Source organism: Wasmannia auropunctata, unplaced genomic scaffold, assembly GCF_000956235.1.
Source record: "Wasmannia auropunctata unplaced genomic scaffold, wasmannia.A_1.0 LD335921.1, whole genome shotgun sequence".
Taxonomy (NCBI): Eukaryota; Metazoa; Arthropoda; class Insecta; order Hymenoptera; family Formicidae; genus Wasmannia; species Wasmannia auropunctata.
In genome coordinates, this window is record NW_012026969.1 from 57,016 (window position 1) to 201,194 (window position 144,179).

Consider the following 144,179-nt stretch of genomic DNA (forward strand, 5'->3'; position numbering starts at 1 on the left):
CTTCTCTGCGATGAAAAATATTGAATAATTAATATTTCCCTTGAAGTTCCCAATACTTGAACGAAATTCTAATTCATGCAACATCTGTTATGTTACTGCAACTCCTACCTAAGTACATCCATGTCAAGAGCGCACTGCGTATAGACAGCTAAGAAATTCCGCAGATCGGAATGCGTCCAATTGACTTGCCGCCAAGGTTCGATACACCTCTCCACCAGCTCCAAAAAGAAAAATCTCAGTTCTCGTGATCTGTGCAGGTTGCATCCGATACCGAGTATCGCTCTCGAGTACGAACGAAAGTTTACGTCCAGTTCCTGATAAGATCGATCGAGAAGCATCGGCTTGAGCTTGAGGCACACTAAACTGAAACATACCGATATTTCTCTCTGTTAGTTTTTGCGACGAAGGAGCATTATTTGCTTCGTTTTACATATAGGATGCAACATACTGTTTGTGATGTTTGTCGTTTTCTAGAAGAACCCTGCATTCCGATAATTCCTGTAAGAATTCCCTGTCCAAGTCGGTGTCAAAGTATTCGGATCCGACGCAGCGATACGTCCACGACGCCATCATACTGTTGGCACAGTGATACAGATCGGGAAACGTTAAGAACTGTAATTTCCTTTTATTCATTTCGAATCGCAGGCATGCTATAAACACCACTGCGGCGTATCGCCTGTGCAATAATTAAAAAACACAAGTCAGTTACATCACAAACGATTTGCATCGTAATTATTTGTGCTACAAGAGAGTTTTATGAGGTTTCGTAATGAGTCACATGCCACACGTACTTAGCGAGGTCCTCAGAAAGTAAGAAGTGCTGTTTGATATTTGCTGCGAGAGAACCTGGCAAATCCTCGACGGTTTTAAACACCCTCTTCACGTTGTCGTACTGCCTTCTGCAGCTCTTCAACGTGATCCCCGTCTTCTCCGCTACCTCATCCATGTCCTTTCTACTCTTGGACGTTATCTTTTTCCCCAGTAACTCGCGTATAACGACATCGTCAAATTCGTAATACCTGAGATGAGTGAATTATTCGTGTCAGGGCGCCTCACAAGACATTGTTAATGATTAGAGTTAGAGAATCACATCACGCAAACGTTCTTCCTACATTTCTATGAGCATCTGACTGGTCTGCGGCTCTATCTGAAAGGCCAGCTGCTCGCTGGCGAGTTTCGTAGGGGTGTGAAGCAGCTTCTCGAGCAAAGCGTAGGTGCGATAGTGGTCGAGGATGTCGGACGCGACCAGCTCGAGCGGCGCGTTGGTCTGCTGACAGATTCCTCGTTGATGCAGAATGTTGACCGCGTCGCTGGCTGGAAGGAGGCATTCATTAGACTCGTAGATACGAATCCTCAAAGTGCGTAAAAAATCGAAGAAGGTCGCAATTCCTTTCACTCACAAGTGTGCCCGTCGACCCAGAGCTGATAGATCTCGGGATCGACCAGCGTGTAGTTGCTGATGAATACGTCAACCTCGGACAGCATGTTGAAGTCCGTGCCGTCGCGTTATATAATCGATCACGTAAACGGGATTATTCCGAGAATCATGCTGACGTCGCTCCTCGTCGAGACAGCTAATAGAGATCGTCGTCACGTTTCCGTCTCAAAAATAACAGAATTTTATCAGAATTCGATGAGCATCCGTCAGCAATCGTCACTTTTAGGTTAGCTGTATAATCAGCTGAGCCAGCTGAGGTTAGGATCGCTCGCCGCAACATTCGTCGGCGGCGCGGCGGCGAGGAGGGGGGGCTTTCGTTTGACTCACGTAGTGCCAAGGCTCGTTTGATTCGCGTGGTGCCCGCGTACGAACTGGCGTCGTTCCTATCGCCACTCATGGCGGAGAGAACGAACGCGGTCGCGTCGCGGGACTTATATCCGTGCAAAACGTCGCGAATCGGCCTCGGAGTCCGGCGATGGGGCGAAAATAATGAGGATCTCTCACGCCGGAAGGTAATTAGGTTAATATTAATGGTCGAGAGTACATCTTAATGCTCAAATTGAGCGATATCGAATATATGCGTCTTCGAACGCGTCGTCGACGCGCGAAGCGCCGATCTTTTAGCGATCAATTTCGCGTCTGGCGCTGGCGTTATTAGATTGTAATCACGTTATTATCGCGTCATGCATATCATATTACGTTCTCAGTAGATATACTATTTATCACGTTATATAAGAATGGACGTACGTTGAGTGAAATACGTAATAAATGCATAATAAAGAACGCCGAAATGCCGTATATATCTCGTTTTTCAACGCAGATTCCTGAAAATATTAGCTGTGTGCGATGAATATTTCATATTTATAACGCAGTATTATCAGTAGGTAATAATATATATACGTATAACATGCGTGATTTTTTTCAGGACGTGCGGACACGCGTGAAATATCGGGGCGAAATCACGGAACGAGGCGACAAGATGGCGTTCGCAGGTATAATGATGCTCTACTCGGGATTTCGGGTGAGTGCGATAAAATAATATTTTTAATTTATTGTAATAATTGTGAAATTTAGAGAACACCTCGCGCCATCGGGAGGGGGGGGGGGGGCTATAATTAAAGTACGTTTTCTTTTGAAAGTCGAGCCGTGACAATTAAATTTTAATTTAATTCTGGTGATAATTAAAATTTACGTTAATTTAACGGGAGATTAAAATCTGCATCAGTTTTCGAATTAATTATGAGAGAATATATTTTTAGGAATATTTGCTCGAGGGGTCAATTAAATTGAACAATTATCTTTATTATGGTACTGCAATATTTTTTTAAATTCACAATTAATATCGTAACGTGAATTGTTATGAATCAAAAGCATTAATGAGATATGAAAAATATTAGAATATTTCAATTTGATTTGAAGCTATTTTCATATATAAGTTTACAATTTTACTTATTAAATGATGAAATATTTCTAATTAAAATTATGCTTAAACAGATTAACTGCAAATTAACTGAAAAATCAGTTTGCTTTGTAAAAAGGATTTTAACATTTTTCACAAATCTCTGATTTTTAAATCTTTTATGTTTGTATCGAGTAGAATATATAATTATTATCTATAGGAAATTATTTTTTAGTGAAAAATGTTTCCTAAAATATATGCGCCGATATCTTCTTTAATTATATTTTAGAAAGTTAAAAATAATTTTCTGTCTTTAAATTATGATCAAAATTAAAAAAAATTTACAACGAATGCTTTTGCACAATTCGCAATATCACGAAATTTAACGTGATCTTTCTTTAATTCGGAATATTATTTCCCTGCAACTTACTTAATAACTTTCATTTCTCAAATGTCTTCCTCCGGCATTGTTATTCGCGAGGGTAAACCTGAATTAAAGTCGACATCCGACTTCAAGATACAGCTGCCGAGCGAAAAGGTCACACGATGTTACGTGGCGATACAGCCCAGTCACATGTCAGCGTTTTATCGGCGGTGCATTATTTTCATTTTTCCGCCGTAATCTCATGCTTAATTAAAGTAATCGTCGGACTTTGGAGCGAAATAATACGAACGTGCGCGTGCGTGCACACACGCACGCACGCACGCACGCACGCACGCACGCACGTACACGTATACGTAAATACGCCCACCGGCCGCAATTCCACGCGATTGATTGACGGGCGAAGTGTAGTAGCAGCAACAGCAACAGCAGCGATCGAAATTGCCACACTGCACTCGCACTCGCACTCGCGCGGACGCAATTAATTCGTGGCGAGGCGATGTCACGTAACGTTAAACTCGTTACCGTGCGGGAAACGCGCGTTAACCGGCTACGACTGCCAGCGCGAGCGGATAAATATTGTAGTGCCGTATAACAAAACCTGGCGGGGAAACGCGCCGGATTCGTCTTGACTGCGTATCGATCGCGAGCCCCGCGAAACAGAATGACGAAACAATGATTCCCGCTTCTGTTGCGCGTTAAACGAGACGCGAAAAATATGGGACGAGGGGGATATTAAAATTTGAAGATTTGCCTAGAATGAACTTCGTTATTCGAGGCACAAGTAGAAAGGGAAAATAAAATGGCTTTTATTTTGAGATGTCAACCGTCTCATTATTCTGGAGTACTTGCATGTCTTACTAATTTCCAAGTTTTTATCAGAGTCTATAATAAAGTTTTTATGTTACAACTCATTATAATGTGCATTTTTAAATTAACGATTTAATAACGTTAAACTATATTTTAGAGCAAAATTTTTTTAATAGAACGAACTTTATGTAAGAGATATTATTATGTTACATTGAACAAAAATAAGATATGAAGTTTTGCAAAATATGAATTTTTTCTTTTGCACGACGTAGTGTTTCTCTCTATATGTACATACCTACGTTAATCTGCGTTAAAATAAGAGAAAGTTATACATGCAATTCCGTTGAGTATGCATGAAAATACGAAGTCTGTAGGCTCGCTTGATATGAGTTAAGACATGTACTAAATAAGTGCTCGACACTTCTTATCGGCGCACGAAGTTTGTGAAGCTGCAGATTTCGTTGTACTTTCCTTGTTTCCTCAAGTAAACATGTATACGAACAGCAGACAAAGAAGAACGAAAAAAATTTTTATCAATATATTTATTATTTTACTAAATATCGCATTCTTTTGTGCTCTAAAATTAAATTATCGATTGTACTATTTCTATCTACGACCTTACCGCGCATTTAGCGAAAGGAATGGCCGAGATTTATTTAAAAAAAAAGAGAGAGAACACTGTAGAAATTCGACGTTATTGAAGACTTAAAACACGCACGCGGCATTTCGTGCTAAATCTACGATGAAAATATTGGCCCATCTCCGGCATCGTGTTGCGCGATATTACAGACATCATTTTCGCGTTTTTATTCGTCATAATTCCGAAGATCAGTAGATTATTTTTGCCCGTGCAGTAATTACAAATGTCTTACAAATTAATGAGATATTGCATCAAACGCAATTTTTACTTAACGGTATTCGCCCTGATTAAAATATTAATGCGGTATCCTAAAAATGTTTTATAATTTTTTGTAGAATTACATTACGTGTTTTTTTTTTCCGACTGTGACGAGAGAAGAAATATTATATGTATTGTTGATTTAATTTGATGCTGCGACATTCATTTCGTCGGGATTATAAAGATTAAAGCTCTCTTTTTACTGTTTTTAACAAGAGAGAGAATTTTCAACACGATGCACACGGTGCCGGGGCAGATTCGTATAAGTAAAGATTACGCTATTTCGTCGCTGTCGCCAAAGACATACACTTGCTTCGCGTAGAGTCGCGGTAACTATTATTTCCCTGTTGCATTTAATGTCGCTAACGGACATACTCGGTTTCGATCCCGCGGTACGGTTGCCACCCATTGTCTCTCGCTCTGCCTGGTGCGCGTTTGTTTTCTTTTCCACTTCCTCCTTCCCGCCTCTTCACTCTCGCGCGCTCCTCCACCGATTCACTATCCTCTCTTCATCCCCCTTTTTCCCCTCTCTTCCGCTATCTCACTCTCTCTCTCTCTCTCTCTCTCTCTTTCTCTCTACGTTACCTCTTTCTGCTCCTCTTCCTCCTCCTTGCACAGCTCCACCGCTCGCCGGTTTCTGTGTCTGTCTCCCGGACGGAGGAAGGAAGCGCTCCAGGAAATTCATTTGCAGAGACGTGGCACCGTACAGCAAAACACGAATGATATATTTACATGGCGCCGAGGGAGAAACCGACGAGATGGATTTACTCGAGAAAGGTTTATCGAGCGTTACGCGAAGAGGTGGGATGGGGGAGGGGGGGAGGGGAGAGAGAGAAACGTGAAATGTATTTTTTGAAAGAAACGCGTTAATTCACTCTCGAAGCCGTGCGGAAGTTCGTCTATAGTTTTTGCCCCTCGTCCGCCCCATGAATTCTCCCTGGTTTTCGGGCGTAGTCTGAGAAATGTGCGACGTGAGTTTGAACGCCGACTTATTTCGACGCGCCGACGGATTTTAATGCCTCCCAAGGCGCGTTTTTGATTCGGATATTCCTGTAGTGCCTTACAGTACCGAGACTCTAGATATCTATCGAGAATCAAATCCGAGATTCAAATCCGAATCGAATCGATTCGCGTTCGAATAGTTCGCACATCTTTAATAGAAAACTCACTACGGTATCATGCTTAATAAAATTTAGTTCACATATAATATACATATTATATATGCATTTATGATAAAATAATATACGATCCGTATATATATATATATATATATATATATATATATATATCAACTATGCATTCTATGCATTAAGATTGTGAGTGAATGAACTTGATTGAATATCGCAGGCTCGAGAGTGTATTGATTTATTTGAATAAATCTATATCTAATGAAAAACTTTATCTTGCAGCGCTTTAAAGAAATAATAAAAGCTTCGTAATATTTTTAGCAGCTATATATTATTCTGACTTAAGATTGATTAAGGCGGCTTGGAAGTTTATAACTAAAATATGAGATGATAAGAATCTATCTCGTCGGTTTCGCGTAATTTTAACGGCACTCGAATGCGGAGAAAATCGATTGATATATCACTTGTCTTGCGCTCAATACGAGTAAAATTTTCAAAAGGAAGAAAATGTATATCGATATTATCGGGCCGCGTTTAATTGCACCGACAATTTTCGACGCAATCAAGCCACTCGCCGTTTATCTCGACGTGTCAACTACAGTCGGCGCTTAGCGTGCCGCTTAATAATATACTACTATGCCATAATCGCACGTATTTACTTCGTAGAGTAATTGTCATTGCATTATATCCTTGCTTTTTAGCCGTGGGCCGCTAATCCGTCAACGTGAAGGTGACGACGTTTTTAATCCTATTTTAGCAATAAATAAAATTTACGAACATACTTATCACGCTTCTTAAACTAAATACAGTTAAGCCTGGGGTCGGTATAACAGTTTCGGATTGTGCGTTAGATAGTGAGAAAATACTGTACGGCTTCTAGCGAGTTGTTTGTCGTATCGTCGGCTCTATCTAAATTGTCGTCATATCGTCGAGAGGAGTATTTATCGCGTAACTTTATTACCACTGTCCACTTTTTTTTTTCAGAGACGCTGAAATTACGACGTGCAAAGTTCAACGGCAAATTTGCTTATAGTTAGACGTATCTTTCATAAATGTTTGATGTCAAACGTGACTGAACAGATTAAAAGCAATTGACTTGATTGATATAATCCATTCATGAAACGTTATCTCAGCGATAGCATTAGTGTGCATTATTTACAGATTCCTCGAAATGTGACGATAATTTGAAATTGAAATTAGAGTATCTGTCTTAGGTGAGAGGCCGAGTTTGAGGCCATATTTTTTCGCAAAAATCGCTTCTCTTTTTCCATTATGTTTTTTCGTAAGGAATTAGATTAGGAAATATAATACAATTTTCACTACAAATATTAGCATATTCATATAAAAATTCACCTTTATAAAAATCATATCGCATCGCTGAAAGCTAATCAGTCAGAATCCGTAATCTAGGGATTCTTCACATGGAAGCTGAAATATCTTCGGCGGTGATTTGCAGTAGAAACGGCCTTATACGTAGTCAGACGCAGCTGGGAAGGCGCGCGCGCGGTAAAGCTTATTGTCGAAATTGCCCGAAAGGTCTCTTCGCTATCGGCCTCGTAGACGTACGGCGCGGCACGCGGAGGGGTGTCGGTATTTACGCTAAAATACGTAACGAGCTCTCTCCACGCTTCGGCTCGCCTTAATTTACGCCTTAATTTCCCCTGGCGCCGCAAGCGTTAGCTCGAGTCGATCTCGTGGCTTGGGCAATCAACCTAAAGGATTTCAGGTTTCGGGAACACACCATTGTTACATCACGCAAGCCCGTATTTTGTTGTATTGCGTTATCGAACGAATATATCAATTGTATTTTCGCTTCTCACGTTTGATATTAAAAAAAAGACGTAATATATGTGCAGTAATTCTTGTGAACTAAATCGTTCGAGCCAAACGAGACATTTTATTGAAATGAATGTCATCGCATTCTCATGTGACATGATTAGGCATAAATATCTTTATTCACGTCTTTTTATCAACATGATTTGTACGTGTAAAAATTACGTCATACCGCGTGTGTAGGATAAAAAAATTATGATTCACAGAATATTGATAAAATGTAGATTATAAATACCCGCACAGCTGGCGAATAAAATGAAAAAGCAGAAATTCTACGAATCTATGATAATTTCATTAATTTTATAAATAATATTTACTTTATTAACATCATTTACAATGCAACGTGAGGGAGAGTGACGATAACAATAGCGTGTCCCTATCTTTAATCAGCCTGCCATCTCGAAGCCGGCGATCATCGCTGTCGTACGTTTCCGCGCGACTGACTTCTTCGCGTTCGCATCGAGACGAACGGATTTTGCGAGCGTCCAACCTGCAGGATTCGGTTTCACGACGATTATGCGCGAGCGATAGTCTTGGACGTGGTGGCGTGAGATGTTGGTCCTCGTCTTTTTGTCTCGTCACCGACGATAGTGCTTCTACTCACCCTCCACTCGCCCTTCGAGGCAGCGGCGTCACATGCAACCGCAAGCCTCCACCACCATGTTCGGCAACGTTTTCTGCGTGATCGTGTTGTTCGTGTCGATGTAGAGCAGCTGGAGCGGGGCGAGCTGCGTCGGCGAGCAGCACGGCACTATCTTGTTCTTTCGTTGCCCCGATTCCGTGGTCAAATATTTCTGCAAAGGGAAGCGACATTTTCGTGTTCATTAATTGGCAAAAAAAAAATGTAATAAATTGGAGGCTTTATATTTACAACCAGAGCTGTATTTATAGAACAAAATAATTACATTGATAAGTTAGGTAATGCAAGTATAACTTAAATATACAATTTTTAATAAGGTTTGAAATTAATGAAAGGATTTTTGAGAGAGATTAAAGTTTAATAAATATTTTTCTTGTTTCGAAAGAGAGAAATTTATATTAGAGTTTGACTATCGAAGTTGAAGTAAGTTTTAAAGTAAATTTTAGTCATTTCCTAAGTTATGATGTTCGATGATTCTTTAATAGCGAAAGGTTCCGTGAGAAATAGCGAAGAGAGGAATGTATAAGGCGAGCGGGTGTGTGTCGTTTCTTTCAGACTTTCCCCCAGACTGCAGGAACATAAGAAAATCATCTCCATTTCGCGTATGCAAACGATATTTCTCGCGTCACGCTTCGTATATGGCAGAAAGCATAGACCTAAGTTAATGGGGTTTTACGTTGCGTGATAATGGAGTCTTAACGCCCCATTATCGTTACGAGTTGCAAACTATATTACTCACATTATGTGCCGCGGTATAACAAGAGCGCCTCCTCTCTCCCGACTTTTATTAACAATTAATGCGGGTAATAAAGGACGCGATTATGCAGCGCGCGATTATATTTTTTACGTTAAGTAAAGCGTAAATTGCCCGCGTGTGTGTACGTGTGTGGCCGTGAGAGATGGAAAGGGGATTACTTCGCCCAAACGTGAGCCAGTTTTTATAGAAATGTTATTAAAAGCTATATGCGAAATATAGCTATATTTTAATATAGAAATTACACAATTTTCATATGGACGAATTGAAAAATATTTAAAATGTTTTTCTTGTTAGCTGAAAATTCTCGTCAAAAAAATGTTTAAACAAAATTTTAATTTAAAAAGATTCTGAACTGATGAGAGTTACCAAGAGAATTACCATTACTGCAGACTCGAATTTTCTTCGAATTGTCTTTATAGAAAACTTTGAAAACTCTTTTACATGTTTAAAGTACATACACGAATAAATCGCGAGATATTCAACTTAAATTTGAAAAAAAGTAATTAAAAAATTATAATATATATGTACAATTTTTTTATTTTTCTGTTCTTAAATTCTTAAATTGAGTATCCTGCGATTTATTCGTGTATATACTTCAAATGTGTAAAATTTTCAACTTTGTAGAGCCCATTTAAAGAAAAATTTGAATTTGTGATGTCGATAATTCCGAATAGAGAACAAAATAATTCTTCTATTTTATATTATTCGATTCTAATCTTAATAGAACGAGATTATTAAATTGCTGGCTTTTGAGATTGTTCAGCAAATTAATATCTAAAGTTATTTGGCATATCAGCGATATTTACTATTGGCAATACTCCCAATACGTATAACGAGATACGATCCTCGTAAAACCACGAAGAAACGCGGCGCAGTGACACGCGATTCTCGAAATACATAGCGAGAGAAAGATGCGGCGTCAGCGTTCTCCTCGTACTCGCAAAGAAAGAACGAATATAAATCACGCTGGCGACACATTTCTTCAGCGGCACGATAATCGGTTGTTACGCATCTGCGCTCCGTACGATCTGACACGAGCGAGATAAGATTGCCGCGCGCTATTTTAGATGTAGATAGAAACTCTTTCCGTAATACTTGTCCCTTTCGGGCAACGGACACATTAATTCCGTTGTGACAACTCGGACAGAATAATGGACAAGGGACAAGCAATAACGAGAAGAATTAGCTGATTAACGTCAAATTTTAATAACTGCATGTAAAGAGTGAAGGTTATTGATACGAAAATAAAACAGTAATCTTTAGCGATAACGAAAGAAAATGAATGACATTGAAAAATGAGCTAGATTAAAAAGTACGATGGAATGGAATAAATAGAAGGAAATATTTTTAGATTAATAATAATAAAAATAGATAATCATTCGTCTGAAGAATTCGAAGATAAGCATCCAATTTTAAGAATTGATGCTAAAAATTTAAATTTGTACTACAAATTACATTACTAAATGTCACCGAAGCCTTAATAACATTGGCTTTTACGTGTTAATATTATCAACGCTGTTAATATTTTTTACTTTTTATCTGAAATTAGATTAATCTATTTACTATTGACCGAGACATTGTGTCAAGTACAAATGACGTAAGAATACGAGAGCCGCATTAAACTCACCATGATAACGTTGTTGTAGTGCGAGCCGCTAACGGTTAAGGAAGCCGCTGTGGAGCATGATCCCCGGCAGAAGTACGCGTGATATCCGCTCGGATGTAAGATCCAGTCGCTCCAGCCGATATCCCTGAAATTAATGTAGAGCTCGTCCCGACAGCACTCCGTCGTGTCGGGCAGGCAATTCGAGTGCCTCTTGGGCCTGTTCCGCTGCGGCAACGGCTCCGTGTGGATCACCAGGAACGGTTTCAGACTCTGCTCGGCGGACACCGGCGCTCGGTCGCGATCGGTCGAGCAGGTCGTGCAAGCTATCTGGATAGCGTGGTTCAATCGGTGTCGGCCTATCCATTTCTTCACCATAAATTTTATGTCTGTCTTTACCCAGCCCTCTGAAAAAAGAATAGATCAATGATTTTTTTATATGCGGTGTCGCGTGGCACTTCAGAGGACTCGTATTTCATGAAGCTTTACCGAAAATGAAACTTATTCTGAACATTACAAATAATTGTTTGTCTAACAAAAGCCTATACATGAAAATTAAAATTTGAAATTCGCAATCGTAAGGAATAATAGCTATATTACGTTTAGTTTTCACAACTTTTTAACTTTTTATTTTCTATAATTTTTATTTTGAAGTAAAGTCGTGCAATTCTAAAAGAAAAATAAAAAAAATTCTTCGAATTTTGTCGTTATAATTTATTGAAATATTATTATAATCATTTAATTTTACTTCTCATGATTTTTAAAGCAATATTTTCTGACACGCGAATTTTCGATAAACTCTCGTTAAATTTTAATTTAAATGTTCGGCAATCGATTCCAATCGTATCCCGTACCGATAGGCATTAGATGATGTTAGAGAAATCGTTCGGAATATCGCGATATGAGAAAATTATCCCTCATCATTCGTATCGGATTTTCGGTAAAAGACGAAATTGCGATGTGCATGGCAACGGGGGACAGGTTCGCAAAGTGCATGCATGCAATGGAGTAACAAAATTTCGCGGTGGAAGATTTCTATGCGGTGCGGATTCGTATGTGACGAACGTATGGATAGGGCTTGGAAGAGCAAACGGGAAAGCAAGAGAGAGGGAAAGAGAGAAGGATTCCATCCGCCATTTACCCACCTCTGATGTCGGTCTCGAAGATTGCCATGACGGTGTTCTTTTCGAATCTTCCGCCCTGGTCCCAGTGATCGAGTTCGGATAGCACGAATGTCTGCTTGAGCTCATCGTCGTTCTCGACCTGTTCCTTGTAGAACCAAAGCTCCGCCGAGGTCACGTCGACGTACAGCATCTCGTTCGACAGGTAAAACGTGAAATGAGCCGCCGAATTGAACCCCGTTATGTGATTCAAGTTGTGACGATATTTCGCTGAATCGGCTACACCTATATAATCGTTCGATTATTTTTTTTTTGTTGAGAGAGTATAATATAATAAATTGTCGGACTACCTATATATATGATTATGACTCAAGAGCCGAAATCAAGATCTCGTTATAAATGAGAAATTGATTTTTCTTGCTAAATTGAAGAGTTCTCTGCAAAAACGTTGCAATCGTCATTTTTATAAAAAGTGATGTTTTAATAGCAAAACGTTATTTGTGCATTGGCTAACATTTTTCATTATTTCCTGTAAAATTAAAAAATATTGAATGCAATGCGTCTTTTTTAAAGCCCTTTGATTCTTTGATTTTTGAATTTTATGGATTCTTACGTTTCAACCTGGAATATGATTAAATATGATTCACAAAAATGTTCTATTACATTATTATAATTATTTAAAAAATATGTATGAATAAATATATGAAAATATTTGGACATGGAAATAAATCGGTGGATGAATTATTAACAACTAAACGGAGAGCTTGCAGAATCTTTCAGTCTCGATTTAAGACGTACATTTAATCTTCAAGGATATTCTTATCTATGCGAAAATAAGAGTGTGTGATAAAATTGTTCTCTAAAATGGGGACGGCAAGTATGTTAGCCTATATTTTTCATTTCGCTCGTAACTTCAATATTCCTCATTTGACTTGAGTGCATGGCACGGCTATCCGGTTGCCTCTCGTCTATGATGGACGCGTATCTACGGGCTATCCCATTACAAACTAATTTAGCATGCCAATGAACGACACCGAAGACTCAGTTATTCGAGACTTTTGAGAGTGCGCGCACGATCGGCCTGCAATTTACGGCGGCGTGCTCGAAGTAAGCCTCAAATGGAACCACAATTATCTGGAAAAGTGCGCTTTAAAAGGTTCCCGTAACCGCGACACAAAGTGCGGCAAAGGTTATTTCTGCGCGGCACGTGCGATACGCGAGCATAAGGTTAAACAGAAACATCGATGACCAAATCATCATATCGATAGAAAGAAATCCATTATTCCAAGAAATTACTGTGAAAAGATACAGCTCCTTGGTCATAAATATAAAGAACTCTCAATTTATTGCATTTTCTTAAAAAGATGGTAATAAAAGCCAAAGAACTAACAAGATATTAAAATTGTCATAAAAATAAATATTGTTTTTTAATAAAATTATTTTTTATTTACTTTTCGTTAGATAACTTTTATATAAAACGTTTACGTCAATTTATGGGGGTGTTTTATATTTAAAACCAAGGCTGTATAAAATTTATTAATTTTCTACAGATATATTTTTTTATTTATAATTATTATATCATTTAACTTTTTTTGCATTATATGTCAAAGAAGGATTTTACAGTGTAAGGGCTGTTTAAAAATTTTAAGAGGTTTGGCTTACGAAAATTTCAAGCTATTTTGCAGTTTTATCGATACCATTTTATAGACTGTTTCTCGATAAGTTTTAATCGAAATCCATCTGTATCCGTTCTTAATAAACCGAAAAATCGTGCTCCGCACACTTTACCGACGTGCACATACGCGTCAACTGTCAGGACGATCCGCGATATAACGCACTATGAAGCGCGTCGAAATTATTTCCGGGCGAATTCTTGGGCGATCAGCGTGTCCGATTGATCACCACTTCCGCATGGATTTATAGCCGGGATTATGCAACGCCAGGCGTCAGAGTGAATCCATATCGTTGCACAACACGTGTCAAACGTCGGCGACGAGCGTATTCGCATGCGCAACTTTTTCTCGATGTACAACTGGCGTTTTCACGTTCGTTTCATCATGTCCCCCTATCGAGAGGATAAAGCCTTTTCGAGAATGACGTGTATTCCATCTCGCAAACACGTGCGAGCGAAGAGGCTAATCCTTGAACGAGCAACCAATTTCAATAAGTTATAAAACACAAATAACAATTTTTTTTTATATACAATATCTAGTTGCTGATACGAAGCATAAATGACGTCGGGATGTAAACAGTTTTCTTTAGCCCGTTGAAAACGCAACCGCGACATCCAGCGCGGATAGTGTAAATTATTGATAACATAAATTACTGACTTAACACAACGATAGTGAATAAACATTCAATTAAGTGCAAATGTGACAAGATTTTTTCTGCTAGCCGTTAATTACTGTTGTTCATCGATAATTGGGATGTATCATGTAATTCTAAATAATCAAAGATCACCGAGGATCGTTATAGAACTATATTGAATCTCACTGACCTCATATTCTATTGATATTTGATTCTGCCTTGCGTATTCTCAAAGTTTATAAGATTTTCATGTAAAAATCAAATTTCCGGGTTATATTAGTCCGTAGAGTCGTTAATAAATATTCAACGAAGTGCAAATGTAACAAGATCTTTTTTTTGTTATTCTTGCTGATCATGATAACTGGAATATGTATCATGTGTAATTCTAGTAAATAACTAAAGATTGCTGATAGAATTATATCTCGGGTCTCGCTGACCTCATATTCTATATTGAAGCTTTATTCTACCTTCGCAAGGTTCATAAGATTTTCATTTAGAAATCCGATTTCCGGGTTATATTAGTCCTTGAGGTCGTTCCGAGATCCTCGGATATTTTCGGAACGAAAATCCCATGTATGTACATACATACATATGCCTTCAGGACATAGTCTCGAGCGCGTGCACTACTTTTCGACGTCGCGGCGCAGATTCGACAGCGCGATGAACATTTCCGGTTCACTGGCCTCGATCGCACCGCCGCGCCGTTACGTATGTAATCTGCAGCTCTCGCGCCCCGAAATCTCTCGCTGTTGAGTTTAACTAGGCCGAATAAATGCTCCAATATGACGAAATCCCGGACTTACGATTTTACATGCGTGCGTGTGCAAAAGCTGACTCGTGTGGTGCGCGCGCGCGGTTTCGTCTCGAAATTAGATAAAAGAGCGAATATTTTGGATTACGTCTTGGGATCGGGGGCCTGTGTAACCTTCGCGCCCGAGAAAGATACGAAATATATGCAGCGTCATATCGTTGGACATTAATTCGCTCTACCGCGCGATAACGTTATATCTCTCGCGGAGTGTGGGGAGAAACGTGAGCCTTTTTTAAGTCCGGTATTGTTGCGAACGTGAGTTCGCACCGTTCGCGAGGACGAAAGTTCACAAAACGAGCGAGTCCGCGTATAGAATGTTCGCGACTGGAAAAATTGTAGATTGTGTTTGGAACTTCTGGGAGCTTTCTTTGAAGAATCTGGAGAACGGAGAATTTTACACCAACAGCGGGATGAGAAGCGATACTGCAGAGATCGAGGTTGTTTTTTTAAAACGCAGTTGAAACGTTTAAAAAAGAAAAAAAAATAACTCGAAAATTTCGAATTAATTTCAAATTAACGTAAACTATAAATGCTGTTCTTTTGCAAATAATTTAATTAATAAGTTGCTTTACGTCAATTTAATTCGTAATATTACAATTCCGGCTTCAGTTTGAGACTATGTTTCAAAATCGATAAATAATCGGCCCACAATTTGAACTGGAAATTATAAAAGTTCACGTAAAAATATTATTAAGCATCAAGATTTGTCTTGAGCAAATATGGCTCTCTTCATTTATAATAAATTACTGTTAAATATTGACATTAGAGAACTTCAAAAATGTATTGTACAATATTTAACAATTATGTAAAGATCAGAGCGAGGAAAAATTAATAAAAGACGAAATAATATTTTGTAAGAAGAAAAAAGGCGTTGAAAGAATTATTATTAGAAACATCTAAAAGGAGTATTGCAATCGTCTGATCGATGCTTTCGTTAAACGCGGAGTCACAATCGCGTGCGCGGGAAACGTTATAGAAAGAGGCGTGAAAAAAATTCGGGGCAATAATATTCAGCGTATTCGTGCGGTCGATGAACGATACGATTATATTATCGTATTCCTACATTCCGTCAGTGCGGCAAGAAATTACATGGTCGTAAATTATGCATGGTTTCGTTGCGAATAAAGTTGCATGACGCGGTAGAATGCCGAAATGGCAACAGCTGGTTTCAATCGCGTAAAAAACTTTTACGTGACGTATACTATCTTAGAGTTTCTACGTATACACTATCTTACATGTAAGCACGAATATTCTGGAAATAATAGAAAATGCCTGATTTCATGCTGCTCACTGGATGTTCGAATGTTTCATATCAATATTTCTGTTTTTCATGTGAAGAAACAACGGTTCCTTATGCTAGATAATTGAGTCTAATAAGGATTTGGTATAGAATTGTTTTGCCGTATCGGCAGTCAGATAAGCCAAAACGGGCAATCTGAGCTGACTACAACGGTATCTGAGTTACATTGTTACATATATTATATTATGAATAATAGAGCCGTAGTGAAATTTTTTTCCTTTGTCTCGGCCTACGTATGTTACATACAGAAACATTTTTTAAATATATCAGAACAGAAACATATTTTAAATATATATATTATAATATATTTTTATTGTTGAAAATAATCTATTCAAATCCTTATAAAGATAAAATTTTGATGTTATTATTATATATAATATGTTATAATTTAATATAACATGTTATAAATACTAATTTTATTGAAGAAATATGCTTTTACAATTTTGAAGTATATTTGCTTTGTTTTCAAATTGTGTCAAAGTGTTACATTTTTTGTGTTAATTTTTACATAATGTTTGTGTTACTTTCTAACATATTCATCTTGTATTAAATTAACACAAAAATTTGGGTGGACCGTTTGGGACAATGAAATGTGTTAAATTTAACATAAATTTTTCAATTGTGTAGTATCTTACAATTATTTTAACCGCGCAGGATAAAGATTTAAATGTGTAATTTTAATTATCTTGATTTTTTTTATCATCTTCATTACTTCTTATATTTTCGTACGCTTGCGATGAAACTTTTCGGAGTGAACTTGAAGTAAACTTCGCGAACCGCGCGAATTTCCAAGAGAAAGGTTTTTCCGCGTGATTTTAAGAAATGCGTCAAGCACGTCGAAAATGATTCACACATGCGATTAAAATGTCGGAACTGTGATTCTGCGTCGTAATTCGAGGTAAATTTCCGCCACGCCGCCGGGATTCATACGTGCGCCGTTCACGCGGCTTCCGTATTTGCATCGCCGCGGAAAATTTGAAATTCATGGTCCCAGCTGGTCGTCGGTGGTACCTCTATTCCAGAAATATCAAGCCACGAGAGAGAGAGAGAGAGAGAGAGAGAGAGAAACAGAAATGGCGTCATTGTTACCGGTTCTCGTTTATTTCAAGGGAGCCGTGCAATTACGCAATATTCATATCCTCGCGCCAGTGTTTCTCGTCTGGCTAGCCAAGAAGGGGTTGTCGAGAGAAAGGGGTCAGTCGACGGTAAAGAGAAAGAAACGAGCTTCTCGAGAGAAGGATGTTTTCGATATGCGAGGCATTCAGTTTTGCGTGTGAATACGCTGAATACGTGCAAATGTAAAACTGTATATACTAAACGATACTACGGACTTATACGTTGAAAATATTGTAATGCATTAACTAAAAAGATACTCGTGTGAGAAAGTATCGAAATTTAGTTCTGTACGTTAATAACTTAGTTCTGTAAGTTATAAATAATTTTCCATTAACAATAGAAACTATTTACGAAAAGTTGTCGACTTTTCTAATTTTGCAAAATATAATACATATTACATTTGTGGAAAAACAATTTACACTTGTGTGTGTGTGTATGTGTGGATTACACGTTCCTGCAAATTTATTATAAATTTTCGTGCAAGTATACTCGGATACGTTTCGAGCACAATAGTTCATTTGCGGATTTTACTTCGTCTGCTGCGCTCCATCGAAAAAGCTTGTGCACGCTCGATATTCAGAGATTTTGTTTCACGTTCGAATACTCGGAGACTAGGGCTACAGCATGTGAGAAAGACGCGCGCACAATATTCGCGAATGACGCGTGTTTTGTTTTTCTCAGTGTTATTCGTTCTTCGCCTTTCCTCCATCTACGCGCAACGTGCATGGGCCATGGATTTGAATAACCGTTCATTAGCAATCTACACGTGGTAGAATTTGCACAATAGTTTGCGCGTAATTATACAGACGAAAGGTATATTGTCAGAATTTTTTCTCCACCTTACAATTTATATTTTAAGCGATTTTAAAAAATCTGTCGGTACATTGTATTATCGAGATAGAAGAGTATAATTTGTTTTTCTCCAAGCAATTGTATTTTGATAAATTTTCAAAAATTTTAATGCTTTTTTTTTAATTATAAAAATACAAAGTGTGTATTAAGTTAATTTTTACACATTGGATTAATTTATATGCTTTTACTGATTTTATTGCAATAAAATTATTTTTCGAATATATTTATAAATTTTTTTGTTCCGAAAGGACACTTCTTCGCATTCTGTGTATACGATCGTTAATCTTGTATATATCGTCTATTCGGTAAATCTCACCTTCGGTTGGGAACACGACGACTTGGTTGGTTTTCCCGTAGAAGTTCTCCGCCGGTCTCTCCAAGTCGGGCCGTAGCACGTTGCCGTTGATTAAAGGTTTAGGCAAGGTCGACAACGGCATCGAGACCTCGGGCGGCTTTGACAGCCGCAGCTTCTTGAGGATCTGCTGCTTCACGTACTCCACTCTCAGCTCGGTCAACAACGGGTCGGGATCGATCCCGACGTTGACTTTATTCTGCGCGCAACCGGCGCAGTCGTTTCCTTTGTCGGTCGACGATCGTTCGGACGGCGAATGGGGGAGGAATGTGTACCACACTCTCATCAGGGGGTTGATCGACCATTCGGCCGCGATACCCCCTACGAGGAAGATAATAAGAATTTCCACGAATAAACGCATTTTTTCTCACCGCGAGTCCGATGTGGCAGTTGAGATGTGGAAGTCTCTTTCGAACCTCTTCTTCAGTCTTTGATTTGAACCACGATTTAATCCGCGGGCGATTTACTCGAGTTCACTGAATATCGAGAACGCTTTGTACGTTGAAATCACCGACATTACTGTATATAACACTGACAGTCTGACACTTGTGAGTTTAGTTGACAACCTGCCGGTCGACAATTTTGATGTATCATTGACAATGTGTCTTCGTCAAATATTTTGGACGAGCGTCCAAATAGCGTTTTGACTCTATCCCGATGATTCTGACCGTCATGAATATTTGTAATACTTCCACGGTCAATTCAAACTGGCAGTTTCTTTCTAGGAATCTCAACAAGATTGGCGCGCAATTTGTGCAATATCAATTTTATTGACAAAGTTGCAACAGGTCAGGCGGGTCGTCACAATCGCCGAGTCGATATTATATCTCGTGTGATCGCGAACCGCCTCGCCGCGATCGTGACCGCTTCGCTTCTGTCCTTTTTCTCTCGCGCGTCCTTACACTATATATACTCCTTATGTTTCTCCATTCCAAAAAATCAATCCGCGGAGTCAGCAATAATTCTTTTGCGAATGTAAAGAAAGACCGACATCCGGTCGTGTTCCCCCGTGTACAATTCTCCTTGCTCGCAGTGACCCGCGCTGACGCTCACGACGACGCGTTCACGGAGACTGGAGGTGAATCGTTACGATGGTCCAGTGATGTAGTTGACTCCGTATAGGCTGAACTTTGTTCCGGCAGCCGGCCGGGGCCAATGCGGATCGGAGGACGGGGACGGAGTGTGGATGCTGATATCAGCGTCAAGCACGCGCCGCGAACATGCTGCCGATGGGATTCCGTGTGGTCCATTGGCGGTTCCTGAGGTCTCGAATCTGTCTTAACAGGCGGAAGGTTTATCTCCATTCTGGTGGAAGGTGTCTTCGCTCGCGTTGATTGACATCTCGGTGACCCGTGAAAGACCATGTCACCCGATGAGATCAATGTATCTCTTTGGTATGCTGGTACAACGCCATTAAGGGAGATAAAGCGTGTATTAATGATGAAACATCTTAAATCGCTTTCGTAAAATATTTAATATACACTGCAGATGCATGTCGTACGTTTTTTTTTAACAGTTTCAGTTTCTACTTAAAATTTCGAGCCTTGATTTGAACATGATTTTTGAAAGAATATCTTTGTTAATTTCTAATTTTTCTTCTTACAACTTATTCTGTTGTATGATATATGTAACTCTATCATATAACACCGCAATCGATTTCTAAGCTTAACTATATTGCTTAACTTTGTGACGTATTATATTTACGTTTCACTAATGACGAAACGAAGAATATTCATATCGCTTGATCGCATTCATTTGAGAGTAGAGTTTGTAAAGTAAATGTTTACTGCAAAAAGACTGACGTACGCTTCGTCGCAGATTAGTGTCAGCATTTTCTTTGAGCTGAGGCTTGCAATTCTCGGTTCATCGGAGTGCCTCGTGGACGATGACCTATCTCGCTGACCCGGAAACGCGCCGAATATATTCCTTTTTTCTCTCTCACGCGTATGCACGCGTCGTGTATGTTTGTGAAAAAATTATATTTGAAGCATCGCGAAGAAATGCGATGCGTGTGCTTTTTGACGCCGAGATTATTCATTTATCGACGTGTTCGTGATCTTTTTTCGAGAGCGCCACTTCGCGGGGAGACATCGTAGCGTAAAATACGCCTGCTCTTCGACACCGTGCCGTGCCTCTAGTTTAATAAATCACGCGATAACGGTCCTCGTAACAAAAAAAAAAAGAGAGAAAGAGAGAGGAAAAAAAATAATCGCAAAGAAATACTGCGTTAAGCGCCTTATCGCGTTTCCTACTGTTCCTCGATATCGTTAATAATTGTGGCACAATCATCTCGCTGGCGCTTTCGGCATTCGAGTGCAGTTCTCTTTATTCTTTTTTTTCACTCGCCGTTCTCGTTTCGTTGATCCGTTGGACTTCATGGCTCGCAAATTATTACGCGGGCCCGGCGTATTGAATTATTCTGTAATTTGCGCCACGGACACGGCGCGTGTAATCAGCAGTTCGTGCTTCACGTCGCGCTCATTTGTAGAATCGTTGCGCTTGTTTGCGTTATCTTATTATCGGCCGTTATCGAAATATGTAATTTTTCGAACTGACACACGCATGCACGCACACGCACACACATACATACATACATACACACACACACACACACACACACACACACACACACACACACACACACACACACGTCTCGTAATGTTACTATTCAAATAAATATAATAATATTTTACGCGTACGTCGTCTTATTGAGGGAAAAAGTTTTATCTATTTACCCGATAATATGGCAACGTGACAAATTGTGTCGATAAAATATTGACTGCGTTTTAAATGTAAATCCACAATTCTCGCCGTATTTTTGGAATTACGCCCATACATTTGCGTTACGTACCGGCAGGAGAGAGATTGCCAGGAAAATATGGATCAGATATACGTTAATATAAACAAACAGATTTAAATTGGAGATTATAATGCAATATTATAATTAAATGTTCCTTTATAAAAAATATATATATTTGCACACATTTATTTATGTTATAGGGCAAACTCGAATTTCTATAAATACAACGGATATCTCTATATAGATATATCTAGTAACTACTTTCTAACGTACCGTATTAACACAGTTTCTCTATTATCTCGCAGAAAATGCGTTTCAACAAATATAACAAGTTCTTTTTTTGAGTTGTCTCGAACTTTATTACGTTGTACCTCGCGAATTTAACAATGGGCGAGATAGGAAGTCGGACGAACTTTATGCCGGAAATTTTCCGGAGGATTTAATTTCCGACGCGTGTATAAAGCGCGACGCGAGAACGATTCGCGATGTTTAACGCGATGTTGTCAAAGGGTGGATTCGATGCGAATGGCCGTCAATAGCAATGGAAAACTTTATTATTACGCGCATAACGGTGATTTAAAATCGCCGGTTAGTTACGGACTCACGCCTTCGTATAATGAGTAACGACGAGGCAATAATCAGCGGTGAGATAATTGGAGAACTACTGCTCTCGATGCGCAAATGGATGAAAGTTGATTGTTTCGCGGCGGTATCTGGAGCACGCGAAAAAATAATGAATTTGAAAACATTTCTGCGTTTATTTTATATAAGGAGAGGCAAAGGGCAAAAACGGCATGAGGCCAATGAGAGTAACTTATATTTTTTTCTTCTTTATCAATTTCGAGCGTTATATGTTGTATCGTTAAGCTTTCTAAAATAGTAAAGATAAGGACGGGACGATAAGATGAGTTTTTTTTTAACTTATTGTTAGTTTCGATAAAAAGCGTGACGAATATTCTTTCTTTATAAATAATTTTTGTTTTCCCTTTTTTTTTTTTTTCCTAATCTGCTTTTGATAAATGGATGTCGCTTCTCGCGAGAGAGAAGAGAATTATTGGGTCCATAGACCGGTAAACAGACGAGAACGATTACAATTTTGAAGGGGAGAGCGAATTTTTTTCGCAACACGATAGAGAAGGCCGAGGAGAGAAGAGAGAGGAGAGAGAGAGAGAGAGAGAGAGAGAGAGAGAGAGAGAGAAAGAGAGAGAGAGAGAGAGGTGATTGTAACATCCGTCTCATATGTTATGGAGCGTACGTGATATCCTCGGTATTCAGAGAAGCGATTCAATGGGCTGGAGGTTTGAATCGCTCCTCTCGTTCAAAGATCACTTCATTGTCACGTTTCCTTTGCGTGGAAATACTTTGACAAGGAGCCGCTTAAACGACGATTGGCAGGGTCGCTTTGTGAGTCCCTAAGTTTAAATCTGACAGGTCAAGAGGGCTAATGACTCTTAACAGAAATAATATCTATAACATTCACGCGCGATACCCACTCCGTGAGTTTATCATCATAATGTGTCGAACTGTATGTAACGTGTCCCGACCGCGTTATACAGAATATTCACGCATATTTACACATTTATTATATTTGATCTGCTCTTAAACGATTATTTTTACATATGTCCCGCTTTATCAATTTATTTATTTATTAAGCTTTTTGCGTGTAAATGTTTACCATCGCTTTAAAATATTAAATTAAATTTTAATATATTTTTGCGCGATAGAAAAAGTGAAAATTAATATTACTCTTGCATTGTAAAGATTAATAATAGTTGACAGCTTATTACGTGTGATTATTATACAAAATTATTTTAAACCCGAAATCGCGAACTTTAATTTGCAATAGGAAATTTATTTAACTTAGAAACGTAGAAATCTTAAGACATTTTTTAATTAGGATTTTTTATTTTAATTGAATTAATTTATTAAATTGATTCCATTTATATTAATTAAATGTTATTAGAATATTGTACTGTTACACACACAATATTCTGTAACAGTACAATATTCTACATATATTACTTACCTACACATCGTCGAGAAACATTTTTCACTTTGCTCTCTATCTCTTTCCAAATTTTTTAATTTTAATTTAAATATATATAAATATAAAATTACACCTATATATATTATATAAGATTTATATCTGTATCAATTAAGTCAAATAGAATAATTTAGTCAAATTAAAATTTAAATAATAACAGTTCTATTAAGCTTTTAATTTTTTTAATCAAAATTAGTCATATTTTAATCAATGGTTCATCAATTTTGCAAAACGTAATGCAAAACGCGCAACTCGTTTAATCTGTAAACAAACCAATATTGTAATAGTGAAACCTTCCATTTATAATTTATTGCAATACTGAATTATCGTATAATATAGATTCGGTCTCATACTTTGATAATTCGTTCGAACATATATTTCGAAAGACTTGTTCGCCAAACGTCAATCGTGCGAATCAAAGTGACAATTATATTTTCAGATATCTATTTAGAATTTTATCTTGCACATTTAATTTGTGTTACAAAGCAAAATAATGATCGCTTTAAAAAGCGCCGAGTATATAGTTTTTAACCCTATTTTAATTGTGCATTTGCAGAACTTGACGGATTGATAACCAGAACAGCTCGAGAAAAGGAAAAAGTCTAGGATGAGCATCGGACGCCGACGGAGCAACTTTAGGGTGAGTATTTTATTACTTGTATATTATTTGTTTATTAGTCGGTTATTTGATACTTTATTTAAATAACTTGAACAAGAATTAGAGAAAAACAGTTTTATATATGAAATCTTAAAAAAACCTTGTATTTAAAAAGTAGAATCTTTTTTAGAAAATTAGATAATTATTTTATTAATTGTTTATTCGAAAAATGCATATAAATTCAGCGAAGAATAATTACTTTTTGGAATATTATTGATTTTTTTGGACGATGAGATCGAGTTACTTCTTATTACTGTGCAGTATATATCTGCATAATTATGTAAGAAGCCAAGAAATCAGTTGAGCATTGAAATTATCGATATTACGATATAACAGACGATGATATAATAATTAAATTTAACAATTAACTATATTCTCTGAGTTTATGATATTTATTATTGTTTAATATATCTATAAATTTTTATCTTGTTTATAATTTCACATGGCAGTAACCAAATGAATATTTTATATCCCAAATGTCGTATTCGCGATGTCAAATTTAATTCGCTATTTAATTAATAATCCGACTCACATGCCGCGTTTTAAAATGCGAAGTCACGCGATAGTAGACAAAAATGAAACGCGTTATCGATACTTTTACGAGCCACAATTTATTCACCTTTATGATCCGCTCCGAATCGGAGCAGTGGTTACGCGCCCATCGGCGCACCCTCGGCATTTTGTGCATTTCGCGGCTGGAGCTCGATAAATATTCACCCCGCTCGCGCTCATGGCATGGCGCGGCGGGCGGTTCACCGTCTCTCGGCGAGCGCGCGGTGGCGGCTGCCGACGCGATTTATCGACGAGTGCTTGGATACTCGATTCGAGGAGAGATGACGGACGGCTGAGAGATGCCACTGTAGCGCCGTATTCTCGAGATAAGGATGCTCCTCGGAGGTGGAGCGGCGCGACGCGTCGCATCGGTGTCTCCTCTAGTCGTGTTACGCGACAGGAAAATCCACCGGGCTTTTCGTTCTCCGGAAAACGCTTATCGCGCCGGATGTATGTATGTGAGCGAGAGAAACAGGCGCTCGCGCTCTCTCTCTCTCTCTCTTCCTCTCATTCTCTCTCTCTCTCTCTCTCTCGGCCGCGTCTCTAGCATGGTTCCTGTCACCCGACGTTCCGGACGATCGATCTTTGAATCTCGCTTACATGCTTGTCGGCTTAATCGATCTTCCATCGATAAGGGACTACGTTTGCGCTGTCTCGCATGCTCGTCGCCGTTTATCCACCTCGACATTAGGACGTACTATACACTCGCGAAGCGCCGCCACGATTGTTTACGGTGTCGACATCCGCTCGTACTTTATCGACATCCGACGTGAACTGATTTCACTCGTGGCGCGTGTGATTTAGAGTTACCGTAAATTGACGTTGCATCTTTGCGATAGCGTTCTCATTATTAACGCGAATATTTCAAAGACTTGGGTTAATCGATAAATAACCGCTGCCGCTTCCGGCTGCGCTAACCATCTTTATGCTCTCACCCTCTCCTTCCCCTCTGCCTCTCCTCGCCTAATAATGCTCTAACGGCAATATGACCGAAGTTTGTAGATGTTACATTGTTGTTTACGGATATCGTGATATATGACGGTGCTGCAATTCGTTATTCAGTCCAGCTGCATTATTCCGGCTGTGTATGTGCGAGCGCGTGTACTACGCGCGTGCACGTATTTCGGACGCTCTTAAGGGACTCGGTCCTGGAGGACGATAAATTCTGTTGCTCTCACATTTTCCGTGACTCCTGGTACGTGCGAGGATAAGGATAAAGCGGACGATGAAAGCTCGCGGCATACTGAGAATCCTCGCTCTTATTTATTTTCTTTTCTCGCCCGCTTGCCATTCGTCATGCCGTGCCGCGCCGCGCACCGGAACGAAATGAAAAACGCACCGGAAACGCTGAAAACAACCACGAGTCACGTGGAAATTACGAAAGAACAAGAGACATCCTTGTTCTCGTTTCTATTCGCCAATGAGAAATGCGGATAAGATGTCGATAGAAAGTACAATTTTTCGTGACAGGTGAATTAGACTTTCGTGATAAGAAATAGCGAATTTGAGAGAATAATTAATCCAAGTTTTTTTGTTCTTTTTTGTGGCCCGTTTCTTATGTAACATGATATGAATATCTTTATGTACGAGAAATGTTTAAATTAAAATTTGAATGCTCCTTTTTTTAAATCAAAAAATAAAAGAAACAGAGAAATTTAATACTTACAATATTAATTTTTTCTAATGATTATTTTTTAAGACAGTCTCTCTGATTTTCATACGTTATTGTTCCGGCAGTTTTCGTATGTTTCGAGAAAATTACTGTTTGTATTATATTTTTTGTTTAATTATTTAATTATACTTTAAATTTTTAAACACTTCTCGTATTTTATATACAATATTTTATATACAGTATTATATATTTATGTCATACATGACATCAAATTTATCGCTGTCGTAACATAAACCGTCTAGAACGTCTGACATCAGACTTGGAAGTGTCACGAGAGTCGAGTCACGCGAAAACGAGCCTAAGCAAATCGATCGGACAACTCGCGGTGACGGTTAAAGGCGGGATCGAGCGATTTTCCCCTGACGACCATCAACCTGTGTTCGCCTCTCTTCCAAGTTATTCCCGCTTCGGAGTCTCCCCGGAGGGACAATGGAAGGCCGTGAGAATGAGAGATAAGGGCGATTAGAGCGGGGGAGACCCAGAGCGAAGTGGAAGCGAAGTCCGTAAATCAGGATGTTACTCCCCTTGATCCGATTACGAGCGATTATATTCCGCGCGGAGTCTCCGCGAGAGGAGACCCGTCGCCGCTCGGCTCTCTCTAGTAACACAACCGGCTCCGCCAATCGCTTTGCAACTTTTTTCCCTTTCTTCATATTTATCTTCGTTGCCTCTATCTGTTTCCCATCCTTGTTTCCCGCGACAGTCTAAAGTCGAAAACGCGTTACTATATTTCTCTTTTCAATCAGAATATCCTCGATCTCTTAATGAACTCGACAAGAATGTGTGATGAGAATTTTTTTTTCGTGTAACAGACCTAACTTCTCTTCTTGGAAATGTAGAAACGTGGAAATCAATTTTACGCTATAATTTTTCCGCGATATATTTTTCCGTTGAACGTTCTGTATGGTTTCGACTCCACTTAATCCTTGGCATGAAGCTCTCGTGAAGCTCGCTTCTTTTTACATGAGAGACTTCTTTATATCTTTATCGTCTTAAAACGTTAACGACTTAAAAGTGCTTGCGATACTCTTAGCAACTTTGGAAAAATATCGACTTCGGGCCATTTCGTTGTTTCGCAGCAGCTGCATTGTCCATTAAACAGCCTTAAGTCCGCCTGCCAGTTCCGTACAGCTCTCGTAAAATTCCATATTCTTTAGATACTTTTTTTTCTTGTCGTCCGTCTATAAAAACCGCGCGCAAAAGCTTGTCACACAACTTAATTCGAAACATCAATCAATCATTCTCTAATTATTTTTTCTGAAAATTAACATCGCGTCACCTCGATTTCGTAATTTTGTTATTGCATGATGATATTTTTAGATTGTCTTAAATGACGTTTATACTTTTTATTTTCATATTTTTGCCCAATCAAAAGTGTACAAATTAAATAGATGTAGGTAAAAATAGATTATAATTAGAAGCCAAAGCATTTAATTAATTAAATTTATATTTCGCTTCGTACCACATTACAATCGGAATGGATGTTTCTATCATTTTCTTTTGGACTATGCTTCATTTCAAATACATTTCAAATTGTATTTGTTGTGAATACATTATAATATATCGAGGAAATTATCAGACCTTAATACGATTAATGATGTTTCGAGTAAGAAGCGAGCTTGCGATGCCAGTTTGTATCGAGCTGCCGATAGCAGGCAGGGCGGTAAGATGAGACGCGGCCAGGATACGATCTGTCGCTCAACAGATGGGAAACAGATAGAGATGTTGCCGGGTAACAATCGGGGATGCGCTGTCGCCTGGACGGATTGCTCGCGTTGTCATCCACGACGAACAATGAGTCGTGGCCGACCTCCCGAATGGAGAGATGGGATTTGCGTGGTCTCGGGTCGCGGGGCCGCATTTGATATCGGAAAATCAGGGAGAGCGGGCCGTGAGTCGCGACAATGCATTCCGGACATATTGCTCCTCGGGATTCTTTCCGCCGCGCCGGTCGCGTTGCGCCCCCGTCGTGTTGGGGGCTGACGTGCAATCGCACAGGTTCAAAGCTTTTATTCGCCGGGACGCACGCTATTATTTTGCATGTTTAATCGCGAAAACTTAGGAAACGGACGGATGACAAGTCGTCAGATTTCACGTACATCTGTTTGCCACGGTTACAAAGGATGCAAAGGTTGCTTCGTGAAATTAATATTGTGCTTTGGTAAAACATTCTATTGTTATTTCTAAATATTTAATAAGTTATACCCATCAAAAAAGAGCACTATAATGTTCGAAAATTCAAATATATAAATTATCAAAAATATGTGAAAATCTCTCTTTAATAAACTATAAATCCAGGTGTTTTTTTGACCTCATTTATAATAAAAAAAATCTCTAAGATTTATTGTTTTCTTATTCAATAAACACATTAAATCTGACATTAATTCTTAAAAGAGGCGCGACTGCTATCACAACCTCGATCACGCGAACCCATTTTTATTTCTGGTGTCAGAATCGTGCGTACACAAATCATTTGCAGGATGCGTCCCTGGATTTATGTCACTGCGCGGTTACGTAATGGTTTCGCCTGACGTTGCGTCACGCGGTTAGCGCCTATCGAGTCCTACCTATCTACGGATACATGAATTGGTTCGTCCTCTCCTTCTGCTTATCTTCTTCCGTTTTCTCTCTCTCTCTCCCTCTTCTCCTATCTCTTACGGAAATGCCATGGCGATATGTCCCGGTTAGCCGTGTACTTCGTCTTCGGACAGAATTTTCGATCGGGCAAAGTCTCCGCGTTCCTATCGTGCTGCGGTTGTACGGTTCGATTAAATTTCCCCGGGATCCTGTGTGGTTACGGAAGTCTGGTATCTGGCATTCGAGCGTCCGTCCTGCGGTCAGTGGCTGTTATGTAATAAATGTTCGGCGATCCTTAGTAATTGCCCGAAGTTTAATCGTTTGAATGCATGTGTCTTTGACCGAACCACGATGGGAGGAGACTGTATAGAAATGTAGCGCAAACAGAATTATTGAATTTTCTACTTATCTATATTTTTATTATTCCTTTTTTTTCACTCTAAACACACGTATGTATATAAGAATAGAATAAGAATGTCTAGATAAAATAGAAAATATAATATTTAGGGAAATGAAATTAATTTTATTTCAATGGATACACTAATCGGCGAATTGAAACCTTGAGATCATTGCCTGAACAAGGCTAATCGTTTCCTGTAGTTTCTTAGACGTTAAATATGATTTCGCTTACCAAATTGTCCTATCATGTCAATTTTGAGAAATCTCTATGATTTTTGCAATAAAAGGCTATTTTAGTATATTTTAATATATTATATCTATACGATGTGCGACGAATGAAGAAATTTTATTGCAATCAAAATAAAATATATTAGAACTTTCAGCCTTTTGTTAATTAAAAAAAATGTTTATGATCCTTACTCATTTATTGCATCAAACTTGTTTATGTCCTTAAGGCATTAAGGATCTACCAAATATGTTTTAATTATATTTTAATTAATTGTCACGCGAGTTGCAGCATTAAAATAGTGGACAACGATTTTAATATGCACCGACGCGCACTAGTGTGTCCCCAATCGAATCCGCTAATAGTTCAATACAAAAAAAATCGGTACGTGACAGGAATTTTTTGACCTCGATTCTTGGATTTAGCGTGGTGTCAATTAATATCCTAAAAACATTAAAATGTCCGACGCAATGAATTTATCGCAGACTAGCGCAACCGCCGTAAATATCTATCGATTTATCGCACAATTTGTTTCGTGTCAGATGTAAAAATTATTGTAACATATTTTTCTGAGGTATACACGCGAGAGTTTTTTCGATCAAATTCGAGAGAAATGGAATTCTCAAACTTTAACATAGGCCGCGTAGTTCGCTACGCCGCAACGATTTTTGTTTCTCGCCAGTCGCATGTAGCCATTTTCACCCCAACTATTGCCCCACCAGTTCTTCAGGATCCACTCGGTCGGCGTATATCCGACGACGAGCATCGCATGGTTCACCATGTCCGAGCTGCATTGAGGATCGTCGTAGATGCCTTTGCTGCGAGTGAAAATACCGATTAGTATCTAAAACTCACTTATACGATTTAAATGGACATTATCATGTTTATATTTTTCGCTATTACCAAAATATAAAAATGATAATTATCATTAATAGATGGAAAATTTGAATCGGATGTTCTGTTTCGCGAACGAAGCAAAACATTTCGGCGCGTGCGTCAAGTCTGATATGAAGATTGGCGTGGAAAAAGGAAAATAGAGAAATATAATCACGAGAAAGTTTCCCAAATAGATGTAAATCACCGACATTGAACTTGCGAACTATGCAAACTATTATATATACAAGAGCATGCAATATACATATATATATATTACTAATACATTATGTTTGCATGCTGATATCACGTGTTTTCGATCGGCATCCTGTATTTATTTGTTAACTTGAGAAATAACGTCTCGAGGACATCTTTATCGCTTCCCGTTTACCACTCGTGGTAAATGGTTTCCATGATTTTTCCACGACTCCGGGTATTTATTGTATGCACGCCGGAAATGAACAACGGCAGGAAACGGTCGCGCCTTGGCATTGTCGAGCCCTTTAGAGAATAGCACGAGTTCAATGACTGCGCATCGGCGCTTCGGATGAATGAGAGTCATCGTATCGGTGGTATGCTAAAGGTTATCGTGCGATTCTTCGACGGGGGTCTGGGCAAAATTTCCAATCTTCTCGCCTTTCGTGTGTAAACATTGTACATTGCACGCATAACGCCGAAATTTTGATAGTATACCAATAATCAGAGTGCTACGGCCACTTGAATAATTTAATATTTGTACAAATACACATGGTATCTGAGTAATCGAATACTATTATTAAAGTTCTTATTCTTATATTATTATATTTGAGAATGCTTTCCTTACAGAAATTTAATTTAAAATATTTATTTACCAATTTAATATTACAAATTATTAATATAATTTAAATTATTATACTATAAAATATGTACAATTATTATTATACTTATTTTGCTTTATTTTTTTTTCAAAATAAGTAATTAATTATCTTTCAGTATTAAATTTTTGTAAAGGCTGATTTGATAATTTATTGTAATAATAAGTTACGAAAGGATAAACTGCAGATAAATGCGTATTTGTGCATTGATGATGATAATCAACTGCGATCAAAGATGCGAATCCGAATTAAATCTGACGACTCGTTTGCGCGGCTTCTCGAGAGGCAACAAATTTATCGGGGAAACTTGACTAAAATATTTATAACTAACATATTTATTACCGGATTACGAGCGATTAGCTATCTGAGCGAAAAAAACTGTTTGTCACCGCTGGCTCGTTATCGGTAGAATTTTTTTTCGAATTTACGCCGCGAACGCATCGCAATTCGTACTGTTGTTTTATTTCTCCTCGAATCGATCAGTCGGCCCATAAAATGCTGGAAATTACCGTGTGAGCGCAATATTTCTGCGGGTTTGCGCGCAATAAATAGCAGATGTCTAAAATTATCGCATATTTCTTCTTGAAACGTGACACGCTTGTCGGCGTCCTGCGCGTACGTCATATGCTCGTTAGCGACAATTCGCACGGGCAAGGTTTTTTTCTTTCTTTCGGTGCAAATAAAAAATACGCCACTCACTGATAAAGCTGGAATGTCTTTGGGCTGGCATTTATGGAGGCGGCTATGGGACCTATTGTCGCCACTGCTATTTCCAGAGCCTTCTCGTCCCGCGCCGGTAGGATTGCCCACGATGTTATATTGACGACACTCTGGTCCCTCTGAAATCTGCATTCCCCTTGCTAGAATAATTTGGAGATACAAGCGTGAATTATCTAACTTATTAACAACGGAATATATGCGTATATTGTGTATGTTAATAATGAAAATATAATACAGGACGTTTCCCTTAATTCGACCATTTAGTTAGAATTAAGTATAAAATATCTCGTATAAACTCTTAATTTTTTATAATTCTACTTTAATACTTTTATATGTAGAAGTTAATTAAAGTAACCATATTATATAAAAGAAAAATCATATAATTCCAAAAAATGGAGGTGATCTTGAAATCTCGTCAAATAACAAGCATGAAAAAAATACTGTTTATTCTTTCAAAATAAACAATTTTTTCTTTCATAATTGTTGGTATCGTTAAAAACAACAGAAATATTTTAAATGCTATGAATTAAAGGAAGTATTCTGTATAGTAGCTTAGTGTATAGTAATTTAATTACTATACACTATAATAAAGTACTTTAATTATTTTATTATACTTACTTGAAAATTTATTTTTGCGTTATGGCGACACGGTTGTTTATGAAATATTTTAAACGTTTCAAAAGTGTTTTATTTTCAAAGTTCACAGTTGAGGTTAACCTTATCATAACAGGTTATTATTGGAAACTTTCGTAGTTATTATTGGCATAGCTATTTCCGTTGATATTATTCTATTTTCGTTGATATTATTGACATGAAATGATCGTTGATAAAAATGCACAGAGATATCTAATTTCCGAGTGCATACGAATGTGATTGAGGTTTGTTGAAAGAAACATGACGGAATGAAAAGAAAAAAAAATAGATAGCTTTCGAGGAAAGTAAGGCAGCTTTACGTCAGTCTATTAGCATGCGTTTTGTTCTCGATCGAAGTCGAAAGTAATAAACATGCACGGAAAGTACTGCTTCAACGAAATGTCAATAGAATAATATCGCTTAATTCTAGGAAATTAGTTTAACAGAAAAATAATGAATATTCGGAGAACTTTGTGTACCAATGTTTGTGTTGACGCTATGTTAAATTGGAGCGTATGTCAATTATACGCGCCTGATGGTTGCATCATTTGAACTTCGTATTCATGACATCGTGATTTTAAATTGAGTCAGCTCAACCAGATAAGCGCGTTCACTTCTTATTGCTTAAAAATAAAAGAGTAATAGTCGCGCGTGCTACACGCGCTTTTTTTTTTAAATTCTATATGAAACGTTTCGCCTCCCTCGCGCGCTGCTCGCCCGTATATATGACGTAAAGTGTATTTACTATTAATAGAAGAGCCTGGCGGAGCCATCGTCACGCAGCCATTCATATTACGGAAGTTTATCGCGTTAACGTGACTGGTATAATTCCCGGGATTCTCCTCCGCCGAAATCTTCCACAAATTTTCTGACATTTCTTGACTGGCGGAGACCCGCGGAATAATGGAAGAGAGAAACCTTGGCGTTTACCTCTTTATTGCGATAATTAAATTCGCACTGTCAGCACCTTCGCTCCGTCGCGGCCGCGCTAATAATGCATCATTATACATTATGGTCACGGTGAAAAAAAAATCCAGACATTCAAGTTCTTTAATTCGGCAATATTAGAGAATTTACAGCACCGTTATTATCGGAATAAATAAATTTTTATGACTCTGATTAATCGCCGATAAAATCAATTTTACGTTGATTGTCAGGAATAAACATTTTTTTTGTTTTTTTTTTGTTTTGCAAAGAATGCAATTCTCTTTGTACTTTTAAAGTTTAAAGGACGCCGAACGTTTTATAATGCTTTGCAAATGCGAAAGCGATTCGAGAGTTGCATTTTAATAAAACGGTGCCCCCGACGGAATATCGTGTGTGTCGTAGGTACTGCCTGACAGTTGGGAAAGTGCAGTGCATACCTCGCCGTTGTAGGGATACATGGATCTAGCCATGAGACCTTTCGACTTTTCCAAATATTTCAAAGTGTTCCTAAGGGAGCCGCCGACGCAGCCGAGGTTCCCGGTCGCCGTGCTGCAATCTACCAGCTGTTGTGTGCTCAGGGATAGCAGCATGCCGGTCTGCTTGAATATCTGCCCCTCTATACTTTCCGCGATCGAGTAAGCGTAACAACTCCCGCAACTCCGTTGGTTCACCGGCGGAGTGACGAAACCGTATTCGCGCCAATCCAGACGTTTTGGTATTTCGCGAGGATCCTTCAGAGCCGACACGATCGGTTCGGTCGGCAGTCGACGTCTTCGACTCGGCATCAGTTTCACCTTTTTTTGTTTTATTCAGACAGAAATTAATAGGAGAAGCGGTTTGTAGTTTGTATCAGGCTACGCATTATTGGAGAATTGCGAATTGGAGATTAGACCTCGAGTAACCAAAACGAAACGAATTAAAATTAAAATTGTCTAATTAGCCGAATTTTCATCTTTAATTTGCAATCTTCAATGCGTAATCTGATTTGAGCTTTGGTGTCATTCATATTTCGTAACAAATTACTACAGTATTGGTCATATAAGTATAAAGCATTTTCATAAATTGACGTAAACTTCTATATTTAACGAAAAATAAATTAAAACACAATTTTACTGAAAAATAATGCTTATTTTTATATCAATTTTAATATTGTGTTAGTCTTTCTTTTATTATCATTTCCAAGAAAATGCAATAAATTGAGGGTAGTTTATACTTATGGCCAAGGCTGTATAATATCGTGATGGAGAATTGAGATTTTAAAAATGTTATTATTTAAAGATCAAGAGAATGAGAAAGAGGGGAGCAAGACAGAGAGAGAGAGAGAGAGAGAGAGAGAGAGAGAGAAAGAGGAGGAGGAGGAGGAGGAGGAGGAGAGACAGAGAATTAAAAATTTAAACATGTCGGATACTTGGAAAGTTGGATGAATAGAGTATAAGTGCCATTAATTACCAACCATTTCGCGCATATATTGTCGAGTGTTGAGATCGGCAATATGATTATCTCGCAGTGTGTAACTATGATGCCCTGCGGCAGCCATTAAATTGTGCTTATAAATCTCCACAAGATTTTGCTCCCAACACGCTCTTCTCGCGTTTTCCAGATTTTTTGCGTATGTCTTATTAAACTGCGTCTGTATGTTCAAACATATCGTGATAAAATATGATGTGCATGATATACAATATTTTATACGAGATCGATCTATTAGAGACTTTACAACACCAACGATTTTAATTTTAAATTAGGATCACTTGCTGCGTCTCAATATTGATTAATACATATTAAGAGCATTAATGGATCTATGGATTAATTTGATTACCATCATTATCGTAACAATCAATTAGTGTCGAACAAAAGACGCCTTATTGTCTCGTATTAATGTGTTTGACATACACATTATTGATAGGTAATATAATTAAAAGAAACTCTTATATTACATAAACGTTCTTTAAAAATTAATTAATATAACTTTACGTCGCAATTGGAAATTAAAATCATGAGAGCAATCTTTGACGAAAAAATTTGTCTCTTTGATCAATACGAAATTAAAAAAATACACATTTGAGTCAGCCTCTCGGAATATTTTTATTTTAAAAATACGTATATGTTACCTTGTAGGTTTGCCAATAATCGTCGAGCTTCTCCGAGATATTCGGCGGTAAGGTGTTCCCATTGAACGGTTGAATCGCGCGTGCCCCGGGCAAGATTAATATCGAGAGCAGCGTCGCGCACAATCGCGAGCACATGGTGACCCGCGGCGAATAATTTACAGTCCTTAATTAATTCGCGCGGCAGACCCGAGCGACGACTATCTTGACGTACCTTACGATACTGCGATGAGGTCATAACGTGTAGTAACGATCAGTGTCAGCGCATTCTGTGAATTACATCACCGGACAATCGCTCACGTTATGCTGATGTATATTTACCTCGTCAAATAATAATTTTACGCTCAATGTCGCGCCTTCGGCTCTCTTTCGCGTACAGGTAGCTCGCATCGCGCTTTCGCGTAAGTAGCTGAAACAGTTCTTAGTATGATTACTAATTGGAGAGGGAAATGGTTTGCAATTATTGCAACATGCTACATAAGTACGAAACAATTCGAACAATCAAATGTATTTTCGAGAAAGCGGCTTCTCTTTTCGCTAAAACAATGGCGTTCAAAACACACAATGACTTAATTGTGTACCACACAATAATTATCTGATTGATTCGAAGAAAGCAATCGGCGAAAAAACGGTCTTTATTATATCGACATATACAGCGAAATAAATATTTATTTTACTGTTTTTGTTTACGAATTATTCAAAGAAATTGAGAGATACACGAAAAGAATAATTTTGCTAAACTATCTGAAAATTTATCTACATATATACAGATCTGAAAATAATTTTATTCGACTATCAAAATGCAGTACGGTCGAGCGTAATGGATAATGCTGCAAAAAGTTTTGACGTTCCAGCAAGCGACTTGAGTGTCCCACATAATTATATTGAAGGTCTAACATCGCGATACACTGCTACGTTGTATAATTTATATCAATAAATTTAAAATCTTACAATATATTAGAATTATTATAATGCTTCAACGCATTTGATTATAAATTAAATCGCTTTTCATTTGTATAATATGCATATTCTCAAAAACTTTACGAGAGCAAGTAAAATTTTGAAACAGAGGAACTCGAGATCAAGAGAAGTACGGGAAATCATAACTCATGATTTTTATTTATCGTTTCATTATCATTTCGCGACGGTCGTCGCGAAAGCCGGGAAGATTGCCTCGCTACTTCAAAGGATGCCGCCGGTCGATCACGTTACCGCGAGATGGCGGCAGGCGTAAGTCAAACGCCGCCGCCGCCGCGAAACATCCGCGGCGGTCCCCGGCGGCCGCGCCGGCCGGACGGTCCGCGTAGTACCGATACGCGCGCGCGTCACGCTCGTCTCGTCGTGCTCGTGTCGGGGCGTGCTCGCGTTCGCGCCTCATCTTTCCGTACGTACGAAACGTATTGTCGCGTCGTCGCGTTCGCCGTCGCTGCCACCGTCGATCGTCCTCGTCGTCGTCGTCGTTTGCCCGCGCGCCGCTGAGGTAAATCGCCGAGGGATCGCCGCGCGCGAAAGAGGCGATGGAACGCGCGCCGCAGCCGAGAAGGAACGTCACGGACCCGCGCACGCGTGCACGCGCGGCCGCCGCCGCCGCCGCCGCGAACGCCAGCAACACGCGCGAGAACTCTTGACACTCGCGCAAAATGGGAGTCTCTTCGCGGTGCTCGTGATCCATCAAAGAAAAAAAAAAACAAAAAAAACCGCACCGTGATCCATCTCCCATACATCCCGTGCGCTCATCTCCTGAAAGAAAATTCTGTCGTTTCGATCTCCGTTCGTCGCGACTCTTTCGCAACGCGTCGCTCGTCCAAATCGTTAGATCGTTCTTCCTTTTTTTCTCTCTTTCTTGCTCTCTCTCTCTCTCTCCGTCTCTACTCTTCACTTGTCGTATCTCTCCGCTTCATCGTTATCTTCCGCGGCGCGCCGACGCGCGTCTTCGTTGTCTCGGCGAAACTTCGGAACGCGCGCGGATCCTCGCGTTTCATCCGGCCACGCGGCGGTGGCGGCGGCTCGTCGTCGCGCGCGGTACATTCGAAGCGCCCGCCGGGACGACGCGATGGACGAGTCCGGGGTCGATATGGGTTTCGATCTAACGGCCGCGTTCGCCGTCACCGATCCGATCGCCCACCACGTTTCCGCCGGGGATTACGACGACGAGTTCGAGCAGGCCCTCTCCCTACTGTCGACCTCGACCAAGGAACTGATGTACTACGAGCTGAAGAGCCGCGCACCCGACACCGGCAGGTACGTTAAAGCCCGCGGCGCGCCGATGGTATCTCGGAAAGAATTTTATTTGATCAAACACACTAACTAACGAGATAACGAAAGGCATATTCCGTTTGACATTGACATTGTTACGGTGGTGATGGGAGCGAAACTTAATCCATAGATCCATCAATATATTGTCAGTATCTAATAACATCGTGATTTGGCGATTAATATTTAATACTAATGTTACACGTGAGTCGGAGAAACGGTATGATTACAACGCGAGCGAGGTGTATAAATTACTTGTATTACATCAATCATAATTATTGGACGTGAATTTTATTTACGGCATATATACGACGTATACGAGTTAGGCGGGACGTATGTATGCGTACCGATGTACAAACAAAAGGAGGCGGATAACTCCGGTTCCACACACAGCTCATGTGGTAGTATGTAGCTCATGAGTGGTGTACGCGAGAGACGGTTTTATTTGGAATACGATATCGCGCGAGGCTGCAGTACGCGAACGATTATAAAGCAGCATGAGAGATATGGGGATTTTATTACGAGCTGAAGAAGATTTTAGACAGCAATTGATTTAATGCATGAGTGTATGCAATGTTTCGATATTGAACGTAAATTTGTCATAGACAATATTACACGATATAAGAAAAAATTATAAAAGTTTATGTAAAATTTATGATTGAGTAATATTGAGTGTTTTTTTTTTATTTAAGTCTCGAATACGCTTTGAAATTGTAATATTGACGCAGAAGAACTAAATCTCTAAAATTTTCCGTGTCACGCTAAAGAGATTGAGGATTGCGAAATTGGAGATTAGAATTCGACCAGTCTGAGTGCGACCGAATTCCACTCTCCAATTCGCAATCCTCAATCTCCAATGCGTAGTATGACACGAGCTGTAGTCTCCGCGAATATAGCCTTGAAATTGCATTTTAGAAAAATAGTAATATAATAACAAATAAACCCTTGAAAAATGACTTTCAAACTCAAATTGGAAAAATTAAGTTTCCAGACTTTGACTTGATGATTGATGGAATAATGTTTGCCTAACTTATTCATGGTAATAAGTTGAAAATCGTGCTTTTTTTCGAGTTGTGTAATTATTGAAGCGAGAATTTGGTATGTTAATATATTAAAATTAAAGAAAATCGTTATATATTTTATATTATATTATGTACATATTAAACACGACGCAGTTAAATAATTATCGTTAATAGTGTTATCTGATGGGTGATATTTTGATCGTTGTTTTATATTGAATGCGATAAGCCAGAGACTCGGAGCAAACACGTGCGCATGAAAACACGTGGCTTTCATAACGAGAAATTTAAGATTATATCGTGCACAAATGATGACAATGCTAATTGCATACGAATTTGTGTGCTCATTTGTGTTCGGTGGGAAATATTTTGATTAAAAATTTAATTTATATTGAAACAGATTGTGAAGAAAAGGACAAACAAAGGAGTAATAACTATATTTATCGTAACAAAACAAGAGTGATGTGTCGTCATAATAAAATTATGCCGTGTTAAAATGATGCAATCGAAAATTAAATTTAATAGATAATTAATACTTTTAGATATCAGAATGATAATTTTTTGAATCAATTAGCTTTTAATGTCACATTTATCATAAGATACAAAAATTCTTCACAGCGTCACAGAGATGATAACTTTTTTGAAAAATGGAATTATACTGACAATACGATAATGACACATCGAACAGATAATTTTAGATAATTGCCAATTTCACAAGAATTTTAGAAATTAAACAATTTTGAAATTTTTTGTTAACTAAATACGACAATAAAAATAATTAATCGTAATTTTTAAATGCATACGATTACTCGATAGAGTCACATAAGTTATCTAATCGTGTTACAAACAGAGGATATATAAAAATAGTGGTGGCAAGTCAGTAGCAGGAAATATTCTTTAAGAACTACTTTTTAGAGTTATAAAAATTTTTCCTGTTTTAATTATTTAAATTTCCATGCGTTGTCGAACGCTTGGAAATTTAAATAATTAAAACACGAAAAAATTTTATTACTAAAAAAATTGTTTATATGCATCCTTATTTAAATCCAATTTTATAATATTTATGCGACTTCTTCGAAAATATTGTTTATCATTATATTTATTGACAGGCGACATTTTTTTCTAGATCACTCGCTGTTGTTATTGATCTTGAATTACTTTTTTCATGTGAAAACACTGAAATAAGATCATGTAGGTAAGAAAGCAAAAATAGAATCGTTGAGATAACGAAAGTGGAGACGAACAATGGATATTTGACGCGCGCACGCGCCAATTAAATTTATCAATCCGTATATTCTACGTAGCAAGTAAAATGCCAGCATACAATGTTTGCGTGTTTATTATAAAAATTAGCAATTCGTTTTGTGTGTACAGTTCTTGATAACATTTTTAATTTACATAGAGCTCTAAAGAAATGATTGATAATTTTTGTAAGTATATTATATTTTGCTCATTTGCTACATAACTCAAAAATTGTCTTTTTTTAAGTTTTTGAGTCACTTCCAGAAAAAGAATGAAAACATAATGAAACAAAGAAAAAAACACTTTAAAAAGGACATATTTTTATTCCTTTACAATCAATTATTACATAAAAAATTACATGTCAAAATTAATGTTACACATATATGACTCAAACATTCACTTTATTTTCTGGATAATTTTTTTTTGGCGTTTGTTGTAGCAAATGAGCGGATATGTAAGCACCAAGAGTCGAGAAGATATACTTTTCGAAAAAAGGAACTTTTTTACCGTTTGGTATTCGATAGATAGTGGTCCATCGCTTGAAGCGAGACCCACATATGTGTCCATACCGCGTACAGATGGAAAAAAATAAAAAGAGACTCCTATTCCAATTTTGAGTGCAAAATCGAATCAAATCCAATCAAACCTTGCACGTGCCCGGTTTTTGACAAGAATCGGAACGTGTCGTTGTAATAACTACAAAAAAGTGCAGTATCTGCGTTATTTGTATCTTTCGGCGGCGTGAAGATAAAATTAAACAAAAAAAAAAAAAAAGAAAAACAGCGAGAGAAAGATCGGAAAAATTATTTCTTCAAGCAATTTTTCTTTATTGCTGTTACACTGCTTTGAACGACGTGGACTGCGTCTCTCGGGATCGGGCTTTTAAATGGCATTTAAAGTCGTTCTAGTCATGAATCTATCAACTGAGACGATTGCACGTACAAAGGCATCTCTCCGCTCGTTCGGACAGAGTCGCGAGCGAGTGGCAAGCGATCGTGATTGGTAATCGTGATCTCTCCAAGGAAAACACGCACTCTCGTCTCCGCTTTGATCAACAGTCTATGCATCTTGCATACCGGCATTAGACTCTCGGGTACCAGCGATCCGCGAGAGAGTGCCGGGGCTTTATACACGGTGAAGCTACCGCGGATATCAACTTTCACAGTCTCCGAGAGTTTGCACGGGGGATGCTCGAATTGCGCCCGAAAGTTCTCGCGCCTAATCAGCTTCATCCGTCGGGCGTTAATTGATTCCTATGGAGAAGGCAACACGAGCTCGAGCTAAAATTTCAATTGCACATAGCGTAGAACGCTGCCGCGAGTGATCGTCTACGGAGAGAGGAATGCTGCTAGGGGCCCTTTCAAAATTTTCCGCGCGCTAAACGAGAATATTTACGCAATAAAAAATCGAGTAAAGTTTTGATCTTGTATATGTTATCGATTTTAACGAACGGCAACTGTTTACCGTTTCGTTCGTGACGTTGATCTCTTCGCGACGATCTACGATACGATAATTTACGTGACGACGTATTGATCGTCTTCAGATACGCGTTATGAGTCGGCCAACATACGCACACACACACACGGACACGCATTAGTGCGAATGAATAATAATGATTTCCGGCTGATATATTGGGAGAGGGGCTTAATCTTACATCAATAATCTTTCGAAAAATAATGGAATGCGCGTTTAATTTCCGTTTACGATAAACCATCGCGAGAACAATGACACAATGCTTTGTCACTCAGAAAAATACAAAAAGTGCGAGAAAAAAAATATCGAGTTGCAGTACGAATACGAATTGTAAATATTAGGTGATGTTGGACAAATGCAGAGGCAGGCAAGAGAAAAAAAAGAAGAGAGAGAGAGAGAGAAGAGGTGAAGGAGAAGGAGGTGCTGATAAGTTGTTTCGCGGATTGATATCTTCGAATTTTGCGCACGTCATCTCGCGAGGTATCTAGATAGGCTTGACCTTCGGTTTTATTGCGTTCACGTCTGTATTGCGGAAGGTAGGGGTTCCGAGGGATCAACGATCTTCTCGATAGAAGCAATCAGCGAAAGTAGAAGAGACGAAGTGCTATTTCATAAATACGATTGAGGAACAACCTCCATTTGCTCATGGAAGTCCGACGTAGAGATAGGTATTCTCTCATTTTCGATACATTTTTTGTTTGACGCATTTGACGTAGCTAATAGGAGACAGAAATTACAATTTTCAAAGAACCGTAATCTGCAAATTTCTGAAAACACTTAACGAAAAAAAAGGAATATTTTATTATTTGTAAGTTAATTATTATTTTTATATAGGCTGATTGATTCGCATGTCCATCGTCATATTAATCTAATTAGCTGATTCCGAGTTATATTCCAGTATTTTTATTTAGAATAGAGTAGCTGCGATTTCCAAGGTTAAATAATATGAATAATATCGAGAAACGATATCGTTTAGAGTGTAATTGATTATTAGGTGACATTAGACTTAAGGAGTGCTTCGTGACTCGGCGCGGTCCGGAATATAAACTTCATGAATCATATTCATTCATTATTGACGTACAAATGACGTGTATTAAAAAAAAAACTTTTATCGACAATTTAATTGCGGGACCTTCATTTTTTCAGAATTTTTTAAATTTTGATTGAATTAATGAATACACATCTTAGAAAGCCACAATTAGAATTTTGTTAGGTCGTAATTCTAATAGGCACTTTAACATCTGATTTATAAGTATTCAATATGTAATTCAGAAAAAATCTCAGTCATATACACAATCGCATAATCAATATTTGAGTGCTAAATGCGTGATATGAATATACGCCAAGATGTTTGAACTGACTCCTTCTGTCTGAAGCTGCTTAAATTCTTTCCTGTTTACCTTCTTCACTTCACGATCTCCATTTAGTGGACTTCAAATTTTTTTGACAATCTGCGATTTTTAGCGAAGTCACATATATTTAATTTTACAATTATCAGCGTTAACAATTTAAAAATTATGAAAAATAAGTAATTTTGCGTGTAAAAAATTTTATTCATCTTTATTTCAATTTTATCATAATTAATAATTTTTATTAATTTTTTTTTGTTATTCGAAATGTCTCATATATTTTATATCTTAAAAATACATTGAAAAAGTTAATTTGCTTTAGTATAACGATATTTTTTGTAGAATTTCTCGAGTCGGAAGTACACAACACTAAAGATTTAACCATTTAAGTACAGTACGATTTTAGTCGCTGGGAGAAAAATTACGATGTCCGGAATCTTTCTCGGAGCGACAGTTTTAAAGCTGAAAACCGGAATCCGACTCGCGATTCATTTTCCGTACATAGTGACTCTAGTTTCTACGCATATTTTTCAAATTACTTAACTCTCGTATCGGAACTAAACAGAACTGCGATTTCCGACATTTTTGAGAGTACTCGACCGCGTATGATAAAGATCTAACTTTTTCAATTGTGATAACGTTAAAATTCTTCAAATATTTCTCTTTTCTTCAAGTTCTATGATAAATTTGCAATTAATTTTTTATCTTCTTATTTTCTTTTGATATCGATAAAAGTTAAACGTTATTATCTGAGGTAAGAAGATATGACATATAGCAACAACATTACTAATAATAATAAACAGTGACGATATACAGTAAACAACATTTTGTATTTCTGTAAAAACCGATTCTTATTAAATTTTAGTGTTGATTTTTTAACATATCCGAGTGTTAACTTAACACTCGGTTAATGTAATTATGTTATTTGGATATTTTTATTGTTTAGTGCTAAAATATACGATTAATTAATTCGTATTGCAATGTTGAATTTTAAAGTTTTTACGATCGTGTTTTCGATGCAGATCCACAATAAATCGCCATGTCTTTTGTCAGTATGATGCGTGATGGAAATCTCTAAAAACTCATTCCGGTTTTTTTCCATTTATCAAGGACACGTCCCGCCCGTAATCTCGTCGCAAGTTCCTCGTCTCGTAAGATGCGAAATAATAAATAATAAATTTGCGCGTACAGCTTATTCTAAACTTTTTCAATCGCTTATTCTTTTGCACGAAGAAAAATCAGACACGGAGGCTTTGTTAAACGAATTTAGAATTTAATCTTTCCTTTCGATTCGTTCGTGATATACTGTACGTATATCATCGACACTGCTTTGTCAGCCTCGCACGATTTGATTGTGTTAACTATGTTTGCGGACTAACTCCACGTCACAGACGATTGGATACGATGAGTACTATGCCTGCGAATGTCGTGCGTCATCAGCGAGCGCGATAATGATTTCGGTACGCCGGCTGTTTTGTTTTAGAGACGCATTCCATCTCTGTTGTACACAATCCCGGAGTTTTTTTTTTCTCCTCCTGTTATGAACCCTCAAGATTGAACATATATAAATATTAATCCGTTTCAATGTATATATTCATTGCAATAACATTAATGATGATGATGATAATGATGATAATGACGCGAATAATAATGTGAGTAATAATAATAATAATAATAATAATAATAATAATAACAACAACAACAATAATAACTGTATTTATAATAGCATATAAATAGTAAATCTGAATAAACATTTTGTTGATCTTCAGCTCTCATCTCGTTGAACCATATTTTCAGCGACTCGATTTTCTCGATTACGATATTATCATGAATGAATTGATATTATTAAGAATCAATTAGATCGTAACGGCTCCGGATTTTTTTTTTGCGATCGTACTTTCGGTGCTGATGCATAATAAATATATCGGGTGGGCGACGTTGCGGCACGACTTTTTTTCGTAAGAGGCATGGAGCCGAGCTCCGCGAGACAATGCCGGCGATACCGCGCGATGTAGTTCCTCCTTCTCACTGTATCTCTTTTTCTCTCGCGGCATATGGGCAGAAGAGGCTGCCACGAATCCGGCGTGAACCGGCTCGATACTCGCATTAGCTGGTGCAATGACTGGAAATTCTGATAAGTGTGCCCGTCGTCGCCGCCGCCGCCGCCGCCGTTGCCGCCGCCGCCGTCGTTGTCGTCATCCACTGCCACGGCGTTCACGCTCACGAAAACGCGATGCCGGATTCTTCAGTTACGACGACGACGACGACGACGAATCGCGCCTTTTTACGCGACGATGCCTTTTTTTTCACTTTTCAAGCTATTTGCTCGCGCGACCGAACGCTCGCCGGCAGCTGTTCTTCGTCGTATGTTACATAACGCATCTTCGACGGATGAGCCGTGTCGTTCTATGTATGTGACGCAAGACGTATCGCGCACACCTGTGTATGTACACGGCATCGTCGAGAGTTTCGTGGAATAAGTTTAGACAATCGTGACTTACAATTAGTTGGATAGGCGTAATTTAAACATACGTAATAAAACAGGTGGATCGTGTATAGTTATAATTAAATTCTTAAATAAAATAAATCTAAATCGAATAAATAAAAAAAGAATTATAGCGGTTTTCATCACTGAACTGTCATATATTTTTTATTTTCTTTTAATCAGAATCGGGAATAAATTTCTTTATTCTATTAGGATCAGCCAACTTTTATTTATATATATAATATTACATTGTATACAATATTTTATACTTAAAATATTTAAAATAATATTATATATTAAAACAAATAAATACAGATAATAATAGCAAGTAAATAGTAAAAGATTTATATTGTTGCTATTATAATCGCAGCTTAAATCTTTCTCTAACTGCGGTGTATATTTACAGTAGAACTTATGATCTAAATAGAGCAACGTTGATGTTAGTCAAGCACGGTGCGCGTATAATAATAAATTTGAACTCGACGCGTGCGAGTGTAAACGCCATTTGTTACCGAATCGAGAGAGGAAGATGACACATTTTTCATCCGCTCTCGTAGAAGGAAAGCAGCAAACGCGCGTCGGTGATTCTCTTGATTCACATTCGCGACTGCAAATTTGAACATAGAAATTGTGTCTCTTTATTACGATTTTTTCTGCGCACGCGAGAATACATACATATTCTAAATTCAATATGTTGTAACATACGGTACGCGATACTACGTGCTTCGCGATGCATTCAGCTGTTGCCTAACTGCATTGCGCCCCGCGATTATTAACTTTTTCGTTATAATTTTTAAATCGTATTTCAAGTTAAAATGAGATAAATTGGAGCAGTAGAATTAAAATAGAAAATTTATATTGATTATTTTATTACTTTTATTTGAAATACAAAACTCCATATTATACTCTACTAAGCGTAAATAACAAATTTATATTTATAAGGATATTATTTAATTTCGCGCATATACAAAATGTGTTTATCTTTGTGTGATTTTGTGTAGTAGCTTTAGTTTTTGTGTACTATTAGTCACTTTTTTCATTTTTAAATTGTCGCCGAAGCTCAGAATTAGTATTAAATAGATAAACTAAATTTTGTTAAAAGCTGCAGATTATTAACAAAAAATTAGAGGTCTGCTAAATAGCGATCGTGAAGTGAAGAAAATAAGCGAGAGAAATAGACCCTTGTAGATGCAGACAGGAGTCAACCAAACACTTCAACGCATATTCATACTACATATTTAGCATTCGAAGCGGCGTAGATATGTATAGGTAAAGTTTATCTATTACATATTGACTAATTATTGATTACCAATTAGCTATTTAATTTCGAGTAATTATTGATTAATATAGAAATTTAATTAAATTAAGTCAATTAATATATACCTCTATCTATATGATTTGCAATCATTATGTATAAATACAAAATTTATTTACTCATACTATATTTACAGTTCTAATTAATAAGGGGTTAATATTTGAATAGTTAGATTTTTAATTTAATAAACTTATAATTCTCTTTTATATGTGAAAATCCGTTTGACAATTTCGATATTTTTCTTTGAACGCCGCGAAGATCAACGATCGCAAACGGTTGTTTGGGAAAATATCGCGTGCCTCACGACGATTCCCACGAGCGCCGAACCGTTTCTGACGACGCCGTATATCAAGTGAAAATAAATACGCGCGTGGCGAGAGCGAGAGGGAAGATCGACAGACGTCAGCTGTCTATTCCTCGCGGAGGAGGACAGCGAGATGGCAGGATCCACGTTTAGAACGTCTGCCGCGGTTACCTGGCGCTTCGTCATCTCCGCCGCCGCCGCCGCCGCCGCCGCCGCCGCCGTCGTCGTCGTCGTCGTCGTTGTTGTTGGCGACGTTGCTCCGGTTTTAGTAGTAGCGTCGCGACGCCCCAGATCGGCCGGATCTGGGTTCGCGCGTGTTCGCTTCGCGTAAACGTGCGAAGCGACGCGATGCAAGGCGGTGGCGCGTCCGAGACCGCGCAGCAGATCGTCGAGTTCGAGGAGCTGGTATCGCGGCTGGACCGCATCAACGACGTCGTGATTCGGCGACCGTCGACAACGACGACGACGGCGACGTCGACGTCGGTGCCGCCGCCGTCACCGCCGACACGAGCGTCGTTGCATCTCGCCCGCGCGGCGACGTCGTCTCTACCTTACGACCGTCCCGTCGCGGATGCAACGCGCTCGCCCGTCGGCGGCGACGAGCGGCAACGGGTGCACGTGCACCTCGGCATCGACGAGGATCTGCGGATGATTCTCGAGATGGACCCGTCGATCGTCGACGGGACCCCCGGCCCGGTTTTGCCCGATAGCTGTCCCACCGTGGCACGGCCGTTGCGCGCCACGCGACCGCAAGGCTGGTACTGCACCGATCGAGACTAACTCCTTAGTGTCTGATGTTCGTGCGCATTATACAGTTATTTTATTTGCTGTTATACTCTTAATCCATTGTGCAGGCACTTGCATCGCCTGGTGTTGGCTCTCGTTAACCCGGAAATAGTCCTCTGAGTTGATTTTTATATCCCGGCAGCGAGAAGCTTTAAAGTTTCTCACAATCAGTAATTTTCCTTACGAAAATCTACAGCTTTGCAGGGCATAAGTATAATACACCCTCACAAAACTGACGTAAATCTTTTATATTTAACGAAAAATAAATTAATAGGTAATTTTATTAGAAAATAATATTTATTTTTATAATAATTTAAATATTTTATTAATCTCTTCCTTTGGCTTTTATTTAAGAAAATACAATGTCCAAGAAAATACAATGAATTGAGGGTTCTTTATACTTATGGTTAAGGCTGTGTATTTCTTCTTTCTATTCTTTTTACTTCTTTTTTTTTAATAAATAGAATTGAATAAATCTATATACATAATGATCTCAAATATTAATAAATTATAAAATAGTTAACAAATACGTAATTAATAATAGTGACTTTTCATTGGTATGCCAAAATTATTCCAGCTGATCGTTTATGTAATAAAAGACTAGCTGACTATTCCTGGGTTAAAAAAATCCGAACGCCTACCTAAAACGTATTAATACTTTTGTATCATGTTGGAGAAATTTCACGTCATGTACCGCGCCATGATGGTTATACGATACCTATAACCATTTGTTCCCGTTTGCCGTCTTTAAGTGATGTAATCTGGGATGTTGATTGCAGATTCTACAACTTGCCATACTTATAGATACGCCTGTACAGTGACTATTTGACTAATATCCTGTGAAAAAAAACTAAAGATAACAGTTATTTTGACTGTTGCATGCGCGTGAAGCGAACAATATTTTTTGTGCGTCGACCATGTAATCGAAAAATATCACATAGTTCTGAGAAGAACTACGCTGTTTTCATTCACATTTTCATCGTTCCTTGTTTTTTATTATTGACAGCTATTTTCTTGGGAAAATATATAATAAAAAATAAGAATTCCTATGCGAATTCTATTTATAGTTATTTCTTGCATTTTAATATCACTAATTGTAAGCCTTCGAAGATTATTGACACATTTTTTTAAAACGTAAAATCTCAGTTCTGAAACTCCAATCTCATGAAAACAGCATGGCGTGAATTCCTCACTGAAAACAGGCATATAATTTACAGACTTTGATTTCTACGTTGTTACCTTTGTTTTATGGAAGAAACAATGGGAGTACTTTGTGAGCAAATCTCCGACGCAAATTACTCCGTTTCCACTGCGTTCTGTCGCGGTTTATCGGCAACGTTTACGCCGTCGTTATTTCTCAGTTTATAATCCACATCGGTAGTCAACGTCGTCTATCGGTTCTCCATCGTCTCGTCGAGACAAGGGACACCGGCTCTTCCTGTTCCAAGCGCTCTGCACTTGATCCGTCTTGCACGTCGTCTACGTCGATCGTAAACACTACGTCCAAATTTAAACGTCCTTGCTGCAACTCGTCACTGAATCGCGAATCGCTCGTCTCTCTCTGCCCGCCGACCCGATTCTCGTCGATGTCTCGTTGCGGGTAGCGAGCGTGGCGACGGCAGCCGTTGAAACGATACGATGCGTTGCATCGAGTGCGAATTGCAATTGCAACCAGACCCGCGGCTATATTGAGCTATAATGTAAGAATATAAGACATACATAATGACAGAATAATAGAACTATAACCAGTCAAATTTTTGCCCCGAAACATAATTTAACCATGGAATGCTACTGCATGGAATGCTATTGTGAATTTTCACTCAAGTGCTAATTCAAATATTTGATAGATTGTTTAATATTAAAGTTCATTTTTTACACAAAAAAGTGTTAATTCAGTTATTTTAACATATTGCAATTTAGAAGATAAATATACATATAAAAAAGTATTTAAAAAATTTCTTAATTATATGAATAAATTTTTATTCAGAATATGTTAATTAAAAAAAAAATACGAGAATAGCATTCTAGAGTTAATGCATATCACTGTTAGCAGCCATTTTTTATAATTTTTAAGGCAAATGTTTGATTGGCTCAAAAAGCAGTCACCATTATTTTCTGGGGAGAATGATACATTCTTATATTTTTACATCATGCGTTGAGCAATCTCGTCAATGTTGACGTCTTCTGAAAACTCCCCTTATAATTCGTGTCCTTGAAAAACAACGTTAAGATCTCTGCGTTAAGATCGTCGAATCCGGACTTCCAAACATCGCCGGCGGTTCGCGATATTTCAGCGTTGACATCTTTATTACTCGCTATTAGAACGTCTTGCAGATAAAATATAGCATCTCGTGTTTATCTTGGATCATTACAGGTATTTAAGTAGTTTTATATATAGGTGTTAATGGACAGTATTTCCCCTTTTTATTTTTACCGAATATTTTTTACCTTCGGTATAAAATCACAGGAATATAGTACTTATACGTTGAGAGTTACGATTAATTCCCGCGTTATTTTCGCCCTCGCGTTAACGGCGAGAAAATCGCCGATTATAAGGCTCGATAATAATTTCGAAGTAATTAATTATAACATTACTATCGGTAATATTACTACTCGTATAACACCTCTCTGATAATTTTCGAACCAAAAATTCTATTGAGGCCGAACGGTTCGATGTTAAATTTAGCGCGTTACATTTAACCGTGCCTGTCATAACGTAACATAAACATTGTGCGCCGAAATTATCTGAATTTAACCATCCTCCCTCCCTCCACCCGCGAACTGTACGCGCCGGCACCAAACGCCCACCGGTCTCTCTCCATTGATTATCGGTATGCGTAAAATACATCGCGTAACGTAGTTTCATACAATCGAGCATACACGCGTCATAAATATTCAAACAATTTCATGCTACCGGCGGCGGCGGCACAGCGGTGGCTATTGAGGAAAAGTGCGCGCGCGGGAGGAAAATTACGAGGATACGTCGCTGGTAGAAGTTGAAAATGAATATGAAAGCTCTACCGAAAACCCCAATAATAGCCATGTATAAATTAACCGGTATTTTTCCTTTCGGAATAAAGGCAGGAAACGAACGCAACGCGGCCGATTCGTCGCGCGCGCCGCGCACGCGCATATCTACTTAGCGTGAATTGTTCAAACGTTTTTCGCTTTTTTTCGATTGAATCAAACTGTGTCGTGTATACGGGAGGGAATGCTAATGTATACATCGAAATCCATATTGGTTCGCGATTTGGTTTTCTTATACCGCGCGTTCCACGCTGACGCTTGGACCGCATCCAGATCGTAACGCGCCTCCGACGCGCTCCAAGAACAAGTCGCGATTCTGCTTTAGTCGGAACTCGCGTTTTTAACTCGCTTACATACATATATATATATATATATATATATATATATATATATAGCGACAAAATCATTTATATATAACCGGCGACAATCGTAGCCAGTGACTTCGCGAATTTCAAGCGTATATACCTATAGCGCTAATTCAGTTATTTTTAGCGTCGTAATAATTTTCTGTCAAATAGCCTATAGAATATTTATAGATTATCGCGCGTATTATTTTTAGTTCCATCTCTCTCGAAATCGATTGTTTAAAAGCATGTATAATAAAAATACAAGAGAAATTGTATTCTTTGCCAGCGGACAGAAAATTAATTTCGTGCATTTAGATTAACAAAAAAAACATCAACATACATTTCGTAAAAAAGGTGAATATCGGTGTTTAAATTATAAATTTCCAAATGCATGGTACGTAATGCCATTTCTCAATTTTACATTCGGCTAAATACGAGCCGTTCCCGGCCCATTTTTGCTCCATAAATGTTACAGATCTAATCATATCCCGACACAGTATGTAATCATTCTGATTTGGAGCTCGTGCTTTTAACTCGTACATTTATCACGAACGATGGTCATGGCCTATGACTCTGCAAATTTCAGTTACAACCATCGCCGTGATTAATCTACTTTTCGCCGTAATAATAGTTCATCACATATTTTCAGCACTAATAGTAGCGGAGCGCAAACACAATCATAACAAAACAAAAATAATTTTCGGAGGGAAATCCTCCATTTTCATTTTTAGGGGAGAAATCATTTTCCATCGTGATATATAGGTATATATATATATATATATATATATATATATATATATATATATATATGTTTCGGTCTCTGCTTCTGGACTGCATAATTCGCGATTAAATTACACCATAGTTGTGCCCAACGACCATCTTCGCGCCGTAAATGTTACGCTGACCGTATCGCGAATAATTTCTCGCTAAATCGCCTTGTCGCACGGGCTAATTACGTCGCGCGCGCGTGCCGGTCGCCATTCGCACGACCTTGTTCCTGATTTTCGTACGAGGGGGGCTGGCTTTCGATTACCTTCCCCAGTTCCGCTACAGTAAGCGAGAATGGTAACGGTAACGGTAACGTCGCCTACGCGTTCTGTACGTAACATATCGGCTGATCTCCATCTCTCTCTCTCTCTCTCTCTCTCTCTCTCTCTCTCTCTCTCTCTCTCTCCTCTCCCCGCTCCCTCGCTATCTATCTATCTTTCTATCTCCTCTCGCTGGTTCCTGCATTTGCATAACCCGAATCCGTATCGCCCGATCGTCCGGCACGATTCACAGCCGCTGCACGTGTATGTGCACGTACGCGCCGAAGATTACGGTCGGAGATTCCGCACGGTCAACTTGCGTAATTTTCCGGCCAGCAAACTCCGCGTTTACTCTCCGTACGGAGGAGCTTGCGAAGGCGTAATCTCGCACCGAGTATTCCCGAGCTTACGGGCCAAGTCTCTCGGCTGTAAGCGATCGTTCACCAATCGATTTCGGTCGCGCAGATTTCCGGAATATCGCGTAACCGTATGCTCGAGATGAAGCGTGTATACGTGCCATCTACGCAAAATCGCGAAACTAGTGCACTGCGCTATTTGTTAAATCTTGACACGTTAATTGCGAAGTTGATTAATATTATCTCACATTCATAGATAATCTCGATTAAAAGATTATATTGCACGCATGCGAAAACAAAATTGTTGCAACTTACAACATATTTTTATATTTAAAAAAAATCGTCGAAATTATCACAACTCAAAAAGGATATGGTTTTTTTTTTAAGGATTGTGATACGAAAAATGATATTTATCATATTCTTTTTGCCGATATTATTTGATTAGTTAATAATTTTCTGTCAAATTAAAAAAATATTTTTTTCTTTTTTCCGAGAAATTTAATTTTTGAAGTTGTCACTTTTGTAGCAATTTGGTTGGTGCAATGAGTGCGATTTATTTATCGTAAAACGGATATTTTCGGGCGAGGAGATAGATTTTTTCTTTCATCTTCCGTAACGAAAAATGTCGCATCAATAGTTAACTCTTTTGTTCGCTCTGGCAATTAAAGTCCCCTTGCTCGAATTAATGTGACACGCAATCGCGACGCGCAGCGTACCACGCGATCGTTTTGTCCGCCGGGTTGAGATTAACGGTGGGAAATTTGTAATACTATAACTGGAGAAGAGCGAGGATGGAGGGAGAGGGAGTAGTGGTCATTTAGCAAGGCGCTGCGACCTAAGTGCACTTTGTTAGAAAGCTTCGTTACTGCGGGATTAATCGACTGCATTGTATAATTCCGGTCGGCACGAAAGGCTCCCTCGCTTCTCAACATTGTTAATTGCGGGATATACTTTTACCTTCTACCGTCGACCCGTATTCTTTACGCCTTCCTTCAACCTCCATTTCATTTTAATACGCTCTTATACATATACATGACATTTCCGCTGCAGCGAGGACTAAGGAAGTATCTTCAACGCATGTAATTAATGACGTAAATATTTACGTTATAAAGCATCAATATCAATCCTTTATTTTTCGAAAATTGTTTTCATAAAACGCCATGTATTCCGCCGTCGCGCATGGATTGTTTTTTATAGCGTTTATAACGCTATATATGCGTTATATACGTTGTCCCTCCCTTATGTTTGTATCGTATTTTAAAGCCTCGGCGTTGCGCGTTATTTGCAGCGCAAACAATGTAATAGCTGCTCGCGATGGTTGTCGAGAAGGAGGAGCGCGTGTAATACGAGAGATGTATAAGATAAGCGAAGAAAATACGGGCTTGTGCATAAATGACACATCGATACAAATTGCAAATTGGGACTCTCTTTACTGACGGGATATTGGTCGTAATATTTCAAAGAGATACTCATATTTTAACATCGTATTTCCGTCCCGTCGTCGTTTTTTTGCCTCATTCACTCTCTATGTATTCGTCTATCTATCTCTTTATCTCCTTCTCCCCGTTCTTTCGCGTCGTTTCCGTAAACTAGATAAAGTTTTGCCCGACAAGTTTCCGCCGTCTCTGTCTGGCCGAAGGTAAATCGTTTTCCGCCGCTTGCTTATTACGATTATCATTGTTATTATCAGTCGACACTCTCGAGCTTTTCATAAACCCCCGCAAACTTTCGCAACGGGTATTAGCGACGTTGAAGAACGCGGAGAAAAGGAAGACACGGGGGTAGAGGGAGGTGGGGTGGGAGAAGGAATTTATTTCTAGCCGGTTTGTTTCTCCCGCGGACGGACTCTCTCGCCGAATGTCTGTTATTAAATTCTACACCGGGAGAGAGAACTTGAGGAGGCAATGAATGCGGAGGATGGCGTGGCATTTAATACGACGCCGAATGTATTGAGCAAGAATTTTTATCTTATCTTCGTGTCGCGCGCTTCATCTCTATAAAGAGCACCGCGCGCCGAAAGCTACTCCTTCAAATTTCTAAAACTTATTCACAGCTTCTTTGTAAACAATAAAATTTATTTATTTCATTGTGATATCCTAATTCAAATTGATATTTTAATGTTAATGTATTAGAACAATTATTTGTGTGAATGTTACAGAATGATTTAATCCCGTAAAATTGTGACATTGAATGGAGAATTGCTTATCGCTGTGAAAAATTGTATCCTTATAGAACTTCACGTTTGTATGCTTACGTTAACTGACTCATCGTCAGCTGTACTTTGATTTTGCCCTAAATTCACTTGCGCACTCCGGGGTTAATTTGCTCCCGCGCTAGAGAATACCTAATATCGAAGTAAATGACTGTTCGAATTTCACGATCGAGAGCCCACCCATCGGCGATAATCTTCGCTTCGGCGCGAATGAAATTCCGCGCACGTACGGCCCCGTTCGACCGAAGAGCCGACGTCTTAGTCGGGAGTATACATTAATCCGACAAAGAAGCTGCTTTCCATATTATCGCGATTTATATCAGCCGCCTGCCGCGGCGGCAGCGGCGAGGGCGACTATATTTTCTCACTTAATTCATTCCGCGGGAATGAAGATAAAACCTCTGGCGACACGGCGAGCCGCCGATTTTCTTCGAGACTAATGACATTAATACCGCTGGTCCTCTAGGTCTTCTACGTTCTGTAATATCTGCTCGGCGATTCTTGCTCAAGGATGTCCCAGTGCCGGATTTCCTACGTGGTATACAAAGCGTGGGCTTAAGATTTAGAAAATAAATTATTAGAAAAATATCGACGGGTGAAGAATTATGAAATATATCATTGTGATAAAAGAAATTTATCATACATTTTAGCTTATTGATAGTGACAAATTTTCTATACAAATTATAATTTATTCTTTTTCAAATTATATTATTTTTTAATATCCTTGTAATATTCTCGCCATATTAGGAATTATTATAGACTTTGTAACAAAGTTTTTAGATTTATAATTAATACTAAAATTTTTAACTTTAAAACGTAATTACCTCGACGTATCCTTAATTCGATTAAATATTCTTAAATAATTTTCTCGACTTTATATGTATATACGGCGGAAAAGGGCATCATGTTCACTATACTCGCTACTGAGGCTCCTTTCTCTACAGGATCCTCTTGCAGGAATCCCTCTTTGCGTACCGCATATAGAGAGACAGTGAGTAAGAAGGAGGATCGGAGGTGGGTTCGCGGCGCATTTGCATGAAGCTGCCATAAGCGATCCTCCGTCGCTCTTTATATAAGCACTAAATTCAGTATTACGGTCGTTCCCCTCTTCGCTCCTCTCTAAGCGGGACATGTATAAAGGCCCGCCGGCAAAAAGTGCGATACCGTATAGTGTCGCGGGGAAGAGAAACTCTCTCGACGCGGGTATTGCGCCGGGCAGAGTCGTACGTGACCTTGGAGAATTAATGGTATCCAACGTACGGTCGAAAATTATTTTCGGCCGTCCAATATCCAATATCGCGAAGAGAAATATACGAGTGCGCTGTGGCCACCTTCGATCCGCCGACTGTTTATAAAAAGTCAAGCTTGCCGCAAGATCTCTCGCGAGGGAGCGTATTTAGAGTCGACGCGATTGCGATTACACTGTCTCTCTCTCCCTCTCTCTCTCTCTCTCTGTTCGATAACGAGAATTATATACAATGAAATATCAGACGGCGCCTGAATTCATGTACCTAAGCTCATGTTTCAGCTACGGTAAATGGATTTGACATTACCACTATTATCAATAGTTTCAAGGTAATTAATTAGCGATTATTATGTGGAATGGGAATTGTGTACGTAATGAGAATTCTTATTAATTAAATAGCAAAAAGATTCTGTTCTGTTAGTGATGATGGTCGATGAAAATATTTAATATATTTACTTTTATTCCATTGAATTTTCTCAATTATATGTATGGTAATAAAGTTTCAATGAACAAACTACAATCCATCTCTCTACAATTGCGAAAGTTCCCTTTCCGCGACAATAATACGAAAATAATTAAATTTCTACTAAGGCTGCTTTTAATTAGGTCTTAACAAGAGCAATTTTGCTATATCGATTTTCAATGGCAAGTTTCGTTTAGGCGCGATATTAAATTCGCCTAATTAATGGCGTAACGGAGCAAGCGAAATTCGATATAGCGGCGTCGGGAAACAATACGGACAGCCGTAATCAAAAAGCATGCACTCTATCGCGAGCACTCGACGCGTTTTCTCTCCCCCACCAAATATCAATACAACGATTATCCGAAAGGAAGGAAAGTATCCAATTCCATTTCAACTTCGACCTTACCCGCAGAAAATTTTTCATCAGAAACTTTTCCAATCTTCCATCAGAGTATTTTCGTTCTCCGTTTCTTAATCGGTCGCGAGCTTTCCGGCGAATTCAGCCAACATTGGTAATACCCGATCTTTCTATCGTGACTTTTGTCACGATTATTTCTTCAAATTTATTAATTATATAATGGAGAAATATAATAAAGAATTTAAACAGTACAAAATGTTAATTATAACGATATAAAAATAACATCAATATTATCAAATTTCTTTTTGACATTTCATTATAATTCATTATAATTTTAATAAAAATAAAAGTGAGATAAAGCCTTTCCGTAATATTGCATCATGTAATATTTTAATTGTATTGCGAGAAAAACAGTCTTAAAAATTATAATTTTAATTAATTTTAACAAAATTCCATAAACATGTTGATGAAAAGGTCGGAACTTTTAAAAATAAGAATGTTAAGAGAAAAAAGCGCGAGTCCGTCTCTTAGGCGATAGAAAAATTCGTAAGACATTTTAATGGTCTCTGGGAAAGTCGGTGTTCTGATTAAATCGCCTTTCACGAGTCAGCCGGTACTACTATTATAAAAGTTGTAACAGCTTTATTACGGCAGCTCTCTCTCTCTCTCTCTCTGTCTCTCTTGTAGCGCGACTGGAAACGGAAGAATTTTTAATTTCGTAATCGCACAAAGACGACGGCTTTTGAGTTTAAGACCCGGTCGAATATTCAAGTGTCTTCTCCTCTCCTTTGTAGACGGGGCTTCTGTTTCTCTATTGGCTGCAAGATCGAATCTCGAATTCAAAGTTTGATCATTTAGCCGTCTTAAGAATTTATTTCTAAAGTTCCGTTATCGAGGGAGTATTTATTCTAACCCTTATCCAACGGCAACGTGAGAAATCGGTTGATAAATTAATAACTAATCACTGCGTAAATTAGTAAATTATTAGTAATCATAGCAATCACAGTAAATTAATGACTAACCGCAGAACCAATTATCTTTATTGATTGATTTTATTTTTATCTTTATTTTTCATATTGTATTGGATATACCTGCTACACCTACGATAAATGTGATACAGCGAGAAAGAAAGATCACTTCGAGCGGCAGGAACTAACGTTCGATCCGGATTGCACAATCTCTCTATTTTGGCTTTCTTACGACCGAGATTTTGGCTTTGTTCCCGAATTGGGAATGTCCTTTAGCCGCGGCAGTAAAATGGACGCCTGGCATGCGTCCTCTATGACATATTTGTTCTTAATGCTAATAGTGAGTGAGCGAGAAATTTGATTCGCGCCGATATCAATCGAAGTAAAGGCGAAATATGCGACTGCCACGATTCTCATTCTACGTGCACGCGAAATTCCGTGCTCACGACTTCCGTGGCATTCGCCTCGAGTTCAAAGAAAGTTTTTCTCTTATTTTATTAGCTGCCGATTCGCAATAAATTATGCGCTTTATACTATATATATATATATATAATATATATTATATAGTACATACTACATACACACATATATGTTCGACCGTTTTGCGAATTCACGAATTCGAGAGATTCCGCGCGTTTTTGTGAATATCGTCGAATCGTAGAAAACGCTGCCAAGACTCGGTAATATCATCACTCGACTTTACGTTCGAATTATGGCGTCATTAATTCTCGAACATTGGTAGCGGTCGGGACATTAATAAAGAACGTTCCTGCCCAGTTGTCTGAACGAATCAACTTCAAGAAATATACCTTTTTGCAGACGTGAACTAGGCATAGCAAAGCGTTCATATTGAATACATATTGAATCAATTTTGTGCCTTTACCCCCTTTGAAATATTCATTTATTTTATGTACTTAATTGTTACATTAATATCGCAATTTGTATATTTTGTTATATTAATGAAAAACTTGCATTGACAATTTTTTATTTTATTTGCATGTCTCATTTATAGCGTGCGTGTTTGAAGCATCGGAACTTGTTATTTGACTGAAACGCGTTACAGTGTAAAATTCCCGTCAGGATTTTTTTCCAGCAATTTGGCAAATTGACGTTTTAAACAATGCGACGTAATTACGAGCGATGTCTATTATTCGCCTGCAGCGTTCTCTTCGTAATGACTTATCTAGTTGGCCGCGCGCGCGCGCGCGCGCGAATTGTGCCGATTGGCTTTACGGAGTTTCTTCCCGTCAGCGCGGAGATAGTTTCGATTCAATAGTGTGTTTGCGCTATGAGATTAATTGGTCTCGCCTCGGACTTGGGACTCGATGCGCCTTCGCTCAGCTGACAACACTGAATATTCTGGCGTTTATCGACACAAACGCGCGCGCGGCGTCGTAAATGATTGAGCCTCATTTCGTACTGCTCGACACAGTGTCCGTCAGCTTGCTTCGATTGAGAAGACTTAAAACGATAACGGGATATTGCTCGTTTTACTGAGAAGTTTGTTTACGCGTTTGACGTTACTATAATTTACACAAAGGATAATACTACTTTGTCAGATGGTAAAAAATAAATTTTATAGACATCTCTTATTAGACTAAAATTACATTTTAAAATTAATTATGACCCAAAATTTTCAAGCTTATTTTCGGAAAAACTTGTTTTTTTTTAGTAATATGTTAATTATTCCTTATGCAGCAATCTTCTACTGTGATATTTTTGTCGAAATAACATCTAAAAAGATTATTGTTTACGTAGCTCAATTATATTATTAAACGAAAATTAATTGATTTACACGAATAAAATTTAATTTGTGATCGTTTGGGAAAGAAATTTCGAGCTTAAAGAATTAAAAATAACGATCGTTGTCTCCTCGATGATGCAGCTGACTGCTTTCGTGCGCGAGTTATAAGCGCGGATATAAATGGCGAGAGTATACGTCCAGAACGCCCTTCGAAATCTTCGATAAAGTCTTACGTGGAGGAAATATTGGCTTTTTTCAGTCCGCCGACGTTCAAAACAGCAACGCCGACGTCGCGCACGCAATTGAAGCTGCAGCTGATGCGGGAGCAGCTGCAGGAGCAAGAGAGGCGACAGGCGGAATTCCGGCAGAGCTTGCAGCAGCAGAGGCCAGCTGCCGCACCGCCCAGACCAGTGCCGCCTACGCCGTTGCCCAGTATCGGCGTGGATGTTCCACCGCAAGTATTACAAGTATGCGTCGCGTCTTCCATACGTTGTCCGATCCGCGTCGTCCGATCGATCCTAAATTGCTCGCGCGAAACACGAATCACGCAACACGATAAAATTATTTTGCGTCGCGTGATATCAACATTATTATATTAAATTAAATTCCTAACTTTATTATACATTATGGCACATTATGAATCGCGTGATTACTCATTCCCTTCGCACGAGCAATTATTACACAATGTAGAGCGTTGCATCGTATACTATATATTGTTGTGTACATATTCCACATTAATTAATAATTTATACGAGGGGAAATCAGAAAGTAAAGTGAATTTATTTCCTCACGTTAGCAAAATGCAAATACACAAAATCATTTCTCAATATAATTGCCCGGCTTCGCGACACATTTCGTGTAATGGTCCACCGCAAGTTTCTGATTCTTCTGACCATCAAAATAATGTTAATTATGAATGCTCAAACTTGGTTGCTAGAATGTTAAAACCTTTTGGCATTTTAATCACTGCATCAACATTTTACATAATTATTTTGATGATCCAACAGCTCTGTAACTAGCCAAATTTTTAGATACTTCAGCAAAACCGCTCTTTTCGTATATATAAATTAAATAATATATACTTCGATAAGGTATAATTAAAAGTACTACGATCTTTCGCCGACATTCTTAGCCTCTTCCTTTGATTTTCCTTGTATTTGATGTTTTGTGTCCAAACTGGGGCGTTCGTTGAAGCTGGAACTTGGTGTAAGTACCGAAGTATCCCAAGTCCAACGTGCAATGGGGTTTTCCCAGATAGAGTCTTGTTATCCAAGTAGCGTACGGGTCAAGCATTCGGTTACCATTGTTTGCGTTTCCGTCGCTTAAAGCTCCGTGCATATAGATATACATGCAGGAGGGCGGGCACGGCTAAGATAACGATACCTTATAGTTCCGAGGTTCTGGTAGTTTGCCGTATCGCAGTAAGGCGAGCCAAATTCTGCAGCGTCGTTAATAGATCTATTCGGTACACCGTGTCTATACTGTTAGACCTCCCTAAAGTAATGGTTAGACGGTGAGAGGATATACGAGAGGCAGCAGGCACCCAGAGTCGTCAATGGTTTACCTTGCAATTAGCTCCACGCAATATGGTTGCTGCGTTCGCTTTCGCGAACGCAACTGCAATAACGGTCTCGTCACACAGCGTCACACATTTTCGCGAATTAAATGCTAATATATCTCAGTTTAATTTTCCTTAGATTTTTGCTTTGCAAAAAACATTTATAAAAATTGACATTGTCTATAAAAAAAATAGAGGTAACAGTGTGTCTTTATTTTTTCTTATTCATCTATTTAAAATTGTTTCTATTGCGATACAATATACTAATATAACAATATATTTGTTAAATCAGGAAACCTCGTAATCGTTAATAAAATCAAGGCATAAGTAACAGTGATTATTGCGCACGAGAAACTTAATCGATTTTTTAATTATCGTTGTTTCGCACTTTGTTTGCAAATAAAGAGCTAACGTCCAGTCGATTTTCTTCAGGTGCGCACGCTGTTGGAGAATCCGACTCGCTATCACGTCGTGCAGAAGCAGAAGAACCAGGTGCGCCAATACCTGCACGAGTCGTTTCGCGGCGGCGAGGGTGGCGGCGGCGGCGGCGGCGGCGGCGGTGGTAGTGCCGGCAATGCGGTCGTCAGCGGCAGCGCCGGTAGCGAGGGCGGCGGCAGGACGCCGGTCGACGCCGGGCCGCCACCCGTTTCAATGGTGGTGCAAAGTGCACCGCCCGGCCCGCAGCTGCATCACCCGAAGCCGCAGCATCCTCATCTCGCCTCGTATCCGCACGCCCCCGCGCTGCTGCCGCATCACCCGGGTAACCCGACGGTGGTCTCGGCGAGCCCGGACCCTACCACCACCGGCACCATGTCCCCGGGTCTGTCCAGCGTCGCCACCAGCAACTCCGAGGTACGTGTGTGGTGTGTAGTATGTGAGTACGATCGCCATGGATAGCGCCAACGTCAGTGTTTCTCAAACGTGAGAAACCAGATGTCTATGACATATTAATTCGATATTTCGCCGCGAGCGAAAATATCCAAGTCTCTGTTCGAAAAGTTATCGACAGAAATGCGCGATAAGAATGACAAAAATATTTTCATAAAAGCTATAGAAAATTAATTTGAACTATATTCGAGGTTTTAAAAAGAGATGAGAGATGGGAGATGAAAATGGGACAATTTGAAAAAAATAGGAAGATAAATTTTTTACATTGAGTAATAATAAATGGCCCTTCTCTCGATTTCACAATCGCGCGATCGACGGAAATCGGAATGGTCGCGGCTGTGCGCGTCGAGACGCCTCGCGACGTCGCGCGAGGAAAGTTATTTTTCTAAGTCATTCCCGTTCATTCTATCCAATCTACGCACGACGACGTTTTCGATTAACGCTAACTGGTCTTATGTAATCCGCCGTCGGTTATCCCCGCGTCGCCGGGCGACGACTTCGTACTCTCTCGCTCGTTTAATAATTAATCACGGATACTCTCCGACGCATCGCCGCATTCTTGCGTAATCTCGCGTAAACGCGCGACATTCGCGCGATGCGAATAATTTCTCGGGGGGGCACTTGCACTCATTCGTTATGTCCACGGCCGTGGATTCTTCGCGATATCGCTCTTCGTCGCCGAACGAGGCGCAGCTCGAGGTCTTCCTTTTCCTTTTCTCTTGACGTCGCGCACGCGTCTTAAAAGAATTCGCAAACGCGAAGGACTTAGCACGACACGACGGCAGCACGTTTCATGACGCTGCAACACCGAAGTGGGATTCACGGCACGCACGCGGTGCTAATTGCCGTCTAGGTCTGCAAATCGATCTGATTTGCGTCGCAAAGCAGATCCGCAAACGACCAACCGGGAGGGAAACTTGGAAAGTAGGTCCCTGGAAGACTTCATCGGCTCGTATATTCTCACCGCGAATTTAGCGCTCCGTGGCTTTTCGATTACGAACTCCTTCGCGGTGACAACACGCGCGTATGCACAACGTATTATTTTTGTAGGACCGAGTACGAGTTATTTTTAGCGTCAAATATGGCGAGCGAATATTCGCTAATTTCTTAACCATATTTAAAGAAAACGTTTGCAGTTAACAAATTTTGGTACGTGGGACATATCGTTACAATTCATTCATTACAAGCGTATTATATCTGACATTGCGGTAATATTATTTTTCTGATGCTGCTATATTTTGTATATTGCTATATTTTCGACGTTGCATATTTTGGTTAAGGTCGTTAACTAGCTATACATGGAAAATGATGGTTGGTTTTTAGAACTTCTAAACTGCTTGCCAAAGATCTTAAAAGTATTTTAGAGAAAAGAAAACGTGTACCAACTGTTTGTTATAAGGATATTAATTAAAAACTGAGCACAATTGTAACTTAACTTCTTTTATTAACTTCTGTTACTACTTTGGACACAATTGCAATTCCAACAAATGTATTTACTTTTACTTTTGGTATATATTTTATCACACATTTAGGAGTTTCAACTTTTATCCTAACAATAAGTTACAATCAGTAGCAAGTATTTTCTTTTCAAGAATACGCGGCATGTCAAGCAGAACAAAAAATCATCATGATATCAAAATGAAGTCGAAGTGGCACCAAAATGATGATTAAAAGTCATTTCTCGATTAGCCACGATTCAGTCTAACATCATTTTGATGTTATCATGATCTGTTGTTCTGTCTCGGATACGTTCAAAAAGTAGAAGACACGTACAGTAACATCCAACATTTTAACGGTGAAACTACAAATATTCTTGATGCGTATGTAAAATCTTATTAACAATTATCAAAAACATTTTTGTAGTTTAATTTTATGTAAAGTTAAAGCCAAAAGTAATCTTTTGAAATTCAAATACACTTGACAAAAATTGTTGTGCTCCGAATATACACTATATTTGCTGAGATTGTGCAGCTAATACGTCCTTAAGAAATGCTTTTCAACGATGGAACGAGTACATTAAAAACTCGAAATGATTAGGTCTTTACTTTTTATGTGGCGAAATATGTCCAAGTTGGTAATAACAGAATATTAATATTAACTTTTGAAAACCACCTCTCTCCCTCTTTTTCTTGCAACGTCAAGCGCACTCCACCGTGAACGCGCGGAGAAATTCACCGCTAAATCCGGCTCTTTGATTTTAACGTCTTTGCCAGTACCGCGGCGTGTGTACAACGTAATATTCCGCGCAAAACTTGGAGTCAGCAAACTTTAACGTCGAACGTAAGCCGAGAGAGAGAGAGAGACCTTTGCGTCGCGTTCTTCTTAATTTGCCGTCGACACGAAAATTTTTGTCCCGGATTAATCCGCCCGCGCACAGCGGCTTTCTCGTCGACGTTTATAAAAACCATCGACGCGCATAAGGCACATACTGCTGCGGGAATTTTTTTTCTTTGCTTTTGAAACCTTCTAGGTCGTAAGCTGAAAGCAATAATATAATGCCGCCGTTGCCTCGCGTAATACCCGGTATGTAGTACGTACGAGGAACGAGCCGGTGGCTCGTTAACTCGTCAGCTTTACAATCCCCGGGCTCTTAATAAGGCGAAATTGTTTTTGGTGATGATGTATGTACACATACACGGCACCGAGCGACCGCCTTTAAATTGATTCTTTGATCCGCCGTGCCCTGCGTGTACACGCGCGCGCGCGCGCGCGAAGAAACTCGCGTATACCGGGTGTCGCAACCGTCGACGTTCTGAAAACGACTAACGTTTTGAATACGTTCGACTCGTTTAATCCGCCGAGAGTTTTCCCTTCCGACGCTGATTAAACTGTTTCGCGTGCGCGCGAGAACTTCTCGGAAATCAAACGAGTTCGGGCTATTTGTGGGATACGAGGAAAAAACCTGCTCCCGGAGTACAACGCGAACAAGTTGCAGCTATTTACGTATGTACGCGCGGAATATCCGAGTATTCGCGCTAAAACCGCAACGCTCGAGTAAATAACAATTTCTTCTTACATGATTATGCAAGGGTATCTTGAACAAGTAATTTTAATTACAGATAGCATGATAGATAAACACTCAGAGGAAAAGACATGGCGATTGATTGTATACAATAACTATAAAATAGTTTATCCAACTAAGTACATTAAAACTCTACATATAATTCTACATAAAACTTACCACTGTAATTAAAATCGTACTTAGTTTTAATTATAGTACATGGAAAGAATGATTTTGAAGTATCTAGATATTAAATACTAGATATAGATCTGAAAATAATTTTGTTGTGAATCATTAAAATGATTATGTAGGCGACTCAAGTATATGATGAGCAATGCCGCAAAAAGTTTTGACATTCTAGCAATTAGCTTCTGCGTCCTACATAATTATTTTGATGGCCCAACAAAGTTACTTTCAGATTTACATCTATATACATATATATACATATCTAAATTTTTAGACACTTCGGCAAAACCGTTATTTCCGTGCATCTTGTTTTTCGCTTTTGGTCCCACCGGCAAGATTCGATGATCGTACGTAGATACGATGTAATTAAGTAACGGAAAAAAGAGATAACAGCGGCTTATAATATTTAATCCTCCCGAAACGGCTGCGATGTCGTTCGCCAGCTGGCTTAGCGTCAGCTCTCTTCATTTTGAATAATGGATCAGACGTGCGTTTCGCGGAATAAAGTAGATACCCGCGGCATTCGCCGACGAGCGGGGGAGGGGGAATGGGGACAAAGTGCTTTTAGTCAGATACCTGCCTGTGATAATTTGCGCGTTGCATTCATCGGTATATATTCCCCGATTATACTGACTGCCGTCAATACACCAGCGAGATATCCGATATCTCTGCAGGAACACCACAAGGTAGAACGAAATATTGTCGGCCGTGATGAGTGCGCAATTACTTTCGACGTGTCTCGAGGTGTCACGCGGAAAGAACGATTTTCGCTGAAGTCTATCATCTTGATTATTATTTTGGTGTGGTCCACAACAAAATTACTTTCAGATCTGTATTCAAAATTTTATGTAATACTTCAGCGAAATTTTTTTTCTCGCGCACCGAACTTTATTTTAATGAGAGATCTTTGAAGAAGTTCTATTATCAACATTTTTAATAATCCAAGATATTAAATCAAGATAAATCTTGATTTATCTATAGCATCTGCACTTTTGGAGTCTGTTATACTTGCGTTATATTTGTGTCGGACTTTATCTCGATAAACATGTCGTAAACTGCGCAACCTTCTTTCTCCCCGTCAAGAAAAGAAATGAAAAGGAATCGTAAATTACGGCGCGGGAGCGCGGTATAAATCGTGCAAGGAGCAAGTGCGCGCGGTCGCTTTTACTTTCGGTCGGTCGATTGCGCCAGAGACAGATAGCAGCGATTTCTTCTGCTTTGATATTCGGCTCGCATCCGCGCGCGCGCGCGCTCGCGCGAGCATGAGGAAATTGCGGTCTCCGTCGAACAATCGTAAAAACGATCGTAAAAGAGACGACGTATTTAGCATCTCACGACGCTGCGTGTCTCTCCGTGCACCTAAAATTTTAACGACTGCTCTTTCGCACGATCGACGCGACGCCGACGATCCCGGATCCCGCAGATGACAGCTAGGATTCTGAACCCTCGACATTTTGTCGCGCATGAGGAACGCGACAATTTCGACGCGTGCGTCGCGCGATACCGTGATCGTTGGAGCGCAATTAATCTTCGTTACGCGGTTAATGCACTGAGTGACGCGCGGCTGTCTATTGTAATTGCCATCAAGATTGATGTTTTTGTAAATAAATAGTTGTATACAAATAATAGTTTCCGACGCGAATGTTTTAGGACGACGAGTATCAGCCTTCGTATATCATTATCGGAGCAAATTCTTGAAAGACTAATCACTCTTTTTCTTCCTTCTCACCGAGTCTCATTTTGAATCTTGTATCTTGGGATTACGGGGGACTTGGCGTCGGTGCGCTATCGGCTTAATTTTCATTGGCCTGACATTCGCGCGGTGTGTATGCAGGCCTTAAGCTCTTAATACATCGCGGTTTGAATGGCTTGAGGTCTTAATATGACCCTGGTATTTGCACCTGTTGCAATGCAGAAATCTCATTTGTACGTTTGCATTTAACAGTCTCGCGCGATATACCTATATGTGTATTCAAGAGGATTCCACGTCAGAATTGTAATTTTCAGAATACTAAGGACGAGTATCGTTATACCATTCAATTCCCTTTACTTACGTCAGCACGTGACTTCTTTTATTTTTTAAAGAGTCAAAATTAAAAAAAATAAAACCCGATTTAAATTAAGAAACTTAAATATTATCGTGCTATCGTATTAATTGGGAGGCACATATCGTGACTTCAGAAAGGTGGCTTGAAAATTCAGGCAATGATAAATGGAATATTTTCCTCTGGCTAAGTTCCAAACAAGACAAATATCTAATTTTAGATGAATTGAGCTACAATCACAGAGCTACAACGCAACGTAGGTTTGTTTCCAGTAAAATGGCAGTTTCATATCTGACAGTACGGTCGATTTGGTCGGTTGTCGCGAGGCTATTATCAATTTATATATAAAATATAAATACGCTGCCGGGGTGGAAGGGGTGAGAGTCTAGGATCGATTGGCATAAATCTTTCGTTGCGATCGAAATGTTCCGGTTTCCATAACGCCGATCGCATATCGCAACGGAAAAGGCTCGGGGAACGAAGAATCGTAAATTAGCGTCGACGCGGACGTTTAGGCGTCCGTTACGTAATGGATATTCCCCGCTCGCGCATCTACGTATGACGCACACGTGTACAGCTCGCGCTCGCACGTTCCACCTAAATATTCCCTACTGTTGCACCCGCCTTCTGCAGTATTTCAGCCGATTGCGTTGCCCCCGGGCGGGTCTAGTTCGCCGACGCCGATAGATCGCACTTACCAAATATGAGATCTGCTTCGGCAACTAAAGCCGAGGAGTGTGTCTCGTATCTGTAACGCGAGCACGGAATACGTAATGCCGGGTAAGAGTAGAGACGGTACCCAGATCTACACCCGAACTTTGTACTTGCCACGATCGTCCCGTTGATCTGTTATCGATCTGGTAAAACGGAAACTCAAAGACGGGAAAAATCGTCCTCGAAGCTCTTGTCACGATGTCATGCAATTGTAAACTGCAAGAAATGCGAAAATGAAAAAAGTATGTTCAGAGATGTAGTCTAAAAAGATATAATTATAATCAAAGAATTTTATTCTACATATATGTATACTGTGTATTATTATAATATCTTAGAAATATGAGGAATCATGAATATGCGGTACACAGAATTTAGAGTTGATTGTATATTTCATCAATCAGATTATTTCTTTATTATAAAACGTAAAGTACAAACGCGCGATAATATTTGTTACATATCAGCGCGATGTGAACGGGAATTTTTCTCCGCTTACGAGACAGTAAGTTTACACAGTCTAGATAACTGCCATCAAACTTTTGTCGTTCTTTAGAAGAGGAATTATACATGACACGAAACATACAACCGGCATACTATATCGGATCGCGTAATCTCCCTTTCGACGCCGATAATCAATATTTGCATTTTACTCCTACGCTCTTATCAAACGTCAATTTCCAGATTACGCGGCGTAGATATTTGACGTAAGCCACGTCGTCGCGTTGTATTACTCCACTTTATTATCTCATTAACACACTTTATTTTACCGAATAATGATAAGTTATAACGCCCCACGGCGGTGTGTCAAAGAAGAATAAAGACGTGCATGACTGGAAATTTTTGGGACGCTGTAATCCACGTGATATATTTTCTTCACGAACGACAAGTAACATTTACCTTTGTGCATTTTAATTTCTCTTCTTTAATTTTACGCACGAGTTTTGAGAGAGAAAGAAAGAGAGAAAATAAAAGGCAGAAATATATCAAATCTATCTTTTTGAAGCTTGTCGCCTGAAATTTCACGACTGAATGATTTACGCGGTACCTTGAACGTTATAATTGCATAAACATACGAAGCAAGCATCGTAATCGCACGTTATATAAGATCATAAAAATGTTATCAATATCTGTTAACCGCATCAATTATCTCATTTTTTTTTTAAATTATTACTGATTGAGGGTAACTTATAATTTATTGCACGCATGGATATTACCTGCATTAAGAAAAATAAATTTATTTATTCCATTACAATAGCATATATGTATAATAGCTTATATCATACTTGTTATCGCTATATTACTTGTTTTCAATGACGAGTAGAAAATCTCTAGGATCCAATCGTAAATACGTCTCTCTGAATGATTTCTCGTAAACGTATAAGATAGTACGTTGTATCTTACAAGCCCATATTTTGACGTAACTGCAGTGACACCTGGGACACTTGAGGCTCGTTAGATTTCTATCGTCGTGTGCTTAATGTATCGTTTGTGACTATCCTTTTTTTTCCGGCAGTTATATAACAAGACACAAAATCCCATGTAACACTCCTTCATTCAGTGGCATCAAACCGATCGAAACAATAGGTAATTTAAAACTTATCTTAAATGATTCATAATTTTATGTCGAAATATAGGATGGAATTGTACACACTTATAATTTGATGTGTCATATAATATCAAAAGATATTTGGAGAATTAAAATTACACGTACAAGTACATATTAAAATATACATATGTATAAAAAAAATATGGCATACACATATAAAATTATAATTTGAAAATTTTAGCTTGAAATCTGAATTACAGACTTTAAGCTTAAATAATGATAGTTTTAGTTAAATTAATCTTTTTAAGAAAAAAATTGATACTCTGAAATTCTCAATGGCAAAAAGGAATCAATTAAGTGCAATTGCTAATGCATAATTAGTACTAACTGCAAATACTGTCAGAATAAAGTGAAAAAGAAGAAATAAAAAATTTCATATAATTTCAGTAAGAACAAAATTTCTCCAAATATCTTATTTTTTAAAACTACAAAAATACAAAAAGAGTTCAATGCAAATTGTATACGAAAGCATTTGCATTTTCTACCGCAGCTTCTATAGCGAGCCTATCTCGCGTGCACTCGTATTTTAGGAAAACAAATTAAAGAGAAACTGGGAGCACCGTTCTTGTACTGGCGGGGGAATTCATTTCGGCGCGGTGGCGCGAATCAGATTTTTTTGCAGTAAATCCCTTTTTCGAAAACGAGCGATTCGGTTGACAGTTTGCAAACTAACAACAACCTGTTGCAACGGCCGTTGGCGACCGAGTGAGCGGCGAGCGCGTGGCGCACGTACCGAGCGCGTCCGAGCGGCGGCGAGCGCGACCGAGCTGGGTACCGCGGCGCGTACGGCCTGACGCGCGCGCGGAACTTCTTTCAGAGTGAACACGAGTCCGTCGCCGCGCGTCGCGAGGTGTGTTGTTTGTTGCTCCTGGTGGGCGCGCACCGTGCGCGCGGCCTATTGTCCCCGAGGTGTGTTCCGCGCGCGCGATTGTTGACCAGTCCGCTACTTAGCTCCGGTCTACGGCTCATACAGTGACTCACGAGCGTTACACGTTTGCACCGGCCTTCGAACCGCGCGCGGCAGCGCTCGCAACAACGCCGCCAACGTTTTGCGCCCCCACTGCCGACGGGGGAAACCCCGCGCGCCGCGTAATCGATCGATCGATAGCGCCTGCAAGGCGCGCAAGGGCGACACGACGCCGCGCCGGCCGCGCGCCTCGCCGCCGTTCGCCAGTGAAGAAATTTTGCGGCTCGCTCGGGGAACAATATCGCCCGAGACGTCGCTCGTACGTACACAAAAGTGTGATCGACGGTGTGATCTATATAGTCAGGTGGGATTTAATCAACTTCTCGAATTGTGCCTCCGCCTCTCGCGTGAAGAGCGAGAGGAGAGCGCGCTTTTTTTCGAACGACGAATGCAGTTACGAGCGACACTTGCAACGTGTGTGCCGTAAAGTTGACGCCAAGGACGTTCTCGCACGTCGTTTCGGACTTTTACGATCGCGCGCGGAAACGAAGAGGTAATAAACCCGTCGATCTTTATTCTTTCCCATCGTGGATTTAATCGATGGACCACTACCGAGGTGTTAAATAGGATCGTAATTGTCGGAGAAAAAAATATATATCGATCGGCCAAAGAGAGAGAGAGAGAGAGAGAGACAGAAAGAGAGAACGAAAAGAGAGGTGGCGTCGAATTTCGAGCGGACCGATGCCGTTTAAAAAGTACGAGTGAAAGCGCGGCGGACTGTCCTCGCGAAGAGAATTTCGCGGTCGATTTATTCGCCTCGACGCGATCAGAATTGCACAAGGCATCCACGTAGGTAAGCGCAGTAGAAGCGCGATTCATCGATAAATCGTTTAAAGCGCGACAGCCTTGGACAACTTCGCGAGAGTATATAAATTCAATCGGATAGATTCAGAATCTCGTCGTTTTCTAGAGCGGCAAGGATTTCCTCGACGGGACCGAGAGTTTTCCTCACGCGTGACCTTCGAGCCTTGTCCTTGCGAGCTCATCGGAGTATAACCGGCGCGCCGAACATCGAGCGATTTTGAATAAAACTAGCCGTCCCGCGTGGCAAGCTTTTCTCAAAAGCATCCTGGAAACGACGCGATAGAAAAGTTTATTAAGTGCTACAAGAACACTTTTCAAGAATTATGAGGAAATATTAATAATTTGATTAATAATCAAATTGTACTCGAGAGACTCAATCACCGCGAAGCGGTGTTTCCGTTCTCTTCCGTTTACTTTACAGAAGTCCATTAATGACGCAACTGCAAAGTAACTTTAATTCAAGTCATCAAGGATCATTGAAATTTATGTGAAATATCAGAGACACCTTCAGATAAATACATAATCCTGGAAGATTTCGATAGAAGAGTCAATGGTGCGGGTCCAACGTTCAATAATTATTCATCAATTTTTTGCTTGATATCTTATTTGCTTGATATTTTTCAATTCCCCGTCATTACAACGCACAGACGTCATAAGAGGATACGATCGCACGTGAGATTCGGATTTTTGCATATCGCGGGATAATATCGCTCTCGAAGGAATCGTTACGGATCGAAAAGTGCGTTATCTCTGGTAGCCGCGACCTTGAGACGAAGCAATCTCGTGGGTGAAACGCGGTGGGAATCGACATTCGGTGCACGCACGAAGTGAACGAGCGAGCGTGTGCGATTGATCGGGGAAAATGCGCTTCTCTTTGCCGTCGTCGTCGTCGTCGTTGTCGTCGTCGTCGTCGTCGTCGTCATCGTCGTCGTCGGCGCGGTCGCGTCGCCCATCCTGACGACGAAAGTGTCATCGATCGACCCAATTGCGATTGTCTCTGCCACGAGCGAAGGAGAGAACGGCCGGCGGCGTTCGACGCGGCGGAGGACGACGTCCGGAGAGGAACGCGCGCGTGGATTAAAGAAAACGCGCGCGTCGCGGCCTTGCTACAGACGACGGAACGCGGGATCCGACGAGACGACGGCGACGATACGGTTTTGTTATCTAATTGTCTGCGCTGATTGGACGAGCCTCCCGAGAGAGAGAGAAAGAGAGAGAAAAAGAGAGAGCGCCACATAGTGACTCGCTGATGATCGTCGCTGGAAGCACCGTTCCTCTCGGATTGAAATGACAGCGGCACGTCACGGGCCCGTCGATCGCGACTGGAAAAGCACTTGAGAGTGCTTCGCGAGTCGGATACTTCAAAAATTTCAACGTTTCCGGAATTGTCGACGTCCGGCCGCTGACAGCGTGACAATCTTAATAGAGAATCGACGACCGATGTATCATACTGCCGAGAGCACTGTTTAGGAATAACATGACATTCGTGCATTGTGTCCGATCGTGGAAGAGAAATTAATTGATGAGTTTGAGGGAGACTAGAAGTACTTCGAGATCATTCAAGATATTGTTATCTAATTGCTGATAGTGATCGACGATATCTGCGGAACGGAATTACTGCCGCGCAGTAGAGGAATCGCTTAACGATCGTCCAGTATTGCCTACTTCCGAGGTCTCTCGGCGCCTCTACGTCCCAGGATTATCGTGTATTTTTGCGTCGCGGTAATTGTGCGGAGTGCAGAAATTCCCATTGCGGAGAATATTTCGAGGCTCGCATCGGAAATCTCTCTCCGCCGCGGCGAGGCGGCTCGCTGCATCGATCGGAGTTTAATTTAGTACTTAATTCGATAAACAAGCGATGGGCTATTTCGATGCGATCGGCATTGCCTCGGTGTGCTCGCACGACTAATCGAATCGCGGAGATCGGCCGGCGAGAGCGTCGTGGTGCGCGCAAGCGGCTGCACGGCATCCCTGGGGATACATCGATAGTATAAGGTACTCGGAAAGAAATCGACTGGAAGCGACAGCTTCGCGGGAGCACGTGTCAGTTAGCGGAGCAGATCGGCGGCGGCTGCATCATGCCGGTGTTTAACATTATCACGCGAAGGTGTAAGGTGAGTGAGGTGAATTTAGGGATTATCGGCACGCGGGTCTGCGCGCGCGCTAATTTTAGATATCGTTAAATATTGTCTCCTCTTTTTTTCTTACGTTGGCGCCGCAACCTTCGTCGCGACGATCGACATCGATAAGCTTTTAGGTCACATTTAGCACGATCGGCAAACAAAAACGGATACGGCTAAATTAGCACCTGGCGGAAAAACGCTGCTTCGCTTTAGATCGTGTACGATCTTTTTTTTTCTTGTCCCGACTCCTTAATTTTGTGCCAAGGCTGACAAAATTGCCGAGAGAACCACTGTTCTGGAATAATGTAACATTGAAAGCTTGTGTACATTGAAACTGCGTACAAAAAACGGCCGATTTGTAACGCTAAGCACACGGCATATGCATTAAATTACTAAGTCCAAGTGTCGCGCTAAGAATTGCATTTTACCTTAACGGGTCGTAACTTTCATTTTCGCGACGACGCCGACGCGGTGCACGCGCTTAGAGCGTGGCGTCATTACCATGCAACGAGCAAACGGAGTTAACAGGTTGTTTCGACCGTGCACGATAATCGCACGGTCGCGCCGCGTTTTCCATGTTCCGCGATTCCCGTTCGAGCCGAGGGGAAAATTTTTCTTTCAACATGATCTCGATTTCATGTTCGTTTTCACTGGCGTATTCGATGATAAGATACAACGCGTCACAGATAACCGCGTTTTCTTCATGCCAAGGCTGCTGTCAGGATGTTACAGCTTCTTTCACCGGCGTATTAATTACTCACATTGTGAGTCTTATCTGTTTTTTGATTATTTCATACATGTGCTCGAACAGTTTATTAGCTGTTAAAAATAGAAAGGAGAGAGAGAGAGAGAGAGAGAGAGAGAGAGAGAGTGAGTGAGTGAGTGAGTGAGTGATATATGGAAAGTCTTTCAAACTTTTTTTAAGGGGAGGCTAGAAAATATCAATTCAGAAATTATTTTAAATCAATTTTTTTTTATCTTAATAATCTAGGAATAAACATAATTCGTTTTTATAGTTTGAAATGAAATAGACTTTTTTATAATACAATTTGCAGATTATTTATTGAAATTCTTTACGAACTTCCTTCATTCAACATGTTCTTAATAATGTAAATAATACTGCAGGCTATTAATAGTCTTTAATTAATTTTGATACCGATCGGAATTGTTTCTTTTTACGCGGTATAGCATTTGAACGCTTCTTTAGATATGACGAAGTCCAGATCTTTAGCTTGTGCTCGACAAACAATTACCGGTAGTCTGTTTACATCACGACTGATTGACAGGTGTAGCCGATCGGTAGATTAATCGCTTTATCAATGGCATGTTTCAACACGCCAATTCGTGACGCGTCACGTATCTTTCTCTCTTTCTATCTATTCGAATTGTCACGTATATACTGATAATCTATCAGCTAAATGCTCATTCCTTTCGTGATGTATGTCCCGACACGTAAATCCGATCGCTGAAATCGTTAATTAGGCGGAAATAATATTTCGAGGAACAAGATTTGAGGCATCGTAAAATACGATAAAGTCTGACGCGGACATTACGTATGCAAGATTAGTTTTAAATGTCGGGTGTGACTTTTGCCTTTCCAGTGACTAAAAAAAAACTGAAAGGTTTTCAAATAACGTGCAATCTTTAGGACGAACTTTCATTCAAACGTTTCTTCTTGAAAATGAATACTTTTTCCCCCGAAGATTGAAAAATTAAAAGAAAAATATTTTTGATTCGTTACTTTTAAAATAAAATCAGATAAAAAGAGTAACGTCTTTGGGAATGCGTTGGAAACTTGGTTAGAAAGAGATAAAGTTTAATATCGTATCGATTATATTTACGTAATATAAAGGCATTCAAACCATGCTTTTTCTTATTTGAAATTTTTCATGAAATTTAGATTATATAAATAAATTTTGAAATACTGATTATTTGGTATGTACTTTTTCCGTTTCTATAGGTTTTTATGTTTTACTTATCGTACGTTTAGTTTTATTAGAGCATATTATCTTTCTTTCCCCATCCTTACTTTTATCTATTACAGATATGAACCTTAGAAAAATTCCAATAGATAAAAGTTCAATTTTACCACAAATATGTAATGCAATAGATCCAAGTAAATGCATTTTATTGAACCGTTCTATGCATAGTAAAGTAATATACATCGTAAAAGTAATATTTTTCGTAACGATATCTTTTTGATTCAAATATCCTTTTGCTGAAACGAATAAAATAAAAATTACATTTTTCGAAACTTCAATCTTTTTCGTTTTATCAATTGCAAATTTTTTCCAGAAAAGTTCTCTTTTTTTTTTTTTTAATAGAGATTTATTTGATCATAAAATTTTATAATGAAAAAGATGCATATATTTGGCAATTTTTAATACACATTTTAAATAGATTTTCAAAAACTAGAATGCTATTCAGGGTATTATTATTATACATTTCTTTTCATTATCACAAAAACAATTTCCAGCGAAGCTGGAAAACGACATGAGAATATAAAAAATACATATATACATATATAGTACGAAAATACGAATTTCAGAAAAAATATATAAAGTAATTGTTGCAGTCATTTTCTTTATTTTATCTTGAACATTGTAAAGCTTTTTAGTTTATATCTTATCATTAACGTTGCTTATCGTTTATACGGTTTATACATACTAACTTAAAGAGTTACATAATATTGTTATGAATTTTATTTTTTCAAAATATTCTTAAAGACGTCATATTTTCTACATATCTAGTTTATTTTAAAGATAATAAATTTATAGAGAAATATTATATTTTGTTTAATTTGTAAATTCTTTAGATAGGGAGTGCAAGAAATATTTGAAAAACATATTTGAAAAAAATTTATCGTGCAAAGAGTACACTATTAAAAAATCTTTTTTCTGTGAAATATGATAAGTGCATTGAAAAATGCTGAGCTGTCAAATTCTTTATCTTAACCATATAAAATATGTAGAACGCTTTAAAGATATGATCTTGGAGGATTTGCATAAACTAAAAAATACGACGTAATCATATCTCGAGAATCATTATGAGTAATATATAAATCTTGCATTAAAATCTTAATATTATACAAGCGCAAAAAACTTGGAAATGATTAAAAAAAAAAACACTCATCTGTTCTATCTAATGTGGAATCGGCGATTTATTGCCTCTGTTTTGACATATTGATCACTGCATACACCGTATCTACCTATTAGGAAACAATGCGGGAGTAACACAGATATCTCGCGTACTTCCGCTCGAAAATAATCGCACGCACACTCACGGGTTAATAACCTACATCCGGCCTGTCTCGGTGGGAATTCGCGAATCGCCCCGTCGGAATGAATCGTCGTCGGATCACGGCGATTTTTACGGAAAGGAAACGCGCCGACGCGCGCGTATCGGAAGCGCGTCGCGTCCGTGCGAAAGAGTGAGAGAGAGAGGAAGAGGATGTTCCCTTTCGGATACACACCGGATGCGAGCGCTGCTGGCCGGCTGGCTGGCTGGCCGTGCCAACCGTCGCGCGCGTTCACGTAATCCGCATCCGATGAACATTGTAACGATAACGCTGCGGTCGGGATAATGGGCATAATGCACGCGAAATCCTCGGAGCGGTCCCCGTACTGACATAACGTCGGAGACGTCGCGCGCGCGCGCACACGAGTCCGCTCGCGTACACGCGCGCGCTCGGTCTACCGACGAAGACGTACGTGATGTTACGTGTCCTCAAATAAAGCGTTCGCGAAGCGGTCTCGCGTTGCGTAACGCCGTAGCGCGCGGTAATCACGATAATTAGGTTGACGCTTCGAGATAAAAAGGTAGCGGGCGCGCATTCGTGGTGGGTGCATGCATTTGTAAAGGGAGTAACGCGCGGCGATAAGAGGAGGTATCTCGTATTCCCGATGATAATTTGCCGCCCAGGTACATATAGATACACGTTCAAGGTTTCCATCTTAGCCATTCCGTTCGAGTACAGATAAAAACAGTGCTAATTAGTCTGCCGTTTCAACGAGACGTCGATATAGCTTTTGACTTTATCTGCGACGGAAAATTAAATTTCGATGAGTATGAGATAATGAAGTATTGCGCTTTGTTTAATTTTAATTGGATTTTGTGTCCTAATATTTCGCTCGATGTATTTGACCTATTTTGTACTTGGTTGAAATTTGAAACTGGAAAATTAAGACGTTGCGTACGAGAGACGAGGTGTTCGAAGAGACATTTTTAGAAAATTTTGTGAATTTGTAAAAAGAGATAGAATCGCGTTCTCCCTCTCTATCTTTCTATGTAGATATCTATCTTTCTCTCTCTCTCCTTCTCCTTTCTCTCTCCGCGCGAAACAGCCTACGCGCGCAGAGATGATTTATAACGTACGATAAGATTGCAGCGTACGAATGCGGGCAGACGACGACGTTGCGATTCGAGTTCGCTTCTTCTTCTTAGCCGCGGGGACGGGAGCAGCCGGCTCCGGTATCAAATTATGCGTAATTTCGCTCATTGCAGCACACACAGCGCGCGGTCCGCACACGCGACACACGCGCAGGAATGAGGCCTCGCCTTGAGGTATCACTTGGTACTCGGTGCCAGTCGGTTCGATGCGCATTACTTGCGGTTACGACTATCTTTTCCCCGAGAATAATCCTTTAGGGCGGCAATAAAAACGTGACCTGGAAAGAAACGAGAGTCCGCGCGAATACTTTGCGAATTCAGTTGTATCTGCGCGCCAACCGGGTTACGCGACCGCGTTTTGCATAAACGTCAGACACTTCATTGCATTTGATTTTTATGCGGCGGATAGGTAATAGGGAAGGCTTTCCATCACTGCACATGCAAAAAAATTGCGTGTAAAATTACTAGTGTTAGTTAAATGTACTAATTTTTGTTCAAATTTTTGTAAACGCATAATTTTTTATATATTTCCACTATATAATTTGTGTAACTTTTACACATTATTTATGTAAATTTCTTTTACACCACGTTTATTCTTGCATATACCGAGACGATAGGTAAATGGAGGCTTCGATCCGCTTGCAGCCATCTGCGAATTCGATTATATTTTATATTTATTACCGCGCAATATTTGTGCAGTCGTAACAATTTCATATCTAACGCATTTCTCGAAAAGCGTGTAATAAGTTTTAAAAATTTTCTTATAACTTCTCAACACGAACGATTTATGTCCATTATAATTTGAATACATCACGTAAAATTACTGAGCATTAAGAATATTTCATAATTTGAAATTTTTATAACTTATAACTTCTTATAATCAAGCGGATAAAACTATCCGGATGACAATATGGATTGCCGCGGAGCGTAAAGTAAGCGGCGTAGAGTGACGAAATACGAGATACTTGCAACGAGACAGTGTCGTAATATCGCGCGAGGAAATATACGGTGGAGATTAATCAAAGCGGCGAATTCCTGAAAGTGTGAACCGCGCGGTAATGTTCTCGGCCGCGCGCGCGCGCGCGAAGAAGCGCAGATAACCGGTAATGTTTCCACATTTGTACCCGGCAATCTCGCTGATACACAGGCCTTTGCTCATGCGCGGGGGGGGGGAGGAGGAGGGGGAAGGGAGGGTTCGCTGTAACAAAACGTACACGCGACGTCGGCATCATTGCGATTGATATTCGGAATTAACGCGAGCATTATGGCGAAGGAGAAGGTGCTACTTTGACGATGACGGATTATGGAAATTACCGGGGGGGATCGATTCGTACGCGACGAGACGGGGTAATATTACTGCCGGACATACTGAAATGTATCGCACTAACATATTGTGCTACGCCCCAAGATTGATGACTAGCAAATTTCGACGCATTTCTCACGTTGCACTTCTCGCAACGTACAGTGCTCACAGCACTGCCGAAGAAAATTTTAAGTGACGCAAATTCATTGTTTTTTATTTATGATAATCCGTTTACTTAAATTTTCCAACAAAATAATTTTCGTTTTGAAAAGATTAGTACTTATGTACTTAATATAGGTACATATATATGTAACAAGAAGATTGGCGTATTGGAATATTTCTCTCAAATTTCTCTGCTTGTTATTTTTTGAAGCTCCTGCATTAACACCGGGAATTTGAGTTTCGACCGCGCGAGTTGATTTTGCGCAATTGCGACGGAAGACGTATTGCGGGGCGCGGTCTTACGAGATAAATCAGTGGGAGGCTGGTCCCCTCCGGTCGGTGGTTGGCGTGTATCCATCTTGAGGCAGTGTAGATAACCGGTAATGCTCCTAATTTGCTGCGTTAACCTTGCTGATACGCCGCCCATTTCCAAGCCGCGGCAGCGGCGGCGGCGACAACGACAGCAGCTACGTAACTACCAACGTCCACCTTGTTTAACCGAGCGTCGATTTCGTTATGTAAAAATAACGCGGAGATAAAGTGGGAGCAACATTTTTTTATGCCCGCGTGCGTATGCGCCGAGCATTTTCGCCTTCATCTTCTTCAAACACGCGTCGAACGCCGGAAACGAGCGCCGCTTTTACGAGTGCGCCGGTATAAGGGGAGAGGGAGAGAAATATGCTTCGTCGGCATACTAACGTTGTCGGGGATGGAAGAAATAATATATCGTAGAGCCGTATTACCCGAGAGGGTATATTGGGCTATCGCGGGCGACCCAACCAGCCCTTATTTTGTAATAAAGGTCAGCATTATGCCTCGTTTTTGATATCGCCATCACGATATTTCAAGATGCTCCCGCCGGATAGCCGGCCATCGTTGTAATTCTGTTCTCGCTAGCGGTTTTAAAAAAGTTGGAAAATACTTTAACGCGTGCACGCTGAGAGAACAACGATGTACATCGGCAAAATCTAAAATTTATACCTGTATCAGTTTTTTCGCATAATTATATTTCGGAATATAAACTTTCGCATTTTTTTTCTTTTTATTGTAGAATCATAAATAAGTTGCACCGAAGTAGTTCAATTTAACTACTTTATTTACTACTTTAACTTTATATTGGGAATTTTACAAACTTTTCTTAAGAAATGAAAATTTATCTGCTTAAATATCCCTCTTTCATCCAACGATTTATCTGCTTTCTGAAAAGTTAACATTTATGTCTGTTTGAAAAAAAAAATGGACACAGAGTTCAACGGATGCGGGACACGTTCAGAGGAGCATTGTCATTCTCTCGCCTTAGAGGCTTCATTCGAAGTGCACGCGTTGTTTACCACACGTTTTCCCGAAACGCGCAAAATCGGAGGTATCGCGTGCCGTTAAATACCGCGATGGCGTATTTCCGAAACGCGCTGCCAAATGCGTCTCGGACGGACGATCCGTACGGAGAGAAGAAATGCATTTCACGGAGACGTAATTATAGTGACCGCGCGGCCTTGCGCGGCGCAGCTGCCAATTCGTTGTGGGCGTCGAATATTGTATATTGCTCATTGCCAACGTGACTCGTCGCTTATTACTTAATGTTACACACCAACGAGCGCCGATTACAATCTGTTGAGTGGAATTTTTGTCGCAAATTAAACGTACGTCATTAAACGCTCGACTCGGTACTGATTTACGTCTTCTTTATAGTTTAATAGCGAATTCAGAATAATTTTGCTTCATGTTGTGAACGAATTAGGTAGATATCGGTTTGAATTTACATTTGCAATCAAACTGCAAAATTTGCTGCGAATTCTATTGTCTACACAGTTGAAAAATTTGTATTAAATTTATTTAACACATTTTACGTGTATCAAATTTAGCTCATTTAAATTTTTGTGTTAATTTAACATATAAGATAAATATATTAGAAAATAATACAAATATCATGTAAAAAAAATTAACGCAATTTGTAAGTAAATTATAGAAACATATTTTTTCAAGCAAAATTAATATTTATATGTTAAATTAACAACGCGTATTTTATTTATTTTAGATTTTACGTTCTAAAGTACATTATTTTTTTACTTATTATTTTTTATTTACTTAAAAATCGTATTATTTTAACTAAAAAATGGTAAATATCAATTTAAATACAATATTTAAATCTCTGAAAACTTAATACCCTCATTACTAAAAAAAAGTTCGACTATATATGTCATAATTAAGTGCTCATTTATTGCTAATTTATTACTCTTCGTCGCGAATTTATTGTTCTTGTTGTTCTTTGTTGTTTCTACTCATTTTTTACTATGTAGAAGAATCTATTCGCGGAAAAAATAGAATATTAAAATATTAAGATATATTGAAGATATTAAGATTTTAAGACTATTAGTTACGGTCATCAATCGATTGCAAATCGTTGAAGTTACATTGACATTGTTATACTTCTATACTTTCTTTCCGTGCGATATTTTCGAGATCCTTCAGATGAATATGTTGCAGAGATGCGAGGAGTACACTTTGTTCATTTGCGAGACGCAAATACGGAAAACTTGCGTGCGCGTTTCTCGACGAGCGAGTATTTCCTGTGTTTACCTCTCGCGCGCGATTTGACGATAATATCGCGCTGTACAACCGGAAAAGAGTGCGTAATAGTTACGCGCGTTGCGCGTGCCGGAACATGCCGGGGGCGATAAATATTCAATTTTCCGATTCGTATTGGGTTACGTATACTTCCGCGGACGCAAATCTCCACCGTTCCCTCACTTTATCGCGACGAACAATGCCGTTATCATCAAAACTCATTGCCAGGCACTCAAGCGCGTACGATTGAGTGCAGGAAATGCGTTGCGATCCTTTCGTTTTCCTAGATGCTAACGATATTTGGACAATAAATCTTCTCGGAATGACGAATACTGCGCTTATATACCGCTCAGAGATTGAAGCACTCTATATTTTTTTAGATAAAGACAATTCTTCACAGATATAATTATTTTACTATAAAGGTACTAATGTTTAATTTTAAACGTACACTAATTGAAATAAAATTCAAGATTGAAGCAACATAAACTTTCGTGCATTTGTAATGTTAATAAATAAAAAACTGATTAAACTTTCTTTTTTCAAAATTTAAAGATGCTCCTAATTTATTTGTAATTTATGTCATTTCCGCGAATTTCGTATGTTCCGCGATATCCTTTTCCGGAAGCTCTCGGATGAAAAGCAGCGATTCACCGGCCGATCGATTGTTAATCCGCGGCGTCAAGAAGTAGGCGTCAACGCGAAGAGGCTGCTTTTCATGATAATGACGCTACGTCACGTATGTGACGTATGTAAGCGATACTAATGAGCGCATTACTATGTCGCGGCGCGGCGGTTGCGCGCGGCGTGAAAATTGTTTAATTACATATACGTAGCCGCCACGTCGTCAAACACACGTTGTCAAGAATGCGGTGAAAATTATTACGTCATTTTCCGGCGCAAAGAGCGACGCGTCCGCGTCGCGATTATCGGAGCGCACGTCGGCGCGAATTAAATGTATATGTAATCATACGGACGACGCGTTGTTATACAAATTGCAGAATGCGCGTTTCAGTCGGGAGTGATTATATATACACTCATCAACGCGCGACGTGTCATGCATTTCGGTATTAATACGCGTAACTCTGAAATTCCAAAATAATGATTAAAAAAAACTAGCTGATCGCAGCTGGCGATTAAATCTTTTCCACGAAGACGCGGAAAAGACTTTAGATTCATCGAGGAAATGACACACACTTCGAAATCTTGATCTCGTTAACCTGATTCTCGCACGATCGTTTACATGAATGTACCTTTCCGGCGGATTGTCATTGAAAGCGCTAGAAAAAGAAGGAGAATTTTCTGTTTCGCGCGCCGGGCGTGTCATTAATGCAACAGACGTCGCGTTGTAATTTAATGCGAGATTAATTCTTTACGTCACGCACTCGGGCACGGGATACGCCGCATCCATATTGATACGAATTTTTCCGGCAAAGTCGGTTAATGCGGGATTTTATTGAATACAAGCGCACCTTGACAAACCGCAAAACTCGTTTTCTACGAGGAGGGACACGAGGAATGGTTACCGGTACGCACGTGCCGCGTGTACGAATTTGCATAGCATCGCCGTTACACGTATGCGACGTGCAACGAGCATATATAAAAACTGTTCTTATTTACATAGATGTGAGGATACATATTTAAAAAAAATATATAGCCCAATGGAAAACGAGGCTTTTGTTTCTTTGCTCAGATTCATTTGTTGAATGTTAGTTTAAATGCCCGCCATAATTTGTGGATAAGATTTATTCATTTTATTATACATATTAATACAATTTATATTTTCGTTATGTAAATATATATATTATATTAAGACTTCTACATTCGTATCGTAACATTATTCACGATGGTATTAATTTAGAAGTATTACAGACGCGTCTCCTACAATTGTTACTCGTTTCTACCAAGAATTGCAGATATAGATACGAAATAGTTAACGGAACAAGGACTGCATCTCGTCGCGATTTCTTGCCGTGCATGCACGGATACGATCGGATATATCTTATGCGACCGGAATTAATTAAAGCCGTTCGAGACGTTATCTCGCATGCTTGCGGTACTTAATTGTATGCAATTATAATCTTCTTTCGTTACGCAATCGCAGACGCAATTGCTTCCTGTCGTTGCAATTCGCTCCGCTCGTTGCTGAATGATTCGTTGATAATTTCAGTTCGCGAGCGCGGCACTGTTTAACCGACCAGTAACGACAATTTTTCCTTCGCGGAAAGGACGGCGGACAGTTTCATAATCGAGGGAAAATACCAACTGCCCTCCAATCAGGAAAAATTTATCGCGAACTTGAACGATATTTCTTCATCGGACGGCAGCTTAGTAATTTGTGTAATATTTCTATTAACGATAATTTGCGATCGATTAATTTAAAAGTGACGTAAATAACGTACTTTAAAAAATCTACACACTGAAGGAAAAACTTTCTGGAAAAACGTTACCGTCATTTTTATATAGTAGAAAACATTTTGTACTTGTGTTAAATTTTTAACATACCTGAATATTAATTTAACATAATGTGAATATATTATTTAAATATTTTGTGTTAAATTAATATTCAACAATTTTTCGCGTTAAAATAATTTATGAATGAACAACATAAAAATAATGTTTTAAAACATAAATTCTAAAGTAAATGAATAAAAGATGACGTGCTAATTTTACTGAAAGAATACGCTTTCGCAATTTGTATCAAAATTACATTTTTTATGTTAATTTTTTTTCATAATGTTTGTGTTACTTTCTAACATATTCACCTTATGTTAAATTATTACAAAAATTTGGGTGAATGTTTGGGACGTGTAAAATGTGTCATATTTAACATAAATTTTCCAACTGTGTGTGAAAAGTAATGTTTTTAATTAAAAAATCTGCTTATACATTAACATGTTTTTTTTTCTATTTTTTGTAAAATTTAAAAAACACTGGATGCTCTTCCATGGAGGCTTTCAATTTACGATTAGAAGCTAAATTGGATATGTACGACACAATATGTGTTGTTTGTACGCAGGTACGACGCAAAAAATTCGATAGTCTCAGTTTTTGCCGGACTCCATAACGTTCCTAATTAATGATCCGCACGACGCGTATGCCGCGCGTGCACGATCGAGAATCAAACTATTCGCACGCGTCTACGGCCAAGGCTGTTTCGACCGTAACGCGGCTCTTTAAAAGACGATTCGTTTACGCTGCATATACACTGCGATATATACGGCGTGCATAACGAGACCGGCGAATGAAACGGGTGTCCATTAACGACTGATGACGTTTAACGAGGTGTAGCGTGTTCTTTTTTTTCGCGCGCTTAACGAGCGACGGGTTCCCCTCCCCCTCACCATCAAATGCGTTTACGGGAATTGCGTGCGCGCGTCGCGGTATAATTCACGAAATCGACATAGAAAACGGCGAAATAAAAGGCCGTTCGTTGCAGGTCGGTCCGACTCTTTATCGCCAGTTAATATCAGCCCGGCCAGATAGCTGTTACAGATCGTTACAAACGCAGCGTCGAATTTCCGACCACGTTTTATTATGTCGAACGTGATTCACGATAGGATTGTAGTTATAATTCTACGAAATGGCCAAATCATCAAATTTTGTTCCTGTAAACGTAACATGAAACAATCCCAAACGAGATCTTACTGACCAGAGCTTTAAAGAAAATAATATAAATTTAAAGACTCAATGATTATCATAAAGCTCATTTATTTTTACCTTTTTACGTTACGTTTATACATTTTATTTTCTGCTGAGATCAGAAAACGCTCATTATTTCATGGATATTGTATGTAATTATAATCTTCTTTTGTAACAAAGTTATTTCTGTTCCAGTATTTTTTTTTATTATCTAATTATTCGTATTTATTATTTATTTATACGTTCGGATTTCGTAAGAAAGATGCGCTACGGAGTCAAATGCTGAACCGCAGACGTTCGCGCGTACGTCATCTTGGCGCTCGTATTGCAGGAGCAATTTACTTTGATCGCGTATCGCATACGCTATACATTATCGTCCCTTCACCGATCACCGCCTCCCTTTCGACGCGCATCAGTTTCATTGACCACAGCCGGCGATCGATGCTGTCTCTGTCATCCATCTACCCGCTTCTCATCTTCTTCGCGCTCGCACCATTCATCCTCGCCGTCGTGACTGTTGGAATTGCCTCTTTGCGTGCGCGTTCCTCAGGAGCCTACACGGTGTCCCGTTGTTACTCTTTCAGAAGCACAATTTTCCTAGCGTATCAAAAATGACAGGAAAACTGCTCTCAGAGAACGTAATTCAGTTTCGTTTTCCGTCGCGATCTCTGCTTAAATTTAATTTTTTTTGCAAAACGTTTGCTTCATTTCTTAAATGAAATGTCTTAAGATTCTAAGAACCCAAATTAAAATCTTTTCAAGGGTATCGACAAATAACTCTGACTTTGATTTTTAATTATCGTCTCAACGCGCGTCGGCACCGAAACAGAAACAATCATCTTAATTTGAACTGCAATGCCTGCCGCGGAAGATGCGCGACATACCCTATACACGCGTCGGTACATTTAGGCCATTATACAATTAACGTGTTTCTCGCTCGCGGCCATGGCGCACGGCTTTCGTCGGTTCGCTCGCGTCAAAGCGTGTCCGTCGGACCGAGAGGTAGGTAACTCGATTCATCTCCCGTCGTCGGCGGCAGCAGTCGGCGTCGAAACGTTGTTCCGCAGACCGGCACAGAGCTCGCCTATTATTGTTTACGTAATGTTTACGTAACGTCACACACGTACACGTCGCTGCATCAGCAGTCGCGATGCACATGCACGGGCGCAGATCGGCGAGACGAGTCCGCTTCGGGATTCGCGTCTTGCGGAGTTGCCGACACAATCGTATATATTACCTTAATTCTACGATTTTGGCGACGATATTCTCCAAAGGGTATTTATCTTTCCGCCAGGATTTTGTGCGAAGTGACTGAAAATTTAAAAAATATCGCAACATTTTATTGTCGTTTGCTTTACTGATTCCTTTGTACAGATCTCAAGTGACAGAGATCTGAATATTTTTTTATTATAAAAATATATATATAGCCTTGGCCCAAAAGTATCAGGTGCCTTATTAACAATCATTTAACGTTTCAGCTAAAAAATAAATTTATTGTATTTGCTGTGAATTATCCTTTGTTTCGAGAATCTTTTAAACTACTTATGTACAACTGATAACTAATAGGAATACGGATAAACAAATTTCAGATAAATGAAAAAAAATACAGATGCTTAATTAATACTTTTGGTCAAAAGCTGCACGTTTAAATATTTTTGTTTCTTTTCAGAGGATAATTCAGGAAATAGGAGATAAAAGATTAATTGTTCATAATTTACTCGACTACCCGGTAGAGAAAAAAAAAAGCAAATTATCAATGACCATCAGGAAATTGAATGTTCTTGTGAATGAAGTGTGTTGTATTCATTTAGCGCATCTTATTCTCGCTTGCGATGCGTCTTACGCTTCGTTCTTATCGCGCAAATCACCACAACACTTTGCGCAATCTTTAATTTGCAATAGAGATACGTTTCGCAGATAATCGCGTGAAAAAAAAAAACAAATTCGCTGCTATTTCCACTGAATTCCGACTGACCGGGATTTATCGCTACGAAGCGCACGTCGTGTTTCGTTTTATCGATCGGTCGAACGATATAACGATATTCGGCACTTAAATCCGTATCACGTGTCGCGACGAACGATCGTTTATCGGCGCAGGTTTTCGCGGCAGAATATTGTTGCGTGCGGAATGGAACGGACGTGGGAAGGATTGGTGAATAAATGTCCGACGAAGAAAGAGGGAAACGGGAAAAGAGCCGAGTTCGATTTCGCAACTACGCGACGCGGCGCGGTGGTGGCCACGTTGACGCGTGAATCATTTTATCACGGGAAGCCCCGTGAATAACATTACGGCCGATATATCGCGCGAGCTGGAGAGAAGACAACGAGTCTTTAAGGCGTGAAAGGGTGATTTAGCGAACAACGTCCCGATCGCGCCCCGGGAATTATTAACGACGTGCACACCTCTCGAGTTCCATCCGCTCCCTTTGAATTCCTTTCCTCCTTCGAAGCTCTCTCCGTCTCTCGCTTCCTCGCCCTTCGTGAGGAACGATCATTTGCGTCGCGATCGTAAGATTCCCGGTCCCGGGGAAAAATTGCATTAACCACCGAGCGAGTCCTGGTAATGTTGTTGAGGGTGGCGCGACGAGAGTTCGCTTTATCACCGAATGCTCTCTAGTAAAAAGCGTGCCGTTTCACATAGATTGCATAATGTAGTTTTTTTCATTTACGACAGTCGTCGAGATCCGTAGGATACGGAACGATAATAAATCATATCGGTCTCTTCCGAGGATCGCTTTCTCGTTTTTCTATCAATAGTGCATTTAATTTTTTAACGTGACTTTGGTATCTCTCTTTCTCTCTTTTATGCGATGCTATACATAGGAATTTGCGACGTAATATTTACTGTTTGATATATTTTTTAATTATTGGAAATTTATATAAAATTCGCATAACATACTTCTTTATAGTTAATGTGTGTCGCACAAGTAAATGTGTTCTCCGAATAACAATTTTTTTTTCTGTAATTGCAGGCTGAGGACCTCCTGGACGACATTCTGTCGTTCGAGGCCGGTTCCTTGGGCGACGGACTGAAGGACGGCCAGGCCGGAAGTCTTACGAATATACCGGAGCTTCAAATTAAACCGGAACCACTCTTGCTCACCGAGGCAGAGATCCACGCCCTCGCGAAAGATCGGCAGAAAAAGGATAACCACAATATGAGTAAGTCGATAACCACTATCCTCGATTAGGTAGAAAAATTCCGTGATTTTTTAAATATTAATTTTTTAATTATTTTAATTGTAAAATTTTTAAAATTTTAAATTATTAAGCCGTCGCGTGATTTAAAATACTTAGTTTTTTACACGTTTATGCTAACACTTTTGTGATTGCATTATGGCCTTTGTTAAAAATTGATTTATCGATTCTAATTAATTACAAATTACATAGATATAATGTTTGGAAATTAAATAAACGGAACTTGTACAAGACATTTTCCGAATTAATGGAAATATTCAAGCAATTGATTACGTTTTCTTTTTATATTCATTTCTTAAGTTTGGAAATTACTATTAATTATTTATATATTACGTGAATAAATGCCTGTTTTATTTCTCGTTAAAGAGAGCTTATCGATGTTGGTTGAGTCATCAAATTCAAAATTTCGTGCTTCGAAGTTTTTCTTGCGCCTCATAAGGCACGTGGCTTCTGTAATAAAGTTGATGTTTTAATCTTGCTTCTTTATACAGCGTCGCTTTGAATTGTCGTTCGATCGACAGGTTGCAAGCAAGCGTCTGTTTGCCCGTGTAGAAATAATTGATAAGCGCCACCGTGCAATTTACACCTCAATAGTAGCAATCGGCGGGTACCATGACGTCGTTATTGTTACCGGCATTTACTACACTTATGCCAATACGCGGTGCCTGCGACGTAAGTGGACTATTTAAATGACAATGAAAAAGTATCTCGCTGTGCCCCGCGCATCGTTGGCGCTTCGGCCGTCTATTATTATCACAAATGTAGTCAATTAAACTATTGTCTGGTTAGTATTTGTTAACGCACACAACAACGATGACAGGCCGAATGTAATCGCCTTCGCGCATTGCCGACGTGAATTTAATGAAAATATTCTCTGTCGTTATGTATAAAGCCATTTTTCTAAATTTAATGTTTTTGCAAGTGAGACAGCTTTTAACATTTTTCAATAATTTTTTACGCCAACGGAGTGACGTTCTGAATAATAATCAAGATTCTAGTTATTTTAGTCGTAATATCTATATTTTTCTTTTAACGCTGCATGAAGTTTTGGTTTACTAAATTTATAAAAAAGCTAAAGTAAGACGCTGCTTAACAGATGCAGATGCACACGTAGTTGCTATTCTTTTCAAAGATTTGCAGCATGTATGAAGATAATATTCCAAGCACATGCACTGCAAATTCAAGGTGTATAAAAAGTACCTCGCCTGTGTAAAAATAACACACTAAAAATACGAATTTACACATTTAAGTATGCCATTTTTACACGTATGATATACTTTTTATACACTTGGATTTGCAGTGTACTTATATATCTCATAAGAACGTACTTTTAATTTAATTTACGAGAAAACAGTTCAAATTCGACAGTTTTAAGAGACACTCTACGCTCTAAAAGCGTAACGATCAATTTCGCGGAAAAATGTTAAGCGTCGAAAATCAATAGAATCGCCGTTACGAGGGTTTCTCATTAAGGTGACGAAATAAATTATCCCCTACGCGGCGCGCGTAACAAGCGACTAAACAATTTTCGAGCAGCGATATTCGTACAGTGTGCCAGGCTTTTACCGGGCCGTCCGCCGTCGACCACGGTTCGATACACGTTACGTGCCGAATCGCGCGATTGTGTTCGCGCGACTCGCGGCGATCCTGTAAATTTGACCGAGTAATCAGTGAGCTTCAATTATCTCGCCTCGCTTTTCGGCGCGGTGCAGTAAAACTTGGCTGCATGCGCGAATTTTCCGAATCGCATTCAGGAAGTGCATACGTGTACGTAGTACAGACACGCTTTATTGCATCCCGATTCGTAATCTTGCAAGAAAACATACGCAATTATCCTCAAAATTATTTTTAAAAATATTTATAAGACGAAACAATTTTGGAAAATAATTCATTCGTGTAGAACTCGATCGGAACAAGCCAAAATTATCGCCAGTATAAGTGCCGAAAACTATCAGTATGACATATGTCCGCCAAATATCGTGCTGCTATGAGTATGCAGAACTATATGTAAAAATGATTAATTATTGCAATTTTGTCTTGAAACGCTATAATTATGTAAATAACTTAGAATTAACGGAAAAACTTGACAGATGTCGTAATATTATATATGACGGTATATAATACTTTAAAGTAGTTTAAATATGTGTCATGCTGGAACGTGAAGTACGTCATTTCTTTTTTTTGTAAAAAAATTTTTTTTTAATGCGGAACATTTTTTAATGTTTATCAGGAATGGTAGAACTATAGAAAGTGCTACACGGAAAGAACGATTTTGCTGGAAGGTCGAAATTGGATCTAAAAATAATTTTGTTGGAGACTCAAAAATGATAAGCATTGCTGTTAAACATTTTGATATTTTAGCAAATCAGTTTGACTTTTCTACAAAATTATTTTGATTTCCGTGCAACAAAATTATTTTCAGATCCAATTTTGACCTTCCAGCAAAATCGTTCTTTCCGTGTAGAACTATTGTTTTCTAAAAATTAACGATATATCGTGCTAACTTCACAAATACTTTTGTACGCAATACATAAAAAATGAAGTAATATTATTGATAATTAATTAAAGTTGATTTCTTGAACCATAATTTGATTTGGTGAAAAAGTTGCATCATAGATATTCTTTAATCTACTCTATGTTTCGAGATACAAACCGGTCGTTTTTTTCACGATTCTACCTCGTTGTTGTCTCTCGCGATTAAGGCGTCGCTAAAATTGCAAAAAAATGGCACGGCGCGAACGAAACAAGCGGAAATCGGGGGCGGCGCCGTGGGTTGGTATCCGGGAGGTACCGGAGCATCCAATTTTCCGAAAACAATCGCGGACGTAATGAAAGTCCGGTTCGGCCGGGGCGGCACGGAACGGAGGAATCGGGATCGAATTTGTAAGAGAGAATGGAGAAATAACGACCGCAGAGCACACGCGGGGACATCGGAAATAAAATAGGAATTCTGCAAAAATAGTCGCGCCGTCGCGCCGCTAATTCGCCCCCTCTTTGTCCCGCCACTTATCGACTGCTATTGTGCTATCCCCGCGAGGTGCATTGTCGATTGCACGGCGGTTCTACGTGTACGCTGTACGCGGCGAGACAAAGGAGGTGCTTATCGATGGGAGCTGCTCTTTTTCCGCGCGATCGATGCGCATGCGACACGAATCGATTTGCAAATGCGTCTCGCCTTTTACTAATTTGTTTATTCCTTCTGTTTTTCTCTCTCTTTAATTGCATCTTTTCCAAATCTGTTTTATTCGCGGGAACTCGCACGTTGAATTGAATAAGTGATTTTATTTCCGCTCTAGATTGTATTATACACGTTCGAGAGATTTGAAATTTCAATTTTTTTTTCGAATCGAACAAATTTTACGAAATTCTTTTTTTTTTTAATTGATGATAAAACAAATAAATTAATTATTAAATATCAGAGATTTGAGATATTTTCTTATATAAATTCAGAGTATTCGTCGAAGAATTATAAGGTAAAATACGAAGAAAATCCCGATTTTTATAATCGTACAACACGGAAAGCGTGTTGTTATTTATCCACGCGCAGCGTTCCTAACGCTTGCCGGGGAGGCAAGTTTGCATTCTCTTTCGTAGGGAGAACCCGGACCAAGGCTGACGAGAGGCTTTTCTCTAATCTTTGCCCGTATCTCGCGGATAATTCCTTCCCACCCGGAAACCGGAGAGGGTTAGCTGATTAATGAGACTCGTCGTCGTCGATTAGGAAGGCGTGCTTCTCTTGATTCCAAGTGAAAAGCATAGGTTCGCGCATCTTCCCGACAGAGAATCGTAGGTAGATACGTTCTCTTCTCGCCCCGGTTTGTCTCGTCCCCATCGATGCTTATCGATTTTTCAGTCTGCCTCCCATGCTCCTCCGAATTAACCATCGTAATCTAATCAGCCGGATCAGAGGAAATCGTCCGACCCGCGTCCTTTCTGTGAGGTCCACTTGTCTCTCTCTCTCTCTCTCTCTCTCTCCCCCTCTGTCGTTCCTCCGCTTCTCACTCCCTTGTTCTTTTTCTCTCTCTCTCTCTCTCTCCCTGAAGCGAATCGAATTCGAGAAAGGAAGTTACAACTTCCTTAAAGTTTTCAAGGCTGCTCCTTCATCTCTTTGCGCGTACGACGCAATCTCCTCGATCTCGTATCTCGGTCTTTTATAGCCCCGTTCTATCGTGCTATTTACAAATATTTGTCTCTGTATGAATCAGCAATTTGCAGAATTTAGTTTGGCGTGACGTGGATCTGTGATGCACTTTGAAGTGCTCCAGAAACTGAATGTAGATCTTATTTGGTACCGATTTTTCCTTAACTATATTTGACTTCCACAAAGTCGAAGTATTTTCGTGTAGTTTGAAAATCTTATTTCGGAGAAGTCTTTTAATTCGCTGTTTTCTTTGTTTTCAAAAAGACTAAAATTCTGTGTCCTAAAATTAAAGTCCTAGCTGCAATTTCTTTTCTGTACTCTTTTCGCACCTTCAAACGGGTTATCTGTACCCTATACTAAAGAAAAAAAAAATAAAAAACCTAACAAAAGCTCCAAGAAATTAAATTTCCAAGAGATTAAATTTGTTGATTTATACTTGTGTAATGTGATTAAAAAACCGGAAATTAATTTATTTATCTTGTTTCTCGATTTCATTAAAAAGAAAAATATTTTGTTTGTTTTTTTTATTGTTAACTTCTACTTCCGATCTACGATTCTTATCGCACCCAAAGTCGATTAATTTCAATGGAGATAAAATCTACTTATCGACCCTGTGAGCTGTGACGAATAAAAAGAGCGGAAGGAAATTAATCGACCATTCCTCGTACCTTTCATTTTTATCGATTAATTTCGACGTAATGTTTCGTTTCCGTCACTCGAGCGAGAAGTGATGTCTCAGTCCGACACGCACTTTGACAAATTTACTTTTCCGGTAGCGGGCGCTTATCCCCCTCGCGATCGCGATATCGGAGCCGCACACCGATAAAGCGAGCCGAGCGGCTTGACCTCTCGCACCTCTTCGTTCCGAGAGATACCTGGCTGGAATAATCGATCGGGAACGGGGTCACGTGCCAGCGATATAGGGCGATCCCGTTCGTAGTCTTTTCCGCAGGGGAGATACGCTATATCCTCCGGAAAGCGCGATATGCTTTCCCGAATAACTTCGATACGGGACGACGATACTCCGGGGGTGTCGGGGGACCGGAGGGCGATTCGACCCTCGACAATTCGCACGCGCATTCGGGACGACAACCGACGTAATTTATTACGATCGAGCGATCGAAGGGTACCCGCGTTTACTTCCAATCGTGTCAAGTGGCTGTAAACTCGAGAAGAATATTGTAATAGTCCGTACGTAGATCTGAAGGACTTGGCGTCGAAGGAAATACAGGGGAAATCTATAGCTTTGTGTTCTCTCCTCTCTCTCGGGAATATAAGTGGAAAAGAGACGAAGTGTCTTTGTGGTTCTTAAGACAAAAAATTTTATTATTCTATAGACTCAACAAAAATGATTTCTACTGCATTATCATATATTTATATATAATGTTTGATTTTCAACAATTATCGCAATGTGATTTAGCATTCTTGATTTAGATCTGTTTTAGGATGCTTATTAGCATCATCATTATTAAATTGACAATCAATTTATGGTATTACTATTTCAGCTTCAATTTACACAGTTGGAAAATTTGTGTTAAATCAAAATCCGTAAAAAATACGTAAAATAAATTCCAATCAAAAACTCGAATCGTTCAGAGACGAGTAGTCCCCGCGCGACGCACGCCGATCCAGATCGCGCCATTTAAGCAGGCGAATTAACAGACGGCACAATCTATCTATCTATCTACCTATCTCATCTGTCGCGAGAGCGAGCCATGATTGATGCGCACAATTTCCGTTTTCAGTTGAACGACGGCGGCGTTTCAACATCAACGACAGGATCAAGGAGCTCGGCACCCTCCTGCCCAAGACCAATGACCCGTGAGTACGAATCTCTTTTCTTTCGCTGCCTTTCTCCTCCTTCTTCTCGCTTTCCTCCTTGTCCCACGTCACACGCTCGTTCCCTTCCCCCCTCTCCCCCCGCTGCGTCCTCCCGCCCATCGCCACCCCGCGCGTTTCTCGTAGTCCTCTTATTCTTTGCCTTTGCCTTTTGCACATTCCCCACGGACCATTATTTCCTGTTCGTGACCCTTTACGACGAGTTAGTCCAGGTCAGGTGCTCGAGACGAGAGGCTTTCACCGGAAGTCCATTCTTCGGCCCCTTCCACTCTTTTCCTTCGCTTTTCCTTCTCTTCCTCTCTCTCTCTCTCTCTCTCTCTCTCTCCCTCTCTCTCTCTCTCTCCTTCTCTCTGACTGGCTCTCCACGGCTGCTCGTTCTTCCTTCCTTTTACCTCAGCTTTGTTTCCCGTCCACCGTGCCGCGCAAAGCGTCACGCTTTCTCGTTTAGGATATCCTTCAACTTGGTGAATGAAGGCAAAATGTGCGAGGGAAGAATGACGCGCCGCGAACCGGAAATACGAGGAGACGAGATTAAAAAGGACCAGTTTATTTATCCCTCATGTTACCGCGTGTCCCGACAATGCCGGACATATGCGTTTCCCTGTCCTACATGAGGTACTTTGCAAAATTAATCTTTTACAGCGCTCCATTCTTTTGCGTAACTCGAAAAAGAATTTTCTTTGATATTTAAATTTAACGCAATTTAAAAAAAAAAACTGCTATATGCTCCCTTGAGTGCGTTATAAAAATGGAATTTATTATAATTATTTCCGAGCGCTTTATTCAAACTACGAATATCCATTAATGCCAAAAGAGATAAATTACAATTTTATGTATAGTATTTTAATGTTTAATGGTACTTACATCATAATTCCGTGACACTTCAATTTTTTGCGACGTTTCGCCACGACGGGAGATAAGTTTTAACATACGATTATTCAATGTGCTTAATTATCTATCCATTATATCGAGCTCTAACATTATAAAGAATCTTATCTGTATCGTATCGTTCGACGTTTATGTTTTAGAGCCATTTAATCAGCTGTAAACTCTTGCTAAATTCCCACGTCAACATATATACTTTGCTTTATCTAAATCGCAATACCAGCTGTAATGTCAAATCGACAGTAAAGTTTATTTAAGCTATCTTTAAATGAATTTAATTGACAATATTTGCAAATTTAAAATTATAAAATCTTTTCCGACACCGAGTTTAATGACTTTCGGGCAAGAAATGTATCGCGGTGCAAATTATTTCGAATGAGTACTTCGAGAGCGAGAGAATGTTTCTTGGTCGTGCAACGCGCCCTGGAGATGGTGGAGACGTTTGTTTTTCCTCCGCCCGTTATTTTCCACGAGATTCCACGCGTCGGCAATCGGTTCGCGTCTGACCTGTTTCGGACATGATCCCTGACACGGAATCTTCCCGAGACTTTCTTCGACACACGATGGACGTACTAACGAGCGACCCTTTTGCATAGAATAGCCGAGCGGGTCCGTCGTTCATTTATCAATCTGACGATCGATCCATTTGTCTGTGTCAACATCCGACGAACTTAAAAACTCCTCTCTTTCGGGTTCGGCGGCCTCTTCTCTCGGGCTTCTCGTTTCTTTGAATATCGATCCGCGAAAAACCATGGAAAAATCCGAGCGAATTAGGTTTACGGTTAACGTTAATTGCGGAACATCCGATTTCATTGACGATAAAAGAGCTTTATACAACGATAAATATTTACTTTGATTTCGCAGCCAATGATATATAAAAGAGTCGAGATCTTTTTTCTTTTAAATTTCATTCTACTGACTAATTCCATGTTAAAGTTATTGTCTGTGATTTTTAACTTTTGTTTGTCGACTGAAATTTGAAAGGAAATAAAATTCACGGAAACGTTACAACTGACGAAAACTGGTTTTTACCGAAAGAAAAAAAATCCTTTGCTTAAATCTTCACGTAAAATATAATGCCTGATTTTCGTCACCGACGATTTTCAATGTCGCGCGCAGCTCCTCGCGCGGAAGGAGAGACGCAAAGCTTGTTGCTCGTAATTATTGATTTACCGCATCGTAATTTACGTTATCTGCGCCCGATGAAGGAGAAGCGTGCAGAGGCCGGCGTGCGTTCTTTATCTGCCGTCATATTCCCCGTCATATTTTTCGACACGTCACTGATAGACGCGATAACGGGAGCACGCTCCGGGATTAATGTGTTCCACGTCTCGAATTTCTCTCCCTCGATATTTGGAGCTGACGAGATGAAAGTTGAATTAATGCGGCTTTACCTCGGATCGCGTTGTTCGCCAGCGATAATTTATACTCCGTTTCAATGCCTCGGCGCGGAATTGTGCATTTAACGCGCATTTTAAAATTCTATCGACTGACATTCCGGTCTCGCGCGCATATTCAGGCATATTTTGGGCCGCATTGTCCATCGCATGTGTGCATTGCGTGCGACATTAATACGCACATACGTCCTCGATTCGCGAGCGGTTCTTATCTAATGACGCTCATTACATCGATAAGACAATGGCGTGCAGTCGCTGCAAATGTGTGATAACACTCGCGGCCTGTCGCGAATGATAAAGGTAACATGGAATTATCAACCGTGTATTAAGAACGTATTGTACAACGCAATTTCTTCACGGGTGCAGGTTTGGTCGGAAAAATTTGAGAGATATGAATCAGACGCAATATAAGATAAATACTTTTAATACCTATACCGGATATAAAGGTAATTCAACGAAACATTTAGTCTTTTTACACAGTTGGATTTATGTTGAATTTAATACATTTCACATATCTCAAACGATCAATCCAAATTTTTGTGTCAATTTTATACAAGATGGTTAAAATGTAACGCAAACATTATGTAAAGACAAAATACAAAAAAAATGTAACGCTTTCGTACAATCTAGGGTGCGATCCACTTGACCCTACAAATGCTTCGAACCGTTAGATTGACCAATTTTTACTAATTGACCAATCGATAAATTCTTCAAAGCATTTGCAGCATCAAGCGGACTATAGCCCTAGAAACATTTTTCTGCAATAAAATTAACTTTTATAATATTGTTAAATTAACACGTACATTCATCTTTTTTATTCATTTGTCTTAGAATGTTTACGTTTTAAAACTACATTTTTATGTTATTCTCAAAGTCGCGGCTGACGTTCGCGTTAATCGTATCCAGCAGCAGGGAAGGGAGAGTAATGGGGCGCGTCAGTAGACACGCGCGCGTTAGAACTTCTCGCGGGTGTCTCGGCGTCTCTTCTCCGTAACGTCTTTCTCCCGTAGGGTTTTAGTTTCGGCTTTGGCCGGGGGACGGATATCAAGCAGAACGCGGGTAAACTCGGCGCGATAGCGCGCTCGTGATAACGAAGTAGAGCCCCGGTTCTAAAGACACCGGCAAACACGGCACAGATTTCTCTCCGTCCCTTCCTTCGCCGCGGGTGTGCGCCGATGTGTGTCTTCGTTCGTCGCATGCGTTCAAGTTTCGGAATCGTCCTCGTTTCCCACAAAACGCCCCCGAATCCCCGGTCTCCACCCTACTCGCGCGCGCGTGCTCCTCGCGTTCGCGTGCGCTCTTTACGTCGTTCCTCATTAACGGGAGCGATGGAGAAACCCGTCGATGCACTTGGCTGTTTATTGTTCGCCGTGTGCAAACTCGTTTTCGACGCGTCGCGTGCAAGCACGCGAAAACCGCGCGCGACTCTCGCACGAACCTCGGAGGAGGCCTGAAAACGTGCCGCCGCCACCGTCGCCGCCGCCGCCGATGTCACTCCCGTCTCCGACGAAGCGCGAAATGTTTAACTATTCTCGGTCGCATGCTTCTGTTAACAATAATGAAACGGTAATTGAATCTGCGAGTTTGCATGCGGTGTTGAAACAGTTCTTTAGCTGGCTAAATAATGGCCCGTATTTTTGGGCGCGCATTTAGCGTTTATCCGTTATAAAGGCCGTGCGTTTGATGTCAGCACGAAATGAAGATTAAATACATAGCTATTATTATACAGGGTTTTATATCCGAATAAGTGTCAAATATTTTAGGGACGTATTTTCATCGACAAAATCTCAAAAGAAAAATTCGTACAAGTCCATATTTATATAAACTTTTTTTTTTATATTTAGTCGACGAAAATATATCCCCAGAATATTTGACACAATTATTTAAGTGCATCCTGTATATAGCATTATATGAGAATTCAGAGAAAGTATCTCGCATTTAAAACTCGTCGATTAAAAGGTAATTGTACAACAGACCCAATTATATTCGGCAGCGAGAAAGTTGGCAGAACGCGCGCGTTGATTTTGTTGAAACTGCATTGCGGGTCGGAATGTTAAAACTCGCGTTAACTTGGAAACAGAGGGAACTCCCGTCGAACCCACTAAATCCGTACGCCGTGAACAATTCAGCAACCGCTGAAAAATATAAGCGCGCCTTTCTCTCGTGCGGGTAACGCAGCGAAATTAATAAAACGCCGAATTCGGTGGTACAGGTAGGCGTGTTTGCGGAAACGCGGCTCGCAAGCGCTCTCCCGCGGGTCGAAGTACCGCGAACCCGCATAGCCGCAAATTCGCCCGTCGCGAAGTTGTTGCGAAGGCTGCATATAGGGCGCAGAGCATGACGACGACGACGACGACGACGATGACGACGACGACGCCTCGCACGTGGAAAAGTGATGCTTTATGCAATATACCGGCGGCTGTTTGGTTTCGGAGTTTGCTCAGCAGGCGCAAAATCTCGCGAGTCATGCAGCGACGCGCCCATTCCGCGATCCGCGATCGCGCGTGAATTTAATTACAGTTTTGCCGAGGCAATGTAAATTATTAGCAGCGCTCGCGAGTGAACGTTCGCGCCGCGCCACGCCGTATGGCAAGAACGCGGGCCATTTTACCGCGGAGCATAAAATAGTAGATAATTATTAATTATTTGTAGTTATTCCGCTCCGTAATTTAGCGTTACACGTTTCCGTAAGCTTTATTCTAAATTGTTTCGCGTGTACTTTTACGCTAGCACATACTTCGAAACTAAATAATTTTCGCGCGTTAAAAGGAACTTTCATCTGACACAATTTTATTTTCTCGCATATTACTATCGTCGCCTGTCTCTTCTTATCTTTATTCAATTAATTAATTTAAAGAATTTAAAGAAAAATCTTTTTTTTACGAACAACACACGTGAAAACATCTGGTTGCATGATGAATTGGAAATCTGATTTCCAGATAGATTTGAGATACGAATCAGATACTTATAATTAAATCTATCAAATGTTCTAACTGTAAGATATCTTTGAGGTAATCAGAAATTCAATCTCGATAATCAGATATTTTATTTGATATGAATTTACGAGAATGCAATATCTCCACAGACTTCTTGATGGTATAATCAAAACATTTTTTTCACTGCAGACCATTGTTTTATTCTTTCTCCCGTATCTTTGGGATATTGATGGAAGTCTTTGATCGCGCGAATTTAGGGATCGCGATAGTCGCACGCGATGCGTGTTCGACCCCGCGGGATCAGGCGGAGGATTATAGTTTCTCGAGGTGGTATTCACCGGAGGAGTTCACGAAGGATGGATGTGTCGCCCGGACATGACGAATGCCACCTTATAATAGGCTTTCCATCCGTCGTCTCTCCCCTCGAGGCGAACGACGGCAACTCGCAGTTTTTTCGGAGCGATAAATCGACGAAACGATTCCGCCGTAAATCAACGACCGCGGGCGCACGACGCGGCGGCGGCGTGAGGGAGAAAAAAAAGGCGTGAGTAACGACGAAAATCCGTGAGTGTTGTTCCCGAGTTTCGCGTGGGAATATTTAAATCGCTACGGCGAACTCTCGCGGGGCGAATCTCTCTGGCGTCCATTACGGGAAATTTCATATACATATATTGACCTTGCGACTCGCGTTAAGCCCGCGTTCAGACTGCGCGTTGAAGATCGAGGATTGCAAATTGAAGATTAATTCGACTAGTTAGATAATTTCAATTTTATTCTGCTTCATTCTGACTAATCCTTGGAATATTTGTCTTTCGGCGTGGCAGTGACGAAACAAATCAGCTATCGATATCAATGTCAAAGAAACGTGATTAATGACTTATCGCAATGGCATATCTGCAAAAGATAGGACAATCTAATTTTTTTTCGCTGGCGCTGTAGTTTAATTACAAACATCGATTTGTATTATCGCGACGAATTACATAGTTTGCAGATAATATCTGTGCCTTATCTCCGTCTGTATCTTATCTCCGTTTGAACGAGTTATTGATCTTCCACGAAACGGTATTGTTTTGCTTTCGAGAAAAAAATGCTACCTACATTTATACAATTTAGCACACTTTCCTTTCCAGATCTCGATATTTTTGCGATTACGACACGCACCGCATGTTCGCGTAATACATAAAATTTTCGAAATTAATGTGCAAAAGGTACGAGCAAGAAAGAGGACGTTACAATTTCGAAGCCATTCTCGACGCCGCGGGCGTCCGACGGCAAAAATTGCCACACGTTTCTAAAGAAATGTGCACTTTCTCTGGCAATTCGGAATTTTTCTTACTCTTACGTTTTCATTCGCGGGCCGCTTGCCGGGCATTCCTCACGCTGGCGTTGCGAGATTGTCCGCGCTGGATCATCGCGAATGTCTCCTCGAGCGCGCTCGAGGAGACACCTCCGAGATGCTATCTCCCGCTCTCCTTCGTTTCCGCATACGCAGAATGCCCCTCATGAATTTTTCGAGTGCACCGCGTCGTGAGAAATTCTCCGGACTAACGACAAATCGTCGTATCTGACGAAGGTGCAAGACACGAGGATACGTCGAGAAAGAGAAAAGAACAAGAGAGGAAGAGAAGAAAGTGCGGAGAGTACGCGCGTGTTATGGAGATTCTTTGGGATTTTTCGTTATCTGCGTTGAGATATCGGCCTCCGTCCGTCTGATATTTCGCGCGAGCTCCCGCGCGAAATTCCATCTCGGGAAGGGGGGGGGGGAGGGTGCGCGGCCGCCCTCGAAATGTCGACGATGGGGTGACTCAGAGAAAGAGAGAGATAGAGAGAGGCAGTAATATCAGTCGTATTACGGTCGGTTGAGGAACTTTGGGAATCTCCCCGCGAAACACCTTGTCTTAGAACACGTTTCACGACGAAATAATCGCAACTGGGGTTTCAAGCAGCTTGGTGGAGCGCCTTCTTCCCGGTGGCACTCTCCCTTTCGCTAGGGTCGTCATCGCCCTTTTTTATGTTTCTCCGAGAGGAGTCGGAGGAAATTGAAAAACGTGAGCGCAACGCTCGCAAATCCCTCTTACCGCTGTTCTTTATGCAACCTGTACCGAGAAATCACAATCACGTTGTCAGCCCTTCGGTGCCACTGACGTAAGGAAAATTGCGAAAATGTCATACGAAGTATTTTATCGAAGTATCTTGAGGGAAAGAATTATTCCGTTTATTTACTAATAAATTACATAGACATTAATTAAAATAAATTACACTGACATTAATTAAAAATATACGGTGTTTGCATTGACCTTTACAGAACGAGAAGCTACCATAGTGGCGCTGAAACAGTGTCATATTTTAAAAGCAAGAAATATAATGAATTATAATAAATCTTACTCGAGCTGTAAAATTTAAAAAAATAATAAAAATAAGATAAAATATTCCTCCTCCGTCCTCTAAGGATTAATGAATGTGGACATTAGAGAGGAGAAAAGGTCAAGCTTCAAGATGCTGTTACTGACACAAGAAATTGAAATTTCTATACAGCAGTCTTACATCTCAATCATTGTTCCTACAATGTTTTGCTTTGCCGAGACAGGAGTATCTAATTACATCTGAAAGAGCTTCCGATTTTCCATCCGGAAAGATATATTTAATTACACCAAGCGTCAGTTCTATACATTAAAGTCAACGTTAAATCTACATAAATGTTATATAGCACGAAGTAACGTTGTCTGATATTTTTCTTTTTCAGATATTACGAGATCGTCAGGGATGTCAGGCCGAACAAGGGTACGATTCTCAAATCCTCGGTGGAATATATAAAACTGTTGAAGAACGAGCTGACGAGGATGAAGCAGAACGAGCTCAGGCACAAGCAACTGGAGCACCAGAATCGCCGGCTGCTCCTGCGCGTGCAGGAGCTCGAGCTGCAGGCGAAGGCGCACGGTCTTCCGGTTACCGACTTCAACTGGGCGTCCTCCGCCATGCTCAACACCTTCCCGAGGAGTAAACTCGAGCAACGAAAGGTAAGTATACATATAAAGTCCTTCCCCATCCACATTTCGTTACATCCGCTGCTCTGAATATATATACATTGTTGCATTCTATCCATCGTGCAAATTTTACGTCTAACTTTCATATCCGTAATAATTTATGTCTGCATTTAATTTTGATTCGTTCCCGTCTATCCCCGATCCTTCAACAATAAATCATATTCAGCACTCTGTTAACACTTTGCCAAGCCGATTTCAATATTAAATTTAATATATTTAGTGCATTGTTTTAATCATGTTATTAAAACAATATAACACTTAATATTATTATATAAAATAATCTCTATTGTTCTCTGACACAAACAGGATATTTGCGAATTTTATTTAACACTTTGACCAAATATATTTGACAAGGCAGTTAAAAAGTTAAATAACAAATTTTAAGTTTTATAAGCATTATATTCTCTTTCATGCAATTTTTATATATAACATTTACATATTTTTTATATTTTTTGACACATTTTTACACATTTTTTTAATCTCTTTATGAACGTTAACATTTTTTATATATTACGTAACGATTTTCGATAAGCAATTAATAAGTGAGTTATTACTCAGCTAGTGAGGAAACTTTTACTCTTAATACGCGATGGTATACGAATAATATCATTAATTTCGGTCAGCTTTATTAAACGTAGTTTCGTAACGGCGAGTCATTTAATCTTAATGCGACAGTCGCGCGATTGGTTTTCGATGTTGCAGCGTTCGACGGGCACATCGATGTAACGATCCGATCCTTGATCCGAATAAACCTTCCGTTCGTTCGCCAGACTAGTTTCATAATGCGTGCATCTGTTCCGAGAGAGAAAGAGGGACGGAGGCGAATAGCTTGTTCGTTCGCTCGCTCGTTCGCGATCTCTCTCTCCGAATTTATCGATATATTCTCGTGCACACGAGCGGCGGTAGGCAACGCCGTCTTTTGACAGTGACAACGTTAACGGTTTTATTATGCAACACCGAAGAATCGATCCGAAGCCATGTGTTTGCATAATGAGAAATATATTTTCTCATTTACGCACAATTGACGTATCTCGTTCTCTTGCCGCGCCTCGACCGACTTTCATTCGATCTCTCAAGCGCCGCGCCGTTCGATCTCTCGATGACGAAGCGATCGCGGGGGACCGCCAACATTATTGAGCCTTGTAGACACCTTTCGAAATTCTCGTTCGCACTTGAACGTGACAATTTGTAGGCTCTCACGCGAGCATTATGTAAATTTTCAATTTTATATACACACACACAGTTTTACAATTCCAGTCATAATAATTGCAATAATAATCCCCATAAAAAGATGAACTTTTTTTATATTAATTAAATTTAATTATACTTTATATATTTTATTATTGCGAATATTATAATTTTCTTTTCGAACGGAGCTAATTATTACTTGTCGCTTTGTTGTATTTACTTATTTGTTATTATTTGAAATGTTAATTTTTCGATATATATACCTATACATAGCAATTGACTTCCCATCTGGCCATTCTATATCGGCAACGGATTATTGTCCGGAATAATGAATTGCGGCTTATCGCGGTCTGGCTCGTCGTGCAAATCGCCCTCGTTCGTTTTGCCCCCTCATTACGACTTCTCTCCCCGGCGAACTCCCGGACCGGAGGAAGTGGGATCTCCGGGGAGATAGCCGTCGGCGCTTGCTCGCCGTCGTCGTCGCTCTTTAGAACGCCCGATGACGGAGATATCTGACGAGCGGGTAAAAGTTATACCGTTGAATTAGTGAGCCAGATAAGGTACGCGCACGTACGTGCATACGCGGTTTGACGTGCACGCGCGCGCGCGGCTTCGTGATGCGATTAAGAACTCTTGAAGTTCCGATAACGACCGTGCCGCATTTCGACGACGACGACGACAGATTTGGGCCTCTTAAAGAGGCCGCGTCGCCGTGGGGAGATACAGAGAAACAGAGAGGTTATTAACATTTTTATTACACTCGTGCACACCGGCTTAACTGACGTCCGCCCATATCCGCAAAACTTTTAATGATAAGTTTGAAGCGTTGAAGAGATGACGTACGTATATGAGATTATTATGTGCAGAAATTGGAAAAAGTAATCGATTAATTATGATATATTCTTCTTGCATTGTGTACATATCATGCAATACTCAAGCTATTTTTGAAGTTTATAAAATACTTCTTATTTAAAAATATAATAATAAATAATAATATAACGGAACATTATTATTATTATTATATATTATTTACATATTAGATTTCTTATGATATATAAACTGCAGAAGTATAATAATTATATTTGATTTTACTGACTGAATTGATGCTACTTTTTTTAATCAAATCTTATGTACGAGGAACGCATGCATTTCGCGCCATTTTTTTAACCTTTTTTGCAAAGGTATTATAGTTTTGTATTATATAGTTTTCAATAGGCATCTCAAATAATTGACGTATAAAAAAAGCAAAACGTGATTCTTTCGATTTTTGCTTTTCTTTATCTCTATTATGACTATTCTAATTTTATCGAGTTAGTCCTTAATATTATGTCCTCTCTCTCTCTCTCTCTCTCTCTCTCTCTCTCTCTCTCTCTCTCTCTCTCTCTCTCTCTCTCGAGTTCCTTCAGTGAACATTAAAATCTTATCCGCGTCTTATATATGACGGCACATGGAAGAGAACGACTGTTGCGTGCATTGACGTTATAATTCACGCCCGCGCTTTCGGAAATATTCGGAGTCGCGCTTGCGACGCGCGAGATAACGAGAGAGACGCGAGATGACGTACCACGAGCGAGGGATGAGTTGAATTATTGTTCCGAGATAAAGTTCCGCCGGGGCGTAAGTAGTCTGACAAGCAGCTTCCTCGCGGTTAGAGAAATTTAAACATTGATAACGTCCCGCTCCGCGAATCGCGCCGACGAGTTCCGACGACCGAGGCGAGGGAAGTGTCTCGCGTATTGCACGGGGAATTTTACTGCGACACTTAACCGCCGGTTTGCTTAACGTTAATTTCGTTCCTCGATTTATCTTGCGCGAAATGTAAACGATGTCGTACAAATGCGCCTCAGATAAACTATGAATTATTTTTCGGAAAAAGGCAAGAACGGAATATGTATATAATTATTATTATTGTTATACATAAAGTATAGCTTTTATAAAGAGATTGTTTCCTGGCGATGATATTTACTAATCTGTCGAGAACTATACGTTTGCGATATGTGAAACGTGTTAAACTTAATAACAAATTTTTTGTTAACTGTGCGCAGTTTGCAAAAAGTGGCTCTTATTCCGAGTGACGATAAATTATTTCTGCTAGAAAAAAGACTCGCGATTTTCTTAACTACACGCGCGAAGGATTTTGCGCAACGTTTCGTTCCGAGATTGCATAATTGCAAACGTAATTGCACACGTTAAATCCGCACGCGTCTGAATGTCGTGCAAAATATTTACCTTTACCACCCGGCATCGTGCGTAAGTCCGCAGTGAGAGCGGGCGGTCCTTATCGCCCCTTCGTTTGCCCCCTTATCGTACGTGCCACCTCACGCGAGACTTATACCTTTTATCTCGCATCTCCGGCGCGTATATTTTCGCGAAAGGAGAACGCGGCCTGTGCGCGCCACTCCGACGTCGGGACAAAGGATAATCGCCGAATGAGCTGCAACGTCAGAAACGCGGCGTTGCGCAACGGCACGCCGCGGCATTTTTTCATGCAAATTTAACGCCCTCCGCGTCCGTCGTTCGAGTACGCGACGGTTATGTAAAACGGTGCCTGCGATCACTTCGCGGAATACCGCGTCAAATATGAAATCGGATATTAAAACGGATAAAAAATGATATCTACGTTTTTTCTCTCTCTCTCTCCTTCCGCAAAATTGCGCCGCCCCCATTAATCTCCGATGAATCACTAATTTATGGAAATTATGTCAGTCAATTTATAAAAATCTTAAAAAAACATTTTTGTACAAATGTTATAGTGTTATGCTTTGTCCCGCATTGCTCCTTTAATTTGGTATTATACGGTGTAACACGAGCGAGCCTTGTCGTACATAATTCATATAAATTCAGTGTAGACCGGCAAGTAATCCGACGAATTAGTTGCATCGGTAATATAACGGCAGGCGAATTGGATCACAGTCGTTTGCGCCTGAAATGCGATTGGAAATTAATTCCGGTTCCGGTAAGCCGACCCCCTCCGTCTGTGACTTTACAAAGTTGCCGGAGTTAACTGCGCCTGGCGTAGAAACAGCTTCAATCAGCTTACTCCGATAATGTGTACTGGGATAATGTAGACGTTTAAGCCCTGATAATACCGATCGTTTAATTTCTCAAATCGTTTGCAATCGAAAGAAAGTGTGCCGTTTCACTTCTTCCGATCCTTTTTATTGTTTTATTGAAAGCATTCTATCATATTTACCTATACAGCATTGGCCGTAAATATAAAGCATCTTCAATTTATTGCATTTTCTTGGAAAAAACGGAAATAAAAGCTCAAGGAGAACTAATATTAAATATTAAAATTAAAGAATAAATATTTTTTAATTTATTTTTCTAAATATCGAACGTTTACGGGCAGGTTTATTTTAATTTATTGGCGGAAAAGGGGGGGAGGGGGAAGTACTTTATACTTGCGGCTAGTACAATTTTTTTATTTATTAGATATTTACAATATTTTTAAGACTGAATATTCAATTGAAAGATCACGAACACTTCGAATCTCCGAATATCGTTGTTTCATCTAACAGCTTCGATTGATACTCTCTAAATTCCTTATCGCCCATTGCGCCACGAATCTCATCAGATCCTATCACATGTGCAATGTAAATAGCAATAAACGTTCAATATTCCTCGCACACGCGTAAACTCGATTTCCGCATCGCACATTATTAACCAGCGACGAACATGAATCAAGTATAAGCGCATATCCATTCCCGCTTTCAACCGCGACGACTTCACCCGACGCATCCAGTCCTACTCTCACGGAAGATTGACAGTCCAAACATCCTTATTTTTACAATGGATTTCCAGCGTATATCCGTTCCTACTTTCATAGCGGATCCCGCATCCCGGAAATACTTGTCAAACTCACTCTCTCTCTCTTCACCTCTCCCGTCACGCCTCGCATCCCGAGTGCTGAGTCCAGTCCAGGTCCGACCGAGTCCGAGCTTCAGCGTTTCTCGCGAGGAACGGCACGTTTCACAGGACGTCGAATTGTTTTTCTGCCGTAGATGCCGGATCTGACGGTGACGGAGGACGCGACGAGTCTGAGTATGTCGCATCTCGAGGACCTCATGGAGGACGACACCGGCGGCCCCGTGCACGGCGGCGACCCGATGCTGTCGTCGCCGCACCTGCCACCGTTGAGTCCACCTGCGACCGGCTGTCACCACGGCTTAGACGAGGACACCCTCGGCAGCCTGGCGGTGACCACGTCGAACTCCTCGTCCGACATGGACATCGTCGCGTAGTCGAAATTACCGGTCGTCGTCCGTCGGCGCTTCGCGCGCGTGATCGGAGTCGGCTCTCCCGAAAACTTGGTCTTACGTCGGATATTTTCTCGGTCATCACTCGACCGAGGTGATCGATTTAGATTTGTGTGCGTGTGTGTGTATGTGTGTGTGTGTGTATATGAGAGAGAAAGAGAGAAAGAGAGAGAGAATGAGAGAGAAATGGCACCAGGACGTGATGTGCGAAGTGCGACTTAAAGGCAGCTGGTTGCTGCTACGACGTCGTAGATTCTCATCATGGAAAGAACGGGGAGGGAATTCGCTCGCGGCGCCAATTGGATTTTATTGGAGTCACCGCGCACGCTCTGATGTGGATTTATCTAAAACTAGTCATCGACTTGCGGTCGGGAAGGTGGGACCGGCGAAGGAAATGAAGAAGAATACGGCGCGGGCTGGATGTCGCTTGCTGTGGGAGAGGAGGATTAAAGGAGAACGTTCCGAATATTGCGATCGGTCCATTGGAGCAATTTTCGAGAAAGGAGTATCGATGGTTCCCTTTAGAATTCCGACGATACACACACTTGGTCCAATATAAATAAAGATAATTATATAGACAAACTAAAAGACTGGAAACCACGGGTCAAAACGTTCCCATTGAGGATATCACGATGGTCGGCGCACTTGATCGCGAATAATATACTCATCGGACCTTGCTGACCTGCCAATTATCACACCGTTTGGTCCCCCATAATCATCAAGAACGTATCTAGTGATTATCGTTGCAACATTACTCCCCCCTCCCCCCGGCCATCTAATGTGTCATTAACGACTTGGATACCTCTTTATCAACCTGCACGGGCAAGGCGCGAGAGCGCTTCCGCGAGACTCCCATTTCGAGTTGGGGAAACCACCGGAGAAGGCCGAGTAGAGAAAATTGCTGTGACAAGAACGTGTCAAGTTCGCGTTTCGCGTCCTTGAAAGATCGGGTACGAGGATCGTACGGATGAACGTTTCTCTCGGGGTCGCGCGACGACGAGAACTCAAGAGACGAGAGATCGGGCGTTTTCGGGTCGGTCGGTCGATCGGGCCGGCCGGACCTCGGGGTCTCTCCAAGTGGCGGTGAAAGTACGCCATTGCGTCGGACGACGCAGGAGGAGTAGTTCAGGGTCGTTCCAATTGCGAGGAACGGAGGGCTCCCTGTCACGTTTCTACGAACGGCTGGCCGTTACACTGATGGAATGCGTGACGTCGTTGGCGCGGGTTGTATGTTATGTCAGTGCCACGAAGGACGCGGCTCCTGAGCCGCGCTTTGAGACGAGCCTATAAGCGTTTCGTCGCGAATCGCTGTGTCGTCCGTGCATCCAGCGATGCCGACGTCGCGTCGCCGGGCGACGACTTCGACGGGATTCATTTGACGAAGGACGAGAACATCTTCTCGTAAAAAAAGTGCTAGCTATGTAGTTCACTATGATATTACTTAATCGAGAAATTTATTTTCATAAGTTGCGAGCGTGTTCGCGAGACGTGCCGAGAAGACGCGGTCCGATGTATACGGAATATTTTTAATATAAAAGATATTTTCTCTCCGAGATTTTCTCCCGATATACCTTCGACGGAGATGGAATCGGTGAAATGTACAATCGCACGGTGTAACGTTGCTTTAGTAAAGTTATATAAAGTTATGAAATATTAAATCTGTTAAGGAGACAGCTTGAGAATATGAATTTCGGGAATAAGCGCAAAAAAATATTCCAACTGCGAAACGAAGAAGTGGAATATTCACTGCAGCGTTTTTTTTTTTAGATTCGAAGATTTAATCTTCGATTTATTAAGCGTAGCAATAATATTCAAGTGCCTTCGTGAAAAGAGTCGAAAAAGATATTTTCGGAAATATATCCTTCAATTTCAGTATTAGAGCGCGTATACGCATATATGTAAGGCAATTTAAATAATACTTATCAAGATCCCTTATCCACATATGTAAAGATATAAGATTTATTAACGACTCCTACAATCATTTTCACAGCAAACGTTGAAATTACGTAAAAATTCGTATTTTTAACCCTTAATTGATATTTTTTTTTATTACATACAAAATAGAGTTATCAGTACGACTCAAATTTATTGTATAATATTTTACACTGAAATAAATACAAACTTTGGATTTTTTGTGATATTTTTATTATATTTAGGTAACTTTAAAAAAAATATCAATATTTTGAATAACACAAGTAAGAGAAGTAGAGAAATACGCTAAATACGGTTGAGGTAAAACAATATTTTGTTTTCCAAAAATAAATATTTTTTAAAAGCTATATAAATGAAACATTCTTGGCACGAATAGTGTTAGTCCGTTTTCGGGATTTTTATTCAGCTGATAGCTGAATAAAATTAGTAATGCCGAATCTCGGAAAAAATATCAAAATTATACAAGCTAGAGTCATCGATGATATCAGTTAAGGGTTAAAATAATCGTTTAAAAAATTACGGAATTTTCATTTACAAAATTACATCTTCTCTTGCCATTATTATCTCATAGATGACGTTTTCCAATAGTCAAAGATACAATGATTATAGATACAGCATTGGAATCATGCTGGAATGATAAACTCTGCCGAAATAGAGTTCATGATAAAATCTCTTCGCGTCATCCTAAAATAAACGGGCATCCGTACATCGTGAAAGCCGTATTGAGCCGACAATCCGGGGCGTTCGCGAACGTGAAAGTGTGCGAGAGAGCGAGAGAGAAAGAGAAGGCTCACGCGATCTGCCATTAATCGTCCGTCGTTCACGACAAAGGAGGAGACGTCGACGTCGATATCGGGACGACGTCGATTCCGGCAGAGAGGACTCGCAACGGATGAGCGAGTACTATGTCCAAGTTCGTTATAAAGTTTGCCTGATAATTATTGTCCCCAGTAGCGTGTACGTCGTACCGTGTATATGCCGCCGCGCAAGCGGGCTGCGGCTTGAGCGCACGGCGGCTTTTGTGCGACGGGCCTTGATTTCACTCGCCTCGCCTCGTCTCGCTTTCCGCCCGTCGGCTTGTAACCCACATCGCCTCAATCCCCACGTCGCCTCGGGCCAAGATCGATGATTACTCGATCGTCGGGCTACCGTCGATAAATCGTCGGCGGTTCGTTACGAAAGGCGGTAATTAAGGTATCACCTATTTTTCCAGGAGAGCGAGAGAAAATTCGAGTAGCCGTGAAGCAGAACGTTGAAGAGAGATACGTTATTTCGCATATTTAACTGAAACTAGAACACGACCTTAGCAAGTGTAATAATCAAATTAATATTCACGATAGATTGAGAAACGAAACAGGAAATTTTTTTTATCATTACGCGGTTTTTCTAATAAATTTGTATCTAAGGTTAAACGAAATGATATTTTAGTAATACTATCGAAGGAAAGACTACGAGAATGTTCTCTCGTAATCATGGAGATAAAACTATTTTTTCAATTTCCTACGAATGACTGTACATTGTAGATAATTTTCCGATTATATAAATATTTTCTATTCTCCAGCGAAAAAATAATAGTCTATCAGTAGAATGTCTAAACTATCACTATATATCCAACCGCAAGCAATAACAGATAACTTGTCATTTAAGAAGGAGCTGATGAGAAGAAATATTCTTCAAAAATTCAAACAGTTATCTTGCAGCATGTTGATTTCTTTTTCTATTTATAAATAAATATATACAGGAAATATTGATGAATACTTTCAGTAAACATTAATTGTGATTATAATATATAATTTTTGATATAATACGAATATGATATTTTTTGTTATTAATTCACGCAGCGAACGTATAAGAGGAACTTTTTTATCTTGATTGGGTACGCGTTTTTGCCCCAGGCGCCTCATTTATCTATTTAGATTATGCGGAAAGTGATAGCTTAGACATTCCAGATGTGGATTACCGACACGCTGCCTCCAAGTGTGTTCTTATCACGTTAATTTTCACCTAGACAGAAAACTACTTTTTCATGGAAAAAAATATATATATTCTCGGTGACTCGTAAACTATAAGAAACGCTCGTAATTACATATAAAACTTTTTGATAAAGAAAACGGCGTCTTTAAGTAAACGGTGCCGGTTCGATCGAGACCTCGCTTGATAGGAGATACTTTGTTATAATAATCGAAAATACATATCGCGATCATGCGATCGTAACCGCCCGCGATTGTCTCCAGATTAAGTTTATAGGTTCCCGACCCTTTGATATAAATGACATTTAGGATGTATACTGACGTGTCACGAAGCCGGAACAATCAATGCCGTCCCCGGGACTTCGGGATGAAGGAGAGAACAACGTTCTCTCATATCTGATATAGACCTTGCCATCGAGCTCTTCCGAGCCGCGCGGAGAGAGTTAAATAAACACCGACTTTGGTCGTTCCGGCCTTCGAGGCGGAGCTCGTTGTGTGTAAGGTATACCTATAGAAAACGTATTTTTGTACGGTATCCACTCGCGCAGGTCGCAAGTATTTTCGGTGTGTGCTGGTGCAAAATCCGTAAGTCGTCTCTCCGAGGATGTTTCCCCGCGTCGCGATCGCGTCAGCGTATTCCTCTCCTACTCTCTCTCTCTCCTCTACGCAAACAATGTTACTCAGCACACGGCCGGGGGGGGGGGGGGTGGACTCTGTGCCGACCCGTACGCGCGTCCGTTTCTCCCGGTGCTCCACAAGCGTGGCGGAACAAACGAGCAAAACGCTGCTGCGACTGCCGCAGCAATTGCAGTTGCTGTTGCTGCTGCTTGCAGCGAGAGACTGCGACACCCCGAGGCTGATACGTCCATTAACAAATCATTCCGTTCGCGACGGTATATGAATTTATCACACACCCGTTGTCGCATATTCGCGCGCGCGCACAAATAATTTTATATTAGCGTTGTCAACGTTTGTGCGCTCGTTGTTGATTAATTGATGGTTAATCCAGCCGCGAGAGAGCTCGGACGAACATCAAAGGTATATGTAACGCACGGGAAGGAGAGCAGAAGTTGAAAATAGAAAGCAAGGAATAAATATATTTAGTAGGCTAAATTCGCGTCTTTCAGGCTATAAAGGATTAATTAAAAAATTACACCTCGTGCACCTCGGATATATTAAAAAAATTTTTTTTTTATATCCATGGTGCGAGTTTTTCCGATAACTTTGAAATTAATTTTTCTTTGGTCGAAAACCCGATTAAACGTCATGTTTTTTTTGTGTGTGTTCGTTCGATGTTCCTGTGTTGGAAATTAAGTGAATTGGTTTTCTTTATTTACCCTCGGAACTTAATTTTTCCAAAGAAAAGTCTCTTTATTTAGAAGTACTACGCTGACCTGATTTTCGCGTTCGAAGAGAATAAATTATCCCGAGAATACAAGTGCGGACATTTTTTCGGGGGCACTCCCACATTCGAGCCATCGTAAAATTGCACGTGAGGTCGGCTCCGGCGAAATTTCGAGTGATTATCAAAGTTCGCCGAAACGTTCTTTCGCGAAATCGGGGCCAACTCGCAATTCCGCGCACGAGACGCGCGACGCGGAATACGTAACGATTCCCAACGACGACGACGATGGTGCCGTTCGTCCGTCGGTCGGCGAAATAACGGAGACGCCGGCAACTCCCCCACCCCCGTACTGTACCCCGGTGTGCTCTGTGTAACCACCGGGGAAAAATAAATAATCCGGGTACACGGTGTGCGCGCCAAAGGTAAATACAGATTCGGCGGCTCGCGCGGAAAACTTTCTTATCGGGGGATGTGTCCCCCCTGGCGTAAAGGGAGTTTGTCAGGACTTTTGGCGGAGAGGGCAGGGGAAGAGGAGGAGGAGGAGGAGGCGTGATTGCTCGTACTCGGCCCCAAGATTCGTGCGAAATGTTCGTCGCTTTGTGCAAACACATCGGTCTCTCCGTTACCATAAAATTTGTCCTTTATCCCTCCGATGTCAATTATCGAGAAATCCGAATGACTGCGAAACTCATAGTCTGACCTTCGTTCAATTGATTGTTCGACGTTCGAGTTTAGTAATTGGTCAACGATTTCGCTGAAGCGTAAAATAAAGAGTCAATATTGACCGTTATTTTTCCATTAATGTCGCGATTTGTTTCTTCTCTTTTTTGCCAACTCGAAACGCCCAAGGGCCAAGCCGCCCGTCGTACAACGAAAGTTAAGTATGCAATAATGATTAGCAAGGCGTAACTGGTTTGCCAACGAGCTTCGAAATAGGTCATGCCCCGGAGGTACTGCCATTTAGAGTGTTGCCGCCTACCTTTAAAGCCCAGAAACGAAACTAATTTCTGCCGGAACGAAATTTCACGGCGACGTGCAGCGGCGCGTTGCGGAAGAACGTATTGGAAATTCACTCGAACACGTAAGCTATTCGTGTGCTTCCTTCGGTTATAACATTTTCCAGGAATATTGATATATCAAGGAAATAATTGAAGGGCTCCGTGCAAAAATCGATCCAGCTTTATTTTCTTAAACTTATGGTATTAGTAAGAAACTGTTTTACAATTAGACACCAAGTCATATTATGCAAAATATTTTCCGAAAAAAAAACTCATTAAAATATGTAAAGATCACTTTGTTCGCAGCTGCCGTTTCTTATATCAAAGAACGCGGAATGTCTGCTGGTACATTAAATCCGCTGAAAAAGTCGTTTTCATCAAAAAATGGAGCTGACCGGTTTTTGTATTGAGAAACCTTCAATTTTTTTAAATTCAAGGAAAAAAATTAAATATTGCATACCCCTTACTCCTTTACAAGGAATTTTCTTTTTCTTACAGCCTTTTTTTTATATCACTAAAAAATCATTGAATTCCCTGTTGGGATTCTTGTTGAATTAAAGTTGTTCGTTAGGTTTAAGTTTTCAAAAATTTTCCATGCAATTTCCAATTTACAATTCTTTTATCTTTTTATTAATTATCGATAAAAATATTTATATATTTAATGTTTTTTTCAAAGTATTCTACGCCTTTCGTGTAACAACTGAAGGAGTTTCGAAATTGATTCCATTTGTCATATATATATTACTTTGGTCTATCGAGATGCTTATACGTAAAAAAATAACAGTATTGACAGTAGTCTAATTAAAAATAATCTTCATTCAATATCAGTATTAATGAAACAAATAGCATTTTAAAAATAAGAGCGTATTAAAACAACGCGTATTTGTATCATTAATGCTGTTATTGAATTAGAATTATTTTCACTTTGATCGCTGTCGAAGTTAATACTGTATTTTATTTTTTTCCGTGTGCGCACGTTTTTACGAGTCTCTTTTGCTTATTCGGAAACTCAATCTCTTGCATGTGATTCGTCGCGTTTCGAGTCAATTCATCAATTTCGCAAGTTCGTCTCGATGTTGACACCACTAACTCGTGCGAGTCCGTGCGTCGTGAATCGGTATATCGTTTGCATGCGTAACGACGTGACAACGAGAGTAAAAGCGGGAGAGGGAAAGAGTACGAGCAGATACGTCGGTCATAAATAAAAGACAGCGCCGTGACATGTGTACGTGTGTATGTGTGCGAGTATACGTGCGCGCCTGTGTGTTACGTGCCGAAGAGAGCAAGATTGAAAATTCCAGGAACGGAATATGCGATCGCACGGAGATGACGCGGGCTCTCGATCGTCGGCATTGTACCACTTTTTAAAGCATGATTATTGAATTTTGCGAACTGAACGATGCGCGGCGCGCGTTCACGCGCGAAAGATGAAATCCATCCCAGGGGTGGATCCGGCGACCGACGTGCGCAATTTCTTCTTCGTCACTTTGCGTCGCTCGACGCGCGGATCCTCTTCCTTCTTTTCACTCTTCGCGGTTTCTTTCTGAAAATCAGATTTTTTTTTCGTGACAGTTTCTTCGCAGAAAGCTCTCGATGCCGATATTTATTTTGGCGCCGCTCGGCTGGGCGTTCGGGTTTCCCTCTCGGCCGAGTTTCACCGTCTCGTTAATAAAACATCGGTGCGGACAGACCAGGCCGAGGACGAGCACGCGCTCGCAATGAGCCGCGCGCGTGTCGCGTGTTTTAACACGCATTCGCGCTGCACGTAACATCCCGATAAGCCGGTTCCGCCGGCTTTTCCCCGTCATGCCGCACATGTGTGTACATGTATATGTGCCAGTGTGCCGCGCACGTTTTGTTCGCTCGTCCGTTCGGGCATTCGCCGCGCTCGCTCGCTGACGGTTGATGGTTAACGGTGTCATAAGCGTGTCATGCGAACGGCGAATCCAAATGCCGCTGTATCGCAGCGACGACGTGATGCCGCCGCGCGCACCGTGCCGTGGCACGTAAAGTTCGCAATACACGCTGGTATACCGAGGGAGACGATCGTTATCGCGTTTCGAAGAATTCGGATTAACTTGGATCGAGGTCTCCACAATTATGCGGCGAATTGTCATGTCGTCGCTCGCCGACACACTCCGCCACTCTCGCGGCCTCGCGCGCGGAAATAGAGATCGCGGGAATTATACCGGGAGGACCGCGTGCGTGTGTGTGTGTGTGTTTCGAATTCTCTCCCCTCCCCCGATGCACCTTCCTCGATGCAAAATTGCGCGCACGCTTCGCGAGCAAGGATAAATCTCCTTAGACGTCGAGCCGGTCGCGAGCGAGGAGAGCGTATATCCCAGCCAATCTCGTATCTCGAAAAGCGGGCGCGCGCGTAAGTCAATACTCTCGGAATGCGAAAAGGCGTTTTCCGCCTTGCGCGAGATCGCTTCGACACGCGAGGGGGAGAGAGATCCTCGATCTCCCGATTCCCTTCCTGCTGCCTCTCTCCATCGATAACGTGCAAAGTGCGGTAAGGTACACACCCAGCAGATATAAGCGAATAAGTACGGTACGTAGGGGAGAACGTGCAAAGAATGTATATTTTCGGAGATATTTTATATTGAGAGGAGGAAAAAAAATCCTTCGCGTTACAACATTATCAAGTCTTGCGTCTTAGCTCGATCCTTTGTCTTTCTATTTAACCCCTTAGTACACACGATAATTTTCCGGGTTTTTTTATTACACATGATGGGACGTTCGTATTTGGATTAATTTTTGTTATTTTTTTATCATATTCTTATTTTAATATCTTCGGAAACTATTTATAATGGTTTGTGTATTAAACAAATGGTATATTAATGTTATAAATGATTACCGATCTGAATGACCCAAATTAGAGTGTACTAAGGGGGCACGAATGATCCAATTGTGTATACTACAGTTTAAAATTCTTCCGATACCTATTGGTGGTTTCTTGACAAATGTATATATGTGTGAAAAGTACATCATATAACGAAACATATATGGGGGAAATGCAAGAGAGAGAGAGAAAGAGAGAGAATGATGTTATCAATTTTCATAGTTTAATTGTTGACAATGCTAGACACAGACAGATGCGAATAAAGCGAATAATGTTAATTATATCGATAATAATAGTAGTAATGGAAATTATCGTTATTGTTGCGCCGTTAATGTTACCGTTGTGACGATATTTTATCATTTTGTCATTGTTGGCATCCGACGTGCTGCCCCGACGATGTGCTGTCTCGTCTCAATGCCCCGATGACTATTCATTGTTATCAGTTACTATTGTGCGATTATTAGGACGTAACAATTACAACCGTGTAATTACGATCGTTAAATGCGACGATGCCGGCGATGCCGGGCGAATTTTGGAATTGTATTACCGTTTCGCGATGGCGATTCGCCGCTAATGGCGAAAGCGAAATGTGAATTAACGTTACGTTACGCGTATGTTTTAACTCGCCGCACGTTGCTACTCGCGATATTGCGGCCGCAATTCGCGTGGTAGCGAATGTAACGCAGCGCCTGACAAAATGAAGATAAAGGATGACGTTACTGAATAGTGAAGTCTCTTTATTCTTCGTCAACCTGATCGTCTTTCTTACCCGCTTCCGTCTCTTCCTTTCTCCGCCGCCGCGCCGTTCGCGTTGTGAATTAGATATGAGCGCATTATACGAAACAACAAAATGAAGAATGATTTATTGTTTTACGTATCAAATTGATTGGAATATTTTGTGTTCTTCATAAGGAATTGCTACGGATCGGTTAGATTGATGATCGTAAACGGTCGTTATGTATATTCGATTGGGCATTAACTGTCACACGTTCCGACAAACTTATATTTCATTTTCAGGTAAGGAAAGTTTGACTGCGTAAATAATTAAGCGTCTACGACTTTGAAATTGATGATTCCCAAGCGAAATAAGTCAAAATGACATTAAAATCAATCGTGATCGATCGAAAAGTGATTTTTAATAGTCATTTTGAAGCCATTTTCGCGCTATTTTGATGTCGTCATGACTTTTTACTTTGAAATCTTCAATTTCGAAGTCGCTTAATTTAATAACACGAACGTGTCATCAATAAAAACATCTCGACACTTAATCAACTTCATCGTCAAGAAAAGAGCACAAACTGCGTTTATCTCAATTTCTCAATTTTTCCGCGGCTTATCTGCATTGTAGTAGCGACTAAATAATCTCGTCGGCGATGAAGAAAATGCGTTGCACGTTTAACGGTGATGTAAAATTCAACGTTCTGGCAAAGTTAATCGCGATCGGCCGTAACCCTTTTTTCAAGGACGAAATAAAAAGAGGTGAGAATTAGAAAAATGATAGGAAAGTCGAAAAGACAAAAGTGAAACGCGCAACGAGAGAGAGAGAGAGAGAGAGAGAGAGAGAGAGAGAGAGAGAGATCTGTCTTCCCTCCGCAGCCTCCTGGAACCTCGTGCAGCCCGCAGCTTTATCCCTTTCCGTCCGCTATAATCCCTTCTTTCAGCGATAACGAGCGATCACGGAAGAGGAAATGCAATTTGCCGTGACGACGGACGGAAATGGGCTTCTCGAGTGGTTTCGGCGTTGGCCAGGTCGGCCCAAAGGGCGAGGAGGAGGTCAAGGCTGATACAGGTTCGTCTGTACGGCTAATCGCATGGCCCCGGGCTAGAAAGGAGATAATGCCATGTCCTATCCGCTTATCGGTCTTCCGAATTGACCGCGTGATTTCATAGAAAAAATATGAGGCCTGTATATGTCGTCGAAACCTGAGCTGTCATCGTTCTTCTCTCCCCGTTAGCGTTTTTTATTTTTCGCGATTGAACTCGTCTTATGTCGATTTACTCGCAGAACTTTAAATCGATCGCCTATTTATAAAACTTTGTAACTGCCATGCATTTACGTGTTATGATTGCAGTGCACTGCCCTTTAATTCATGATGATTGAATTTCGAATTTAAGAATCACCAAAAGAAATTACGCTTATTAAGGTATATGTATCCTTATATGTATTCAATATGCCTACTGGATATATGTACTCAATATGATCTACTGAATTTTTTTTAATTTTCACTGCACCCATGTAAATATTTGAAAATGTCTTATATTTTCAATTCAATATTTAGAAATTTTTTCCCTATTTTGAATTCGATCAGTTTTCAAATATTGGATTCAGCGAAAAATAAAAAAAAATCGCAAATGCTTAGGTAAGCATATTGTGGTGCATTTACCTTACTTTTTATGTTTATTTTTAATGGATACATTTATAATATTCCGTATTTATGTCGAAATTCTCTTTGTCTAATGGATCTACGTAGACGTCCAAAATGGTTCAGCGGCGCCGTCTCTTTGGGATACTGAATCTCGTTTCGCCGAAAATTCAATCGGATTTAACGACATACGCGTGACTCGGAGTCCTTAATGTGATTTTGTCGTCGCGACGGAAACTCGATCGCGGGAGGGGTCGCGCGAATTGGGATAATTAGTTCGATACGACATTCCTTGCAAGTTTAATAGCACTCTTTCGCGAAGTCTTATGGCTCGTTGCAATTTTAATGACGGATCGGGTGTGCACGAGTGATGCATGAGAGAGACGCGGATATATCCGTCGCTTGTCGAGTACTGCGGTTAATAATGCAAGCTGGCGAGTCATCGATCCCGGATACGCTGCGTGTATTTCTATGTAAGCGAAGCCGACGCTTACGACAATTCGTAAGTCGGTGAGAAAATAATTATCCGCTTTGATAGGTATTTCTGAATTCTCAATTTCGCATTAATTAGCACATTATTGTTAAATTCGTAATATCAAATTATTTTCAATTTGAGTCGTTTTTAATCATTCCTACAGGTCGCCACTGCTCCTACACAATATATCGTTAATTTAATTAATACAATGCAGTTACAATTTAACTCACAATCAGAGAAATGTATTGAATTCAACTTAAATTTAATTTATTTTTTACTAATTGTAAGTGCATGTATTAATATGGACGCAATACTCTGAAATTAAGCAATTCAATTATAGAAATGGATTGATTAGAAATGTAATTGTTCTTTCAACAATATTGTATTAAAATAATTAAAATGATACATTTTGACACACGTGAAAAAGTTAGAAGTAACAAAATATTATTAAACTTAAGAAATTGGGTTAAATTTAATCTTAATATTTAACAATGCATATATGATTTTTAGAGCATCAAATATTTCTTTCAATTATTCGATGGATTATATGCCTTTTAGTTAAACGTCGTTCTCTTTTTGTATCGCGAAGAGAGAAACTACGAAGCGGTCAATCGCCTTATATACAATAATTTCGCAAAAGCAGCGAAGAATAATACGCACGCTTTAATCGACTAATAGCCGAGTAACAAGCGCGCGTCACCGGGCCGCTTTACAGATCCGATAATTACGAGCGATTCTTTTGCGGTTCCCTAGCTCCCCGTCCATTCACGACACTGTCCCCGAACCTGCCTCGGACAATTCTCCTCCACCCTTTGCTGATACCCAACCTCGCTAACCAATCCCCCCCCTCCTCCCCCCTCCTACCCCCGCGCACCGGCACCGGCGTATAATGGATCGCTTCAATTTACTCGACGGGCGACCCCTGCGCGCCGCGCCGTGGAAAATCGAAAAATTCCAGGGGCTGCTCCCGCGGCCCCGAGGACGGGGAGGCAGGGGGGAGAGGGAGGCTGGATGTTGTACGCCGCTCGCTCCGTCGGGAAAAACGACGAGATTTCATTATAATGGAGGCGAGAGCCTCCCGGCGAAGTGCGAAGTCTCGCGGCAGGTCTATCCTTCAGGGACGAAAGGAATTGGCGGGAATTATGTCGGCAAGTGTCTACGGTGTTAAAAAGAGTGGATGGAAGCCGAGAGGCCGTGCGCGGGCGCGCGCGAGTTACGCAGTTACCGCGGGGTTTGTTCAACCCCTCTCTCCCTTTGCCGCTCCCCGCCCGGATGCATGCCGGGGGGAATTGTATAAATACGAAGATAAAGTCGCCACGTCGCGGGAGTTAAACTCGCATTCGTTGAAATAAATTTTATCTCTTTCGTGACAATATTGTTTTTATTGCACGACTGTGCCGGCGTTCCCTCGTAGTAATTGAAAAATATTTTATTGTTTTCTCCCAGTTTCGGTTTAGGATTGGCGTTGTTAAGTTCGACAATCGAATCGGCGCGCAGTTTGTAAAGAACTGAAGACTTTTTATTAAACTTTTTATTAAAAGTCACATATAAAAATATTATTAAGCACCGAAAGCCTGCAGTCTCGATCGAATAAAGGTTTCTTTCCTTTTCGTTTGTGTTAATCGGTCTAATTTCCGTTATTGTAGGTACTTTCTTCCACTTTGATAATTCAACAGAATCTGTCTTGCAAATAATTTAGACTGCGTATTATTCGGTTTGAAAGACGCTCGCAATTAGATTTGCACATTCCCTCATGCTAAATGCAAGCTCACGCGGTTTTATAACATGAGAGCCGAACAAATACGAATATTATGTGTCACACGCGGAAATGACTCGTGTTCACATGTCCGTGAAAAACATTCAATTGCACGTGGTGGAGTATCGCGAGTGTCGGTTGAAAATACGAAAAGAGACGGCGAGCAAGGGAAGGCGAATGGTACGCGACTCTTAATTATGCCGCGCTATGCAAGTGTCCGCTGATTAATGCGCATTTATATTATATCCCCACGCCGCGCCCCGCCGCGCCGAGCAGAAATCGCAAATGGAGATAAACACGCGCTTTATTAATAGTCTCTCGTCGAGAAAGAGCGAAAGACGGATTAACGTGCGTAATGCCAGAGGAAAAATGTGAGAGAATGTTAGGTCTTTTTTTTTCTTTCTGAGAGGCGTCGATCGTAATTCAATATTGTAAATTGTTGTTCAAAGATCATAGATTCTTTGCACTGCATAGAGTCTTTATACTTCTTACCGACGTGATATTTTTCGTAATAAATTCTTTGCACTGTTTTTACTGACGCTCATTAATGTCAATATTATTAAATTGCTTGTTAATTTAATGCGCGATATTACAACTCCAACTTCAGTTCAGAACTGTGTTTCAAAATCGACAAATAAATCTATATAGTCTGCAAAAAAAATTTTATTTTAACAATTTTAGTTGTTTTTAATGTATTTTTGGATGCTGAATACGAATCCGATATCTAAGTTTGGAATGAACTTCAAATTACAAAAATTCACGCAAAAATATTATTCAACTGAGATCCATCTTGATCAAATACGATTCTTTTTGTAGTAAGTAAGACACTTATTCGTATCTTTAGTTTTCGTTTGTTGCAAAAACGTAATTACAATGCAGCGGATATTGTCGGAGATGATAACTTGAGGTTACCGCATTAATTTCCGCGTCGCAATATTTTCTTTACGTGATGCGCGTGCACTCTTTTTCTTCTTTCTCTCGGCAAGATAAATTCTTTCGCGTGTAACTTAACTCTTTATTGCGGAAAGTTATCGTCAAATGAGATTCACCATTATCGAGGAGCGACCAAGGTGGTGTTCGCGTTCTACCCACTTTACATTTTTCTATCCCACGCGCATCGATATAAATCCTCGTGCTCAAGTTTACACAGCGCACATGGCGCGCATTATCGTTTACCTTTACGTTTACGATATATTGAGATGGATCGACGAGGATACAGGCAGTTTTTAAATTAAAGATATATATATATATATATATATATATGTATATATATGTCGATATATATATACATATATCGTATAGAAAGAACGATTTTGTTGAAAGGTCTAAAAATTTTGCTAAAAACAGATCTGAAAATAATTTTTTGTTGAATCATCAAAATAATTCGTTGGAATGTTAAAACTAATAAGCATTGCTATAAAACGTTTTGATATTTTTTTTAGCAATCATTTTGACTTTTGCACAAAATTATTTTGATTATTGCAACAAAAATCATTTTCAGATCTGGATTCAGCAAAATTGTTCTTTCCGTGTATAAAAAGTAAGGAATTTTACCTGGCATCTACGTAGGGTCTTTCTTACAACAATACTTTTCCGCGGCTAATTCGTCCCGGCTGCGGAAAATGGAAGCTGCTTGCATTAATTCGTGCGAACTCAACCGTTTATATGCCGGCCGTTTGTACGCGACCGCTTATACGCGACCGTTTATATGTCGTAATACACAACTCCGGGAACTCTTAAACTTAATATGAGGAGCAATTAAGCCGCGCAAGCCTGACGCGCGCGCGGCATAGGGAATCGTGTTCTTAGCAATCCGCGCTATGTTTAAGCGTGTGCTGCGATTTAATTTTCCAACGTAACAAAGAATTCAGACGGTGCGCGATTAACTCCTGTACGCGTCTCGTGTAATATTCCCTCGAGCGAGGCGGAATAGCTCGGATTTTATTTCATGCTGAATGACGTAATATTTTTGCAAGTGTCTACCAAGGGGAAAACCATTGATATTAAACGTGCTTGGCGTGTCTTAAAAATTCCAATAACAGCGAAGTCGTCGTCGGGAGGAAAAAATAAATCGGCCAACATTCTTTAATTGTTCGACGAAGTTCGGGTGGGGCGGTGAAACGCGCGACACTGCAGCAATTTAATTTAGCAGAAGTAGTTTTGATTGAAATTCGAATAATATCTCATTGTTGCGGCACGTTGCTACATGTCAACGGAAATTCCAATACTTCTGTAAAATTGAAAAAATTCCCACGGATGATCGACGAAGAATTTTCCGTGGGAATAAAACGACTCGCGGGGAAAATGTCAAATAGCTGGCGTTCCGCTTTTAGAAATCTTCACCGGCACGGCGTGACGAAAGCGTTGTGTGCGATAAGTCGCGCGGAATCAGAGAGAGGTATTTTTGTTTAATTAAATCATTAATTAATTACACCAGGGGACGCATACGTACACAAACAACGCGGGGCCGGCACCTGGCTATTCGTTTCGCCGCGGCGAGTCGCTGCGGCATAAATTTCGGAGATTAAGGTTACATCAGGTAAGTATTAAAGCTTTCGCGTCCTGCCAAATGAAAATGGGGATATACCGGGTGACGAGGCGCAATCGTGCGATGACAAAGTATATACAAGCGTACGCGAGCCTGGGCAATATTAATTTCCTAATTGAGGTTTCTTGATTAATCTCGCCCGTGCATGTCTCCACGTTCTTAATTGATAACATAGCGCGCGGCTACGTATATGCATGACGTTATCAATTATACACGCGAAGTGCAAACGAAGTTCGTGATAAGTCGACAATGTAGTCTAGGATGGATTATAATGGAAAGAGAACGATTCTTTTGGTCACCTACATTTTGCAAAAATTTATTACATATATACATATAATTTATAAACATATAAATATTTCACAGAATTCCATTCACACGTCTCATTTATTATTTTGATATTTTATACATTATGTATTTTATTTATTCTGTATTGTATACATATATATATATTTATATACGAGAGGAAAATGATGTAGCGCCCTTTATTTAACTTAAGTCACTGCTTTCTTCCGAATCTCTTCCCCCTTTAAGGGTCAATTAATTTGGATTAGCCTGTGAAATCACCTGGGTGCGCGCTTTAAGCCCCTTGACTTCGTAGAGATCGCAGGTTAATGGAAAATTCGGATACCGACGGGTATTTCGAGATAAATAAGAGAAATTAACTTGTACGGACAGGATAAGCCAAGGCGGTTTTCGCGCCGCCAACTTTCGCGATCCTTGAGAGTGGAAACTATCGCAGCTGCGCGCACGGAAAATCCCGGTTGTCCCGTTTTTCCACCGTTCCAGCGGAAGAGGCGCGATTTGTTTTTCTGTTCCATTACGTCGTAAATTACCCGAAGAATACCGCTGTGTGTATGTCCACTTTTATTATCCGCGCAAAACTGCTCGAACGATATGTCGGCGAGACATGTATCCGTAGCACTTTGTGTAATATTCAGTTGTTACTTTTTATTATAGCATATATTTTATGTTTACATTTTTATCAATATTATAATGTTTTCTGAGAAAATTTCTCTGAAAAATATACAATAGTATTCAAAATATAAAATACACTTACAATTAGTCAAAAGTATTAGGCATCTATATTAATTTTTATTTATTTGGAATTCTTTTACCTGCATTGTTTTCCATTGATTATTTACATTATATACAAGTTGAAAGAGTTCTTGAAACAAAGAGTAATTTGCAGCAAATGCCATAAATCAATTTCTGAAGTAAAACGTTAAATAACGATACTTAATAGCCTCTTGGCCAAGGCTATATATAGATTGATGTTCTTTCTCTGTTTATATAATATTATATAGGTACACATTTTTTCAGAAAATATTATAGTATAGAATCCATCATTTTTGTTGTCAATTTTCCGAATTCATTCTCAGAACGTTTTCACATTTTTCGTATTCACGCAACACTTGCTCACAATTCAACGAACCGCTTTTTCAACATCTTTATCGTTTCTTTTGTCGTTTTCGTGTCGAAGGAATGTCTTTTAAGTAACCTTTACTGTTTTGCAAAAAAGATACCTATTCCTTGAATCGAGGCATCTCTTTGATTTTTATTTCTCTTCCTACTTCCCTCTTTCTTCCGATATATATTTTTTCTACTCTCTCTCTCCTCCTCTTCCTCTCTCTCTCTCTCTCTCTCTCTGTATCTTTCGATTTCGCATCTTCAATCTCCTTTTTTAAGCCGTTCACGTAAAAGATCCTTTTTGCGCAGGGGAAAGAAGCTAAGAAGCCAGAATGATTAACGAGAAAGGTAATCGAAGAGATCAGCTTGCACTCGCTTTTCCGTGAGTTAGCATTGCGTGGTGTATCTTCGCTTATTACACGAAGATTAAAAAGAATAATTTATCCAATATATTTTTACTAATTATTAATAGAGGTTTTCTTTGTGTCAAGCCTCTAATTAGTAATCTGGTATTTTAATCAGCAACTTTGAGCCATACAACGTATTCCATAATTGCGTTATCACGGATCGAATAAAAATCCACCAGGTATATGTATCGCAACGGAAATAGGAAGGGAGGTCTCGTCCGTAATGACTCGTTAACCGAATTACGCCGGTTTGCTCGAATTAACTTTATCCGAAGCGGAATAAGCGTTCCATAAGAAAGTTTTGTATTTTTCCCGTTAATTCGAACGAAACACACCGCGCAATAATGAGGCGTAAAGTCGATTTCGCGCCATTTTATTCCGCGGGGAAAAGCACGGAAGAGAGAGAGAGAGAGAGAGAGAGAGAGAGAGAGAAAGAGAAAGAGAGTGGAGCTGAAGAGGGAACGCGGGGCCGCGTGATTTAATTTAAAGCACGGTTCGGAATACCGATAAATGGAAAATGATGCTCGCGGATTGGAGCGGGGAAAACTCATTGTTAGCCGAACCGACCCGGCGAAACTTTTCGGGGACATTCGTCATCTTAACGAGGGTTTTATTGCGGATCCGGGAAATATGTTTGGAATCTGCCTCGAGTTTGCCTTGTAAATTTTACTCGTATATTCGGGTCGCAAGTACCACCTTACTGTTAGAAGAAATTACGCAGAGATTTCGTATCTCGCGACCTATTAGACTGTTGCACTATTGCGCTGTTTCGCAAGTTCCCGCGAATTGGCGAGACATCAACATTTTCCAACGAGAACGAAGATGCATGTTTGTCCGCATAAAAGTAAGAATAATGCTTTGTTGCGTATTTAATATAATTGAAGCGATTACATATCATTCATATTAACAATAAGTTAAATTAGACCGCCTGAATGAATAATACGATTAGATAGAGAAGCTCCAAATACGATTGAGGCTGGATGTTGGAGCCGAATAATATTTTTATATGTAAATTTTAAATACACATTTTCAATTATATGAATAATATAAATCTCGTGCCGATTATTGTCGGACTTACAATCATAAGCTGAAGAATTTGATACAATAGTGGGCTACTCCACATTTTAGAACATTTTATATAAACGGAGAAAAATGAGCTTTAAAGTGTATCATTTTAATTTTGAAATTCATTTTCTCCGTTGCTATATTTATGTATACGCTTATTGCGCATTTATTTCATTACGGTTTGCATGAAAGTTATGCTCCATTTACAGCTCGTACAAAGTATTAATTATTCTATCAGTGAGCTCGCATTGCATTTGGTCGTATGTCAAACGAGCGAATTACGCTCAATCGAATTCCTCGAAGTTGTCGGATTGACGGCGCGTGCGGCGCCGTTACGGATCGATGTAATGGCTTAACGAGGATTTTATTGCGAGTGCACTGTAAATTTCCCGCGTTCCAACGACGACGACGACCAGCGTGCGATGCAGCGACGTAGTCGTGGCGCCCGCCACGTGTGTAACTCGCCGCGCTTCCTACGCGAGAGAAATCCGAAGAAAATTCGTGTTCCCGGACGAGCGTCGATCGTCGTGACCAATGACGCGTTCCTCGTATCCGCGAATACCGTATCGGATATTTCCTGACGTGCAAACCGACCGACCGACCAATCGATCGTCCGACCGACCGACCGACCGACCGATCGGCCGAACGACCGACCGACCGACCGTACTTCCTTTTTGGCATGCGAGCCCCGACGCGTGTTTAACATACTTCTTCCTCCTCCGTAGGACGGTGGAATTCCGTGACAGTAAAAGTATTTTAATTTCCGGTCGACCCATTCGACACTCGCGTTAATTAATCCCGGCTTTCGGAATGATGGCGAACGTGCGGTTTTCGCGACGCAAGTGTGTACTTTCGCGTCCAAGAATTAAATCGCCAAAGTTGTCACTTAGAATTCTCGATAATTCTCGCGTCCCTGAAACCGCAGGAAAGTGCGAGATTGTCCGCGATTATTTTGACAAAAACAGTGAATAAAAGGTGAGATGTAATATTTATGATATTTCGATATTACTACAAGGAATCCTACTTTATTCTTTCGACACGCGCAGGAATACGAAATTATTGGGACTACCTGGGAGTTATCGGACGAGTATGACATTTAGATTTATATACATTTTCTCCCCAGGAGATATCTTTATCTCTCTCACGTCCGCAAGAAACACACGATTGATGTCGCAGAATCTACTGGCGTTCCCATCAGCGGTAATTAGACCCGATTTCCGAGTCGGTCGGCGTCACGGCTTTCTTCTTGCCGATGGGGACGACAGCCAACTCGCGGGCGAATTTGTAACGCGGCCAAGGGTTGAAAAATATGTGCGAGGATTGGGGTTGACAAGGGTGCGGCCCACGGATCCCGGACACGATGGCGGAGGGCGGCGAGGGGGAGGTGGAAGACGAGGCTCCTCGACCGGATAGAGCGAAACGACGGAGGAATGGGCTCGCGAAGTTAGTGCCGGCATTAAAACCACGGAATGGACTTAACGACTCGTGGCGTGTCGGTGGCTGCGGCCATTCCGTCCTCGTTTCAACCGCCTCGTCGTCGGAGGACAGAGGGGGGAGGGCGTCGTCTGCTCTCTCTTTTTTATTTTCCCCGTATTTTAGCGTACCGCCTTCGCCGGTCTCCGTCGTTCGCGAGGAGGCCTCCTCCCGGCGCGTCGCCGAAGGAAGAGAGGAGGGCTCGTGGCAAGCGACACGGAAGGAAGATCCTTCCTTCCTCTCGGAATTACCCTCCTTCGAGTGGATCCTTCACGAAAATTAACTCCGTCGACCGCGCGCGCGTCCCGTTGACCCCGTTGGACTCGGGGGGCTTCCTTGAAATATCGCATTTGACTCTCCGCTGTCCCGCGCGGAACGACGGATGTGATTTGTAGCGATCATAATTTGCGTCTCTCGTCACGGATCACGCTACTCGCGGACAGTGGACTCGCCCGATTAAAAATTGCATGAGAATATTACGGCTTCTCATTAATCTGAATATTTTCCAATTACAATCAATTACGAATTTGTTCCGAGCTACTCGAATTTCACTCTGCGGTTTCGTCGTCCTGCGGGCGCGTCACTTTGTTTCCATTTGAAGTGTGATTACGTTGCGGGACGCAGTGGAGAAAATCACGCGGTTGAAGGACCGCGGTTTTGCAAAATGCAAAACGTAGTTCGTTATTCCCTAGTATTTTCCGTTATTACCGGCGGGGCTCTGCCGCCGTCATTTATTTATTTAACGCGCGTCACGCGGACGCGCGCGCACTATATATGTTAATTAGTATTACAAACAGCGTCACGCCCGAATAATCACGAGAAATGGTCCGCGCGCGTCGTCCGGAGACGCCAACTCTTCGGTAATAATGTATAAATTTGTTCGCGGTTGTCTTTAAACGCGCGTCAACGTCCCTACCGCCGAGCGATATCTTTTTCTCCGTACATCTCCGCCGGCCTTTTTAATCTCCCGACCTATCTCCAGCCATTATCGAGGCGCGGGGCAATGTCGGTGGATGAAGAAGGAAAAAAAATATGCGGCGGCAAAGGGTGGCTGGTGACGACGCGAATCCTTTTTTTCTCTCCCTGAGATAATAGTGATACGGACTGTTCAGTCGTCGCGACTGAAGACGGTCGGCATGGAAGCCCTTTTTGCGCTCCGGACTGTCGTCGCTGAAGGAACAGCAAAGGCAAATACGACGATCATTAGGAGTTAATTAATTTTTTTCCCTCTGCCACCTTCAGACTTCCTCGATCCCTTCTTCTCCGATAGCCACGCCGCGACGCGACATAAAAATTACCTCCCGGACTTCACCGCCCGGATGTCGGGAAATAGATCGGAAAGTCGTTTTCTCTGAGTGTTTCGTGACAGCGAGATCGGGTAGAAAAGCTGTTGATTGGATTACTGTAATTGCTTCCCGCGTTGAGTGGATAGACCGGTGATTCGTATCAATCGCATCGCATCATTTACCATCCGGAAATTCGGTATCTTTGTCACATAATAGTTTAATGGAATAATTATTTATGATATATATATATATAATTAATAATTATTTATAATATATATATATATATATTACAAATAATTATTCCATTAAACTATTATGTGACAATATATATATATATATATAATTTTTTACTGGATTGCTTTTCGCGATTGCTACTTAGGCCTAAATGGTAATCTTTTCGAATTTAATTCTCGAAAAGATAAATGATTTAAAGATCAATAATAACGTTTGTTGAAATTAATTCAGAGATTACTCAATTTTTATTCAACTTTCTAATAATTTAACGATATGTATAATGTATATATATAATAATATAACCATTGTGAAAAAATTCACCGCATAACAATTAGGCTAACGAGAATTCTCTTGAGGATTCGTTTAAAATTCTCAGGCGTGCGGCTAATATTGTTAACGTTTCTACCGTACAAAATGTCAAAGCAGTCTGGAATCCGTTCGGGCTTCTTTCTTTTTTCTTTTTTTTCGTAAGACGCCGCATTTTGTCTCGCACGGTGCTGTTAAATGGCATTTGCTGAACGAGAGGAGCTGGCCGAAGCAATGTGAATGCGTGGCGGCTAAGAGAACGAGAAGATCTCTTACGGGGGCAGAAAGAGCGGTCTGACAAAGGAACACTCCGCTTTCTCTACGCGAGTCTCATTGTCAGCCCTCTTTTTCGCACGTATCGATCTTATGTATTTCGGATTTTCAGCGTTCTCTCAGCCGTCGCGTCGTTGTCGTTCGTTCCGACGAGACGATTCACCTGTGTGACGACCGATATTAATATCGGTACTTGATACATCGCGCGTGGCGATTTCGGACGCCGGCTACGTGCCTCACATATACCGAGTGACCCTTTAATATTCCGCTGACGTCGCTGCCATCGTATGCGAATTCGACTGGCGTCCGGCCGAAATTCCGTCGAAAAGTGTCCGCGATAAACGTCGAACGTTTTCGGTTTTGGCTCTTCGTGCGCTGCTCGGTGAAAATGCCCGACATTTTCCTCGCATTTATTTTTTAGGTGGATATATCTCCTTTTTTATTTCGACCTCAATACATCCGAATAGAAATAAATTAAATTTTACGTGAAAATTTTATGCGATTGGAAAGATAAATAACTTGAGTTAGATTATATTGTTTTATAATTCATTTCAAATTTAAATTTTTGTCTTTTTATATATGAACGAATATTTCATATTAAGACATTTCTAACTTTGATCTAAATCCATATCCAGATTCTTTTTCAACAGAAACAGAAATTATCCAGAATTTCTAATTGTCAAGACAATTTTTTAATCGTTAGAGAGAAAATACGTTAAACTTCCAAGTTTATAAAGTGATTCTCTCTCGACACTTTTCCTCTTTATCAAGAACAAAGATTGCGTATCAAATTTTTAAATAAAGTTGGTAGACTCACCTCATAAGTTTGACCGACATTTCAACACGGGAAAGATAGTCTTAATAAAAGGATGAAGGCCGGAGGAGGGCGCGCGGGGGTGAGACGGCGAAATGAAATTCAGGACGCCCGTGGACGTTCCGGAATATAAATATACTCGACGCGAGCTCTCGGATAATACATATATTATGACAGGTCCCGGCGCGCGTCCCCGGTATAAATCAAGATCCCGTTACTCTCGTGAGAGAGAAAAGCCGGACGAATAGCGGGGCGAGGAGGGGGGAACTCACCGCCGCCGGGCGAAAACGCTATCCCTCTTGGAGACCGCGGGGGTGGATAATGGCCGTGGCATCTCGACGAAGAGCTTTGCAGACGCGTACGAATGGTCAGCCGAAGAATGAGCTTCCGAAGTGCTCGGCAAAATCGAAGGCGACTGCATGTCCACGGCTTCGATCCTCTCGCCGTTTTCAAGATGGAAACTTGATGAGCACGCAGCACCATTTGTATCCGCGGTCCCTTTGCCTTTCAGGTTTCCTCAGAAACCGAGTTTCTCGCGCAAACTTGATCTTTCACTCGCGATCGATCTGTCTTAACAGCAACAACAAAAATCGTCAAACAGTAAATGTTTAATAGAGAATTGATTGACAACGTGAGTTTTGAATTGTATCAACTTTGGACAGACGCCACACGGCATTTTCTGAATCTAACGTTTAAGAAACTTCGCATGCTGCGAATCACTGTAATTGATTCATTATGATGAAGGACTGCGCAAAAATGAAAAAAAAAAAAAAAATTATCGCGATTTAAAATTGCACTTTGTCACGAACTTTCAACCTAACGTCCACCTGATAACTTAGCATCGCAATACGAGCGGATATAAAAGAGAGATACCCTAATAAAACGCCACAAGCCTGAGTCGCATCCATCACGTCTGGCGGTTCGATTGTTATCGCGGCTATCTTTCGGAGCGTAATTTATCGCACGGTCGGCCGGGTAGTTAGCACGTTATCCCTTAGAGTAGATATACGTTTTGAAACCCCGTCGCGGTGAATATCTCGGGCCGCACGTACGGCAATAAAAGCCACCCTCGTTCGTCGGGTCGGGTTGTTCGACGGTGTCGCGCTATTAAAAAAAAAGAAAGAGGGAGAAGAAAAAACTGCCGGATTACCTGGAGACGAGCAAATTGGACGACGGCGTGTCCGCGAAGATCGTGTCCCGCCGCCGCGGCTCTTCACGATTTTCACGTATAGGATCGCCCGCGGGCGCGAGTCCCCCGGGCTGCGTTTGCTCTTCGAGACCGGCGGCGTGATTCCTTCCGCTTTCTCTTCCTGTTTCTTCGTACCCTCGCTCGCCGGGGCGCGCGTCTTTCTTTCTTTAAAGAGTCAAGGAGAAAAATTCTCGCAGATTCTCAAGGGAGAGAGAGTGAAAAAAAAAGAATCCCAAGCGCCGCTTTTTCGCGGCGAAGCGATTAAACGTCACGCCTGGAATGCGAGATGCACCTAGGGGATGTTTCTTCGTCCGCAGATGTTAGAGTTGCGATAGTTTGGCAGATAAAACCTTCAAGTACTTAAGTTCTAATGCAGTCTCGATTTAGATCTCGTACCACGTCACTGTGTGTATAACGTTCTCTGTTCTTATTTATTTTTTAGAGGTTCGTATGTGTATCTATTATTCATGGCAGATATTAAAAGTCATGAATTTTTTGTCCCCGAATATAGACATTCAAATCTCGTAATATTGCATTTTGCTACACCGATGAATTTTGCAAGAGAACTTTTTGCATTTGTCATTTGCAAATCTGACATAGGATATAGGTACAATTATTCAGAAGAGAGAGAGAGTGAGAGAGAGAGAGAGAGAGAGAGAAGTTATTATATATACACGGAAAGAACAATTTTGCTAAACTCAAATCTGAAAATAATTTTTGTTCAATAATCAAAATAATTTTGTGCAAAAGTCAAAATGATTGCTAGAATATCAAAACGTTTTACAGCAATGCTTATCAGTTTTAACATTTCAACAAAACCGTTCTTTCCGTGTACATATATTTTATATGTACCTATATATGTACAATATTATCATTTACAAGAAAAATTATTTTATATATAGAAAGATCGATTTGCTGAAGAATATCTAAAAATTTTGCTAAATATAAAGTTGAAAATAATTACGTTAGACCATCGAAATAATTATGCAGAACGTTCAAGCATGATGAGCAATGCTGCAAAAATTTTGACATTCTAGCCAATCAGTTTGTATTTTCAACATAATTATTTTGATGATCCAACAAAATTATTTTTAGATCTGCATTCAATTAAATTTTAGATCTTTTAGCAAAATCGTTCTTTCGATGTACAGATACTCCGTATCCTCGGCGTTAAAGCGACCTAATCAATAGGAACGGGAACTAATTAAACAATCGACCGCATCCGGCACTCGGGTATCGGCGCGTTAAGCAAACGGCGCGGATTCGTACGGCCGCGGAGCGCGAACTTTACGGCGAGCGAAGTTTCGAGTATGACGCTCGCTCCGGATAGGAACTTGTCGATTAAAATTCCCAGTAGTCGCCGAGGAGTTAATCGAATATTCAGGAGCGCGTCACGGAGAAGCGTTTCTCCGTCGAACCTCGACGGGAAAACTTTGGGTTTTCGGACGGAAAACTTTCACCGCCGCCGTCTCGCCGTCGTCGTCATCATCGGAAGGTGCGTGTCCTGGGAACGGACACGAAAAAAAGCCGTCCGTGACGCCTGACGGTATACAGATGGCGAGTTCTTCTCCCCGTCAGAAAAATTTCGTCCCTCTCTTGTTTCACCCAACCCACTTACTATTGCTCGTTCTCCCCCCGCGATTAAGACGACTGAAATTATTCATAAAGGAAAGATCTCCGCGCCCCCGTGTGAATGCCAATCGCGGTCGGCGAAAATTGGCCCCCGACGACGACCCTTTGACGTTTAGCTTCACGCGCCGCGGAACTTCTCAAAGAAGAACGCGACTTCTCAATAGCTGCTCGTTAAACCTCCCGGACTTAACCGGTCGTGCCGCCCCCGCCGTCTCTCCCGTTATTCCGCCTCCTCTCGTGATAACTGTAACGCGATTATCAATTTTCCCGGGAGTTACAGACGGGCGGTTATACGACTTCGTCCCAAGTTGTCCGTCGGACAATTAATAACGTTAATCGGCTTTGATAACTCCCGCTTGATAAAACGTCGCGAATAAGTTCTTTATACCATTCGCGCAATTCGCTATTCTTCCATGCTGTCTGTTACTTCATTTATCAAATCGTACCATTGTTCATTATTATAACGATGTAAGACGAGCGGATCTGACGTTAACGACGCTCTCGTATTATTTCTCGCAAAAATCGTCAAATTAATTGCGCGCGGCCCGCTCATAGATCGACGAAACGCGTTGTGAAGAACGTTCTGTTTGCCGTTTGTTTACTCCAGAAATAACGTAATACACACTGTCTAACAAATGGAGAAAACCACTGCGTGCGCGCGGCAAGGCGTGTCTGTGTGTGGACGTTGCGAATCTCGTTAGATGATAATCAACTCGTATATAGAGAGAGCTAGCTACACTCCGATATGGCTACTCGGGCATTATCGTGCTTCATATGAGTAAATTTTACCGGTCTCTCTCCTCTTCCTCCCCTCCTCTCTCTCTCTCTCTCTCGTGGTCGAGCGTGAGTGGTGTTTATAATGCGACTCCACCGCCCTTGTTCGCGCAACTTTTGCGGCGTTTAAGATAGGACGCATACTTCCACGTATATTCCTTGTCCCACGTACGGGTTTCCGAATGAAAAATTCTTGTAATTCGATTATATATCTTAATGTAATGTGTAAAATTAGCACTCTAATATTAAAATTCCATAGTTTTAATTAGAGTTCCTGCTTCATTTTGAAGAGACAAACAGTTCCCTATAGTTTATAACACCTAATAACAATTTTTAATTATGAATTTTAATTATGAATTTTAATAAGAAGTTATCCCATTTTTTAAATTTAAATAAAAAATTGTTATTAAGCAATGTAAAATCCGAATTTATATATATTTACATGCGTAAAATTGTGTGAGTAAAAATAATCTTTGAAAAGAATTTAAGAAGCATCGATTAAAAAGTCAGTCGGCTATGACAGGCACTCCGGTTAATTTAATCAACTCAATCCAAGAAATTTTAACGGGCAGTTTCGCGCTTTACGACGCACTTAATGGCACGTGCAGAGTTTATCGCGATGCCGAGTTAGAGTCTCTTGTCACAATATAAAAAATAATGGACCCGCTCCAACTTTTGGTTCGCGAATGTCGCTTTAAGCGGCGCCGTTACTCTTCCCCCAAGGGAAGAGTGAGGCGCGCGATTTTTCTCGCGGCGGCGTATTATCGCATCCCGCCGGAGGTCTTATCGTCGCAATGTCGCGATTTGAGGGGTGGTCGCGTCTTTTTTTTCCTTTGGTGAGAATAATTTGAGAGAGGACGAGAAGCCGAATTAAAAACAAAATTCGTCGTCACGCGCGTCACAGTTGGTGGCATGCATCGTCAACCGCGCGCACGCGGAGAGGAAGTGAATAACATCCTGAAAATTATACAGCGCTGCGAAACGGCCCCGAGTGTTCGCGGGGAGCAGCTTTTATGGACAGTTTTGAATTTAACGACACCCGCGGACTCGCGGTCCAAGCGGCTGACCCACACGCCACCCGTATCCACTTACGGACGGAATGTCGCTGTGGACGCACTTTGTAACATCCCATGACGTTCCACCCTCGTGTCTCGACGATCTTATTATGGTAATAACGCAACGAGGAGAGAAAGGGGGGAGGAATAGGCGCGGGGGGTTGAGCGACGCGCGATACAAGTCCGGGAAATAATCCGACGACGGGAGCACGGGTAAAGACCTTCCGCTTCGGTTTTCTCTCCGTGAACTACCTCGCTTTTTACGAGTGGTCGAGCGTATTGGGAAACGCGGAATGTTTGGCGAACGCATCGCGTGCCGAGGGATCGATTTGGCCCGCATTCGTGGCTTTTATTGTTCCACGATGGGGTTCGTGATTGAAAAATTGAACAGACACGATAGAGATATGTTTTTTTAACGTTTTCATTTCATGCATGTTTGAAATACGAAGAAAGGAGAGACGCGGAAATGGAATGGGAATGAAGTTAAAGCGCGAATCGCATTAATTGCAGCGCGATGATAATTTCGACAACTGTTGCAAATTACTTAATTGACCCTTTCGTTGAGCCGTATGTCCACGATGCCAGAAGTCGAGCCGGGATCTCGAACGGAGAGAGAGAGAGAGAGAGAAAATTGACCAATCGCATTTGAACAATTCGACCAATTGATCAACGCGATTGGTCAATTTCCTCTCCATTTGAGATCCCGAATCGATTTCTAGCGTCGCGGACACATAAGGCTCTTTGCTATATGGGCGACTACAGTCGCACACTCGACGCATAGCGCTATTTTGAGATATTGTAAGCAATACAATGCAATATACATGTCTTACCGGCAGCACTCGGACTTGTTTACAACATGCTCCATATACTATTTTCTTATCATGAAGAATAACAATATATTAGACACGTATGTATTTAGGCATAATCGCTTTGAACGCACAGCAGTCGTATAATTCACGACAGAGACCGTCGTAACGTAACGGTCGTAAAGAGTTAAATCCCTTAGCCGTTATAAATTAGTAGACTCTCGCTATAGTCGGTAATAACACTTGGATCGAATCGCTATATTTTTATATTCGCCAGAACGGGAATCTCTAACTTTAACTCGTTTCCATCTTCCGATCCCAATCATATTTATACCGCGTAATTTCCGAGAGAATCGTTTCGTACCCAGTCGGGCCATCACTCAAATGATCGAACGAGTTCGTTTCGTTATGGTTTTTTGTTTCATTCCAACAATTTGATTGGGGAATAGAGGAAATTTAGCGTGATGGAAATTCATTCAAAACACTTAAGTGAACAATGGCACGAGTGCCTTTGTACGCGCGCCCGGCGCGCTTGTCCAATAAATGTAACATATATTCGACGCACTTTGACGATGGAATTTACGTTGTCACGTGTGCCCCTAAATTAATTCGGTCGGAAATTTTATAAATGTCAAGTGTCCCGGCAGCGGTGACGGTGACTGGACACTGCTCTCGAAAATCTATTATTCAAATTGATTTAGAAGCTAAATATGCCTACTATAATTTTATCATAAGGCCATCGAATATACCATCGATGATTTTGTTTATTTTATACGGGAATGCGTTTGTTATCATTTCTGACGGAAATATAATGACAGCTACACGGAGAGAACAGTTTTGTTGAAGTGTCTAAAAATTTAGCTTATAGATATCAGGTCTGAAAATAACTTTGTTGGACTACCAAAATAATTATGTAGGACGCTCAAGTTGATTGTTATAGAACGTCAAAAATGCTTTTTGCTCATCATACTTGAATCTTCTATATAATTATTTCGATTGTCCAATAAAATTATTTTCAAATCTAAATTTTTAGATACTTCAGCAAAATCATTCTTTCCATTTTTTTGTATATGTACCTAATGCTTGTATAGTTTCTTAACAAATTGGCACGAATCCTTCAGCAGCGTCATAACGGGGATTCTTCTGCATTGTCCCGCGGCAACTTCTATTGTTCCTTCTGCAAAGAATCCGTAACAATCGATATATACGACGTTCCGACTCCCGGATTTATTGATGCGTGGTCTTTACGAGAACGGAGATACGAGCGAACTTATCTTAACGATTTGCCCGTTGCATTTCTCCCTTCCGACGGAGTACTTCGGTTTTGCGAGGATATATCTTCGAAGTAGCTCATTCGAATGTAGTAATTCGCTACGGAACGGATAATCTGTTTTTAAAGCCGAAACACAGAGAATCCAAGGGAGATGCGCGCCGGATGTTAAACCGGACACGATGACTTCCGATCACTTGGAAAATCCGATTTAATTGTAAATTGTGACGCGTCGAGAAGCAATTTAAAAGAATTATTTAGCAAAATTTTTGTAGTAATAGAATTGTAGAAAATTGTACAGAATACTCACGCGCAAAATGTTCTTTTCTTATAGGTGTAGCACAAGAGATAAACGTAAGACACAATCGTTCGCGATTACTCGGATATCTTTCACGACGATAAGACATAAAATCGTGATTTTTTTCCTCTCCATCGCGATCTGCCGTCGTTGATGCTAATTGTCGACTCGCCTCCCTCATTCCGTTCGTGCTCCGGCGAGCGTTAAATCCGGCGGTTTGCACGGCGGAGCCGGTGCCCGGCCGCGCGGAAGAAATCCGTTCGCGGGCTGTCACGGCCAAGCGCCGGCAATAATCCCGGCGGATTTCGAGTGTAATGATGAAGTTTCGTTCAACGGATCTCCTCCGCGAGAGGGGAGGGAAACTTGGTTGCGCTCCGCCCGGCCTGGCCGGCGAAAGTTTCGCGCGCCTTTTAAGTTCGTCCAACCGCTTGGACGTGCGCGGTCGGCCGGGAGGAAGAGGATGCGCCATCCGAGCCAGCTGAGCGTCGAGCGCGGCGTCTGGAAATTAAAGTAAAACAGTCGGCGGAGGAGCGCGGGGGAGGCAGCGGGGAGGAGGAAGGGGTAAGCGAATTGTTTGCAACGTGGAGACAAAAGTAAATCTCGACGGGTACGAATACGGGGGGGGGGGCAAGTATACGATTAAATGAAGTTACTCTGTGTGTGACGCTATATATTTAATTTCCTCCCGTTGCGTTTTAACTCGTTGAACACTCGCGAATTCAAGGGACTACGCGCGCCGAATGAAAAAGTTCACTATTTTCGTAGATTCAGGTAACGTTTTTAAATTTATTGGATTTTGTGTTGAACTTTGGAATGAGTTACGCTCTCGGCTGATTTGTAATTCAGTTGTCAAATATGTGATCGTGTATTGTAGACTAAAATATTAATGCGATAATCTACTGTGTGGGACGCAATGTCCAAACTTTCAAAAAAAAAAAAAAAAAAAGATTAAATTGTTCAGATAACTAGTAAATGAAAAAAGTTTTAAAATATTCCTATATGGATCTTACACAGTCAATAAAACTGTCAATGCCTACAAATACTAACAGTATTGTTGAATTCCCTATACCGCGTAGTGATATTGATACTCGAGAATGAAAAAAATCTGGATCACTGTTAATATTCTGTATCAATTCATCAACATTAACCACACACGATCAATAATATTGTCAGAACTTTTTAATGCTGACAATATTATTAGCCGTGTAAGATTCGTAGTCGCTGCTGCAATATCCATGCGACGTGACATCGAATTTTTTTTCGAGCAAGTGACATTCGATCAACGCGTGCGATCGTAAAAGGTGTAACGAAAATGAGCAGCCATCGTTCAGACATTCAGGAATCTTTTCGGAAGGTCGCCAGGTTGATCCCGACGAATAGTCTCGGTAAAACAAACGGCGGATGTGCCGCGAGGTGTTCCTAGCGAGGCTGTTCGCGAAGCCGCGGTGTAATTTCAGGTTTCAGGGTTACCTCGTCCGGTCGGGCGTCCGTTAAAACAAGTTCGTCCGTAACTCTCCGTCGTAAAAAAAAAAGAAAGGAAAGCCCGTTGGACAAGTTTGATAACGAGATCCCCCGCGAAATCGCACATGCGACGAAAGATTTACGAGAGGCGGCGACGCGGCGTGTGTTCTCGCGGCTACCGTCGGGTAATCACCACAGGAGAGAAATCTGACGTGTAAATTCGGGCGTCGCGCGGGGACGTCACGTAGAGGCGCTTAAAGGACCAACGAGAGACGCCCCTTCGGTTTGCGGACGCGCGATTTGATTATTTCAGGATGTTGACCCACCAAATCTTCGACTCGTTCATGATCGCGCGGACGAGGTCCACGCTGACGGGCGATTAACGGACGAAAATCAGTTCGATCGATTGCCACCCATGTGAGAACCCGACGGGATTTTTGCAACAACAATCGCGGGAGGGGGGGAGGACGCCCCACCAATGCGGTATTCAATCTGCATGCAGGACAAAAATAAAACAAAAGTAATGTAAAGCGTATAAAATTAAATTTATACCGTTACAGCATGCTAACCTCGTAAACGCGGAAAATCGGTTTTAAATTCAGTTTTTCCCAATCGTACTTTTTATTGTTTCATTCGCATGCATAATTACTATGCTCTGGAAATTGTTAAGCTTTACAAATTCGCTTTTTTGCACTGAATAAAATGCATACACCGGGGAGAATTTGTTTATTAATGGAATAATAATGTATAGAACTTGCCGCATGTATGGAGATTTCAAAGACATCCAGGAATGTTTTATTTACATATAAAAAATTTCCCATCGTCGGAATCTCGCTTTGCAAATCATTTTCTTAAGATTAATGCTTTATTCGCATGATTTTTTTTAATACGTAATTAATTGCATAAGATATTTTGGATATTTCAATATTTCTCAATTCTCATTGTTTTCTTTGATGATTTACACTTTTTAATAAAGATTAGTAATCCTTTAAATACAGATAAATGCATAATTTTTTAATTGTGATACAATCGTATCACAATTAAAAATTTACAATTTATATACAATTTACGCAAAATATAATAATGTGTATAAATAGCATTCATTAGCAATTGTATATAAATTGTATAATTTTTTAATTGTATCACAATTAAAAAATTATACAATTTAGGCTAAATATAATAATGTGCATAAATAGCATTCATTAGCGAATTTATTGGGCTGGAGTATCCTGAATATCTCATGTGATGTAATAAAGAGTTAAGAGTACATATTCGGAAAAAACAGTTTTGTTGAAATATGTATATGTATATAAGTATCTGAGAAAAGTTATCTAAATACAGATCTGCAAATAATTTTATGAGATTATTAAAATAATTATGTAGGATGCTCAAGCTAGTTGCTAGACTGTCAAAAGTTATTGCTCATGCTCGAGTTTCTTGCACAATTATTTTCGGTTCAACAAAATTATTTTCAGATCTGTAGATAAATTTTTAGATTATACTTTAGCAAAATCGTTCTTTTCGTGTCAATGAACCTACGAGATGATTTGATATTGAAGCTAGTCCACGTGACTGCGTTTCACATTTGCGATTTTTACCGCGAAAAAGGGGGAGGGATGAAATTTCGGCTAACAATTGCCGGAACATTTCCCGAAAATGAAAACGGGGAATCGCGCGTGGGATTTTGGGAGCACGCGGATATGGCACATGATGAGGGATCGCAGGGTAAACAGCGCGCGCACATGTGAAACGAAATAAAAACATTATACTTGACGGATCGAACGAGTAGTCGGGCCGGGATCGAGTGCCCGGGCGCAAGCGGGATATTAACTCTCGCGGACGCACCGCGTGCAGCGCGGCGGATTAATAATTGCCCGCGCTCGGGGGAAACAGGTGGCCATTGTGTTTAAAAGTTTAAAAAAAAAACGGCTGTTCGTCGAGCTCTCTTTTTTCCTACGGGCGCGAAAATATACGGAAAAACGTGCGGCACTCGCACACGTACACACGTAACACGAGGCGGCTGCCCGCCTCCCGAGTTGCACGTTGACATGATGTGTAATTTCATTATCTTCTTTCGCCTTGGATCTCTTCATGCGGCACGGAAAATTTTGAATTGGTTTCCGCTCCCTTTCGCGGCAAATTCCGCACGCCGAGCGGCATGGCTGGAAGGAGGAATTTAATGAATTTTCGGGAGAACGCGAGGGAGAGGAGGGAGGAGAGGGGAGAGGGGGAGAGAGAGAGAGAGAAACAGTGAGTTAGTGTTGGCAAAACCGCGGGAATTGGCATTTTACGTGCGTTCCGTCATTCTTCGCGGCGGGAAACTGTCCATTTTCACACTTCCATACGCTCAAATTATTGAGCTAATAGTGATATAGACGTCAAGCGTTCGATTGCAGATCAAATTAGTAAGGCTTATTGTTAGATTGAAACATTAAAAGAAAAAATGAATTAATGTAATTTGATTATATAATGTAAGATTATTTATATACAACTATATATTATATTTATTTAGTAGAACTATAAATATAATTATTATTACATACTATTATAACAGTAACGACTATAAAAATGGAGCTGCTAATTATAATTATTTTGCCAAACAATTATAGTCACAAATACCAAACACTTTTATCTCAACGTATTTGTTATGGTCTGTCGAGAAACTCAGCTGAAACCAGATTTGGGACGTAATTTTAATAAACTTATATTGAAAATCAATTTAGAATATTTAACATTATATTTATAATTGTCATTTTATTGAGAAAATATTTAAATAATCATTTTTTTAACAAAAAAAAATACTATTATAAATACAATCTTTATTCATAAACCATCGCTTTCGAAGCGATGTAAGCCTATTATCACATCCGATTATCCTTTATATTCCATGAATACTACACTCGAGAGTTTTTATCGCTCTTTGATTTCGATCCTTTGACGTGCAATGCTATCACGTCGATCGACTTGAAATAAAATCACGTACAATTTTATCGATCTCGCTTTCGCTGCAGGTTTGTTATTTAAGCCCTCGATCAAAAATCTAATTGCGAACGAGATAACAATCGAATAGTAACGGGAGATTTGTTGCTGCGGTTTCATTACATTTCGTGAACGCGCGACGGGATATTTTGTACATTTGCGAAGTAACGGGCGGTGCGCGAATTGTTGCAAATACGAGAATTAAATAATGCGCGCGCGGTCGCGGAAGACAGGTGCGCGCGCGTGGATCGCTCGAAAATAACGTCGCGCGTTACTCTCGCGCGCCGTGCTCGGAAATATTTTGTAACCTGGCGGAAAAAGCTTTGTCACACTTTTCTCTCCCGTCGAGAATCGCGAGAGTGCGAGCGTGCGCGCAATATGGAATGTTCGATCGTACCGTCGATTGGCCGTAATTCGCCGCGGCGGCGGAGAAAGGAGATTCTCCGCTTTATCTTTTTTTTTTTATTGGAATTCCGCGTACATACATATATCCGTTCGTCTAAACTACTTTTTCGCGCCTCTACACGACACACACGCCCGATATTAATCCTCCCAAGTAATTCTGAAAAGTATTTTATTTTCTCGTAGCACGACATGCAGTCACATGGATCCGCTAATAAAAA

General features: G+C 40.4%; 4 protein-coding genes across 5 annotated transcripts in view; 1 reads left to right on the forward strand and 3 right to left on the reverse strand.

Annotated features, from left to right (window-relative positions):
- The window catches only part of LOC105455116 (acidic fibroblast growth factor intracellular-binding protein), a 1,983-nt gene extending 248 nt beyond the window's left edge, over positions 1-1,735 (reverse strand). The window contains exons 1-6 of one of the 2 annotated variants that reach the window (XM_011698177.1): positions 1,401-1,735; positions 1,113-1,314; positions 792-1,019; positions 449-574; positions 109-363; positions 1-5 (exon numbers count right to left, since the gene is read on the reverse strand). The exon at positions 1-5 is cut by the window's left edge and continues 248 nt beyond it. In XM_011698177.1, the coding sequence (XP_011696479.1) occupies positions 1-5; positions 109-363; positions 449-574; positions 792-1,019; positions 1,113-1,314; positions 1,401-1,485 (901 nt within the window). In that variant the 5' untranslated portion in view covers positions 1,486-1,735. Of the gene's footprint in view, positions 6-108; positions 364-448; positions 677-791; positions 1,020-1,112; positions 1,315-1,400 lie in introns of both variants that reach the window. The other variant, XM_011698176.1, reaches the window with a different exon arrangement.
- A 4,541-nt stretch (positions 1,736-6,276) lies between these two features.
- LOC105455118 (growth/differentiation factor 8) lies at positions 6,277-19,820 on the reverse strand. The gene is made up of 4 exons (XM_011698178.1): positions 18,711-19,820; positions 12,033-12,293; positions 10,912-11,294; positions 6,277-8,681 (listed from the first exon to the last, which is right to left on the reverse strand). The coding sequence occupies exons 1-4, from the start codon at positions 19,105-19,107 to the stop codon at positions 8,520-8,522; spliced, it is 1,203 nt and encodes a 400-aa protein (XP_011696480.1). The 5' UTR covers positions 19,108-19,820; the 3' UTR covers positions 6,277-8,519.
- A 10,038-nt stretch (positions 19,821-29,858) lies between these two features.
- Positions 29,859-36,146, reverse strand: LOC105455119 (cathepsin L1). The gene is made up of 5 exons (XM_011698179.1): positions 35,790-36,146; positions 35,135-35,311; positions 34,119-34,475; positions 32,101-32,261; positions 29,859-30,492 (listed from the first exon to the last, which is right to left on the reverse strand). Exons 1-5 carry the CDS (start codon positions 35,922-35,924, stop codon positions 30,297-30,299), a joined length of 1,026 nt encoding a protein of 341 aa, XP_011696481.1. The 5' UTR covers positions 35,925-36,146; the 3' UTR covers positions 29,859-30,296.
- A 1,693-nt stretch (positions 36,147-37,839) lies between these two features.
- LOC105455120 (transcription factor EC) lies at positions 37,840-110,538 on the forward strand. Its single transcript, XM_011698181.1, has 8 exons — positions 37,840-38,027; positions 60,021-60,228; positions 61,752-62,171; positions 88,681-88,870; positions 94,793-94,868; positions 102,848-103,121; positions 105,203-105,214; positions 108,341-110,538. Exons 1-8 carry the CDS (start codon positions 37,840-37,842, stop codon positions 108,578-108,580), a joined length of 1,608 nt encoding a protein of 535 aa, XP_011696483.1. The 3' UTR covers positions 108,581-110,538.
- Positions 110,539-144,179: the final 33,641 nt, after the last annotated feature.

Coding starts and splice junctions, on each gene's coding strand:
- LOC105455120 (XM_011698181.1), top strand. CDS start 37,840: ATGGACGAGTCCGGGGTCGATATGGGTTTCGATCTAACGGCCGCGTTC. Junction 38,028..60,020: donor CGCGCACCCGACACCGGCAG/GTACGTTAAAGC, acceptor GGCTTTTTTCAG/TCCGCCGACGTTCAAAACAG. Junction 60,229..61,751: donor TTCCACCGCAAGTATTACAA/GTATGCGTCGCG, acceptor GATTTTCTTCAG/GTGCGCACGCTGTTGGAGAA.
- LOC105455118 (XM_011698178.1), bottom strand. CDS start 19,107: ATGCGTTTATTCGTGGAAATTCTTATTATCTTCCTCGTAGGGGGTATC. Junction 11,295..12,032: donor CTTCGAGACCGACATCAGAG/GTGGGTAAATGG, acceptor TTCTTTTTTCAG/AGGGCTGGGTAAAGACAGAC. Junction 8,682..10,911: donor ACTACAACAACGTTATCATG/GTGAGTTTAATG, acceptor TTCCCTTTGCAG/AAATATTTGACCACGGAATC.
- LOC105455119 (XM_011698179.1), bottom strand. CDS start 35,924: ATGTGCTCGCGATTGTGCGCGACGCTGCTCTCGATATTAATCTTGCCC. Junction 35,312..35,789: donor ATTATTGGCAAACCTACAAG/GTAACATATACG, acceptor TTGAACATACAG/ACGCAGTTTAATAAGACATA. Junction 32,262..34,118: donor TGTATCCCTACAACGGCGAG/GTATGCACTGCA, acceptor AAATTATTCTAG/CAAGGGGAATGCAGATTTCA.